A 144,179-nucleotide genomic window follows, 5' to 3' on the forward strand; every position below is an offset into this window, starting at 1 on the left:
ACTTGGAATTTTAACACAATAAGTAAATTACCTGCCTTAAAATTTCACTCTATTTAATTTTCTTTACAATTATTACACTTCACATTCAGTATTAAGAACTTGCTTCGTGAATTGTACAGTTTAAATTGATTATATAAATATGCTCTCTATATAGTTTACTTTTTTCCTTCATCTTTTATTTTACTCAAGTTATATTGTTAGCTGAAAAATACGTTTCCTCAATTTGTGATGTGGCTGAAATTTAAAATTGCATTACATTTTTATATAATTGAATTTAACGCGTATTCTGCAGTCAAGAAATATATCAGTCAAGCATTCAAAAATTACAGTCCATACGTATTGTTTCTCTACAAGTTCTTTTATATCGCGATCTATCTGTAGATCAAGTTGAGTCACTCATTTATAGAAATGGAAAATTCTTTGACTCAAGCATTTCATTAAAAAAAAACCAAGACTTTTATTTCGGTAAAATAAGTTAAGAAGTTAATATATTTTTCCAGCTATTTTCGATCCCTTAAGACTTAAAGACTCCCAAAGATTGAGCCATAAGAAAAATCAATATTGGATAATGCTTTGATCTATTGGAGGAAACATAGTATACATGAAAATGTTGTACTATGTATATATATCAGAAAAGCTTATAAAAGGCCAAATGCTGATACTTGGAATTTTAACACAAATAGGAAATTCCTTGGGGTAATGTTTTAGTTTATTTAATTTTCTTTAGAATTATCACATTTGACATTCCTTATTAAAAACTTGTTTTATGGATTATAGCATTTAAATTTATTATATCAGTATGCTCTCAATATAGATGATTTTCTCTGCATCTTTTTTTTTTAAATTATGCTACTTACTATTAATTGCAAAAGATATATTTCATCAATTTGAGATATTGATGAAATACAAAATTACAATGGATCTTTATATTGCTCAATTGACCATGCATTCCAAAGTCAGTCAAAAAATATAGTCCATGCGCAATATTTCACTACATATTTCATTTAAGTTGTCGCGATCTATCAGTGTATGGAGTTGACCAAGTCATTTATAGAAACACAAAATTCTTTATTTCGGGCATTTCATCATAAAACCCAGTTCCTAAAATTATTAACATTTTTGACTTTGCAAACCAAGATCAAGATATTTAACCTAGATATTAAATATTTTGCATTGTTCAAAGATGTTAAATAGAAAGACTAATATATTATTTTGAGCAAGATATTAAATATAAAATATTGTTCCGATTTCCTTTCATCGGTTTGTGGCCAGATTTGCCTTTACTAGGACATAATGTTAAGTTGATTCATGTCCGCGTTTGACACACATGTTTTGCGCACAAACATTTGTTATACGTAGAAAGGAACATCTTCATATCCTACTTGAAATACCGTTTCTAGTGGCAATCCTTTATTGATTGAGTGCCCAAATTTTAATAATAAGTGGCACATTTCTTTAAATCTTCAAAACTAATAACGTCGGATTTAAGAACGCATCCCCATGAAAATATTTTTTTCAATTCTCAAGGACCATTGTCTTTTACCGATATATTCAGTTTTTACCATTTTTTCTCATAACATTTTTCAACTTTTCAAGGAGGGAAATTCGGTTTTTCAATTTAATTCTTTTTAAATATCCTTTGGCACAATTATTTTTAACATAGTTTCTTACCCATTATTTTCAATATTTTAACCATAGGTCTGGCGCAATTTCGACAAGGTTGACTCTTGCTCCACTAAAATACACATGTATCCATCCATTTTTTTCTCATAATATTTTCCAATTTTTCAATTAGTGGAATTCAGTTCCCCAATGTAATTCTATTTATCCTTTGGCACAATTATTTTTTACATAGTTTCTTACCCATTATTACCAATATTTTAACAACAAGATTGGAACAGTTTAGCCATGGTTGACTCTTGCTCCACTAAAATTCACATCCCTACATCATTTTTTCTTATAATATTTTTCAATAAGTAGTATTCAGTTTTTCAAAGAAATTATTTTTAAATATCGTTTCTTACAATTATTTTAACATAGTTTCTTACCCATGATTTCTAATATTTTAACTGCAAGACTGGCGCAGTTTGGCCAAGACTGACTCTTGCTCCACTAAAATTCACATCCCCCCCCCATTGCATTTTTTCTCATAACATTTTTCAATTTTTTAAGGTGTGGAATTCAGTTCTTCAATGTAATTCTTTTTAAATATCGTTTGATATAATAATTTTTAACATATTTCTTACACATGATTTGCAATATTTTAACAATAGGACTGGAGCAGTTTAGCCAAGGTTGGCTCTTACGCCACTAAATTTCACAGTTATCCATCCATCTGCTTTCCTTTCATTTGTTCTTGCAGAAGAAAGGCCAACATGCTTAATGTATCGGATTTAGATTTCATTCAACCTCCTTTTCAAAAGAGAAGGAGAAGAGCCTCCTCCTTCCATTAATGAGATTGTCTTTATCACCTGCTTTGTTAAAAGGCAATCATCTTCAAAGAGAAGGAGACTTCAAAAGGAATCTGTTACAATAGCTAAAATTGAGAGAGAACCCATGTCTTTAATAATACGCTAATCTCCTGGGAACTTTCAATTATTTTAATCTTTAGCTCATCAAAGAAGCAACAAAGAATATTCTGGGGAAGTAAAAGAGGTCTGTCCTTGGTCTCAAGTTGATACGATATGATTTTTTTCTTTTATTAGTGAGACCCCCTTAACCATCTAATTAAAGATCTTTAAAGAAGTAAGAGTTTTCTTAAAGATTTAGAATATCATACAAGTGTAGTAAGTCTTTCAGATGTGAAAAGAATATTTATCTCTTCAAACCAGAAGACCCCCTTCCTCCCAACACACACATACACAAAATAGTTTTAGACATGAAAAAAGAAATCGCTCTATTCGTTTCTGTTCTATTCGTTCCATAACCAAAATCCCATGAAAGGAAATGTTTTCGTGTACTTGTTCAGATAAATCTATTATACTTACAAATATGAAATTTGGCACGGAAACAGTTCAGCTATGGTTTCTTAAAGCCTCTCCAAATCTAGTTACAAGTTTTGAATTTTTCTTTTAGAATAAATCTTCTTTATTTCTTAACACATTGCGTACAGCGCTCTGCTTGATCAACACGTTCCCATTGCCCGCACATTTTCCAGAGCTCCCGAAGCATGTTTGGCAAGCAATAAGATGCATACATGCTTATTTTTAATTTGCATTTTTGTATTATATTTACATTAAGCATTCTTAAATAATACTATATATTTTATACATGTATGTTTTCGCATTCTGGTTGCATAAGACTTTCTAAGGGAGACAAAATCTGATCCAATTATTATTATAGAGTTCTTTTCAGTCAACAACCTATTGGAGCTGATGTGACATATATGTTAGATCTTTTGAGGATAAGCAATAACAAGAACAACATGCATTTATTATATAAGATTTTTTTTTTTTACATTTTGAATAATGCTTCAGAGTGTGCTATTTGGTAAAGCCTATTTCTTTCCGCAACAGTGTTCGGCAAGATTTACAGAAGTATCTTGTTTCAATACATTAAGAGCAAGTCACGAATTTTCTCGTGCTTCGCGGCCCATCTGTTACTCACCTCTCACGGGTTTTCTCTTGTTGCGTGTCCCATCCGTTATTGCCTCATAAATAACGAAGCTTTGATGCTTTTATAACGTACATATTTGCCCCAAAACGTGCTGCCCCAGGCTTGTGTCTTACAGATTTCTTTGCTGTCCTTAAGGTAACCGTCTACCTGCTGAGACAAATTTTTGAAAAATCCCTCTAATGAGCTATTTAAGTTCATATTCTGGATCAATGTGATTGCAAGTAATGAAAAAGATTGATCAGGAAATTATGTGCCAATTGAAAAATAATGTATCAATTTGGGTGAAAAAAATAACAAAATTTGCAACAAAAAGCAAAACACTCTACAAAAAATTCTATTACATATATCCCAATTATTTGTATGCATAACATACTTAAATCTGTGATGAAGGGAATAAACGAGAATCTAAGAACTGTATGCATTTTCAAAACAGTTATAACAAATGGAGTATCTCGGTATTGAAAATTTCACAAAATTCTTAGTTGAAAATTACATTAGACAGCTCTAAAACGAAAACCACTCAGTTCACAGTTATATCCCTATTTCACTGCCTTTGGAATTTTTAAGATAACATAAATACAAAATTACAAAGTAATATATTTATAAGGTTTTAAGATATCATGTTTTGCGTTTGAAATTTTTTATGAAATCCAAGTTCTTCATTTGTCTTGTACTAAAAATGCTTTGTAAGCATAAACAATATTCAAAAGCATGTGCAATTGCTAATCATTTCGGCATAGAAACTGCTCAAAACGTGTTCTAATAAGCGTGGCCTGCTGACAGAACATATTATAAAATAAATTATAGTTCAGAGAAGAACGTTTTTAAACATCATCAAATACACTCAAGTTCCGTTTGGTACTTCCTGCTTCATTTTCAGCTACAGTGGTTTATAAATAATCATATATTGCGGTATCTACTTATCGTAAAATTAAAACAAACACAAATTTGGAAACCCAAATAAATGGGTTTTAAAATTAAATAATTAAAAAAATTGTAAATTGTGATCGAAACTACCCTTTAAACATAGACCGATAGCTTAATTTGTTAAGTATTTACCTCGGGTTGGTTATGCATCGATTTAGCTAAAAAAAATATGAAAACGAGATATCTCGTGACCCGTCCACGACGTTCGACCTACTAAAAACGAGAAATCTCGTGACCCGCACGCAATTTGTTAAAGAGCAATACATGTTTCAAATATAGGAATCCGAATTTTTTTCTCAATTACTCTGATGGTTTTTCCTCGGCTTTGAAACAATAGGGTTCCATGTGTAAACCACATTTCATAAATGATCTGTTTTTTGTTTTTTGCACTAATTAAATCTAAAGACGGGAGTTAAATATGTTCTCACAGGTGTAATGCTGATTCTGAAGAGTTGTAGGGACTTTAAAGTAGCCTGGTAACTTATCTGGTAACAGTTAAAAAAATAAAAGAGGGTATCAATAAGTAACTCACGTAATTTTGAACACAACAATAAAAAAAAATCTATAAATGACCCAATAAAAAAGGAAAGGAAAATGTTCATAAACACTATTTTTCAACATGAACACTATTTTTGTTGACCATTTATTCCAGCTATAGATCAATTTGAAAAGCCAGCCACATGGCCTGTTGAAGTCATCTTCAAATTTAAATCTTTGACTTCCGAATAGCTTCTTTATAAGTCCGAATAAAAGAAACTCTGAGGGTTCCACGTCCGTGTTGCTTTCTGGTAATTCCCTGGAACAGTTTTGCTCAGTTTAAAAAAATGCCCTTGTGAAGTTTTGTAGATTATGCGTACACCATACGGCTTTTCATTATTAAATATCTACCAAATACAACGGATTATGCGTATGATTTGACGTTCTGCACTTAAGGCAGTCTGAATTATAGTTATCAACATTTGCACATATATATTTTGGAGAGTAAGAATATGCACCTCAAAGCAAAATTTTATTTAAAATTTTAACGAAATAAAAATAAAATCAGATTCTGATGTGTTTTTTCAAAAGTATTTATACAAAAAAAAAATATTATAAATTCAACAAATTCCCTATTTAGTCGCGAAAATGTAACTATCAAATGTTTTTTTTTTTCAAATCCATATATATTTTTTAATGTTTACATTATTACAGAGGGATTCAAACAATTTATACTCTGTTTTATCTAATATTCAATTGCCGGATTTTCTTGCATTTTAAAACCAAGAAAGAAAGATTCCGTCTCTTTATCTGTGATATTTGCTTAAAGAATATGAATTTGAAATTAAAAAAGTACCACGAAAGACAATGTGTAATTAGGAAACATATTGTATGCATGATTATACCTTTAATGGTATGTTATCACGGGACTTAATCCTAGTATAATAATATTAATGATCAATTAGATGAATAAAAATTAAAGTAATTAAAATAAAAAAAGGTTTTATACTGATCATAATTTGATGCTAAAAAATACATTTTAGAGGAAACCACCATCAAGTTTTGCCTAGGTGTTATATTTGACATTAAGCATGACCAATTTTCTTATCAGAACAAATGATCGCCAAAAGTCGCCAGTAGACCAATAAAGATTTCTTCTGTGGTAACCCTCAACTAAGTTAGAAATGATAACAATGAAGGGAATCATCCAGAGGAATCAGAAGAACTTATCATTGTTAGAAATAATGTCAGGAAAACACCTGCTACCAATTCAATAGGCTCTCCTGGTAAATTCGTTCTGATTAAATGGGAAGACGATAGACCTCCTTCAGTGTATTATTTTTGTTAGAATTCTTTTGTGTACCAAGGGTTTTCGAACAGCAAACGGATTGGACTTCTAGAAACGATTGACTTTATTCTGAGACTATCTTTTCAAAGGTTTCCGCATTTATTTTCCTGCCTGGGCCTTGGTTTCGTTAAAAAGGAATAACGGGAATTTGCGATTTCGAATAGGCCTAAGAAGTTGCCTAATTACAATCACGTAGAGACGATTTAGTAATCTTTTTTGTTTTTTTATTAAAATAAAAAAGTGAGTAAGCACAATGTATATAGTATTTAAAATGATAAGTAAAAACCAATGAATCAGTCACCCAGCTGTAACTACCTGTCCGATATCGCTAATTTGGAAAAATAAATGGCATCTAATTATGCCAATAATTGACGCTGGTCTTCCTCTACTTTCTATTTTTGAATGAAATAGAAAATAAAAACATTATTTCACAATATTTTCTCTATAAGAATATCCTGGAACGAAATTCGCCAGCCAAATCCCTAAACCTATTTTGGTCATTTTAATTTAAAAGAAAATTTACGGCTTTTAAACATTCCACACCATTCCCTTTCTCTTTATTTTTATAATTACTTCAAACAAAATGTTGAAGGAGCCTTGAACCTAATCAACTGGACCGATTTCGTCAATTTTCGTCACTAACTTGATATCTCCAAGATAATATAGTTAACCAATCAGATTGCTCTTTGACAATGCAGTCATGATTTTAAATAATAATAAAGATAATTATTAAAGAGATCGTTACTTTTGCTTATTGTAATTGCATTTTTATTGAGATAATATCCAACACAATACAATTCATTGTTATGGCTGAATTAATTTTATTTTGAATGATAATATTGGTGACTGATTAATACAACATGAACTATTTCTTATTAAATATATCATAAAATAAAAGAAATGACTCTTAATTTACAATTTCAAAATAATGATAGAGCATACGAATTGGCATACTATCAAATTGCCGAAATCACGTATGCAGTTGTTGAGGTCCTGGGTTCTGTTTAAGTTTTAGTTTGTAATATATCTCAAATATAGAAGCCAAGGTGCAAGGTACACATGATGACTTTCCTAATGATAGAAATTAGCGGATTAGATATTTTATTTACTAATTCTGATTGGGAACATTGCTAATGTGTTCTCCACAGAGAATGGATAGTGAGCGAAAGAAATTGTACATTGGTGGAGATCTAGGTCCAATTGATTTTCATATGAATTAAAAATTGGCGAACTCGGTGCAGTTAGTGTATCTTGAGGCTAAATATTTTAGTTTTAAAAATCATTTTAAGAATAAATATTTTATCTGATAGCAGTTCATTAACGACGATATTAAGTGGTCAATATAAAATAATTTCGATTTAAATTATTTTTCTTTTCTATAATAATCCCAAAAATTGGTAAGCATATTAATTTAATGTAAACAGCGTGAAAATTGTCTAATGTTAGTTTGCAAAATAAATTACAACGATCTTTAAATTGGTTGCTTAAATACAACCTCTTTCAACAGCTTTCATAACATTTTCAAAAAGTCCATTTCAGAAGCTTCGATTTATAATAAATAATACAAGCAGTTCTTTTGTAATACATTATTTGAGCAAAAGAATTTCTAATTGAATCATTATCATTGAAGAAAGTTTTTAATTTGTATAAGCAAAGATTTCTTTTAGTTTTGAAAAATATCATGGGTGAAATAAAAATATCATGGATGAAAAATATTATGGATAAAATATAAATATCATAGATGAAATATAAATATCATGGATGAAATATAAATATCATGGATGAAATATAAAATATCATGGATGAAATATAAAATATCATGGATGAAATATAAATATCATGGATGAAATATAAATATCATGGATGAAATATAAATATCATGGATGAAATATAAATATCATGGATGAAATATAAATATCATGGATGAAAAATACTATGGATGAAATATAAATATCATGGATGAAATATAAATATCATGGATGAAATATAAAATATCATGGATGAAATATAAATATCATGGATGAAATATAAATATCATGGATGAAATATAAATATCATGGATGAAATATAAATATCATGGATGAAATATAAATATCATGGATGAAAAATACTATGGATGAAATATAAATATCAGGGATGAAATATAAATATCATGGATGAAATATAAATATCATGGATGAAATATAAATATCATGGATGAAATATAAATATCATGGATGAAATATAAATATCATGGGTGAAATAAAAATATCATGGGTGAAATATAAATATCATGGATGAAAAATATTATGGATAAAATATAAATATCATGGATGAAATATAAATATCATGGATGAAAAATATTATGGATAAAATATAAATATGATGGATGAAATATAAATATCATGGATGAAAAATATTATGGATAAAATATAAATATGATGGATGAAATATAAATATCATGGATGAAAAATATTATGTATAAAATATAAATATCATGGATGAAATATAAATATCATGGATGAAATATAAATATCATGGATGCAAAATATTATGGATGAAATATAAATATCATGGATGAAATATAAATATCATGGATGAAATATAAATATCATGGATGAAATATAAATAGCATGGGTGAAATAAAAATATCATGGATGAAATATAAATATCATGGATGAAAAATATTATGGATAAAATATAAATATCATGGATGCAAAATATTATGGATGAAATATAAATATCATGGATGAAATATAAATATCTTGGATAAAATATAAATATCATGGATAAAATATAAATATCATGGATGAAATATAAATATCATGGATGAAATATAAATATTATGGATGAAATATAAATATCATGGATATCACACATGAATTTAGCTCGATATCCTCCATAGGGAATATTTGATTGAAAAATTAAATTTTGATAAGTTAGTTGAGAGTTGAGTTTAGTTATTATAAATGAAGAAATTAACATCTAAAATGATAATATTTTTTTAAAAAATAAATAAATAAAATTACCTGTAAGAAGTGTTTATTTCGAAACTAAATAGCAATGGTATATCAGCGATCAAATTCTTTCATTACAGTATCTAAAAGAAATATGAAAATTGCTTATAATAATTTGAAACCATGTAAGTCAGTATATACTGACAAGCTCAAAATTCACTGAGAATTCGACAATACTGATTCAAACAAATTTGATTCCAATAATATTCTAAATATCGTTTTTCATTACACTTTAGAGTAGTATAGTTTCTACGAAATGAATGTTAAAAAAAATGCTATTTCGTTTTAGTACATCTGATACATATATTGTTATAAATTTGTAATGCTCCTTTCCTGTGCAGTTAATTTTATAGTAAAGAAGACATTTTTACATACAGTTCTAACTAGGGATTGCAATACCGGACCAAAATTTCAATACCGGTATTCGGTATTTTTAAAATCTTAATACCGGGATACCGGTTTTAATACCGGTATTACAAATTTTAGAAAAAGTAAGAAAACACAGGTGTTTCTTTGTTTTATTTGCCAGTTTTGTTAGAGAGTGTAAATATCACAAAAATACTTTGTAACTTATAAATTATAACAGTATATAATCACAAAAAAGTAAAGAAACATCTTATTCATTTAAATCACAAAAAAAGTGTAAATATCACTATTCAGTCTGAGGTACTATTACAAATTTTTGAAATGTGATCTTAAAAACATAATCATCAATTGTACTGTCATTAAGCCTGAAAAGTAATTGTGTAAAAATTATTGTAAAAAAAAAGTAAATTGTGTAAAAAACCAGCTGTTGAAAACGCTTTTTCGGCATCTACGTTAGTTGGTGGTACTGTTAGCAATGCGCGATATACTTTTTCCAAGTATTTACCTCTAAATCCCTCATCTTCAAACAAATCGATTTCTCGTCGGATGGTTGTGTATATAGCTGATTTCTGTATTGTATTTTGGTTCGTTGAATTTTTTTTTATTTATCGCTAATTGTAATTTTTGTTCAAAAGACAATTCCTTTTTCACTAGCGACAGTAGTGACATCATAATCTTCGATAATTGAACCGAAATCTTCTGAATGTGGATAGGTTTGTGGGTAAAAAATTTTAAGAAAATTTACTGTAAACTTAATCAGATTTAAATTGGTTATTTTCTTTTCTTCCTTTTCATTTTTAAAATCATTATAGTTATGTAAATACCATAAGACATTTTCTATTTCGGTATGCCTTTCTTCTCTGCGATTTTTCAATGTAATATATAATTCTTCAGATGGTGATGTATGCTGTTCTTTCGGTGACTTCAACATGAAATTTATTGTTGCATTAACTGTTAATAAATTAGAATCTCTCCGACATAATGCCTCAATAGTCAGTTTTATTGGAAGAAGAGCTGATATAGTTCTGGATATTAAGTCGAATTCACTATCTGAAAAATTAATTTACAGGTTTAAGTCGATTATGGCTTTTTGGATTATATTTCTCAGTTTCAAAAATCATTCCATCATTAGGAGTAAATTGTTCCAACGTGTTTTAGAATCTAATATTAAGATATATTCAGTTTTATTTTCAGTTAGTATATATTTTATGAATATATCCATTTTATAGGGTACCGTTTATATATCTTAAAAATTTTTCGAACTTTATAATTTGTAGGAAGCAATTCTTGATAGGCTAATATTTCATCCTCATTAGCAATATCTTCTTCAACAATTACATCGTCATTGTCTTCATTGTCAATATCACTCTCACTCTTATTCTTTTCAAAGTTGGAATCCGAAATTTCTATATTCACAGAATTTGGATTCTTCTGTTCTTTAATTGTTTGGTATAATACATCTATTACTCCTAATTGAATTCCATGTGCATAGCACAACTGCTGATTTGCACCAATCAACTTTCAACTTTTTACATAATTGTTGCTCCATCAGTCGGTATGGATACAATATTTTCTTTCAGGGATAATCCATGTTTCGCTAATTTAGACTTAAGCCATTAATTAGATAATTAATTTCTCCCGATAGTTAGACATAAAACAAAAACGTATACTATTTTGCTATGTTTGCGATACCTGAACGTATAGTGGAGACAATTTTAAAAATTTCTAGTAAATACCGAAAAACCGGTATTTAAACTTGTGAATAACCGGTATTACAAAAGTGTACAAATAGATCAAAATACCGGTATTCGGTATCCCGGTATACCGGTATTGCAATCCCTAGTTCTAACGAAAGCAGAATGAATACTGAATCAATGATTTGCGGCCTTGGCGAATATTTTGCAACTTTGTCGCGAATTTTTTGATTTTAAAGTCACGAATATTCTCAAAAGAAAAAAAGTCTTGCTAATAGATCCGTTAACAGTTATGACAATCCTTCTAGAATCTTCTTTATTCTTTCGCAAAAGAGATAGAAGGCCGAAAATCAATATGTGTAGTCAGTCAGTGTTTAGTTAACTATCGAATCAATAGTGAATCAGGAGTCGTATCTCAGCTTCAACAAGTAGTCAAAGGCGAGTAGCAGATGTTCGAGAGGCGTGAATAGTTAAATCAAATCTCTCTCCTGGAGAATTCTCTTTGAAAGCTTTTTGTTATAACGGTCGTTTAGTGCACTTTTCTGCTAGTATGCTGCTATTTAGAGGAAATTATGTTCTTGTCTATGCTTCGACTGTATTTACTGTCTGTGCTTTAATGTTGAATAAAAAGTCGTTATTTGTTATTTAATATTTATGGTATGTTTTGTCTTACACCTACTACACTGCATCCTTTTTATTTTCAGATATCGGATGTTAAATTTTACATACCATTACCTCGTTTTAATTCATTTTACAATCACAATATTAATTGAGAATTTCAAGATCAGCTTTAGTTTGGATCAAAATAAAACATAATACCACTCTCATGTACACATTTACTTGAAAAAACAAAATTTCTCAAAAAATAAAATTATATTTTCTTATTTTCCTACAAAACTCTTTTGCTTAATAGTTTCCATTTCTTAAAATGATATATGTCTTTATAAAATTTATGGGATTTATTTTGTTCTTCAGAGTAAATTTCTTATTACCTGCAGTCTGTTTTGTTATATTAAAAGGTTTTTATGAAGTAACATGTTTTTTAGTTTTTAGAAAATCAAATATAAATAGCAAAAATCGAACTATTCAGAGAGCATCACTGTTTCCTTAGAATTGCAGTCCATTCTGACAATAATGGATCAAAATCATTTTTTCTAATAGGATCGTGTTATCATTTCCTTTCTAAATTTGAATATCTTCAATGGCAGTCAATAGACATGTATATGGATATTGGGATTCGAAGAAGAGAAACAACATTTTTTTCAAAGTAGTTTCAAATATGGTGATAGAGAAGAAAAATAGCGAATTCATTTTTTGTTAAAAGAAAATATGTATTTGATTTGATCTGTTTACATAGCTTAAAATTCGGAAAGGAATTTTCCACTTACATCCTGAATAAAATAGAATTCTGAAATATTTGGACTTGTATGTTCTAGATGAAAGTAATTTAATATTTCAGGTTTGATTTGTAAAATTCAATAAATGGATTAAATTTAGATTTGAAGTGGTCTCATCTGATATCAAAATTAGGAAAAAATAAAGTTAAGTCTGTAAATCTCTTTTCCTTACTGTGAAACTAACTGCACAAAGAAACAATATCGCATCTTTGCTACAAGTCTTTTTTCTTTTCCTGGCCGAGAACAGAAGCGAAAACTGTTTTCCTGAATTTTTCATGGACATTGACGTTGGACTCCAGAGTTCACTACAGTACATATAGGGAGTTGACGCAATAGATGCATTGTCGAAATAACAAATGAATTTAGAACTTAAAAACAGAGTAAATAATAAACTATCAAATAGTAATTTTTGAAGCAATATAAGAAGATTTGTGTTATATGACTTCTCTTATTTATTTAAGCAATTAGAATAAAGATGATTAATAAGATTCGATATCATGTTCACTCAGCTTTATTATCATTCTAATAATGATATTTAATCTTGCAATAAAGATTTTATTTTCACATTGCCGATATTTCCAGCGAATAATCCGTGCTTCAGGTTTGATAATGGAGAAAAATTAATATAAGTTTAATCTCATGAAATAGGGAATATGCCTCTGATTACAGAAATGCATAATTTGTGTATTTTTTGAAAACATAGGCTGATGAAATGATTTTTAAAAATGTAGTGATCCGCATCACCTCTAATATGTGCTCACGTAATTTTTTCCTCTTTTCACAAAACGTGTTTATATCAATTTAAATATAATTTAATTTATATTTGCACAGAATAAAAATGATTTACACGATTCGATATCTTGTTCATTCACCTTTCTTATGAACCAATAGAAGACATTTAACCTTGTAATACAGATTTAGAGTTCACATTATCCACAGATCCAGCGAATAATTCATGATGCCACATTGGATAATTTTTACCTGCTAAAAATCAAAAAGAATGTCTCAAGTTGAATTTCATAAAACAGGGGATATTCCTTTGATTTCCAAAATGTATAATGTATATGAATTTGGAAAACAGTATGCTGTGCCTTGAATTTTAAAAATGTAGTTACCCGGATCTTCTTTGATATAAACACAGATTTTCCACTTTTTCTCATAAACTTGTCTATATCACTTTAATTTAATCTAAATTTGTTTCGCACTGAAAAAAATAATTTTATTGTTATTATGTTAAATTTTACTCCATATTATTTACAATATTTTGCATTTGCTAAATCTATGCGTTATTTTAAAAGTCTGTTTATAGTCAATTTTTAAATGTTATTATAGTATGTTTTTAAATGTAATGTGTTATTTTAAAAGTCTATTTATGTATTATATTTTTTTAAAAATCTATTTGCAGTGAAAAATGTGATGTATTTATTTAAAATTTTGAAATTGCATGCCATTCAAATTTTTAAGAATTATCTTTTAAGTGTCTTAAAATGAAAGTAAATTCACTACAATTATTTTAACTATACTTACATAATATATTAATTTTGAAGTATTTTTAATCAATTTTTTAACGTAACGATTTGTAGTCATGAACTAGAAGAATATTGCATCTCATCAAAAATTTTATAGGCTATTACGAAATAAAAATGCTACCTTCTATCCATATTATATATTATATTAGTCTGGATATTTACTTATCTCAAGAAATCAAAAAAATTTTTTTTACTAGAACTGAAATTTCGACAATTCCGACAACGTTCCTGTTTACCCACACTCCTCTATGATACGGAAGGCATAAGTTAATAATTAAACAGATACAATCCTTTACATTCATCCAGTTCATGCTTGAAAAATTGAGTCTACAGAGTGGTTATAATTAAAGTTCCATTTTAAAATGGTCATCAAAGAAAAACTACTGGACCAAATGTTATCAAACTTGGTAATAGTTTAAAGGAGGTCATGGGAATTTCTTTTTCGCCAAAAAAAAATTCAAAAAGTTTCCACCAGGGGGGAAATGACCCTGTATGTAATATTGTTAAACAAAATAAGACGTGTAGATATCTGTTTAAAATGTATTTAATCGTTTCTAAAACGTGTTACAAAGCATGTTCAATGTGGCGTCCACCATTTTCTGAAAGCAAGTTAAATCGCATTACTGCATTCTCAACAGTAGCTCTTAGCATATCAGGAGGGAGGTTAAGCACATATTGGTGCATAGCTTTTTTCAGTTCCGCCAAATTGTCTAGATTATCACCATAAAAAGTGTTTTTGTAACATGCTTTGTAAAAACGTGCTTCAGAATTGATTAAACACATTTTAAACAGATGTCTTCATAGCATATTTTGCTTAACAATATTGATGCGGCTCCATTTCATCCCTGGTGGTGAGTTTTTGAACTTGCTTTTGACAGAAAAGAAATTCCCATGTCATTCTTTCAAATATTACTAAGTCTGATACTATTTGGTCCAGCAGCTTCCCATTTATGACCATTTCAAAGTGGAACTTTAATTATAACCACCATGTACGTATATCAATATAATTTATAAATCTAATGCTTATTTTCTTGACAAAATGTAAGAAATTTATTCTTTTTCTATAAGTTAAAGAAATATATATAATGAGAAAAATTATTTAGGAGACGATATTTTAATTAAGGCTGTAACTCTATTTAATTAATTTTTTTAAATGAAATAAGCTATCATTCTTTTTCAACATTTGATATGTCATCTCACAACTTTAATGAGAAAAGTATAATAGATTTTAAAAGTTATTAAATTTAGAGGAGGCTGCGTTTGGTGATAAGTTTTTTTTTTTATTTGTTAAATGCAACGAAATTTCATTTATCTTCGTCAAACTTAATTATTATGTCAGCCATCATTGCTTAAAATTTCCAGTTATAAATATAATTCCAAAATTAATTAACAGAGCCATTCCATTCATCTTTTCCAATGAAAACTTAATCATATTTTTATTTTTAAGTTGATTGAAAAAGAAATTTATCATTGCCAGTTTGCTAATTTAAATGATGATACTGAAATGAAAGCTGACAATAAAATACTTTAATTATTTCAGTGATATTAATCCAACAAATGTATAAATATTTAAGCACGTGTTTAAAATAAAAGAAAAGAAATCACCGAGTGAGGATTTTAAATATTCAGATTAAAAAGATTAAAAAATACTGTCATTTCATGGAAAATGGACTTCAAAATATATCGTTTAAATATTCTACATTAGATATGTTGCCTTAATGTTCGGTCAAATAAAGTAAAAGCTTGACAAAAAAGTGTAAACAAAGTACAATAAAAACAAGCAGATCTTATGTTTGATAAGTTGATTACATAATGCCACGTGAAATTGTAGTTATATTAAGTTATGGAAAGTTGAATAACATTTAATAATAACTAAATTTTAACTTTAGAAGAGCAATTCTTGCATATATATAAATTTTATCATTTATCCCGGAAACGGCTCTAACTATTTCGATAAGGGTTTGCTTTTTAACTTTGTTTATATAGGGGTCGATCCTGAAAAAAGGCAATTTTACACACAAAAAAAGCATTATTTTATAATTAACTATTAAAGCCTTTTCCAGTCTGCTTTCATGTTGACAATATCATATAGCACCATCTCGTAGATTTTTTTGGGTACTTTCATTGTTGCCAAAGGATGGTAATTTTCTGTTACACGAAACTTTTGTGAAATGGCGCTATATCACATCATTCGAATACCTATACTTTCAGCTCATGTCCAATAAAAACCATGCAATTATTGTGTTAACCAACTCCAATAACATGTTAAATTAAGTATATCCATGATTCTTTTTGAGTTAAATGACCAGTTTATGTGTAGGCAAGATTGGAAAATATTTATATGCAATCAGTATGTGATTCTTATCTAAATATTTTCTTCGAAAAAATAAAATTTTACAAAAAAAAAAAAACTATTAAGAGAAGTTTGGTTTCCAGATATTAATATTTTATCCAACCATTGAGAGCATCCTCAAGAGGTGGTAAAAGCTTAGGATGAAAGAAGTTTATATTTTGGGAAGTAACCAAGATTATTTTCACACTCTAAAGTTAAATAAATTTCTTTGTCTTTCAATTTTATACTTCTTCGTACTTAAAATGCAATCTAGCAGTCAATTATTGTACGCACATTGTTTTGTATACATTTTTACCTTTCATAAATAAATAATTAATACAACTATATTAGCAACTTGAAACCTAAGACTGCTGAAGGCTCCAATTTAGCCAGGATATTCTTAATGGCTTTATTCAAAAGTAGCTGTCTTTGACGACCAGCTGATCCACCACAAACTTTCTTATGCATATATTATACCCAGAATATAAAATTCTGTAATGTCAATATAATGTGGTATTTATAAATGCAAATTTCCCGACAAAGATGAGTCAATGTTTTAAAAAAATCTTTTGTTATAATTTTAAAAGTTTAAACATTGAAGATTCAGACTGATTATAAATCACAGTTATTACTCTTAAAAGCTAATAATTCTAACTAGCTAATATTGGAAAGGTTGGTATTTAATAATAGCAGATAAAACTCAACTAACAATACAAAAGTATGTATAAATTAAGTAAATATAAATTACCGCGATATTAAGGAGGTATTCTTTCTTCAATTATGAATCTTCTAATAATAATTATTACATTGATTTTAATTAACCCTATTTCATATTCTTATCTTCCTATTGAGAAACTACTTTCTATTAACACCACTTGTTTTATTAAGGTATCAACTTTTCAGGAAGTTAATTAAGTTTCCTCACACAAAAGACTACTATTTTCAGCAGCTAAATAAAGGCTTCATTATTGAAACCTGCTTTTAATACGATATCTTTGTTCGTCAACCTTCTTTCATAAGCGTATTATGCGCACAACAAAACAAAGTTATCGGTGCTTGACTGTTTGGTATCATTCAGTAAACGCGAAAAATAACTAAATTTTCCGGATAGCATACAAAAGAAGTCGATAATCAATGACCTGGATATACAATCCATAAACGGAAGAAACTGAGATGCATAATGTACGATCCGGTTAACATGCGGCTAAAGCCCTTCTGGGCAGATTGAGTAGTAAGGCTTCGGTAAATAAAAAAGATTATATGTGACAGTTACTCATTCTGACGTTTCTTTCCTTACTGTTTCTTGCAGATGATAGAATAAAGCAAAATATAAGGACATCGTTGTAATTATTTAAGAAGTATCATTAAATATATTTAATCTTAGAAAATAGGGCTTATAATTTGATAATTCAATCAAAAGAAGAGCAAATATTAATAATTCTTGAAAATGTATGGAGATTAAAAACATTTTTTGGATTTTTAAAAAGAATAAAAAAATTATGAGGATTCTTCTCATACCTTCTACTTTCTGTTCAAAACTAATTTAATTAGTCTAATTATTTGGTACTTTAGTGAGAATATAAATGAAAATTTTGTCTTAATAATATATTATGAAATAAGCTATTATCATCCTTGAGACATACTTACATACTATAGGTTCTTCATTTATTTCCAATGAATTTATTTATAATGATGAGAATTTAATCCTAAAATTTCATTTTTAAGGGTTTTTTTTTATTTAGTGGTACTCTTATGTATATTTATCAGAAAAATCCATTTTTATCATCGAACATAGGCAATATATGATTATATCAATAATTTTAATACCAATTAATATCATTTGAACGTTGCAAAAAATGCATTGTTTGTACCTCTTAAAGGGTTAATATAGCTAGGGCTAATTTTAGTCCTCTGATAGGGAGTGTGCTTGCTGTTAGAGTTTCTGTTGATATCTTATTATGTTAAACAGAGCTTTCGCCTTGTTATTGTAGAAAAGCTTTAGCAAGTAATCTCACATCTAAACAGAACTTAAACCAATCTTTCACCAGAATCGTTGCCTTTCTACTAGAGGTAACTTTTACAAAATGGAAATATCTTACTTCCTTTTTTTTATTTTTTTTAGGAATCCTTGATTTACGAAAAAGACTAAATATATTACACCAAGTGTTATTAAAAGCAATACTGCTTTTATGCGAAATATATCCAAACAGTAATTATAAGAAAATTCTTATGTGCGACAAATCCTTATATTTCCTTAATTTCTGTGCGCAGTCTGAGTGATTTGGAAATCTATTTTAGCTAAGCATCTATCATTTTTTCTATGCATTAGCAAATTCTATGAATAATTATTGTTTTGCAACAAAATTGTATTTAAAAGAGTATACTAAATAGTATAACAAGTATAATTAATCTACTTCCGAATTAGAACATATAATAATCTGTCCCCAGTCTTCATCAACAGCTCAGGAAGGAAAGATTCTACACAACGAAATAATTACAACTTAGCCCCTTCATGATACTTCGATTTAAAGAGTAGCATAAATACAGTAATTTTTTATAATGTTGTTCATTTAGACTAGCGGACGGTAAATATATAGACCATTTCCGCTCCGGTTGCTATGGCACTCAATAAATATATATAAAAAATAAAGAAACGTCTTTACATGTATAATAAACACATTGCTATTTCCTAAAAGTGACAAATATAACTGTCTTAATACAATAATGGATATATTACTATTTTAAGCAATTTCTGTTTATTACCGAGTGTCTTAAGCCTAATGGACTGTTGGCGGATTAGAATGCAATCATAAAAAAAAAAAAAAAAAAAAAAAAAACGTTCATGACACTTCGCTATACTATATATATCTTCAAATATTTTATTGAATTTGCCTACTTATACTATTTTTACATCCCTATAATTACTATTAGGACTTCACTATCATTTTTAATTTCTGATTTAATGTTTCTGGATACGTATTTATTATGCATATAACAGAAGTGCATGTTTTATATGCTACTAGCCGCCTTTGGCGACCAGACGGTTCGCCAATCTTAATGTTCGTTTAAATTTTAATAATTAAATAATTTGAACCGGAGTTTAACCCCCTTCTTCGCCAAGTTGCGATAACGCTCCAAAGCTGGCAATCTTTATTATGCATTATAATTGAACATCTGCGCCTTTGCTTTTGAACATTTCGCAAGGTCGTTGTTGGCGATTTTTAAAAATTGCTCCAAGCAGGAGGTTAAACTCCGGTCGTACCATTAAATATTTTACGCAATTCCAACTTTAATAGATTCTTCGGCAAAATATTTTAAAACTTCAAATTTTGATAGTCATATAATTCACTCATAATATTATAAGGGCCTTCAGTCATAGCCTGATATGTATCTCTCTAATTTTCTGTTACCCCTCGTAGAAATTATGCTTTAAATTAAAGTGTAAATGATTAATCTGCAATTAATATAATAATATGTTTTACTGAAACAAAGCATTTTTTTAATACTATGATTACTGATAATAGAGTCACTGAGCGTTTACACTTTATGGGCACTAAAGAACATCTTTCTTAATTTATGTAATATCTCAAGAATTTGTCAACAAAAATTTCTCAGATTCATCATGAACAGATCGATTCATTAACAATGTTTAATTTTAAATGCATCAAACACTAAAAAAAATAAAATGAATCGTTTAAAATAATCGGTCGAAAACAGGTTTAAAAAAATACTTAAAAAACGATGTACTTAAAACTATAAGCATATACAAAAAATATATAACTAACATAAATACAATTTACTTAAAAAAGCATGCAACTAATCTAAAAATAATTTAAATCATCCGTTGGTTGCCATGCCAACAGTCAGAAAACAATGCGCATGCGTGAATTTTCTTCGCCAGTTACGTTAACGCAAGTACGTGAATTTTTCTACGCCAGTTGGGGTAACGCTATGCAGATTATACATTTTTAATTTCCTTTATTCTGTGTTATTTTAATTCAAAAGTACTTCAGAATGAATGTGAAACATGGATTAATTAACAATGTTTAATTTTAAATGCATAAAACATTAAGAAAATAAACAGAATCGTTTGAAATAATCCGCCGAAAAATGTTAACCCTAGCCTCAATTCTGTTGGGAGAAAAAAATAACCGAAAGTCTGCGGTGGGGAAAATGGAAGATTTTTTTGGCGGAAAAGTTGGCGGTGGGGAAAATGGAAGTTTTTTTTGGCGGGAAAGTTAGTTTTTAACTAATAATTAAAATTCTAATTAAAATTTCAAAAAAAGGGACCCCAGGTGCACATTCCCGACCTCTAAGGTATACATGTACCAAATTTGATAGCTGTATGTCAAATGACCTGACCTGTAGAGCGCCAACACACACACACACACACACACACACACACACACACACACACACACACACACACACACACACACACACACATTGAGCTTTATTATAAGTATAGATGTAGATAGTCGACTTAAAATGCCATGCCAGTGCATATCTTAATTGATTTCCTCGTATATTTCGACATTATGGCGAGTTACGCTTGTCTAAGTAATATTACGAGAAACATTGGCTTTGAATGATTGGATCCAATATATTATGCCATAGACTACACCTTCATTTTAATTGATAAAACTCTCTACTCGGTTTAGAGTTATTGATTTCACATAGAAAATGGTCAAAAACACATAGTCTATTCCATGATTTAAATTAGATAATATTTTTAGGTACTCCTTAAATTCAATATTAAAAGAAAATATTTTACATTAATATTACGAAGCTTATTCTTTTTCTGTTTTCCCTCATTAAAGAATAACACAGTCCTAAACTTCTAGAAAAACGCATCTGGTTGTACATTTAAAAAATCTTATATCGTTCTAAGATGCTATTAATAAAACAAATTTAAAAAACAAATTATATTGAAATAAAGAAAGAATGTTCAATTAGTATATATTTTAAAATTTAAATTAAATCCTAATAGTTCTACAATTTTAAAATATTGTTGTACAGAAATGATGAAAAAAAAAAATATTTACTTGTGATTAGAATCAACGAACTTCTCAATGAATTACATATATTATTATAAGTTTCTGAATCTCATAGACCTTATTTAAAACAGAGTTAAGTAATTTTCTTTTAAACAGCTCAATACAAAGTAAAATAAGCTTCAAAAACAGGCAAAAATATTTTCAGAATATTTTTTTTGTGGCATTAATTTTTTTATATATAATTTTTTAATGTATAACCACCACCACATAAATTCAAAACTATTCATATCATGAAATTTACAACGAAAATTTCATAAAATTATTCTATATATTACATATACTTTTTCTACCAGAGTCCCATGCACTGCTTTTTCAGAAATTAAAAGAAATATCGACAAATAGCTTAGAATTCTTTTCATTTACAATTTCATCTTTCATCGAAATACACTTTATTTCTCGCATTTTAAACGCAATTTAAAATTCCGTCAGAGACATGTGATAGGATTGAACTAGATTCGTACGATGAAAAAAAACACTATTATATTGCGAAAACATCATTTATTATTTAAGATTTCAAAAATAAAAAATTTCAGCTGTCTAAATTAGTTTTTTTGATTCTAAATAATAGAAATATTTTCAAAATGGCAGATTTGACGCTATAAGGTTTCAAATAAGTGTCAAAAAGAGTATTTTCGAAACAAACTACATCATCTGGCTACCAGTTGCTTACTTTTTATTTTTTTATTTCTTTAGATTGGCGGCTCTTAACGCGTTTGATTCTTCTTACTGGATTTCTGGAAAAAGTAAAGGGTGTGTTATAGTATCAATCTTATGTGTCAAGGTTAAAGGAAAGACTTGGAAAGGAAAACAAGATTGCAATTTGTGTTTTGACGTCTAGTACATTTTATAGTAAATGATAATAATCTTGGATAGATAGCTGCGTATTTATCTTTTTCATAAATAAAATCTCCTTGAAGCTATATATACATATATATTTGTTTTGTTTCTTCATTTCAAATGTTTTTGAAGCTAAACATATTTTCGTTTATTGAATTCAAATATTTTTGAAGCTATACATATTTTCGTTTATTGAATTCAAATATTTTTGAAGCTATACATATTTTCGTTTATTGAATTCAAATATTTTTGAAGCTATACATATTTTCGTTTATTGAATTCAAATATTTTTGAATCTATACATATTTTCGTTTATTGAATTCAAATATTTTTGAAGCTATACATATTTTCGTTTATTGAATTCAAATATTTTTAAAGCTATACATATTTTCGTTTATTGAATTCAAATATTTTTGAAGCTATACATATTTTCGTTTATAGAATTCAAATATTTTTGACGCTATACATATTTTCGTTTATTGAATTCAAATATTTTTGAATCTATACATATTTTCGTTTATTGAATTCAAATATTTTAGAAGCTATACATATTTTCGTTTTTTGAATTCAAATATTTTTGAAGCTATACATATTTTCGTTTTTTGAATTCAAATATTTTTGAAGCTATACATATTTTTGTTTTTTGAATTCAAATATTTTTGAAGCTATACATATTTTTGTTTTTTGAATTCAAATATTTTTGAAGCTATACATATTTTTGTTTTTTGAATTCAAATATTTTTGAAGCTATACATATTTTTGTTTTTTGAATTCAAATATTTTTGAAGTTATACATATTTTGGTTTTTTTTAATTCAAATATTTTTGCAGCTATACATATTTTTGTTTCTTCATTTCAAATATTTTTGAAATTGAATACGTTTGCTTTGTTTCTTCATTTCAAATATTTTTGAAACTGAATACGTTTGCTTTGTTTCTTCATTTCAAATATTTTTTTGAAACTGAATACGTTTGCTTTGTTTCTTCATTTCAAGTATTTTTTGAAACTGAATACGTTTGCTTTGTTTCTTCATTTCAAGTATTTTTTGAAACTGAATACGTTTGCTTTGTTTCTTCATTTCAAGTATTTTTTGAAACTGAATACGTTTCTTTTGTTTCTTCATTTCAAATATTTTTTGAAACTGAATACGTTTGCTTTGTTTCTTCATTTCAAATATTTTTTGAAACTGAATACGTTTGCTTTGATTCTTCATTTCAAATATTTTTTGAAACTGAATACGTTTGCTTTGATTCTTCATTTCCAATATTTTTTGAAACTGAATACGTTTGCTTTGTTTCTTTATTTGAAATATTTTTTGAAACTGAATACGTTTGCTTTGTTTCTTCATTTCAAATATTTTTGAAACTGAATACGTTTGCTTTGTTTCCTCATTTCAAATATTTTTTTGAATTTACTTAATTATAAAATGTCATATATTCTTCTAATTATTAGGAGGAATCAAAATGGGATGAACATAGTTTTTATATAATAATAAAAATTATAATGTATGACATTATGGAGCAGGAATGAAAGTATTACCAATTTAAGTTCTAGGGAAAACAATGGTATTCAATTCCTAATGGAAGTATCGCCAAAATTTGAGTAAATGTGGTAATCTACGATTTTTGTACCCAAAGTCACGAAATTTGTTTCCAAATTGTTGCCAGCTCTGTTAAAAAGATGGGAAGTCATTGACCCAGCATTCAATATAGATATAACAATATTAGATGCAAATATGTATAAAAAAAATCAAACAGTATAGATATAGCAAAATAGATTAGCAGTATAGATGTAGCAAAAGTAATTTTTTTTTTTTTTTTTTTTTTTTTTTTTGCATTTGACAATCCAAAATCAGTTAACTAACCTCATACAGGTTTGCTACCTTTTACAGTTCTTATTAAAATGTACTTCGTTTCACCGAATAAGATTATGCATCTGGTAAACGCATGTGGATTGTTTTTTCAGAATAATTTGTATGGACAAAGCCTAAATTTTATAAATGTTGCAGCTTACTCTTTAGAAGTTAAAAACATTCTGCCTTTCTGATTTTCTGCTCTGTTTGGTGAAAAGTAAGAAGACAAAATATCTCCAAAAGCTCAACATACTCCAAACAAATTTGCAAGATAAACTTTAGGTTTAAAGCGGAAAAATAATAACAAGAACTTAAAAGATAGCTTTATTCATTTTTTTTTAAGGATAAGGATAAAGTCAAAGTTGAATTAAACTTTTCTCTGACATGGCGTATTCATTAGATTTTCCTATAACTAATGGTCAAATATCTATCTGATATAAAAGTCTCTTGCTACGTTTAGAAAGTAAATTTAAATTGAATCGTTACTCTCCGAGTGCATTGATAGGTGCATGATTTACCTCCTGTATTTTTTTATAGTTCAGGTTATATTCTATTTTGTTGAAATTAAATTTACATTTTAAGCTCTTATATTTTGCCTTGGCGAAATAAAAAAATTTGAATTAGGAGGAAAAGATAGGAATAAATTCTTTATTCTTATAGTGAAAATATATGCCCTACATATTGAAATAAACTAGTTTAAAATATAAACTATTCATTTGTGTTTGATAACACATTTTTTTAGAAATAAATTTGCAAATTAACATAAATTAATAAAGAATACAAATATTTCAATACGTTAAAAATCAATATGGCTTTTAACACATGGAATAGATAAGCTTAAGTAATTTATGAAATTATTTATACATTTAAATCCATTTGAAAAATCATTTGTTTAGTATTTTAAACGTTTATTCATCATATTCTGCTTATTTGTAGGAACATAAAAATGTATTTTTTAGATCACGTTTTGCTAGTACAATAAAAGATCTTAAATAACAATATGTAAAATATAAGGTGATAATTATTTTTAATAAATCACTTAATCTAATTTAAAAAGATTTAAAAATTATCGTTATGTAAATATTAAAACCTGTTTCAAAACATTAATAATTGCATAAATCAAATAATGGATTTTAAAGTTAACTATGATCGTTAAACTAAACACTGGATATAAACTGAACACTATTTATATAAAGTCAAATTAATACATTAACATTTTTCCCTTTTTACAAACTATATGATGAAATTGTTAAGAGATTAATTTAAATAATTCAGATCTTTTTCCTGTTTCTATAAATAAATATTCAAAAACATTATTAAATAAAATCAGAATATTTGAAATTCCTTCTTTTATAAGTCAATTTGAAATATAATAATGGCTGAGTTATTAGCTATGGAATTCTTCAGGCAATGGAAAATTTATCTTTCTCACCGAATGTTTTGCCTATTTATCAGAATCAATGAACATAAAAGCAAATGATGGAGTCATTTGAATCACAGAGCAAATGACTAATCAAAATACCTTTACAATACGTATCTAAAGGAAATGAAAGACGCTTTCTACCAAATATTTACCATTCCGGAAACGCTGTTGGCAATGAAACGAATAATCGTTTGATTTTTCCTATTCATACGCTATAAATTCTTTAATCCAATATTTAGTTTCTGCTCGATGAATTTAATGATTTTCACAGATGTGAAAATTATTCAGTTCACAAGAAAAGATAAACCGTTTCCATTAATTTTTCTCGCTTTGTACAATGTGTACATTTTTATCTTTAAAAAATTTGCTTTTATTACAATCCAATCTGTTATAAGGAAATTCAAATTAGAGATCATTGAAAAGCCGATAAAGCTTTTATCAATGACTTCTGTAATATATGAGTGAATAAACTAGAATTCAAAAGATTTCGATTTACAGCTGAATATCTATACTTATAATAAAGCTCAATGTGTGTGTGTGTGTGTGTGTGTGTGTGTGTGTGTGTGTGTGTGTGTGTGTGTGTGTGTGTGTGTGTGTGTGTGTTGGCGCTCTACAGGTCAGGTCATTTGACATACAGCTATCAAATTTGGTACATGTATACCGTAGAGGTCGGGAATGTGCACCTGGGGTCCCATTTTTTGAAATTTTAATTAGAATTTTAATTATTAGTTAAAAACTAACTTCCCCGCCAAAAATATCTTCCATTTTCCCCACCGCCAACTTTCAGTTATTTTTTCTCCCAACAGAATTGAGGCTAGGGTTAACATTTTTCGGCGGATTATTTCAAACGATTCTGTTTATTTTCTTAATGTTTTATGCATTTAAAATTAAACATTGTTAATTAATCCATGTTTCACATTCATTCTGAAGTACTTTTGAATTAAAATAACACAGAATAAAGGAAATTAAAAATGTATAATCTGCATAGCGTTACTCCAACTGGCGTAGAAAAATTCACGCACTTGCGTTAACGTAACGGGCGAACAAAATTCACGCATGCGCATTGTTTTCTGACTGTTGACATGGCAACCAACGGATGATTTAAATTATTTTTAGGTTAGTTGCATGCTTTTTTAAGTAAATTGTATTTATGTTAGTTATATATTTTTTGTATATGCTTATAGTTTTAAGTACATCGTTTTTTAAGTAGATTTTTTTAACCTGTTTTCAAATATTTAAATTATTTTTAGGTTAGTTGCATGCTTTTGTAATTAAATTGTATTTATGTCAGTTATATATTTTTTTGTATATGCTTATAGTTTTAAGTACATCGTTTTTTAAGTAGTTTTTTAAACATGTTTTCGATCGATTATTTTAAACTATTCATTTTATTTTCTTAAAGTTTGATGCATTTAAAATTAAACATTGTTAATGAATCGATCTGTTCATGATGAATCTGAGAAAATGTTGTTGACAAATTCTTGAGATATTACATAACTTAAGAAAGATATTCTTTAGTGCCCATAAAGTTTAAACGCTCAGTGACTCTATTATCATTAATCATATTATTAAAAAATACTTTGTTTCAGTAAAAAATGTTATGATATTAATTGCAGTTTAGTCATTTCCATTTTAATTTTAAGCATAAATTCTACCGGAACTAACAGAAAATGAGAGAGATACATATTATGTTATAACTGAAGGACTTTATATTATTATGAGTGAATTACATGACTATCAAAATTTGAAGCTTTAAAATATTTGATGAAGAAGCTATTAAAGTAGGAATTACATAAAATATTTAATTATTAAAATTTTAACGAGCATTAAAATTGGCGAACCGGCTGGTCGCCAAAGGCGGCTAGTATAAAATAAATTCATACATTACACTATCGCAAAAGCCTTAAAACGTTTTATCAATAAGATATATGGTTAATATGTATGAAAAAAAATCAATAATGAAGAAAATTAAACAAAATTTGGTATAAAGTATTAAAGCATATTTACAGACATTGGACTAATTTAAAAACATCTTTAATAAATATTTTTGTCATATGAAAAATGAAAAATGGAATGTCCATTAATAGTTGTATTCATTTAAAATCTTTTTTATTCTACGATTGTACATAAAATCATTTATTGTAGCCAGCAAACGATTTCTAAACGAAAATTAAATTAATGCATAATAAAAAAATGTAAATTCAAAATTAGTTTTGCAATGAATTATTTAATACTGTCTCTATATAATTCATTATATATTAACAGAATAAGCTAAAGTGGACATCAAAATGTAATTATAACTGCTCTCTAGACTTATAAATTTGTTTTTGTTAATAAGTAACGGAGTATTAGAGAAAAAAAAGATTAACAGTAAATTATATATGAAAAATTGATTTCGCTCACTCAGACTTTCTGTTATAAAAAAAACTAATCATTTGTTTTCTAATTAAGTAAAAATTGTGCTTCTTATTCTCTTCTTCTCAAATATATTTAAACACATTAGTTTCAAATTTATGTTTATCATTTTTGTAAATTTATATTCATGGAAACTTAATGTAACTTTACAAAAATAATGTATTTTAAATTGATTATTCTTTACAATGAGAGAAAATAGAAACATGTTAGCAATTTTAATTCCAGTCTGAATAAAACCTTATTACTATAGAATAATATTTAAATGAAAACACGATATAAAGTGAAATATATTAACTTATGCCTAACCATTTTAAAATGTTTGGAGATGTTGTTGAAAACAGTTGGATAAAGGTTGGAAACAGTGCTTCTTTTTTGAAGATGGAAACTCCTCTGATTAAAAAATAAACAGAAACTAAAAAATAAAACTAAACCCAGTTTTTTTTTTTTTTTTTTTTTTTTTTTTTTTTAATTTTTACTGTGAAGATCGAAATATACACAAGCTTTATCACAGAAACTAAATAGAAAAAAAAATCATCAATTACATTTTTAAATATAAGCATATCTTTATTATGTTGATTTTGAATCAGCAAAAAAAAAAAAAAAAAAAAAAAAAAAAATCATATTTTTTTTATCTTTGCATCAAATATTAACTAGTTGTGTGCGTGTTGACGCTCTACAGGCCAGATCGTTCGACCTGCAGCTACCAAATTTGGCACATGCATGCCTTGGTGGTTGGGAATGTGCAGCTGGGGTTCCTTTTCTTGAATTTTTAATTATAATTTTAATTATTTATTAAAAACTAATTTGACCGCCAAAAAAATCTTTTCATTTCCCCACCGCCAAATGAGTCAAGTTTCAGGTTTTTTTTCCCCACTCTAACGAGGATAGGCTTAACATATTTTCGGCCGATTATTTCAAATGATTATGTTTAATTTCTTAGTGTTTGATGCGTTTAAAATTAAACATGGTTCATTAATCGATCTTTCAGATTCCTTCTGAAGTACTTTAGAATTAAAATAAAACATAAGGAAATTAAAAAGTTCCAACCTTCGTAGCGTTACCCCAACTGGCGTAGAAAATTCACGCATTTGCGTTACCCTAATTGGCGTTGAAAATTCAAGCATGCGCATTGTGTTGGACTTGGTTTTGAAGGCTTAAAATGTTTCCGACCGATTATTACACACGACTCTTTATTTTCTAAAAGTTTGATGCATTTAAAACTAAAAATTGTTAATAATGGATTTGTTCATGATGAATCTGAGAAAAGTTTGTAGAAAACTTCTTGAGATATTACATAAATTAAGAAATATATTCTTTAGTGCCCATAAGATTTAAATACTCAGCGACTCTGTTTTCAATACACATATTAAAAAAATTGTTTCGCTTCATTGAAAAATTGTCCTAATATTAATTGCAATTTAACCATTTCCACTTTAATTTAAAGCATAAATTCTACGGGAGTTAACAGAAAATTAAAGAGGTACATATTACGGTATAGCTGAAGGCCTTTATAATATTATAAATGAATTATATGATTATTAAAATTGGAATCTTTAAAGAAATATTTTGATGAAGAAGCTATTAAAATAGAAGTTACATAAAATAATTATTAAAATTTTACGAGCATTAAGATTGGCTAACCGGTTCGTCGCCAAAGGCGGCTTATACTGAAGAAAAAAATGCATGCGATAATTCAATACTTATGTCAACAAAAAAAAAAAGAGATTTTGTGTTTAGATTAGTGTTTTATTGTTATATAAGAATTTTCTTGAATGGGAATGATTAAATTTTATTTGTATTAATGGTCAGTTGACGAAAGGCACAACTAATCCGCGGAGTCAAATGCTCAATAATTTTTAACTAGGTGCTTAATAGAGTTTTGCCGGAATCAGTTTCAGGATCAAACTTCCATCGTCTAAACCTTACAGCCTCATGAATCCGATTAATTTCCGTTTTTGTATATCTGAATTAACATGGGAAATCTTGTATTTCATAATCCTCGGTTTCGGGTTAAAAAATCTATTGTGGCTTTTCATAAGGACTTGATTCCAATAAAGCAACTTAACTCTTGGTGTGAAGGAATTTCGAGACATATTTTAATCACTAGGAAATAATTTAACCCTTTCTAAGGCCGTGGGAAGTATGCTTCCCACCAAATTTATCAATCTTCGTATGAAATTATGTAGGTTGGCATAAGTTCTGACAAATTTTTTTAGAAAGACATAAACTTAGATGCTTCAATTCTTTATCTCACACAAAACGACGTGTCTTTTTTGTCACTTAATTATTAATTAGTCAAATTAAATTTATCTAATAAGCTAAATGGATCCCTTTTCTTATTCTAATTTCAAGCCTAAAAATATTTTAACATAATACGACTAGAAAAAAATGGCTCTTTAAAGGGTTAAAAAATTGTTAACGTTAATACATTCTTGGATTAGTCAATCAAATTCATGCATAACATATTTGTATACACATGTACACAGATTCAGTAAATTTATTTTAATACATACATCCAAATAGACCTTAAGACATACAGTACACATATTTACAAAGAATGTACATTTTTTTTTTCCTGTGAAAAATATTCGTGGAAGCTTTTAACTCAATAAGCACTTTCGAATTTCAAAAATTCTAGAATACTGCTTCCCTGTTTCTGTTACCACATTTCTACAGGAATTCCGATATAAAGAAAAGAAAACCAGCTAGCAAAGATATTTTCTTTCCGGAAATTGAGAAAGAATATACGTACTCACTGGAAAACAAAGCCCGCGATAAACTTCGGAATCCCACGTAATTCCTTAGATTGAGATTTTTGTATAGCGGTCTCTTCGAAATCTTCTATTTTTTCAACTATATGTTTTTTTCTATATTCTTTTTTGTTTTGGGACTTCGCACTTTCTCATATTGTTTTCCTTGGATACGTCTATTTTTCTTCGATTGACAACTTTGTGCCCTGATATATAACATGTCCAGTAAAAATTTCATTCGGCTGTTAATTATCTATCAAATCGAATGAATCAGTTTTTGCTAGCCCAGCCTTTTAAGTTTTTAAGTCATATTTTTGCAAACAGTTATACATAATTTCAAGAATATTTTTTACTGGAAATAGTGTCTGTAGTGTAGATAATGAGGAGCAAAAGCAAACAAATTTTGATCAACACATTCTTTATGAATAATTAGGTGAAATAAATAAATGAATAAATGATGAGTGAGATAATGAGGAGACGTGAGTGTAGATAATGAGGAGCAAAACACTAGAAGGAGGGGACACTAGAAGGGAGTCTGACACTAGAAGGTGGGAAATAATCATTTTGACGGCAAACTAAATTCCATATTTCCCTTGTTCATTCTTCGATCATTTATTCATTTATTGATTTCACCTAATTATTCATAAAGAATGTGTTAATTAAAATTTGTTTGTTTTTGCTCCTCATTATCTGCACTTATCATTTATTGATTTCACATAATTATTCATAAAGTATGTGCTGATCAAAATTTGTTTGCTTTTCCTCCTCATTATCTACACTATAGAATACGTAGAAAGAGGAAAATTGGCCATATTTGTTAGTCCAATTTCTTTGAGTTTTTAAGTCAATGCATTTATAAGTAGCTATAAATAATTTCAAGAATTGATAACAGTAGAAGGACGGGAAATATTGACTTTCATTTGAAATTTTCATATTTCTCTTTCTTATCAGTAAATTATTTATTGACTTTTTCTAATTATTCTTAAATAATGTGAAGGGAAAAATTATTTGTTTTTGCTCATTACTATTTACACCGTAGAATATGTAAAAAGACGAATTCCATTCATTTTGGCGAAAACATTATTGAAAACTATGATATATATTTGGTTGTATTAAAATAGATATTCGCATTATTTGTCTTCGATTTTATTGGTATTTGAATAATACTTCAGTGGGAGGGCAATGGAGATAAATAGGAAAATATGAAATTGAAAACAATAAGGAATAAAGATAGAAAGTACATACTTATCACCTACAATTCTTTTTACATTTAAATTTCCGCTTTATTGGCACGAATGATATTCATTTATTTCTATAATCTTCAGTTGTATTAATTCAATTCTTTATCTATTCTCATAGTTTTTTTTTCTTTATGATGCCAGAAAGAACTTCTATTATTAAAAGAACAGAAAGAAAGAAACGAAATCCTTTATTAAAATAAATATTTACAATTTTTGTGGAATTTATGTGGAACTCATTCTGGTTCGAATTTAAATTCTTATTTATTCCAATATGGATACATGTCTGATGATCGTAGTGAGTGGCGAAATGCTATAATTTATTTTTACAAACATTCATAAATAATTTCAAGAATGTTTTTTACCAGATAGACAATTTAACACTAGAAAGAAGGAAATGAAATAATCTTCAGTGTCTAATGCTGATAAAAATAGACAAAACATTTTTTATAGATACTTTATATAACTAAGACGAATAAATAAGCGTTTCAATCAAATCTTACACAACAGTTGGAATAGGCATCACGCGTCTAATGATTCGCTGGGGATAGAGATTGAAAACTAAAAGCAAAGGCTGCAAATTGGAATCAGCGAAATTTATATCGAAGGTCGAAATCTACGAGGGGTGATCCAAAAACAAGGTTACAAGCAGCAGTATTTGGAAAGTAGAAATTATGGATGGGAATATTGTTACCCAGAGTGGAGACAGATGGCGCTAGTTGTCTTAGACCGGTCGTTCGAACAGATAGCGTTGATATTGTGACCTGAAACAGCAACAGAGATGGCAAGACGTCTACAGAAGTGGTCTCGAACAGAGGAGCGAGAAGCGATACGATTTCTAGGGGCCAAGAATATGTCTCCATCAGACATTCACAGACAAATCGCTAAAGTGTACAGGAGCGAAGCAATGAGTAGAAAACAGGTGGCGAAATGGTGTCATTCTTTTGAATCGGCCAGAAAGATTACTGGAAACGTTTAGGTGGGTGGTCTGGAGCCATTCCCCATACAGCCCCGATTTGGCTCCCAGTGACTATTTCCTTTTCCTGGCATTGAAGAAACACTTATCCGAAATAAGGTTCATATTAGACGGTGATGTTCAAAAAGGTGCTGAGAACTGGCTCAATAGTCAGGGACCTGATTATGATCCAGACGGGTTAAACAAATTGGTCCAACGGAGTGATAAATGTTTCAACAGGTTTGGTGATTATGTAGAGAAGTGACAGCCACTTATGTCTCTTAATTGCCATTTGTATCCTGCGTCTATTGTTGATAAAGCATTTTTCCTTTACCTTATAAAATTGATGCGTTTCTTTTGATTCAGTTTCAATTTTCGTTCACATAAAAATAATGTTGTTTTTTTTTTAAGACGTGTGTAAATTTATCTTTATTATAGTTTATAATTTTGTTATCTACGTATTTATATCCCAGAATTCCAGGGATTTGTATCCAGTGTATGTATTTATATCTAGAACCAAGAATAATTCTCGTAAATTTTAAAAGTAAAATCTATAATTTTTTGAAAATTATAGATTTTTACAATACAAATTTGCAACAATCACCGCTAATCATTGATTTTAGATTTTGTCATTGCAAAGCTAAGAGCCATTTAACAGATCGCAAAACAATCTTTCAGATCTATCCACTTTTATCGTCCACTGCCATTACACAAGTGTAAATGGATATTTGTCGTCGGTACAGAATTGTGGCTAATGACTGTCAAACACATCTGCTTCGGAAAATGAATGATATCGCGTTTTCGATTCACAATTCTAGAGGAGAAAGTAGAATATTATCTCGAATAAAGAGGAAATAATAGTAAACAATTAAATACAAGAGAAATAATGATTTGGTGGATTTTATTGAATATCACATTGGCAATGTAAAGGCGAGAATATAACGTTTTTAATTTTATTTCATCGTACACGAAGTATGTAAAGAAAAAGTAATGTAATCGTCAGAAAATTTCGAACTCGAGATTTTGACGAATCTTTATGTTTCAGAGCTCTCCAAGTACAAAATAAATAAATATAAAATGAAATCTACGATCTTAAATTTCAAGTTATCATGTGAGAATATTATTATTTTCAGTCATTCTTTGTCTTAATTTCATTAATCAGTTTAAACCGATTTAAAACAATCACGATATTTCTCTATCAGTCTCTCTCTCTTTCTCAATATATATATATATATATATATATATAAAGTTTGTTATTTTTTAACTTTTAATTTTTCTTGCTGGCAAACAAAGTTTTGGAGCTCGACCGATTTAGAGATTATATCATATATATATATATATCGACGCATGAGTAATCTGATAGTCTCATGATTGTTTCAAACCGTTTTAAAGAGGTTAATGACTGAAATTAAGACAATTCGTAAGAATTCAGAGAATGAATAATTTGGAAATCAAGTTGTAACTTTAATTGGCGATAAATCGCCAAATGTGACTACCTTCTTGCATTATTTTCTAATAAACCTAAAATTGAAAACTCGATATTTGAAAAGCGATAAATCGCCAATTTGTTACCTACGGATTTTGAGGCTTCAAAACCTCCAAATGAAAACAACATCATGTCCTCATATCATAAAAAAAATGCAAATATGATTGCATTATGTATGTTTTCCTCTCTTTTAATACGATGGCTCAAAACTACTTTAAGTTGGAAGAATGAAATTTGATATATGGATTTTATATTAAATTTGTAGATTTGTACCAAATTTTGAAAGAAATCCAATCAGAGAAAATCTATCCATCAAGCCCATTAAATACAAGTGAACGTATCTACAAATTGTCAAGTTATAAATGAATTAAATTTGTCCTCTATTTAGCTTGTAAAACTTTGATTTCTTTTCCAAATTTTGAAATATATACATTTAAAGGTTAATGTTCTTTAGATCGTTACCATGTAAATGCTAGTAAATTCGGTGACACAAATAAATGAGATTGGATATGTGATCTTGTGACAATAATCATTGTTCTGTATCCATTTTTGGATTGTACTGGTCTGTGAAATGGCGTCCAAAATATAAATCCGATTATCCAATGCTTATATATTAAACTCAAAGCAGGAATAATCGCCAAAAAAAAAAAAAAAAATCGGAAAACACAGCATAATAGATTCAACAAAAATATTAAGTCGACGTTAAAGTTCAATATTTCGTATCTATATTGTTGTTTTCGATGGCACTTGTCAAAGACAAGCCCGCTGACTAAGTTAGCGAATTAAGCCGACATTTTTGCGTCTCTTGTTTTTTAATATCGCCATCTATGGCCAAGAGTACGACTTAGCTACTCACGCGTCACAGTCCTTTTTACGGGGCGGACTTAATTCATGCATTTTATTCATTCCACCACAGATCATAATTTAGACTTGAAACAGAGAACGATCACCTCTGAACCAGTACTCCCAATGGTATTACTCTCGACATGGAGGACCTTGTAACCACGACAGATTTATACGTGCGCCAGCTACCACCACACATGGAGAGTCTTTGACTGGCGGGTGCGAACTCACAACCCAAGGGATGCGATTCCAACGCCCTACCAACCAGGCTATAGTGGCCCTTTCGTATCTACAGCTCGCCTTACCTAAAATCCAGAATTTTATTTGAAAAAGAGGGGGATAACCCTTAAAGAGTATATGAAACTCTTATGGGGAAACCACTCAAACTTGCTTTAAATAAAGCGAAATTACAATTATAGTACATCTTGTTATATTGGTACAAAATCGAAACCTGTTTTATTCTAAAATAATAATTTCTTAGCCTAAATTAGTATAAGCAATTTAATAGTTTAAATCAGTAGCTTAAATAATATTATAATTTCGAAATTGCATTATTTATACGTATATGTTCGTATGTCGTATATGTTCAGTTTTTAGAATTCTTAATAAAGTCAAACAATGTTCACATGACCAAACAAGTCCTGTCACTAATTATATTTTGGAATCAATTCCATACTATGCAGCTCTTGATCCTAACGTTAAGTATATAAAATAATCGTAATTTTGTTTTATTTTCACATTTGTAAAATAATTCAAGTTTTTAAATGAAATTGTCAGCAAGTGTTTCTTGTCTTTCTTTCAACAGAATATATATTTCACCTAATTTAAATAATAGTGATTTTTCTTCAATTTAGAGCAATTCTTTCTTATAACTTTCATTCTAAAATGCCTTCTCTATTTCGACTTTTTTTAAAAAAAAATATTTATTGCATCTAAATTATGTCACTAAATTGAAAAGTAACCCTTTTGTTATTTTTAATGGATTTGAGCTTTTAAAGCTTTATGGATGGTTGGTTGGTTGGTTTGTGCGGTTTATTGGCGCAAGAGCCATATTTGGCCATGCTGCGCCAAGCAAATGGCAAGAAAAAAGGCCAACAATAAAACCAAACACATTAAAAAATATAAAAGCGAAAATGATCAGCATAAAAATGCAGGAAATTACTGTGCAATTATGTTAATGATTTAAATAAAATACTGATGTGATGAAAGAGTTACAATGAAGCAAAGTAAAAGGTGGAACATGAACAAAAGTCAAAATTACTAAATACAAGAATTAAAGCCAATGGTTTTTAGAAACTTGAAAATATTTGGGTGGTGTGTTTCACCCACCAGGTCCTGTAATTTAACAGAAGACGAGTAGAAAATATTACGACGATGAACATTAAAATTGGGACATTCGATTAAGATATGTTTAATACTAAAAGCAATATTACAAGTGGTACACATTGGCACCCTTTCACCGACGATGAGGTGACGATGAGTATAGCGAGTATGTCCTATACGGAGGCGAGTAAATTTAACATCATTCTCTCGTATAGGTAAAACAGGCCACAAACCAATCGTGGGTTTTATTAAATGTAGTTTGTTCTGGATCTGCAGATCCCATGATTTTTGCCAAGTTTTAAAGAGTTGATAAATAAATAACTTTTTGACGTCACAATATGGGAGGGCCAGAGACAGAGATGTTGATGCAGATTTAGCTGCAACATCAGCTTTTTCATTGCCCGAAATACCCACGTGACTCGGAACCCAGCAGAGAAGAATATTAAAGCCCCTGCTTTTCAGTATACGCAGGTTAAACAAAATTTCAAAAGCGACTGGATGCATATGGTTGCGGAAATGAGAAAGTGTTTCCAAAGCACTCATATTGTCGGTTTATATGATAACACTACGCTGAGTAGAGAGTGAAATTTCCTGTAGTGCGTGAGATATTGCAACCAACTCAGCAGTAAAAACAGAACAAACGTTGTTTAGACGACAGCCGAGTGTATTAGATGGAGTTACAATGGCACAACCAACATATCCATCTGATTTTGAGCCATCTGTAAACACTGGGGTAAAAGAAGAATACTGACAGCGATCAAACCCCAAGAAAGGGTTCAAAAAGGAAAAATTGGGAATATCCCAAGGAGGAAAAGAATAAAAATCAAGAAATTTTATGGCAACGTTATTAAGGTCCGAGTCGTGCAGGGAATTTTTGACTCTCCGACAAAAAGGAAGAATATGATAAGGTCGGGCATCATAAATTCTTTGAAGGTTTTCAGGAAAACCCATGCAATGAATGGGATGGTTTGGGACACTTTATTAACTGCATTTTGTAATTGTTGTTCGATTAAATTCATGTTACTACCTTCGCATGAGATCTGCAGATCATCAACATAGAGACTGGCTTGAACAAATGAAGGCAAATAATTTAAAATTTGACTAAGATGCACAATAAAAAGTGTGACGCTGAGGACACTTCCTTGTGGAACACCCTCAGCTTGTATAAAATGATTTGAATAAAAACTACCAATACGAACTCGAAATATACGATGATATAAAAAGTTCTGTAAAAATATAGGCATGTTTCCTCTAAAACCAAATTTAAAAAGTGTAGAAAGTATGCCATAGCGCCACGCACGGTCATATGCTTTTTCAATATCAAAGAAAATGGAGACAAGGTGGTTCCTCCTGACAAATGCGTTCCGAATTTGGGTTTCCAATAGAATGAGATTATCAGAAGTTGATCTGCCTCTACGGAAACCACTCTGAAACTGGGGTATGCATCCTTGTTTCTCCAATTCGAAGATTAGACGAGCATTGACCATGCATTCAAAGGTCTTGCAAACACAGTTGGTAAGGGCAATAGGTCTATAGTTCAGAGGGTTTAATCGATCTTTTCCAGGTTTTAGAATTGGAATTACAGTAGCTTCGCTCCATTGTTTAGGGTATTTATGTTCAGTCCAAATTCTGTTAAAAAGTAACAACAAATTAGATAAGGAGGTTTCATTTAAATGGCGAAGCATGCTATAAGTTATTCCATCTGACCCCGGGCTTGTGTCTCCGGCTTGAGACAGAGCCGTTTTCAATTCAAACATCCTGAATTCAGAGTTGTATGTTAAAGTATTTCGGTCATTAAAATGCAAAATCAGTCGCTCCGCAAGATTCTTAATTTCCAGAAATTCAGAGCTATAGGAATCAATTGCGGAAACTTGTGCGAAAGCATGACCGAGAATATTAGCTACTTCTAATGGGGAGGAATGCACTAAGTTTCCTGTTTTTAAAACAGGAATGGAAGTTTCACTATAAATCCCATTTGCAGCTTTTACCTTTTTCCACAACAGTTTGGTGGAAGTTGAGGATGTGATCGAAGACACAAACTTGATCCAAGATTCCCTCTGACTACGTCTGCGAATGCGTCGAGCTAAGGCTTTGGCTTTCTTAAAAGCCACAAGATTTTCTATCGTAGGGTACCTTCTAAAAATATTTCAGCGTTTTTTCTGATTCTTATATTTATCGCGGCAAGCTTCATTCCACCACGGTCTGCGAAATTTTCTCAGACGTGGGGAGGTCTTTGGAATGGTGGCATTTGCGGCACTTATTATGCTGTCAACAACTTGCTGCACAGCGTCCGTGATATCGTTAGTATTGACCATGATCTCAGTGATTTCTGCCAAATGAGAGAAAGCATCCCAGTCTGCTCGCTGGAATAGAAAACGCGGAGGACAAGGAGTCGCACCGCCGCTATCAGCATGGGAGACCATAATGGGGAAGTGATCACTATTGTAAAGGCCTTTGCTTACAGCAAAATTCAGCAATGGCATGAGCTCAGGAGAACATATGGCCAAATCAACACTATGGAAGCTGCGTGTGGGTGCATGAAAGTAAGTCTTCTCGTCATTATTAAGGAGACAGAGACAGTTATTAGAAACAAATTGCTCGATCTGTCGCCCACGAGAATTAGTACTTTCTGAACCCCACCAAACACTATGCCCGTTGAAATCGCCTAGTATAATAAGTGGTCTAGGAAGCTGGTCCACTAAATTGTCAAGATGTTGTTGATTAATGACATCATGAGGCGGTAAATATATACTACAGACTGTGACTAATGTTCGTGTGTGAACTTGCACTGCCACAGCCTGTAGAGGTGTATGCAAAGTAAGAGGTGTGCTTGGATATAGATTTGAAGTTAAGAGACAGACACCACCAGAACTCCGAGATCCTGTGTCTGTATCTTTCCTGGTACAATTATAACCGCGCAATTTTATTGGAATACTGGGTGTTAAGAAGGTTTCTTGAATACCTAAACAAATTGGATGAAATTTGTTTAAAATTGTCTTGATGTCTGAAAGTTTGGAACGTATGCCGAGACAATTCCATGAAAAGAAGGTACCCATTACGAGCGAGGTTTGGAAAAGGAGAGAGAATGGCCATTTATTGGAGTTGCCTGATCTTCGCAACTCATATCAAGTGCATCTTCATCCTCCGATTTATGGAGCTTAAAATCGGGAATGGTTGGTTTGCCCCCAAAAATGGACGTTAAGTCCTTATGGGCTATACCATCTTTCGCCAACCCCAAAGCAACTGAATTCCGTGAAGTAGACTTTTGCAGTTTCGAGAAAAGGTCTTTATGTGAAAGACCACGTTTTGCGAGTTTTAATGTCAGTGAGGACTGAGGTTTTTTTTTTTTTTTTTTTCCGAATTTTTTTCGATGTTGACAGGTTAGGTTTAGGAGATTCTGGAAGGCTTTTAACAGAATTCTCAGAATCAGATTGAGAAGTTTTTGTAGGAGGTTTTGTCTTTGTAGTCTGCTTCATACAGTTCTCACAGGAACAATTTATGCAAAACAATTTTTGGACAACGGAAGCATAACTTACACCAGAAGTAGGAGTTTGAGTTTGGACCCTACGCCTGGCTTCGGGGTATGATAAATTTTCTTTTATTTTTAATGATGTCACTTGTTTTTCCAAGTTCCAGCGTGGGCAAGATCGAGCATATGAAGGGTGATCAGTTCACGCACTTTTCTTTTGCGGTGCACTGCTGGCTGTCATGCCCTTTTTCAGCACAACGGGCACAAGTTAGTGTCCCGCGGCAATTTACTTTGGAATGACCATATCGCTGGCACTGATAACATCTTAATGGATTCGGAATGTACGGTCGAACTGGTAACTTTATATAGCCCGCATATATATATATTCTGGTATATTAGGACTGTGAAATGTAAGTATATAGTGTTTAGTTGGGAGTATTTGACCTTCTCGCCGAATTGTAATCTGGCGAACTTGCGTCACTCCTTGTGGTTTCAATTCATGGGATATTTCTTCTAAAGACACATTGAATAGTTCTCCGCAGGTAATAACACCTTTGGAGAAATTTAGAGATGTATGTGAATTCACGGAAACCGGAATATCTGCAAGAGCTTTGAGTTTGATAATTTGTTGTGCTTGTTTTTTGGTGTTTATTTCCACTAGCAGATCACCAGATCGCATTTTCCGAATAGATAGGACATCACCAACTGTAACTGATATTGCTTTCTGCACAAGAAACGGTGAAACAGAAGAAAAGGTCTCTTTATTATCCGATAGGCCCTTGATTACAAAAAACTTATCAAAATAATGAATATTAGTGGTAATATGGTAAACTTTACGCCCACTGAAGGGACCACGTTTGGAGGAGCCCATACGATATCAGAAAAGATTCGGGTCCGACGGCACCGCCCACCACGAAGCCCAACAAGGGAAGGCAGCCACCGGCTCTGGCCATTCCCAGCCTCGGCGCTTGCCTTGATGCTAGCCGGAACCTATACGCTCGGAGTTACCCCCGGGGACAGTGACAACCCTTAACGCCAAGCCCAAGGAGTAACCCCTTCGCTTGATCCCTAGCAGACTAGCCACTCAGGTGACTAGCTACCAGCCGATTGATGCATAGGGGACCACAGTGCACCACCCGTCTTTCTAGTGGGTTGCCACGCACGGCCAACACGTGGGGTTTTGGCTGTCCATGAGAAGCAAGAAGCAAACAGAGCGGCGACAGCTTCTCATGGAGAGCTCCCTCGCTTGCCGTCGAGGGAAGGAAAAGCACAGCAGAAAGCAGAAGGCGTAGGGGAGTTTGAACATGAAGGGAGTAAAGATCCCTGGGTACCTCGGGATTGGGACACCCGTACCCACCTAAAGAAGGTGAGCCCCTGAGGGATAAAGCTTTATGGAATGCAGAGGCTTGTGATCCATTTATGTTATAGTTATCTTTAGAAATTTACATTATTTGACATATTTGGAAACACGTATTTTTTTTTCCTATTTGGGAAGCTCTATTGATATAAGAGATCATTTCAAAACCATGCAGTCGAACTTAATTAATCAGCTGTCTCGGATGATTATCATTTAATTAATTTTTTTTAAAAAAAATCAAATTTATGCATGTGTTCAGCAATTTTTGTTAGTGTAATTTATGTTCTCACATCAATAAACTCGCGTTTAAATATGAGATGTTAATCTTTTCATGAATATATTTGTGATCTTCGATTTTCAAAAGTTTTAAGTAATCAATTATATTAGCAAATATATTCGTTAAGATATTGAAATATTTCTGCCTTAATTTTGACTCCAAACTATTTCAATGATTAAGGTTAAAAAAATGAATTCATACCAAAAATTTAATATTTTAACAAAAGTACTTTTAAAAAAATTATATCTTCTTTTAAAAATGGTAATGCAAAGATTTTTTTTTTCTTCTTTTTCTCATTATGGCTATTAAGTATAATGAGATACCTTTGAAGTACGAAATCATACTGACATTATTCATTGTTTTTACATTTTTATCTTAATTTTGCAGTTAATTTTTCTTCCGATAGGAAAACTCATCATTTTTTTACTAAGAAAAAAATTAATTTGTATCCACTGATAATTTGTTCGAGTTTAAGTAAAAGGAATGCTCTAGAAATACTTTTTTTGGAATTGAGTACGTTTTACAATTAAGTTGAAAGTCTTCATATAAAATTTAGCAAGAGATAGAAATATTAATCAAGCGTCAATTACTTTATCAAGTTAAATTCGCATATGAATTAAATTTTAGCTTGTGTATCAATGTACACTCATGTCCAAAATTAAGGTCACAAACATAAAATCTGCGAAAAATGAAAAACTATTCACTGTGTTGCCACGAAATTTGGCACAGATGTACACTACAATAGAAGAAAGAACATAGAAACATAACAACATGGGAGAGATTTTAATTGGGAATTATCAAAACAGGATGTATCAAAAAGTGTTATATTATGAATCAAAGATAAAGCATTTATCTCGGGAAAGGCCTGTCTAATATGGAGTGTGACCAGCGTGCACTGCTATACAGGCTTCACAACGAGCTTTCATACTGTTTATGAGGTTGTCAATAAATGCTTGGGGCAACAAAGCCCATTCTTCCAAAAGCCCGGCTTTTAATTCTTGGAGTGTATTAGAAGGAGAGTTACGCTGGGCAATGGCTCTTCCGAGATCATCCCAAACATGTTCAATAGGATTGCGATCCGGAGTCATCGAGGGCCAATCCATACGTCGAATATCCTCTTCCTCAAGAAAATCATCAACGATCTGGGCTCTGTGTGGAAGTGCGTTTTCGTCCATAAACATGAAGCCTGGGCCAAAAGCACCCCGGAACAACCTCACATAGGCTTCAAGGATATCATCCCTATAGAGATGTGCATTGACAGTACCCGCAACGAAGACATGCAGTGGTGTACGACTGCCCAACATTATGTCATTCCAGATAAGAATTCCTCTGCCACCAAATATGTCGATTTCTTTTACGTAGGAGGGATGATAGGGAGCTCCTCGCTCTCTCCAGATGAAGATTCTACGAGTGTCACTCTGTGAGGTAAATCTCGACTCGTCACTGAAAAGAACACGCCCCCATTCTTGCTGTGCCCAAGACTGATATGTTTGGCACCACAACAGTCGGGGCTTTTCTGTTGGATGCAGTCAAAGGGACACACTCAACTGGTCACCGGGCATAAAGAGCCCTCTCTGCTAGACGTCTGTTTACTGTTTGTCTGGAAATTCTTATTCCAGATGCAGCAGCAAGATCACGAGCAAGTTGAGGAGCCGTTGTCAGCCTATGCCGTCGAGTGCGTAATGCCAAATAGCGATCCTGTGCAGGCGTCGTTGCTCTGTGACAGCCTTGGGCAGCCTTCCTGGTTACAGTACCACTTGTTTGGAATTGATTCCACAACCTGCATACCACTTTCGGTGCCACTAGTTACCATCAAGCCACCTCCGCTTGAGACTGCCCAACTTCAAGCCTGCCAACGGTTCTCCATCTCAAGGAATCGTCTAAAAGATTATGAGAACTCCTTCTCACTGGAAACAGGTTGTTTTTTGGTTTTAATGCAATATTCACAAAATTGCAGGCAAAAATCCCAGATGCCTCAACGGTCTTATTTCAATAGTTCCTCAAAAACTAATGCTAAACAACATTTTTTTCCCACAACAAAGTTTAATATCGTGTTGCCGGTCCTTCACAATATATAAAATATAATTTGTTTAAATTTTACTGGTAGCCATTTAGAATTAGTTTGAAAAACATTTTTGTGACCTTAATTTTGGACATGAGTGTATTTGTACAATGAACTGTAATTGTGATTATTTAGTTAATAATTTTAGCTTGAAATATGGAAGACAAACAATAATGGAAATTATATTTTAACTATTTTCTGCATTCAGTCATAGGATTATTTTAAAGTGTTATAAATTTTAATAACTAATAAGCAACGAAAATCATCAAAAATACAGGAAAGAAGTGTTGATAAGTAACTGAAATTCACATCCACGTATGATGCTATTTATCGGTTTTTATCATCTTTCAATTTCTTTTTCCTTCAATTAGTAATCTCTACACAGGCAGATAACATGAAAAAATGGTTGTTACTCAATCTTGACTCGTGCTATGCACTTGTGTTTTTTAAAGCTGTAAGTTTCAAATATATTGGAAGGCTAGAGATCTGTAAAGGCAAATACTAATTATTAATTTTTACAGCACATATTATAAGTTTTTAAAGCATTGTTGTCATTTTTAAATATTTTCCGTTAACTCATTGCAATAATATTTTTAGCTGTTAACTGTAAATATAACCTGATTTTTTGTGAAAAACATGCTGGCGCGTGGATTGATTCTGGCGTTGCTGTGGTTACCTGTAAGACATCGGAGTCAGCAATTTATCAAATAAACAACTTGGAATTTAGCTAAGAATTAATGGTGGAAATTATTTTTATTCGAATTTATATTGATTCTTTCAATTGCTATTGAACCTCAATAGTAACTTATTCAACATGGCAGTAACGTCTCTTAACAGATCTAATGGCGCCATAGTCAATCTTCTGGGTATTTGTAAAAAATATAGTTTTGCCACGACTAACGTCATCAAACATGTAAAGAGGTTACGTTTGTAAATATCAATATTTCTTTGAAATTTCAATCCAGTGTCACCATTTGTTTTTTAGATATTCTTTTACCTTTCATTTAATTATTACTTCGCTAAAAAATAAAAAATGTTTGTGCAGGATGCGACACCAATGAGATTCTCTGTGGAGGTCTCTAGATGGTTTATCGTATCTTTCCTTTTTTTCCTCCTTTTCCTTCCATCTTGTCAACTGGTTAGAATAGCTTAATTTTATATGCAAAGGGATTTGCAGTTTGCCGTTTCGTTATGTTTCTTCTTCATATTCAAAGTAAATCTACTCATGAAGCATCATGCATATACAAAACGCCATCTATACAACAACATTTATATAACCTTTGTGTATCCCCTGAATTTCTACTATTCAATCTGAAACACAATTAGTGAAACTTTACATCAGTCAGTTTGATTATGAATGATGGATATTATGGATTTTCTTTGTAAGATAGAAGATGATTAACAACCAACCCACAAATCCAGATAACAGTCAACTAATGGTCCCGATGAATTCCGAAATCTCTAGATCCTCCCTTGTTCCATGTTAATTACATGTATGACGGATGGATATCTACGATCGGCAATGAGCCCGCTAATCAAGACGGAACGATTATTATAATTATCTATCTATTATTCAATTCGGTTTAGCTCATCATATTAATAATTGATTTAGGTTTGCATACATACTTCAGTTCCCAAAACAATAATAGCACTTAATTATTTATTATAATTGTTTAAGTTAAATATAGCAGAAAATAAAAATGGGAAAAGATATTTATGATAAGAAGCCATATGTAGCTTATAAATTGAAAATTCATAAATTCTATGATGAATAAAAGACCTAGGGTATGTAACTCAATGAAATCAGTTCAAAATTACAGATAAATACAGAATCTCAATGGAGTTAATAAACGTTATGATGAATAGAAGAACTGTGGTATGCAACTCGAGGAAATAAGTTCAAATTTACAGAAAAATATAGAATTTTAATGGGGTTCATAAACGCTATGATGGATAGAAGAACTGCGGTATGTAACCCATGGAAATGAGTTCAAATTTACAGAAAAATACAGAATCTCAATGAACTAATTTATGCATAATATCCTGTTCATAATACAGGGAAAAAACTCTTTTTCCAGAAATTAATACATAATTAATCGATGATTGTTATGAATATTTTCAGTTACAGCATCTCGACTGTTAACGTGGACAAACATTAATTTCTAAATCCCTATGTGTAGACTTAATTCTATTAGCAAAATGCTCGAAATTACGAGAAGAAAAATATTTTGTATTCTTTGAGTCAATAAATATATATCTGAAAATGGGACGATTTTTAACATTTTATAGGACCCCGATACTATGCTAATATTTAATTTTAAAAAATGTTGACTCTCTAAAACGCAAAATAAAAGAATCACATCATTTTATGATTATAATTCTCCAAGTTCTAACTATTTAATCTGAATAGTTGAGACATTGAAATTAAAGATCAATTTGTAAAAAGCGACACAAAAATGCACAATTTCAAATTATAAATGATTCTTCAAGATCGGTCTGAAGACCCTGAATTTATCAGTTAACTTCGTCTAAGATAGTGATTTTCAAGGTTTCGCAAGTCGATCAAATCCAAAACTTCGAATACCTTCACGGATTTAGTTCAAAATTTGATAAGGATCTAAAGGCTATAAAATTGAATTCAGAACTTTATCCATCTAACCTTTCACAATTTACAATTATTGTGTTCATTTATACTCCAGCAGCCGGAAAAAACGCAATTCCTCTGATTGGATTTTGTTTCAAATATGGTAGAAATCAACAAGTGTGACCTAAAGATCACACTCTAAATTTCCTCTAATTTTTTTTTTTTTTTTTTAATTTTCTTGTTTACAGACAGATAAAGGGACATTCATAATTATGACGGGTTTACCAGTTATAAGACGGCCAGTAGCTAGCGCATGCGCAGAAAGGGACTGATTTGCGTTTGTCACAGTTTGATAAGATAAATCCAGGCATTCCATGCTTGGCTATAAAATGCCATTTTGGCGCCCCTGAGTTTTTTTTTTTTTATTTTCATTGCCGATCGCATTAAAATGATGGATATTTACAAAAGAAAACGTGGTAAAATAAAATAAAAAGGTCAGCATACCTAAATTTAGAAAACTATAGAAAAAAATGGCAAATAAAATGGAAAAGAAAAACAGCTTTGCATCACAAAGAACAAAAAGTGGCAGAATTAATCTGCGATAAGAGATCAATTTTTTCGCACCAAAAAAGCAGCCAAATTCTACAAACGCATGCGCAGTGAGAAAAAAATGGAATACAGCGACATGTTGCTGTCCCGTCAGAACAATTACTTGCAATCGACCGAGCAGCAGTTTTCAGCCTTTGTACGCATGCTCTGCCTACTGGCTGAGTGTACACCCGGCATTAATAATAATAACAGTCAGGACTTTTTGAGATTCAAGAAATTTTGAAACTCGGAGATTCGCCAAAGTACCCAGTTCAAATTTTTAACGATTACAATACTTTCTCTTTGCGTATTTTGTGTACGAGAAAATAAAAAGGCATGCTCCCCATTTATTGTAAGTTGATGTACCATTTAATATGATCAGTCTGCTTCATATATAAACGCTATAATTTTGAAGTGCATATCGATTCTTTCTCCTATAATTGCTTTTATTCACATCAAATAGAGAAAGGTTAATAGGAATTGAGAAACATGTTGGGCATGAACAATTCCAAAATTGAAAAAAAAAAGATAATATTGGTTATATTTTAATATATTTCATGCTATTATCGGTAGTGAAATGCCAGTTACCTAAATGCGATTTTTTCCATCCGTCAAATTATTTTATTACATGAATTACAATAAAATAAAAGTTTTAATCATGGAGAAACGTTACACGTTTCTATTTGTATCCAAAGTATTATATCCAAAGATTAAAAGATTCTAATATAGAAAATGTAAACAGTAACAAAAATAAATAAATGCATTTAAACAATTCATTATCCCATTCTTTGAGTTGCAAAATCTTCTCTTTCCAAAAGATTAGTAACATCCAAGCTAGTATATCTGTATCACCCAATTTTGTCTCCAAATTTTGGCATCATGATATTAACAAAGGCTCTTTGTTTCTACTGATGGCAACGAAGAAAGCAATTCACGAATTCCATGCATTTGTATTTTTGTTTTTAATTTTATAATGCAAAATGGCGAAAATAAGAGGAAAAGGATTCTCAAAACATTTCTACATTAAAAAAATAAAGAGATTAAGAGATTACATATAAAGACATTACGAAAGTTATAAGAGAATGGAACAAAATTATATCAAAATTTTATATACCTTAATTTCCCTTTATTGAATTAATCGTTAAAATGTCTTGCGCAAATTATATCGAGTTTCAATAATCTTACACTTTATTCGGTTGAATACATAATAAAAATTGAATAAATTTAAATTAAATAATTTTGGTAAACGCACATTCAATGGTCTACTTTAAGGAAAAATATCTTCGATTTAATTATAATCTATATTTTAATATTTAGCTTACAGAAAATACCAAACGTTATTGAAATAGTGTTTTTGTATTCAATACCAATCTATCCTTTTACATGAAATTTCAGCTTCCTGGTAATTAGACTCTTGAAATATTAAAGTAATTTATAGCCATCATAAATTCATAAGAAATGATATTTCACAGTTCTAATATAATTAGAAGAAACATATTGTCAACGGCTCGATTTATAAACAAATTGTAAAAATGTAAAAAGATATATCAGCCGTTAATTTTGAAAGTGGGGCAAGTCCATTTTTGAAAAAAATTAAGAAAATGGTAGTTATAGATAAAACTTGTTATGATCTTTTTATGCGTAAACAATTTAAAGTTAAAAAAAATCAGATTCTAGTATTTTGGATACGGAAGTTTTAGCTCTTAACATTATTGAAAATCTGTTTATTTTGAAAGTGATGCAAGTCCATCTTAGATTGAAATTATTTTTGACCGAATATATTACGGCAAAATTTAGCTCCGATTGCTCAATGGTGAAGCAAATGTGGCCGTTTCATATATCTGAAATCTCGAGTGTTTCTATTTATCTTTGATGATGAAAATTGGTGGTAGTACAGTATTTCATAAATAATAAAAAGTATAAAGTAAGTTTCAATAATATGTTTACTTCCAACCCCTATTGTTCAGCTAGTGACAATGAAACAAATATCATTGATCACAAATTTTTGTTATCAGGACACTCAACTTTACCAAACGTTCGTGATTTTGCAGTGGTAAAACTGACAATTCTGAAAACCAGTTCCTTGTATATTCCTCAGGATTATTATAAAGTAATAAGAAATTGTCGAAAGCATAATAAATGTTTAATACATGAAATGATATGCGGATATTTATTTTCAACCCAACCTCTTTAGAAAGCGGTTTTAAAAAGAAAAATATTGATGGATAAACCGTGAATTGCTTACCCATACACTGGATTTTACAAGGGATGCAACATACAAAATATTCTACAAAACTTCGATAGAACGAGATGCTGAATTTAAAATGATCGATTTGCCATCACAACGATGAAGACCAAGTAATTTCAGAAATATAAAATTATCTTTTATGTTTGAAAAATGGAGATCTATTACATCTGAAAAATGCAAGGACATGATAGATTTATTGCTATACATACCTGCTCTTCATCATAAATTTAATTTTAAAATGTTCAATCCTGAATAAAATTCAATTTAATTATACCTACGTATAAATTGAAAATGTATAATTTCAATGAAATTCTAAATAAAACTGAATTGGGGTTTTTTTTATGTTATATTTTCTACAAGAATATTCTTTGTTTTGTTTCATTTTTTATCTAATGAATACATAATTATAAATTTTTGAATAGTATTTTGTTTTTATTAGTAAAAGAAAGGCCGATACAGCTGAAATATTCCCAATTAAATGAACGTTTACAATAATTCATTAATTTTGAAAGTGAGACAAGTCCATTTAGTTATAATAAAACTTACTTTTTTTAGTCAGCACTATAAACACTACTGGGTTATAAACTTGCATTAACTAGTACCACAAAATACAAAAAAAAAGTATCTATTAATACTTACCAATATTTTTAAATTAATTTAAATGCAAACTTTTAAATATCTCACAATAACAAAAAAATTTCAAAATAAATCATGCCTATTTTCAAAATAAATCATATCATTACACTTTAAGTATAATGATATTTAAAAATAGGAGTGTTCTAAGCTTGATTTAAAAGTAGGAATGTCAAGAATATTTCATTGATTATGATTCCTTAGGATTGAAGGTCTTATAAAATTTAAACTTCGAAAGGTTCTCAAAAATGTGTTCATTAAATGAAATAAAATAAAATAAAATTTGCGTTAGTTAAATCATTTTGAAAATAAATTTTAAAACTGAATTTTATAATGAGTCCAAGAAATTGTTACTGGATAATTTTTTCATAAGCATAAATTATAAAACTATGTTATAGTGTACACAATACTGCAATGCTCTATGATTTGTTTTGTACTTAGATTTTTGAAACAATTTTGTTTCAGCTAAGAAGAATTCTATACTTAATTCAAGTTAAATCACAGCCGCTTTAATTTAAAGTTCAAATTTAACAGGATCCGACAGAAAATTAGAGAGATACATAATGCAATGAACAAAGCGATGTAACACTTCTGTAATAGTATGAGCTATATGATTATCAAAAACTGAAACATACAATAATTTCTTCAGCAAAATATTTTAGAGAACAAAATACATAAAATATTTGATTGAAAATTTTAACGAACATTAATCCAGACGAACCAACTTATCGCCAGAGATTATAAAAAAACAAAATAATTAAGAAATTAGTGTTTGTCTAAAGAACTTAGACTTGGACTTAAAATGATACACAAAGTTTTTTTACCAATTCTTCCTTTAACATTTTCTGTTAAGAAGTTGTTTATCTAAAGAACTTTGAATAGCACTTACAATGCTACACAAAGTATTTTACTAATTGTTTCATATTATCTTACAGACTAAGATTTATTTTAATTTCCATACAAATTTATCAAATTCTGTGTTATAATTTGTTAACCCTGTCTTATAAGAAAGGATTCTCTTAGTGTGAATTCTAGAAATACTAAACAAAGTTCTCAAACTAATATAAAATGGTATAAAAAGGTTGCATTTGAAAATTTTCAGTTGACAATATTATAAATTTTTTATTCTAACAACAACAAAAATAAAACTGCTTTATAGCATTTATCAGTACTAAATATCTTTAATAGTATTGAAAAAATGATGACTAACATAAAAAAAATAAGAGAATCACATAATGTACTTGCACCACTTTTTCTGAAAAACTATTGAAAAAAATACTAAACAAAATCACTCAACATGATTACAGTAGTGCTATTTCTAATACCTTTTCGAAAGGCCATTACACCTCTTTTATAAAAACAAATTTGGCACATGGGAAAAGAAACTACTAAGATAAATTACTTCCAAATAAAGCCAAACTCATCTATGTACCCAATACTTAAAGAAAATACATTTTCCTTCCTTTGCTTGTTTATCCTCGCCACACAAAAGATTTCTAAGAAAAATTATATGCTTAAAGACCTACACCGTCTTCATGTTTTAGCTGAAAGAATTCCTTAAGAGAAACTATTGTATTCGACGAAGGGGTTTTCAGAACAATGCCTCCAACATTTATAATATCCTATTGATTCCTTTAGAAGATTCCTTTAGTGTTATTATTTCCCAACTATTTGAGGGTCATCTCACAGAAAGTAGGCTTTGTTAGTATAGTTAACAGTTAGAGACCTTCCATAGAGTGTTTATAAAGCAAAAGGGAAAATATATTTAATACCCTGACAATATTGTATGAGTGACTAAGATTTGCTTCATCTAAATTGATTCATATTGATTAATTGTACATTTGTACTTATAAGCAGTTTTATGAGTCAATAACTGATGTTATTAAAGTTGTGCAAAATGATATTTTTATGTCTTTAACTAATGAAAAATTAATGGTTTAGTTACATATCAAGCAAATATTATACAATTACATTAAAACGCATCAAACCAAAGAAAATTACATTACACATCAGAGAAAACAGAAAATAAAAGAACAAATTATAAAATCGAATGATTCTTAACGACTATTGACTGAAAAATCGACTCAAAATGATGAATCGATTTCGACTTTTGAATCAAAGTCGAGATATATTGATTAAGTTTCAATTCAATCTTGACTTTTAGAAGCTTGTTCAGATTTCTTTTCATTTTCCTCATTCTAAAACAACAAAAAATTATATATATATATATATATATATATATATTTACTAATTAGTTTTAAAGCAAAAAATTATTATTCAATTATTCATTCTAAAGCAAAAAAATAATTATTCAATTATTAATTCTAAAGCAAAAAAACATTCAATTATTAATTCTAAAGCAAAAAAACATTATTCAATTATTAATTCTAAAGCAAAAAAACATTATTCAATTATTAATTCTAAAGCAAAAAAAAAAAAACATTATTCAATTATTAATTCTAAAGCAAAAAAAATCAAAATTTGATTCTAAAACAAAAAAAAATTAATAATTCAATTATTAATTCTAAAAACAAAAAACAATTCAATTATTAATTCTAAAACAAAAAAATAATAATTTAATTATTAATTCTAAAACAAAAAAATAGTAATTTAATTATTAATTCTAAAACAAAAAAATAATAATTTAATTATTAATTCTAAAACAAAAAAAATAATTCAATTATTAATTCTAAAACAAAAAAAATAATAATTCAATTATTAATTCTAAAACAAAAAAAAATTCAATTATTAATTCCAAAGCAAAAAAAAAAAAAAATAATAATAATTCAATTATTAATTCTAAAACAAAAAAAAATAATTCAATTATTAATTCTAAAACAAAAATAATAATAATTCAATTATTAATTCTAAAACAAAAATAATAATTCGATTATTTATTCTAAAACAAAAAAAAAATAATTCAATTATTAATTCTAAAGGAAAAAAAATTTAATTATTAATTCGAAAGCAAAAAATTTAATTATTAATTCTAAAACAAAAAAACAATTTATTAATTCTAAAGCAAAAAAAATAATTTATTAATTCTAAAGCAAAAAAAAAATAAAATAATTTATTAATTCTAAAGCAAAAAAAAATAATTTATTAATTCTAAAGCAAAAAAACAATTTATTAATTCTAAAGCAAAACATTATAATTTTTTTGGTTTTTGTTTTAGAATTTGAAATTATGAAAGAAAATCTGAACGGGCTTCAAACATACGAGATGTATTTCAGTCAATGCAGCTATAATCGAAGTCTTGGGCAAAAGTGTATATATATATATAAAAAAAAATTCAGATGAGTTATTAGATAATCTTATATTGTCTCTGTCCAGGTATATTAAAAAGAAAAAGAAAAACATCCATCTTTCTTTTACATATGCTAAACTAAGAATAGCATTTGCATATTTAGAAGAGGAGATAGTCTCTTCTTATTTGATGAAATATTCGCGTTTTTATTTCGGATTGCTTTGCCTGGAAATAAGGAAGCTGTCATATCAGAGTGCTACTAACTAGAGGTATTCAGAAAACACCTAGTACGGGTTAGTTTAGTAAATTATTGAAAAGGAATCCAAAATTGTCTTTAAAGGCAGTTTTGGATTTTTTGTCAGATTCTGGAACATCAGAAGCAATGTATCTATGCCTAACAATGTCATTCAACAAAGCAATAGTGGGGAATTTTTTTTAAAATGTCAAGAGCTTCAGCAAAAATATAGATTTTCGGCCTCTCAAATTTGAAACTTCATGAAAACATTTGCCCCAAAACCGAAAAACAATGTAGCTGCAAGCGCTTTTAAATAAGTTGGAGCTATTACAATCGTTTGTGCAGAAATGTAATAGACAACAGTACTTCACTAGTGTTTGTATTTTCCAGGAACTAATGCAAGAATAATTTGTTCGAAATAGTCCATGTCCGTTGGAGCTGATAAATTTTAATGCTTAATTTATTAATGATTTAATTAATTGCCATAAACACTGTCCGAAAATCTTTCTTATATAGTAATATTTAGTATCAAATTTTAAGTTTACTTTGTATGAGAAGTAAAAATTTATTAGCATTTTACGAACTTCCAACGAGTCCAAAAGCAAACGATTTTTAAATAACTTATTTATAATGAAAAGATCATGCAAAATATTTTTTTCTTGTCTGCATCTTTTTTTTTACTAACTTTTTAAAGGGCCATTTTTTTCTAGTAATTATGTTAAAATATTTTTAGGCTTGAAATTAGAATAAGAAAAGGGATTCATTTAGCTTATTAGATGAATTTAATTTGATTAATTAATTTGGTTCATTAATAATTAAGTAACAAATTAAGACACGCCATTTTGAGTGAGATAAAGAACTAAAGCATCTAAGTTTCTGACACTAAAAAAAAATTTTCTTGACTTACGGCAACCTACACAATTTCATACAAAGATTGATAAATTTGGTGGGAAGCATACTTCCCACGGTCCTAGAAAGGGTTAAAATAAGAAAATCTGCCTTCTAGCGTAGATATTTAATATTTGGTAACTACTACTCCTTTTCTTAACTTCGGTAGGTAAGCACTTGTGTGGCAAATTAAATGCATGTTTACAATATAAAATTTGATGCAATCATTTCTATTAGTGAATGTCTATATATATATTTTTATATATTTATTATTTTGTAACTTCTCAGAAAAAATAATATTCTTCCAAACGATTTTTAATACTACATAATTTTAAAAGAATGAATCTAAGTTTAATAAAAAATTTTGTATGGCAAATCAAATACGAGTTTATAATTTAAAATTTAAACACATTCCTTTTCAGTAGTGAATGTCTTCCGAGATCCATTGGGCACTAAAAGCAAGCAGCCATCTTTTCAAACTTAAACAACAGAAAACCATAAAACAATATTTAAGCTAAATTTTTCAATATCATTAAAATAAATCTTATTCAAAAGTCTAGTTTTTTCAGTCTTGTCTACTTTAAATTTTATTCCTATCAAGCATTTAATGTGAAAATATAGGTAAATTACTTCCAAGTAACAAGATGGAATTCAAAAATCCATATTACTTTTCCAATTACTCAGAGTAATTTTCCTCCTTGCATCAGGTCAAATTCAAAATAACATGGCTTTAGTATCAATGATTGGAAAAGTAATATGGATTTTTGAATTCCATCTTGTTACTTGGAAGTAATTTACCTATATTTTCACATTAAATGCTTGATAGGAATAAAATTTAAAGTAGACAAGACTGAAAAAACTACTTTTGAAAAAGATTTATTTTAATGATATTGAAAAATTTAGCTTAAATATTGTTTTATGGTTTTCTGTTGTTTAAAGTTTGAAAAGATGGCTGCTGCTTGTGAATAAAAGCAATTATAGGAGAAATAATTGATATACGCTTCAAAATTTTAGCTTTTATATATATGGAGCAGATCGATTATATTAAATAGTACTTGCATCAACTCACAGTAAATGGGAAGCATGTCTTTTTACTTTCTCGTATAAAAAATATGCAAAGAGAAAGTATTGTAATCGTTAAAAAATTCGTTATTAAAAATCGTTAAAAAATAGTTTTGAACCGCGATCAGATGACGAGGAAGACACCTAAGCTGTCACCCATCTCCAAACTCCCACACAACATCAGCGGGAAGACGTTTTGCTCCGACGGATTTAGCGCGCACCAGACCCGCTTACAGACGGTTCTTCGAGAAATAGGGTCTCTAGCCTGAAATCCTCCGATTCCGAAACCGAGACCTTAATAAAGACCACCACGGCCCATGAATGGAGGTGCAAAATATTACTAGAAATGTTGTGGAAAGGTTCGTCATATTACCAAAAAATCCATTCAGTCAAATGAAAAATATAATAGCAGTCACAAAATAGGCCTCGAACAAAAAGCTGAATTGAGACGAAAAATAGGCTTAATATTGACCAAGTGGGTGATCGTTGACATGCCTAAACAGATGCTCATATTTTCTGAAACAATTATCTTGTAAACATTGTCCTTGTATTATAAACTTAAATATATATATATATATATGTATGTTTTTAATTATATTCTTATTTCCATGTAATTTCCCCCCTTAAATTGAATAATATTGTCTTTAATTCAATTTGATACACACTTGATTTGATGCAATGTTTATAAATGCTCAGATGAAATTAAAACTCATCCATTAAATCATTCAACAGCGAGCTTTTTTCAGTTATAAACTTCGTAGTAGAACTTTCAAATTCGGTTTTATTATGCACTATATACACTTTTTTTTGCTGTAAACTGATTTAATTAAATGAATGCTTTCGTTCATATCAAATAACAAGATGAATTTTTTTATAAAAGTTATATATAGATTATATTCGAGTCATTTACCGGTCTAAAAAGTCAATAATTCAACAAACAGGCTGATCCTCAATGGCGGCTAGTTTCATTTAAGATAATTTGGACATTGAAATTCAAATTTTGACTTTCCGCTAAAATAAAAACCGTTATTTATGATAATGGCATTAATTAATACAAGTTTTATTATTGGTTATTTGTTATTAAAAACCAAATATCGATATTTGGTCGAAGAATTCTTTCAACTAAATATCGATTGTTGACAATAATGAAATGCTAAAAAATGTAAAAACACAAACTTCATTCGGCATGAAATCCCATTCATAATTAATTATGAAGATATAATGAAACACAGTTATCATTCTTCATTAACAATTTAATAATAAAATCCACTTTAATTTCTCTGTAAAGCATTTTTTTTTACCTTTCCGTTGAAATATAAACATTTATTCATGGTAATGGCATGAACTCTTGTCATTAATTAATAAAATTTCGTCATGAATTATTAATTATAAAAAAATATCGCCCCTTTACAATTGTAAAGGGCAAAAAAATATAAAAGCAGAAACTTCATTTGCCGTGAAATCCCATGTATAATCAATCATTAAGATATAATGAAACATAGCTGACATTCTTTAGTAACAAAAATTTATGTCCATTCATAAAATCCTCTTTAATTATTTAATTTTTTAATAAAATAATTTAAATAAATTAAACATTAAAAGCAATCCATTAGAGAATAAAAGCTCCGTAATGGTTCATTTGATGGATTCAATTTTTATATTCTTAAAATTCCTTCCGAGATATTTTTGTTTAAAATGAGAATACATTTTTTTTACAAAATATTCACCAAAACATTCTTATTTCGCTGAGACGTATCACGATACCAGAGAAGAATGCTTTCAGACACATAAACAGCGTCAAACTGTTTTGATGAACTTCAGCACGCGATTTCAATTCGTGTATCAGTTTTCGTGAACTCAAGGTGTTAAAAGATACACATGCAGTTAAAATGCAAATGTTGGAAGTTACTAAACAACTTTTGACACGAAAGCCAGATTTGGGAAGTCTAATGAGCTGTCGATAGAGCAAATATCAAAACTGTTGCTATTCCGTGCCTTTGTTGTAAATAGCAATAAGTTATTAAAGTGCATTTCCATTTCTCATAGCGCTATCTTTTCAAAACTGCAAACACATTTTTAAGTGTTTGGGTGGACTGTGAAACATTAAGGTATCTGCAAAATTGATATTTAAGTTAAAAGGGACATCTGATAGTAAATTGATGAAAATAATTAATAAAAGTTCATATTACTAATAATGATGTATCAAATTAAAAAAACAAAAAGTACTAATGATTTTAATCAATTGAAAAAGCTTGAAAAAGTGCATTTCTATTTATGATTTCTAAAGCAACATATATTTTGTCAAAACTTTGTGGATGAAAACAATGCGATAAGTTAGTGGCAACATAAAGTAAATTAAGGTGTATGTACACACTTAAAACTTCGAAAATCGTTCAAAATATCGAATATTTTTTTTATTGCTTAATAATGTTCTCTGATCCTATAGCTTTCAAACGATACTAAGATGTTGCCAATATTCGAAATATTTCTTGAGTTATAATTATTTTTCTTGAGGTTCTTTCATTGAAAACTCTAGTTACGGTATTTTTAAAACTCATTTTATAAAGAATGATATTTTTCCACTAGGTTACTTGATTCAAACAATCAAAACTCAACAAGAAATGAACCAAATACAATTATTTATATATCAAAATAATGTGTATGAAATAGCGGATGTTTTGTGCCTCAATCAAAGCCATTTATAGAAATAAATTTTTAATAGCTATCTAAAAGTTAAAATGACAGAAAAAAATCTCGCTTTTTCTATTCATTGTTGATGAAAAAATTGTTAAAAAAAACTATATATTTTTATAACTTGATTGAGGCAGAAAACATGAAGACTAATATTAGGCATAATTTCCAACTGAAATTATGTGTCTGTACAAATTTTAATTTAAAATATGTTTCAAAAAATATGCTAATTAGCTCATTAAATATTATTTAATTAATTAATAATGAGTGTAATATGTTTTTTTCTCCCTGAAATGAGTTTAAACGTATATTAATGATCTTCTGTGAAAAAACTAGATTTTTAAAGTTAAAATTTAAAAAAAATCCTCTAGTGTGTACGTACACCTTAACAGACCTACATTTCTTAAATATCCATGCAAATTAAGAAGTATTAAGATGACAATTCCAATTTAAAATATATTTTATGAACATTTCAAGGTTGAAATATATATTTAAATATATTTTAATATATATTTAAATATATTTTAATATATATTTAAATATATTATTATTATGCCCATCTTTAAAATGAAAATGTCAAAATCTTGAAGTGTCGAAAAAAAGTAAAATACTTGATAAAAATAATACCCTATTTATCAATATTCCTATTTATTAATATTAAAATAATACCCTATTTATCAATAATATCAATATTAAAGTTGTAAAATATCATCTACACGGTCTTTAAGCTATATAATTTATATTTAATCTTATGCATCTTATACTTCCGACTACTTCAGACAATTTTTTTCATTCTGCCAGTATTTGATTCTCCATTATTCTCAACAAAATGATAAAGTTATGATACGAGACATCTCAGCGTTTCTTTTGTAAAACTTTTCGTGATAAATAAATGCGAAAAAAAATTGAACTAGATAGTAAGAATAGTAAGGAGAAGATTAGAATAAAAGCAATCTAGAATATGGAACCTTCCATATTAAATGAAATCATACTTTTTCATACAATATTTGCCTTCCTCATACTTTATTGTGGGATAATTTGCTTTCAGACTTCTTAGAAATGACACGAGAAATGATAATTCGAATTTAAGAGTGGTTTAATAAACTTTTAGAACATAAAATTTATGTTTTAGAAACGTAAGCTGAATCTTATTTTTTTTTAAATTTCTTATTTTGGATACTTCGTGTCCTTTATATAGCATCAGATTTGATACCCACCAAATCAAGAAAAATTAAGGATGCATTCAATAAGTTGGCTTTCAACCACTTTCATAAGTAAACAAACACAAAAATAAAAAAATATAAAATTAAATGATGCAGCATATTTAGAAACTTTATAGTCGACAAATCATTTTAAGATTATACATAAATTTAAAAGCAGAAGATTGAAAACTTTTTTTAGTATTCCTTAAAACTGTCACGATAACTCAAAACAAACAGTATTTTGGTATGTGTAAAATTTAATGTCCATAAAAAAGCGCAATATAACAAACAAATATTTAATATCTTGTAGAACCTTTCAAGTACAATCACTTTGAATACATGCACTTTCTGTGCTGGGATACTTTTTAAAATTCTTTTCAAGAACATTTATTCTTTATTTATGATCAATAAGAAACAAATTGGAAATAAAAAAATAGATTCCCAGCTCTTCAGAATTAAAAAAAATGTTAAGAATTCTAATAAAGTGCTTGGATAAGGCGAATACACATTTTACATTACATTCAAATTTTCATTATAAGGCATACTATATAAAATATTTTGAAAGTGTTACTTACTATACATAAAGATTTCGAACTTCAACAAGAAGGGGCCATCCTTTGTTCGGGTAATTGTTAACATAAAGTTTCACAGTTCAACATCACATTGAAAGAAATAAGAAATATGGGTCACATGAGAATTAAATATTATATAGGAAATGTAGGGTAAAATTCCAGTGTATCCCTTAATTCGCCTAGAATGTCAAAAGTACGAAATCGCCATTCAAGATGGCTGACTATATAAACAATACTGTAAAACAGTTACAGTTACCGACCATTTTGATTAAAATTATAAGATTCATTGATCGCGATAGTTTTATAAATAAAACTTTTTTAAACTTTGTGAGTCACAATTTCTCAATTTCTTTTGAATTCTGAAATAATGAACTTTTGTAATAAAATTAGAACACGCGATGCCTTTAGCATCTGAACTTCGGCACTATGTAACTTTAAAAAAAAAAACATCTTACGGCTTCGCTAACATAACGAACATAAGGAATTTATTTTTTACGAATAACTCAAATGATAGAATAAATCCGGCATCATTTGAAAAAACATTTTTTACTCTAAAAAACATCCCCTGGATTCGCTAACAGTAGGAGCGTGAACCTAGTAGCTTCGCTAGTTCATTAAACTTAAGGATTCTAAAACCCACAAAAGAACACATCGCCAAGTATTCCTTTAAAATGGTAAAATAAAATGAAAATGAAAAAAGTGTAAATTACAGAAAACCGATTCAGAATGCTTTAACAGATTCTTTTAGTTTATTTTCTTTTTCTGACAAAATTCGTAAACAGACGATTTTAATTAGAAAGTTTTATTAGCAGTAATAATATTTTCAGTTATAAAATGTAATTTAATTAAATTCTTTAATGGACTTTTATTCAGCTATTACTAATGATTTTGATTTCTAACAAAACCGCTGTAGTACATGCTCAACTCAACAAGCTAAAAACTATATAAACAAATCAGTATTAGTGTTATTAGAAAAATTATTCAACTGACTTTTTTTGGGTTACCATATTGGCGATAAACTCTGGATCATATTAAACTACGATTCAAACGAAATGTAAAAAAGTCTATCGATTACATATAGAAATCGGAAGAATATAAATAACTGAAAATGTAAACACAGATGAGGGTAGGAAAAAAAATCGACATGTATTATATCTTCATTTTACGTTTTTGGAAAATAAAAGCGACATTTTGAATTAAATAAAGTGTACTAAAAGAATTTGTGTAAAAATATCGTTTGGTATTTAGTACTTATTTAAAATTCCACTAACTTCAAAATGTCATTTAACATCCGACTTTTGTTTTAAAAACAAATCACTCGTCGAACAATTATACGAGTACATAAAATTTGATTAATGCAACATGTATTCGTGAAAAGTTAATATTTTATAATTATAAAAAGAAAAGCTACGTTTTGACACGCAGTCAGAAGTATGAATTTATTTTGCAAGAAGCCATAAATAAAAATATATTTTTATCTGTTTAAAAACAAATTTAGAGACAGTTTATATATGTTACATTCAAGGACTATTTAATGCAAAAAAACAGCTTTATATTGTTTGAATTTTATGCGAAAAATTTGATTATGTTTTACAAAAAAGCATTGTTTTACAGAGATGGTTGTATTTTTTTTTAAAAAATTGCACTTAACCCTAGAACCACACAAATATTTACAATATTTTATGACGTTGATCAATATTCTCAATATTGTTTAATATTGTGGAATATTGTTCAGTATCATAAGTTGTCGCACAATATTGTGCAACAGGCTTTGCTGCCTGGGAAGCTCATATTACTATTATGCCCTATTAGTATAAAATGACGAACGACGTTTTTACAATATCTTTCCGACATTGACTGGCATTCAAAATGTCAAACAACATCGTGGAAATGGCGTACAATATATATTTTATAGTGATATTATACACTTAATTTAAAATTAAAGTTTTGTTGTAAAGAAATTATTTCAGTGCTTTATTGAAAGGCTATGTTTAAGAGAAATGCAGAGAGTTATAAGTATATAGAACACGTTTGGACATAGAAATGCATCTCCTTAACAAAATGAAATTTAATTTAGATTTAATAGTAATCTAAGGTCTTTAAGAGGCATCAAACAATAGGCAAAACGACGAAGGTGCGTCATATGTAAGCAACATAATTTACTAAATAAAAAAAGGAGAAATTTTACAAGAGGAAGAAATATAATCACAGAAGAAAATATTTACGACATTACACCACATAGTTAATGAAGATTGAACCAACTAATCCAAAAGATGTCAATGGGGTTTAAAAAAGATTAAAATGATATTTTTCTTGACATGCATATAATATAAATATGGAAAGTAATTTCAATCTTTCACGAGAACATAAGAGAAAAAAGATTTGTGAGGAAAAATTTATTACCATTGTATTTAATCAGTCAGGCGCTTCAAACGGCGTCTACACCTAAGAAAAGTTAGCAAAGGAACGTACATACGCTGTTTGCCACGTGCATTAACAATTATAAAATGTCTAGAAATTGAGAAAAACATTGTAGATGGGCTTGTGGCGCCATCTATCAGATTCTGCAGTGCAGGCTCAGAATTTCTTGACAGCTGTCGAAGTAAAACTACGGGGAGGGGTTTAGAATCCGTTGTCAAACAATACTCACCTTGCGATGGTTAACCCTATTTTTGAGTTCAATTAAACATTTTCATTGAAGCCAATTTCTTGATTTCTTTTGTATTTTCTTCCTTCTGACTTAAAGGGTTTTTTGATGGCATAAACACTCCAGAACATTTTTAATAACAATCTGCAACTTTATCAATTAGATAGACGAAGCGATCAATTCAGTGCAGCTGCAAAAACGTTTAATGCAGCAGCTTAATTTGTATGATGGCTTGTTTACATTTGACTCTTGCCATTCCAAAAATTGTAATTAGATCGATTTTTTTGACACTTATGTTAGTGTTTTATATATATAGAAACATATAATATTTTTATTATCTATGCTTAATAATCATTTATAAAAATAATGGTACTCTTTGTCATTTTTCTTTACAAAATTTTAAGTAAAGTTGGGAATTGAACTTCCACAAAAGCATAGTAGTTTCTCTTTAATTGCCATTACGTCAAAATTTAATACCATAAATTTTATTTTGTGAATGAGAAAATAAATTAAAATATTGTTCTTTCTGAATTAAAAATAAATTTTATTATTTAAAATAATATCATGCTGAAATGAAACGTTCGTTTCTCAAATATTTTAGTTCATAGAAGTATATGTTTTTTTAAATCTTTTTAAACAATATGTCCATTCTTTAATCCTTTTGACCCCATTTTTGCATGATTAAAACTTTTAATTCCTTTGTGTTGCCTGGGAGATGAAGGCTGAATAGGTATTTTTCAACTGTAAAACTGAATTTAGTGATTTGTTTATTGCAGAGGTTCCCAAACTTTTTTTTTCTAGTGGACCACTTTCAAAGATTTACTATTTTCTGTAGACCCCCTGCTGCTACATTTCTACTGTATTCCCAAAACTCCTAAAAAATAAAATTGGGGGTGTTAAGAAGAAAAAAAAATGTTGCACATTTTCTTGTGTCATATTTATTAAAATAATACTTGTGGTTATACAAAATTATAAACATTTATTATTACAAACAATCAACAATGAACTCTGAAATGTAAATCAACAATAAAAAAATAGTCATACTTTTAATGAAACGGATGTACTTGATGAATTGACAGTAAATTATCAATATTTCGCTTCAGTTTTGTAAGAAGTAATCTCAAATCTCCCCATTCTGTGATGTTCAATCTGCTCCTTTATTTTTGCTAACAGGTTGGTAACGGCACAATAACTTCTTTCGACAAGATATGACGAGGGAAACGCTATCAAAAATTTTCTCGCAATTTCCCACAGCCCAGGATATTTTTCGGGGATTTCTGCCTGCAGCCAAAATGTTTGATAGCCTTTTTTTTAAATTTCACCTTCAGTTCCTCTTTGGTGCTGAGCTCAAGTAGCTCCTCTTGTAATACCACATTCGCCTCTTCCGTTTCATCAAATGGGGTTATGATCCATGGTGGTATTTCCATCGTCAGAATATCTTCAAATATATTTTTGAAGTCATCATGCAGGGCATTTAAATGTCGAGCGTATGTCTGAATATCCTCATCAAGACATTCTATCTGTGACGTGAGGAAACTGGGAGAATTCGCGCCGACTAAGATTCTGCTTCATTAATTCCAATTTATCAAGACAAACCGAAATTACACCCTTTGTTTTTATTAAATGAAGACTATCCCCTTGTAACTGCAAGTTAACGTCATTGAATTTTATGAACAAATCTGTTAAGTACGCAATGTCCGCTTTATATTTGATCAGATTTTCTTTTAAATCTGGTGCTTTAGTTTCCAGACACTCTATCACTGATTCGAAAAGTGAGTAAAATCTCGATAAGCATGCATCTTTCGACAACCAGCGTACTTCAGTATGTAAGAGCAGTCGTTGGAAATCTTCATCATTTTCATCTCATACTAGTGCAAATAAACGGGTATTCAAAGCATTGCTTCTTATTTTATTAACTGCGTTAATCACAAATTGAAGCGATTGGTCCAATCTATCACTCAAATGTTTCGCTACAAGGTGGTGTCGGTGGCTGACACAGTGAATTGCAATTAGTCCTGGTATTATTCTTTTAAGATGGCTTATAAACCCAAGATATCGCCCGAACATGGCAGGATATCCATCTGCTGCCACCGAAATAATGTTTGTAAATGGAATAGATTTTTCTGTAAAAAAATCATTCAGGACATTAAATATCGATTCGCCTTTAGTGTCGTGTAATTTTTCGTTTTTAGTTTTTAGTAATTTTTCGTGAACCACCACTTACAACTTGTGAACCCCTGTTTTCTTTTCACGTCTACGTGGACCCCCGTGTGGTCTCCTATGGACCCCTGGGGGTCCACCTGGACCACTTTGGGAACCTATGGTTTATTGCCATAAGGTTCTGGATCAGTTTGAAAAGAATTTTCTACAAAGTCTCTTGAGGCATTGGTTATGCCTCAAGGAAATTCGCCCGGAAAAAGATTATTATTATAAAAAACAGGATTAATTCCGTTCAATTCTGCTTTTCCAGATCCAGCTTGACAGATTCGGGCTGATTATTACGAACACTTTCAGTCTTCCTAAAATGTTTCTAATTAACTACACTGTTTACATTATCTATTATGAGCAACTAATGAAACATAGGGATCCATACATGGTCAAACAGCATGTAAATAGATAGTTGAGAGCGTTTAATCTTGACCAATTTAACCAATTGAAATCCTGACGCTACAAGCGAATAATGTGAGAAATAAGAATACATAACTGCCAGTGGAAAAAATAAATAACAACACACCAAATATCAATAAAAACCTGTATTATATCAACTTGCAAATTTGATTCAAGGTGATCACTAGCCTGATACTCCAGTAATTAACTACATGTGGTACACGAAGTTTTCGACGGTGGCTCGCAGCTTATCGGCACTTAGGGATGACAACTATTTTACGAGCGGTTATAAGGTAACCAATATCATAAAGTCACAAATACCAGTGATCAATACTTTTCAAAGAGGAGTGTGATCCAAATCTTTGATACGATCTTACTGGTGATATTTCGATTACAGATTTTGGATCACGATAGGAAGTAACAATCGATATGATCTGTCCAATGGAAGCTCTCGAACAAAACAGATAAGGAGAAATATGTGAATGGGGTGAAAAGTGAACGAACCGGTTATTCTTGGAATTATCGTATCATTGAATTGCATATCACTGAAATTTATCGGAGCGGTGACTTCACTGGAAAGTGTAAACTCGCCGCTCCACTTCATAAGAGTGAACTTGACTTTCCGATATTCGCATTTGACGATGCTCTATTCCATACAAATCTTTTTAATTGCTTGTGATATGACTTTGATTTACTCCTGGCGCCATCTATTAGTAGAATACAGAACTAAAGTAAACATTTTAAAGAAATAAAATATATATTTAATTCAAATTTTTCAGAAAATGGTTTACTCCAATAAAGAAATTAAATAAATAGTTTTGAAAAATAATCAAATTTAAGAAGCAAACTGAAATAGATAAATTTATTCAACCACACGTTACTTAAATTAGTAAATTAAGTATTAATTACAATTAATAAATTTTATATTTAATACTAATTAATATTTTTTTATTAATAATATGATTGAAATAACAGATATTGGAACAAATATTTAAAAATAACAATTGCAAAATTATTTGTTATTCAAAAAATCGTGGATTATGCTTCTCTATCGGCACTTATTCGTCTGACTTATAATGTTATTTGTTGTTTTAAAGTAGGAATGTCAGGAACATGTCCTTGATACACAACGCGTTTGAAACTTTCAAGTAGCTCCACAACCAGAAATCGTTCTCGGCCTGATTGCACATCAAGAATACCTGTTGTTTCAAATCTTTCTACCATTCTTTGTAAGTTAGTTACGGTCATACGTTTTCTAAGTAATTGTTTTAACCACCGGTTTTCACGAAGCGCAACACTGGCATTTTCATCTCGCTGATAAAACAGTTTGACTAATAAGGCACGTTCATGCAGTGATAACGTCATCGACGTGCGAACTCCTGCACAATGACTTAAATTTCAGTAACCATTCCTTTTATCCTCGATATCGTGTCAGAAAGTACCCGTACATGCAAATTGCATAATAAAGTTTTCGATCGCAGCGCCAAAATTTTCCCTACCGGCGTTTTTTTGTACTATTTTTTTTTTTCTTGATAAATCAAAACCACATGCTTAAATATTTATGGTGAACAATTTTTTTTTTATATTTCGTCCAGTACATAACACGCAACAGTTCTCCGAACTCCTCCTGTTATTTCTTGATCACCCTGTATTAAAAATTCGGAATTGATAAACTCTTTTTATTGAATATAAATATTTTTTTTTAAAAAAATCAAATTAATTTTGCAAACTTTATTGCTAGGCAAAGAATTTATCATTAATCGTTTTTTTTTTAATTATGCAACATGCAGTTTATATTTTAAGATTTGATGCAGTTTTTTATAATTTTAATATACTATTCTGAAAATTATATTTGGATTGCCGATAATTTTATATAAAATTTTTGTATATGCCTTCATTTCTGACATACGATAACTTACAATTTAAGAAAATCTGTGACCTATATAAGGTACTAATATCCTAAAAATTACAAATCAAAGTTTTAAAAAGAGCTTTACAGAGGTTACATAAAAAATTATATCGAAATTATGTTAATTATTCTATTCTATACATTAAGGACAAAAATATATGTAGTTTTATTTTTATGCGAAATCAAATGGCTTTTGCAAAAAAATATTCAAAATTAATGAGAACACAATACTTCATTAATAAAAAAAGTGTTTACACTTCGGAGCCAATAATTTAAATTACCACTATTTGTAAAAAATGACAGTAATATAAATAACAGCGTTACATTTAACAGTGTGCCAATTTCGAATGTCTTTATTCATCGTATTTGAATTGAAAGCAGGTTTAACATACTGCTTTTGTATAAGAAAAGCATGTATATACACTTGAAGCAATAGGGGTGCATTTCCTTCTTTATGCTGTCAAATATGGGTGTTAGAAAAAATTTTAACAAGAAACCGCGCTTCATTTTCCAGGCCTTCATAATGTTCAATTTAAATCTCCCAGAATTATATTCATTATGTTTTGTAATTAGCTTATTAAAGAAAATCCATTCAGTGACTAAATGCTGTCACATATGTTTAGTAGAGTTTTTTAAAATATTTAAATGATGCTCACAGTGTCATTCAACGAAAAACGTTTCAGTTAGCATTGTGAACTTTTAAAATAATAAAGTAAATTACGAAGCTTTATAACATTATCTGTCTCATACACAGTCTGTATATATTTATACATATGTAACTCTATTTTGCATATATACAACAGTATATATTTTTTTACAAATTTAACCGTATCACAAATGGTTTTTAGACTAAATGTTCTATTTACTTATATGGTATTTTTCTCTAACTGATGGCATTTCTTTTTAATTCCTTCATTTTTACGTTATTACAAAACAATTGCCTATTTTGAAGAAAAAATATCTAAAGATTGAAAAATGAATACTATATTTTCACTATACAAAATCTCAGTGCAGTGTGTGTATATATATATATAGAGAGAGAGAGAGAAATAGATAGATATATATTCATTAATTTACTTTGTTTCGAAAAAACGTCCAGGGGGCTTTTTCCCATCAGGGCAAATTTCATCCCTCATCAGTCTCAACAAATGACATAAAAGCGATGGCACGTGACATCCGACTGCACCTGATGCCACATTGATCTAATTCCTTTCCCTCTTCCGGTAACTTTAGGAAATAAATGAGGGGCAATTCGAATGAGACATTCAGATTGTCAAGATATTTCAAAAATAAAATGATTCTAGAATGTGGAGTCCTAAGTATTAAAAGAGAAAAGAATATTATTTCAGAAGATAGCCGAATTACACGTGCGTTCGTGAAACTGACGCTTCTTTTTGAGGGGAATTAGAAATGGTGCACGAAGTAAGGTTTGGTACATAAAATTTTCGAGCTATATTTCAAAAAAATATATTTGTGATATCTAAAACTAAAAATTGGATTTTGCTGTTTTTTTATTGAAACATCAACAATTTTTTTCCTCATAGTGCAGACTAAAAATAAATTTAAAATAAAAGTAATTTTTAAAAGTACTGAAAAGGATTTTTTTAAAAAAACTTTTTATAAGTTTTACTCTTTATAAATCATTACGATAAATATAAATCATTTCTATAAAATTTTCCACAAAAATTGCAATTTTTTCTTAAATTATTACTCGTATGGATAATGACAGCTCCTTCATTATACTTAGCACCACCTGAAATTATTTTAATTAATTTAATGTTGCATTTTTGTTGGGTTTTTTTTATCGAATTTTATAATTCGAAAAGGGAAAGAAAAAGAAAAACAAATTTACTTTTTCATTTAAAGGTCCCATGAATCTGCAAAAAAGCCCAAACTTTTCCCAAAACTTTCTGGCATACTTTCTAATACACTTGGCTCATCAAAGAACGCCTACCATGGCATTGGCGTACAATAGTCATAAAACATTAACTTTTGGCATGAATTTAGCAATTTTACTGAATCTTTCGTGTCATCCTTGGATAACTGTTTTGTGAATAATTCCTGGCATGCATTAATAGTATCCAAAAATCACATTTGTGTTTTAAACATTTTTTTTTCTCAGCGAATTGAAACAAAAATTTGACACAAACCTACACTTGTAATAACAAAATCCCATACCAAATTCGATATATTTAAGTCATTGCTTTTTTAAATTATCGCGTTTGCATATTTATGAAAATAAAGACCGCTCAACAGTCAAATTTGGCAGATATCTATACCAAACTTTGCTCAAAATTTGATAGAAATAAACAAATATGATTTAAAGATTGTATACCAAATTCCATCTGTCCAGCTCGAAGCCTTTTTTAGTCATCTTTTTCACAGACAGACAGACAAACGGACATTTTTCAAAAATATATTTTTCAAAACTCAGGGAAGTTGGAAACATGAAGATTCATAAAATTCTCGAGTACGAATTTTTTGGCCAATACTATATTTCGCTATACTATGTATAAAATAAAGTATATATATATGTGAGGGGAGGGGGTGTGAAAAGAATCAGAAATCATAAATATCAAATCCATTACTCCTACGCTTGATTTCTTTAAATAGTTACATATTATTAATATTTATTTAATTGAATCTATACCTTATATATCTACAAAGTAATTTTTTATCGCCCGGCTACGAAATTGAATTCTGAAAATTTTTAATTAACTTTCAAAATATTTAATTTACAACTTTTTGCATTTAATTTTTAACTTTAATGAGCGCGAAACGATTTAAAGAAATTTACTTTCCCATGAATAATTTGCTGGCTTTTAAATGAAGTAATTCAATGCTAAATTTTTCAAGTAATTTGATATAAGAGTTCACAGATTCACCGGAAAATGTAATTAAGTTGAATCGCATCGGCTTCTAAAAAGCAAATATTTGAGATTTTTTTTATGACATTGGTTCAAATATCTTGATGAAGAATGGCGCTTGTTTCTTGCTTTCTTCGTAAATTTCGTAAAAATAATTTTTAAAAAATTCCACAATCATAAATATTAATTTATAAAGATCTTTAGAGGGAAAGAATAAATAATAACATTATTTTTATAATTAAACATCGATTATGCAATTTTGATTATCATCATGGCATCTTTTTTTTCATTCTATTTGAAATGTTCAATACATTGGTATATTTAGAGAAAAAAAACAAATATGCAATTCAGGAACACTTTCTTTTAATCAAAACTAAAGATGAATAGCTGTGAAATTCTATTATGTTTCATTTATTTAACTTAATTTTAAAATAATCTATGTCACCATTTTTTTTAATTTTTCACCATTTTTTTATTTTTATTGTTATATTTATTATTTAGTATTATTTTTATTTATTTACTATTGCAATACCTCAGTAGTTGTTATAATTCCGATACTTTACAGATAAACTAGTTAAGGAAATTTTAATTGGCGAAAAAACATTTCCTGATTCAAATGTTATCATTTATTATTAACATTAATTATGTATATTCTAATTACGTACTGATGCCATAGAATTAAATTTGTTATAATTCAATATAGCCGCTTTCCTCCTGAATAGAAATATGTAATGTAATTTACTACTTTCATTATCTTTATGTTACATCCCGTAATTTAACGAATGATGATGCATATTTGTTAATGATGTTTCTAGAGGCATTTGGCTTTAGTTCAAATGATTCTCAAATCCGATAATGTCAAAACATTACAACCATTTAGGCTGTATTTTCTTTATTAATCAAATGAATATTATTTTTTTAGGAATTTTTTATGGAATAATTTTGCTATATTCATCAAAAGGAAACTAAAAAAACTATTGCAGGTTAAAAAAAAGTTTTCTCTTCCTAAGTTCTTTAATTCATTTCCAGAATGAATATTCATTAAATAAAATAATTAAAGTACGTAAATCTATGAAGAGTGGATCATTTAAATGGCATAATGACATTTCTTAGTACTGGTTTATTTTTATACCCATATAGTTTACTAAATCATTTTCAGATTATGACAAGATCGCGAACTCCATTATACATAAATATATAGAAGACAACGCTTTGCTTGGAAATTTTCATTTATTTATTAAAATCGGATTTTTTGGAGAAAATGTTTAGATACGAAGCATACTGATTACATACGAATATTTTTCAATGTTACCTACCAGCGCCATCTCACAACATTTTGAGACACTATTAGGTTATCATCCTACGGCAATAATTCAAGTACCAGAAAAATTTACTAGATGGCGCTATATGGCATTATTAACTTGAGAACAAACAGAAATAGGCTCTAATAGTCAGTTATTTATTAATTTTTTGCATGTGTGGGTGTGTAAAATCATGTTTTTTCAGGAAAGACACTTATAAATCTAAAAAGCAAAACCTTATATAAATATAAAATTTAAGCCAAATTGTTAGAGCTGTTTCCAATATATGTATAATAAATTTATATATGTATGCAAGATTTGATCGTTTTAAGTTATAAGACATGGCAAGATTTTGCTAATATGGTAGCACTTTCCGGGGTTGCTTGGCGACTTTCTGGCGCAAAATTCGCTCAACCCCATTACGTAAAATGATAGAATGGTTGCATTTCCGTTATATTTGGTGATTTTTAGATCACGCCAAGATCGTGAAGCTGCATTAAACATAAACTACATAGATTTTAATATGGTTAGCGATAGTTTGTAGTTTTTGTTTATTTATAGTCAAGACCATAAATATGGACAAATACCCGTTTTCTATATGAATATTGGAAATAATTTCAGTAATGTCCGCATGACATGTTTATACTATCATGCATTGATTTTGTTATTTTAAATATTGCAATAAAAAATTTTAAAACCTTAGATGCCATCTTCATTTACACAACCTTAAACTTTCTTTAAAAATAAGTAAATCACTTTCATTACTTCATTTTGCATTATTTTATTGTTTCAAGATTATTCTTAAATTTGTAGGCGACATAACCTTGAGATTTTATTTAGTGTCTCGGTAAAAAATAAATCAGTTATAAAGTTATTCAGTTATCAGTAGTAAAGTTATTCCTGTCAATATTATGATGAATGATAAATGACAATAATTCAAATTTATAAATTAATCGGAATGATGAAATATTTTCTTATTGCTAGTATAGTAAACCAGTTAGTTTTTCTTAGGTAATATGCCTGCATTCGCATTTTAATAAATAATTTTAGATAGAAAAAGAACAAATAAACCCATTAGTTATTTAAATATTCATGAACAAATGATAATTTTTTATTTAAAATTATTTAAATAGTGTATGCAATAAATAAAGCAGTTTGGTCCCTTTCCTTTGGTAGAAAAGGATTTCTAACAGTGCAGTTTGTTAGGATGTGATATTTTCTCTAAATTAAGGTGTATATAAAGTGGAATTAACTGAAACCGCTCTATAGAGCAAATTCTTTGACCGAAAACTACCAAATTTAGCACATAGCTTCTTTTGGGAAACTTCCTGAAAAAAGGAAAAGATTTAAATTTTAAGTAATTAAAAATTAATGAAAATGTATAGTGCGTGTGTTGCGATTTTCTATTGAACTTTCCGGTTTTAAATATAATAGTTTTAATCTACACAAACACAGCTACACTACAAAATTTAAACACACATAGACAAGTAAGTTAAAGTAAACAGTATGGTGGAGGGATTCCACCATTTCCAAACGAAAGCATTCCGCGTTAGCGCAACGGTTGCGCACAGGAAACAGTCGACCTCAGGATGCAGTCTCCCGTTCAACTGCTGGCTCTGTAAAACGCCGCAAGGGGGCGCTCTCTGCTCAAGGGGAAAAAGAGGTGCGACAAATGTTAATCCTCTTTCTTTAATTTTGAAGTTAATATAAAACAAAATGATTTTTACATTTTTTTTTCTTTTTTTGCCTTTTTTTTTAAATGCTGCTTTTCAATGATAAAATAGTTTATGACAATGTTCTTTTTACTGAAATTTCAATAAACTTATCAAAATAATTTTGTAATTCAGTTTCTCAATATATGACAGTGCATTTTATTGTTGTAAGGGAATTCAAACAACAAATTATTTCATATTCATTTCTCATTTATTGCTTCATCAAAGCTTTTATTTTTGTGCTTTTCTGTCGTATAAAAAATATTACATTCTTCTATCATTAACTTCGATACAAAAATTTCATTTTCGATTTCATTATCATCATTCGCTTTTAGACATTCTATCTGTAAATTGCGGGATACGGAAGTTATTTCCCATAGAAAGAAGCGGCTGATGCAATCAAGTCTTCTCTAATATTTTATACGGCTATGGAAATGTCATTATACGTCTAAATTTCTTGAACTTAGCTAACCAGATCCATATTGTTTAGTAAATGAACTTAATGCATCATAAATTCATCATTAAAGAAGCAATAATGATATGTTATACATCAATCAATAACGTCGCTAAATCTTCAATGACAATGATTTTGTAATAAATTTATCATTTAAAGTGGGAAATTTAATTTTATTGCTTATATTATCCCATTTTAACTATCAATATCATAAATGAGATGAAAAAGATAATTTAGCTACTCATTTTATTCAGTTATAACTTTCCAAAATAAGAAAAAAAAATTTTTTTGGAGTGAATGAATCAAATAATGAAATATTTCTGTATTTAATCAGATTTCAAATACGATGTAAGCGTATAATTTTAACCTACTGATCATCGATCGTTAAATATAAGAATGGTAATTTGAATTATCTCCTTTTGAATTAAACAAGAACAATTCAAAAAAATTGATTTGGTTCCTTAAAGGATTAAAACATGATAGTTTTATTCAAGAAAAAGAAGAAAAAAATAAATAAAAACAAAAAAGCTAAGAAAATGGGGATTTTTTGAGAACACGGAGTAGACTCTGGTAAAAAGATTTCCGACATATCGGCAAAGAAATGAAATTTTAAATACTATTTCTTTCCTCACCAACGCATGGGTATGGATCCCGTGATATCCGTAACTATAAAACAATCGATATTTCCTTTTTTTTATCGATTGTTGTAGGGGCCTTTATTGCTGTTAACGCTATTTCAGGAGCCATTTTAGTCAGCATTGGACGGTGAATTAAGATGTTTTCTTTTTAGGGTGAAATTAGATTATACTTTCCTTTCCTTGGAGCTGAACAATAGTAATTTTCTCAGATTTTCATATTTTATATCTTTAGTGGTCATGTTCAAGACGCTATTCAAAAAATAATTTTAGGGCCCAAAATGTTTTAATCTTATACTAATAGCCTTACACTTGTGCATATGAAGATTCATAACCTTGTAAATTTTCAATGCATTGTTGATGACAATGGTATGATAATACCATTATAAATGTTGCAGTTTGTGTAATCGATATTTTATCTGCATATTATATTTCGCAGCAGATTTCACTTCCTAATTACAAAATTAGCTGCATAGATAAGAAATTCTTTTTTTTTTTTTGAAATTTTAAGAGTGGTAGAAAATCAAGCAATTAAGAAATTTGATGAAACCATGAAAATAATGTGAATTTTAATGCAAGAATGAAACTTGTTATAGAATAATTTAAATAGTATATATTGTAAAATTGTAAACATTGTTCAGCAACTAAACTAGTATTATTAAAAGATGCTTTTTTTGAAAAACAAATTAGTGTATAAAATTTTTTATGCAAACATATTTTTTAAAAGAATAAACTGAAAATAACTAATCCTAGCAGAATTTCTATTGAATTAAGGGTTTTAAAAAATGTATCGGAAATAAAATTTCCCATCATCCAATATTATTCGGGACAAATATGGTAATTCTAGACCGAACGAACATATCTGTAGATCACCAAATACACATACACATCTATATTGTTAACGGAGATTTGAGATAGAAATAAGTTAGATTATATGTTTTTGTATATTATATACCAATCACATTTATCAACTAACTGCTTCTGTGGTATTTCTATTACGTGATTATGGATTTGATATAAAAAAAGTTTTTTTTTTTTTTTTTTTTTTTTTTTTTTTTTTTTTTTTAAATCTTCACATAATCAAAGCTATTTAAGTCTATCATGAAATTCTACCAGAGGGAAAGTTCTGTTCTCTTCCTTTTGCAATATTTACGCGATACAGAGCGTTTATAATTTAACTTAGCGATTCCGGCAAGCATTGTTGATTTTTTTTCTTTAAATAAAACATATAAAGAACTACAGTTTTGGTCTCAAGGCTGCATGTAAAATTTAAAAAACTTTGCTTTTCGTAAATTTTAATCATCGTATTCATTTGCAGCATATGCGGGAACAGATAGGAGAAGAACAGATAAATATTCCATCTGTACATTGAGATATTTATTCCAAAAGTAGACAAAAATCAAGATTTTTAAAGCAAAGATCACGCATTGAATGACATTTAACATAGATGTGTTACCAGTTACCTTCTGCGTAGACGGAGAGACATGATTTTAAAAATGACTCTTTTGAGTTCAAGAATGATCTGAAAACTGGATATTTATCAAATTCTGCATATTGACTATTATTGAGATAAATTTATTTTTTTATAATTAGCATGCAAGAATGAAAAAAGAAAATGATGTGCTTTTCTTTTCTGTTTTTTTAAGTCAAGGAGCATCAAATATTTTATAAAATAATCAATATGGCTGAAGTATACCCATTTATGTCAATTATTTATTTATGGAAGAATTTATAATTTTTAAGCACAGCACGGTTTTGCCTTAAGTCCTGTTTAGAGCACCGAAAATTACGTAACATTAAAATAAATTTTAAAATTTGAAAGACATCATTATTTTAGATGTCTAAAAGAGTATATTCTGTTTCCAATATATAACAAAGGGAACACTTTTTGCTTATTTTGTAAGAGTGTTAGTTAATAGTTTGTAGCTATTTGTATCACCAATTACTATGCCAGACTGGCGATTCTATTTCGCTTAAGCAGAAGTTAGTGAAAACTATAATATTCTTGTATCCTTCCTATAAAATGTTAGCATTTTTCATTTATTATTTGTTTCTGTATATAGTTTTAATATGTATTAATGAATGTTCTTTATTATAAAAATAAATCTTCGCCATTAGTGCTAGATATGATGTGACATTTGATTATCATATTCAACCATAACGGTTATGTAATTCTGTCGAATAAAATCATAAACTGGATAAATATAGTAAGCTTACGGTTTTGCGTCATTGGTTTGGGTTACATCAACAAATGAAAGAAAAATTGAAAAAAAGAGTCTTTTCTGAAAAAGAAGAGCATATATATATATCAGAATTCTATCGTTAAATGTTTCAACACTTGCCAAAATGTTTCTTAAGTATTCTTTTTTAGAAATTGTTTAACCTGTCAGCATCAACCGTTATGCTGAGAATGTGGGAGAAAATAAGCGTAGACGACATATAATCTTGATCTTTGAAAAAATGTGGCTTTATGAACCAAGCAGATAATATATAATTGCAGAAAATTTAAAGTTTTTTTTTTTTTCATTTTAATTTGTGTAAACATTTATCTATATTTGAATGATATTTTTCTGTGAATATTTTTCAGTAAAATTGATTTCATATTCTCGTAAACTTTTTCACGCCTAGAATGATTCTGATAAACATTGTGCAGGTTGATTGTTTTCACCTTCCTTTTGAACAAGTTTATTAGTTATATAAGAGAAAAAAACTTTCGCGTTAAGTTTTAGGAATTATAATTTTTGCTATTTCTAAGTTCTAAAATAATCCTCATACTTACATTTGTATATAATTACACTTCACCACTTTTCGGATTATTAAAAATTAGTTTCACAAAATGAATTGATGAATTTCTTGAATTCTATCAATTTCTTTTTTACTATATAATTTTTTTACTGATTTAAAAAAAAAATATTTCGAGCTTCTTTTATACCAATATATCCATTGTTGAAATTAATCTAAAATCGTTTTATTTGTTGTTACTAATATTTTAACTTGACTTTTCTCCTTACTTGAGGATTAAATGCGTAGATTCGACTTTTTATTTCTATATTGAGTAGATTTAAATACAAGGCATATTTTTAACAAAATTCTTGAAATTTTTGCTGTATTTACAAATAATTTTTAACTTCAAAAACAAGCAATGGTGAACACTTTTTGAAATGCTCCGATTTGTAATCATTGCTGTTTTTGAATGTGATATAATTATATTTATAAAGACAAAGAGGGGAAATTGGGGTAATTTGTAGCTTAGTAAACATATATATGTGAAACCTTTGAAAGAGTATAAATTAAAAGTTACAATAAAAATTAAAAAAAAAAAAAACTTTAGGAAATAAAAATTTATTTTCTAACAAAATTATAAAGATCAAGTTACACAGCATTGCTAATTTTAAATTTTAGCAATCATAAATCTCCGTAAAACAAATGCGACATTTAATATTAAATATACTAAAATATTATGGTTAACAATATCAATCATCAGGAATATGTTATTAAAAATGTATTATTTTATTTAAGGAAAAGGTTAAAATATTAAAGATATATATATTACTCTTATTATATTCTTCATTATTATTTTTGATTTCCCACATTTTAGAATTGATTAATGGGAAGCTCTAACTAACTGTGCATTGCTTTATTCTTTTATTCTATTTTACCATATTATATATAAGAAAGGAATTTATTATTAATCAGAATAGACAAGAAGAGGTGACTTCTAAAGAAAATATCCAACTGAGAAGTAGAAACAATTTCAGTTGTAAGAAAGAAATTTATAACTTATCAGGATAGAAAAAGAAAAATTTCTTTACTTTTTCTAAGGGAAGCAATTAAACTGCAAAAGGAGAAGTAATTTCAATTGCAAGAAAGAAAATTATTATTCAGGATGGACAAGAAGAGTTATTTCGTAACTTTTTTTAAGGAAACTATGCAACTGAAAAATGGGAAAAAATTTCAATTGTTAGAAAGAAATTTATTACTAATCAGGATAGAAAAGAAGAGGTAAGTTCGTAACTTTTTCTAAGAAAATTATCTAACTGAAAAGGGAGAAGCAATTTCAGTTGTAAGAAAGAAATTTATTACTACTCAGGATAAACAAGAAGATGTTACTTCATAACTTTTTCTGAGGAAACTATCCAGCTAAAAAGTGGAAAACAATTTCAATTATATGAAAGAAATTTATAACTAATCAAGATAGACAAGAAGAGGTAAATTCGTAACTTTTTCTAAGGAAACAATCTAATTGTAGAGATGGAAACAATTTCAGTTGTAAGAAAGAAATTTATTACTAATCAGGATAAACAAGCAGAAGAAACTTCGTAAACTTTTTCTAAGGAAACTATCTAATTGAAATTGGGAAACAACTTCAATTGCAAGAAAGAAACTTAGTACTAATCAGGATAGACAAGAAGAGGTAAATTCGTAACTTTTTATATCTAATTGAAAAATGGAAATAATTTCAATTGTTAAAAAGAAATGTAATACTAATCAAGATAAGCAAGAAGAGTTACATTCGTAACTTTTTCTAAGGAAACTATCGAACTAAAAAATAGGGAACAACTTCAATTGTAAGAAAGAAATTTATTAGTAAACAGGATAGACAAGATGAGTAATTTATAAACTTTTTTCTGAAATTATTCATTTTAAAAGCAGAAAATGTTCCTATTTCTTCACGAAAATTCACATCTCAAAAGACTTCTTCAGAATTTAGCACAATTATATTCTTAATTTTAAGCTCAGAAAACGAATAGGTTAATGCACGTTTGGTATTTTTGTATATAATCAACTGCTTTAAAGGGATTATTCTATTCTAAGTTACTTTATAAATTATTACAACTAAATTAATGCTTAATATTTATCCTTCAAAAATTAATTATATGCGAAAAACTAAATGAAATTCCAAAGCAATGGTACCATTTAGCTTAATTTCTCCTTTCTAAAATTCCAATCCCTCTTATGATAATTTATTATTGAATAACCAAAATCAGTTGGAATTTGTCTGATCGCTTCTAAATCTAATTAATTACTAATATCAGAATATGTCATTTAATGCTTTAAATTACTAAAGATCAACATGCATTCCCGGATGGAATTCGTTTGAATATGCTTACAATCCTATGTCCTTAGATGAATGTATGAAATCCCAACTGGTGAAAACCTTTCAGTACTTTCAATGGCAGTCAAGCATTTATAATATAATTAATTTTACATCAAAGTAGCTGTTTCCCGATGGTTATAATTAGAGATATGCCAGAATTGAATACGTGTTTATGAGAGAGAGTCTTGTGGGACTCATTAAATAGAGTGACACACAAATCTGGATTTGTTTAATTGAATATATATCAATAGATTGGAATTCATTGAAATAATATTTTGAATTTAAATGGTAAGATTTAGGATAGCATTTTAGTAACTGAATTATACTTCTTAAAATAATAATTTGAATGTTATGTTAGATGGCAATTTCATAAAGTCACCATAATTTTTTCTTAATACATTACAATAAAAGTGGTAACATTAGTCGTTTACTGAACTACATCAATGCTGAAAACATTAACACGAAGAAGAAGGTTGCTGATTCCATTCTTTAGCTGAGCTCTTAAGCAGTATTTTTCAATGCACCGTTTTCAAAAGAGTATCAAGTTGCAATTGATTTGGCTGCTTGAAATTTCAGATAAGCTTGTTAATTCTTTTTATAATACACAGACATGTGATAATTTCTCTCCACTAGAGGGCGATCTGCCTTCCTTTGATGATAGCTAGCCAACCAGATATAGTTTAGAGACGGTTGAAGAAGAAGGTTGCTGATTCTATTCTTTAGCTGAGCTCTTAACCAATATTTTTCAATGTACCGTTTTGAAAAGAGTATCAAGTTCCAATTGATCTGGCTGCTTGAAATTTGAGATAAGCTTCTAAACAATTTTTACGATACACAGACATGTGATAATTTCATTCCACTAGAGGGCGCTCTGCATTCCTTTGATGATAGCTAGCAGCCAGATATAGTTCAGAGACGTCAGCTGAGAAGGAACTCGAAAAGTGATGATCTTTTGAAAACGCCACTACTCATTCTGAGCAACATCACATATCCTTCCTCATGTAATATAAATTTCTTTTGCATCATTGAATTCTCATTTGTAAAAATCATCGAAGTCATTCTTGTTAATCAAGAAATAAAACGATTAAGCTATAAAAGTGGGCTGATGCATTAAAACCCATCACATTCACAGATATGGACTAACTTCTGAAAATTCTTCAGAGAAATGGATTATTTTCTTACTCCTGAAGTAATCAGAATATTATCTAACAAACTATCTGGTTTTTACTCTCCTGAATTACTGATCAAGCGCCCAAATTCATTTAAAAAAATAAAAGATACCACTTTATCCTTAACTCATAACTTTGGCATACTATGCTACATTAAATAGGTTTGAGCACCACAATCCTTTATTTTGATAAATAAATTATCCACTTTAAATAAATGAAATAAATCTGTATAATTTTATATAATTTAGAATATCAGAAAAAAAATTGACTTTAAATACCACTAGAAAAATTATTATTATTATTTTTTTTGAATTATACGCAATTTCGAATTATTCAAGTACAAGCTGAGATTACTTCAACTCATATCGAGCGATACAATTAATTTCATTTGTATACTGATTCAACTTTTCATAAATTGCCAACGTGCAGAATTCAGAATATTGGAACCTCTATATTAAAATTAAGCATTCGGATACGAAGTTTACACTGTCTCAGCAGTTTTAACGCCAGAGAAAACTGCAAACGTCAGAGAACAAGCGAAATTTCGAAAATCTAACAGTTTGGAAAAATGGGGAATTTTATGAGAGCTATTTTTAATCTGAAACATAAACGAGACGCTAAACAATCACAGCTGCCATTTTTAACCATAAAAGACGGGACTGAAATTGAATATATATTTATTTCTACGAAACTTTTAATAAAAATGTTAGCTTTATGTTGAGTGTATATACTTGTATTGAAATGTTATCCAGTTAACCATGTTTCAATCATATATATATATATATATATATATATATATATATATATATATATATATATATATAAATTTATAAATTGTACAATATAAATAAAAATTAAATTTACATAACAAGGACTAAATGCTTTTACATTCTGATCTTAAAAAGATTTTTAGAAAACTATGTACTCACAAAAATGAAAATATATATCAAAATTAATTTAATTAGATAAAATAAAAAGAATTCATTTTTTTTAAACAAGTCAGAATTATAACTTGGCATTTGCCTTCCGGTTGATTTAGTTCAATAAGCAAAATGAAAATCGCTTTTTGTTTTAATTTAGAAGTAATTCTTAATTTTGACGAGCAGTATCAATCATAGAGTTGAAATAGTGATTTATATATCAGCTCTATGGTATTAATTTGAAAGAAAAGATTGTCATGTATAAATATCCAAAATACTTTGAAAACAATTTTATAATTTGTCTGAATGGCTTATGCATACTAAAAACAACGCCACGTTTGGTGAAGAAGTGAAAAATATAGCCAGCTGCGTTAGCAAGAAGCGATTTTGCATGCTTTCTAGAAAACTACCCGTTTTCTTAAGCTTCAAACTATAGCTTGCAGAACATCTTAAATTATTAAAAACTAAAATAATACTCCAATCATTTTAGAATTCCATCGGCTTATTTATTCTTTCAACTTAACAGCATATTTTACAAACATTGCCAGATTCCAGAAGATTGACAATTGATCATCAGCTATTATACAAAAAATAAACGAAATAATATTAAAAAAAATATGTTTATCAAAGAAAAAATCGTTTGCTTTTAACTTTTTAGCATAAATAAAAATAGTAGCAGTTATAAAACGTCTGAAAAGGAATCGTCTGCTAATTGTCTATTAACAGATTTAGATTATGATATTTACCGAAGAAAGAGAATAAAGTGTCATTATCTTTCAATAAAATAACAATTACCCCTTGTTAGCAGTTAGAAATTAAAATTCATATCTATCCTTCGTATTTATAAGTTTAAATGATTTTATCTTCTAATAAAATAACCCCTTTTTAGGAGTTAGAAATTAATGCTCATATTTTTCCTTCGTATTTATAAATTTAAACGGTTTTATGTTACATTATTTTTTAATGCGTAAGCGCTCTAAAAATACCCCTACTTACGTGAGAAGCTCCAAACTGCAAACAAATCAATAAAAACTTCTTTAAAATAATGCATCCAAATTTTTAGTTTCTAAGTAATAACAATAGAAAATAGTTTTTATCATTTAGTATCTAATGTAAAAGTGTATCGTTTGTGAGTATATGTTAGTATTTTTTAATGTAATAAAATTAAATGATTTTAAAAGAGCTTGTCTGTTGCCATAATACAAATCTGCAATTAGTTATTTTCTTTAATCAAATTGCGAAATTCTAATTAAACAAGCATTAAATTAATCGTTTGTTTGATAATAAGGTTGTGAAAATTTTAAAAACGCTATCACGTTATTGTTAACATTTAAGAGAAGAACATTAAGAAAAAACTCAAAGCACTAACATTATTTAGAAACGACTGAATACTCGATTACAAAACACAATGTTTCCAAACATAAAGCAACTTAAATTAAATAATCTATATCTATACTTACAATAAAGCCCAATGTGTATGTATGTGTGTGTGCACACGCGCGTTTGTGTTGGCGATGTACAGGCAAGACCGTTCGAGCTACAGTTACAAAATTTGGCACGTGTACACCTTGGAAGCCGGAAATGTGCACCTTACAGCAATTTGTTTTTGAATTTTTAATTAGAATTTTAATTAATTAAAAATTAAGCAAAATTTCGGGGGAGGGGGAGCACGATAACTTCGCACATAGTATCTCTCAAAAAATATTTTTTTCACATCAAGTTAAAGTTTAAAAAAATTAACATTTTAATGATGCCAATGTTTTTAGCTATAACTTAAATCACTGTTTTTAATGAACATTTTAAAACAATATTTTAGCCGTATTTTTCAACAATTTATTTCGCTCGAAATAAAAATGAAATTTTATCTGCATGAGCAGAAAAAAAAAATTAGATATTATCATCGTGTTGCCATCCCATTGACAAAAGCTCTGATTAAAAAATAAGCTAATTAAGATTAAAAATAAGATTAAATTAAGTAAAAAAATAAGCTAATTAAGCACATAAGATTTCAATACCGAACAACTCTGTTTGCAGTACTCACATTAAAAAAAACGCTTGATTGCAATTAGAAAAATGTTTTTTTTTTTATTAATTGCATTTTGATGATTTCCACTTTAATTTAAAGTTGAAACTTTACTGGAAAAATCAGAGAATGACACATACATAGTACAATGAACAGAACGGCTTAAGGTCTTCATAATGGTATAAGTAAATTATATGATAATTATATTCGAAGCTTAAAAATATTTTGCAAAAGAAACTATAAGAAAATCAAGCTACATTTTTTAAATTTTATTTTGAAAATTTTAGCGAGCATTAAAACTGACGAACCGGCTGGTCGCTGAAGGCCGCTAGTAGTAAATAAAATGATAGATTTGAATTATATATTATTTCATAAACACCTTATTTAAATTATTCCATAATGAAAAAAGTTTCTAAACGATATAGCGAAGCAAAAGTCCTATCTTATCACTTTAACAATAAATTATTTTTATAAATATATAAATATTGAATATTAAATCGCCAAAGCTGCTTTAACTTCCATTTTATAGATAAATTACAATTTTAAAAAAATCCTTCATATTCTGTTTATTAAACATATATTCAGTGCAGTATCTCCAAATTTGCACTATTAAGTTATTTAAAAACATTATAATTTAATCTGCTTGAAAACAGAGGTTTTAAAATCAAAAATTGTTAATTTCTTTATTAATTATTTTTTTCCAATAAACTCGCTCTTTTATAATTTTAGAATCTCTCTTTTTAATAACTTACTTTTATTATTAAATAATTACATGGACAGAAAATCGTCGTTTTCAAAATAAAATACTAAAAGTTCTTGTTTTCAGCAATTCATAAATAAAGTATTATACAAGAAAAAGAAAATTAAGAATGTGCATTCCTTAATTTTTAATTCCTTAAGCATGATAATAGCATTTAATATTCGTTGAAATACCCACTGGAAATGGTAGTTTTCTAAGTCTTAACTTTTTTTAGATAAAGGGATCTCGTTTCTAATTATTACTAAGCCCAGCTATCAAGACAGTGAATTTCAGAAAATTCCTGGAAACATAACTGCTCAAACAGAAAGGTAATTTTTAACTTCCTTTTTTTTCCTTGAAAGCAACAATCATATGGAATTAAAGAGATTTCAAGGATTAAATAATTTGTTCAGAAAGAAATTACAATAATTTGACATAATATATTAGTGTTTACATTATCGTTGCTTGAGTATTTCCCAACTTATCACCTGGATAATAAATTACAATTTTATTTTCTAGTTAAAAGCTTAGCGGCTAAGACCACATAATTGCTTTTTAATAAGGAGGATCTCAGTGGTAGCATAAATTATATGTTGTTTCAAGTGTCCACAAAACGTAAAAGAAATAAAAGAAAATAATAAATAAATGAGAGCTTATAACGGTAATGCATTCTGCAGACTTACTGTCATCTAAAGGCTTTAAATGTTTATCTAAGGTTTTAAGTTATTTAGACAGAGATTATATGAAAAGTTAGTGTGTTTCATAATATCGTGTCTATTATAAAACTCACTAAAACAAATCCACGTGATGACTTTATAACAAAGTGATCGATATGATTTAGTGAAAAAATTTCAACCCAAACAAAAAAAAAGTAAATTTTAAAGGTCTATTTAATTACTGTTTCAAATAATAATAATAATAATCAAATTTTATAATCCAATACATAGAGATGAAATAAGCAAAATTGTTCAGATAAATTTATATTTCTTTTAAAAATTTAAGAATTCTTTTAAATTTAATTTATTTCAGAAATTTAAGTTTTTTTTGGGAATTTCTGAAACAATTTATCCGTTAAATAAAAATAGACAGGATTAACACAACAACGAAGGGAAAGAAAATTCAACTAGAAAGTTAGTTAATTCTGGATAAATATCATTTTGCATATGTAATTTAATATTTAAAAAACTGCAGAAACATTATGAGACAATATTACATAATAATGCTGACTGGACATGAGAAAAAAAAGTAATCTCTAAGCAAATTTCGATATTTGTGATTTTTTTTTTCTTTTCTCTTTATGTTTATTGCTGCAGCGATAATTTATTTCGAGTTTTATTTCTTATTTACTCATGAACTTTTAACACTCACTGTTATCTATATCTATACTTATAATAAAGCTCAATGTGTGTGTGTGTGTGTTGGCGCTGTACAGGCCAGACCGTTTGACATACAGCTACCAAATTTGGTACATGTATACCTTGGAGGTTGGGAATGTGCACCTGGGGTTTCTTTTTTCGAATTTTTAATTAGAATTTTAATTATTAATTAAAAACTAACTTTCCCGCCAAAAAAATCTTCCATTTTCCCCACCGCCAACTTTTCCGCCAAAAAAATCTTCCATTATCGCCAGCGCCAAACGAGAAAGGCTTCAGTTTTTTTTTCTCCCAACACTAATGAGGTTAGGGTTAAAATTTTTCGGTGGATTATTTCAATCGGTTCTGTTTATTTTCTTAATGTTTGATGCATTTAAAATTAAACATTGTTAATGAATCAATCTTTCAGATTCATTCTGAAGTACTTTCGAATTAAAATAAAACAGAATAAAGGAAATTAAAAATTTCTAATCCGCTTAGCGTTACCCCAACTGGCGTAGAAAAAATCACGTATTTGCGTTACGTAACCGGCGAAGAAAATTCACGCACGCGCATTCTGTTCTGATTGTTGCCATGACAACGTTATCAATGGATGATTTAAATTATTTTTGGGTTAGTTGCATGCTTTTGTAAGTAAATTGTATTTATGTTACTTATATATTTTTTGTATATGCTTATAGTTTTAAGTACATCGTTTTTTAAGTAGTTTTTTTAAAACCTGTTTTCAACCGTTTATTTTAAACGATTCGTTTTATTTTCTTAGTGTTTGATGCATTTAAATTTAAACATTGTTAATGAATCGATCTGCTCATAATGAATCTAAGAAAATTTTGTTGACCAACTCTTGAGATATTACATAAATTAAAAAAGATATTCTTTAGTGCCCATAAAGTTTAAACGCTGAGTGACTCTATTTTCAGTAATCAGATTATAAAAAATGTTTTGTTTCAGTAAAAAATATTATTATATTAATTGAAGATAAATTCTTTCCACTTTAATTTAAAGCATAAATTCTACCGTTTTCAACCGTTTATTTTAAACGATTCGTTTTATTTTCTTAGTGTTTGATGCATTTAAATTTAAACATTGTTAAATAATCGATCTGCTCTTAATGAATCTAAGAAAATTTTGTTGACCAACTTTTGAGATATTACAAAAATTTAAAAAGATATTCTTTAGTGCCCATAAAGTTTAAACGCTGAGTGACTCTATTTTTAGTAATCAGATTATAAAAAAATGCTTTGTTTCAGTAAAAAATATTATTATATTAATTGAAGATAAATTCTTTCCACTTTAATTTAAAGCGTAAATTCTACGGGTGCTAACAGAAAATGAGAGAGATACATATTAGGTTATGACTGAAGGCCTTTATAATATTATGAATGAATTATATGATAATCAAAATTTGAAGTTTTAAAATATTTTGATGAAGAAGCTATTAAAGTAGAAATTGCATAAAATATTTAATTATTAAAATTTTAACGAACATTAAGATTGGCGAACCGGCTGGTCGCCAAAGGCGGCTAGTCTAAAATATTTCTAAGAATACAAGATGGCCTGAATTAAAACACCTCTATTCTAAACTCTCTATACAACGAACTACTCAGTATAAATGCTTTGAGATTGTTCAACATAATATTCAAGACATGGGGAAACGGAACACGCAAATTATAATAATAATTCCAGATATACCGTAAGATGGCGCTATACTGTAGTAAATACATTGTAAGGACACAAATAATGAGACGAAAAAAACATGATATGGATTTTTTCTTTTTTTAAAATTTTCTATTGCTGATATATAAAAAAGTGAAGAAATTTAAACTGTCATTGTAACTGCCATTTCGCAATGTAAGAAAAAAAATTGACCCGTCAATGGCCCCCGCGGCAATCAAGGTGTTAAAGTTTCAATCTATATGATGCAATGAAATGCTGTTTGACAAATATATTTTATATTCTAAATTTCTGGAGAAATTTGAATTTTTCTTGTAAAATGTTATATACTTCACTTAAATTGAGTAAGTTACCATTATGTTCAAAAAGAAAATATTAAAAAAAAATTCGCGTTAAGTTGTATTTATTGTGTGAGAGAAAGAAATAAAATCAATAAAAGAGTAAAATACATTTTCTTATTAAAAAACGAAACGTAAATTGACGAAATGTAAATCTTTTATTTAACGAATTAATAATTTTAACGAAATGAAAATGTACTGTTAAAATTATGCAGATAGAAATTATTAATATTTTCGCAATTCGCTTTATTTCAACACTACTTTGTAAATGTTTAGTATAGTCACATTATTAATGCTTACTACTTATTTATTAATAGATTTTTGAATATTTTGCACGAGCTTTTTCGCAAACATGTAAATAAGTGGTGTTGTCTTAATTTCGCTAGAAAATGTAAAATTCTTTTGAACAAAGTTAGAAAATTATTTTAATTGAATTTTTTTATAACATTACGTCAGATACAAAACAGAGAATTAATAAAAATATAGAATGCAGATAATGACTTTTAATTGATTAGCTGTATTACACGTTTATTTATTCGATGTAATTTATTCCTATTTTATTTACTCGATATAATTTATTGGTGGCCGCCTCAGGTATGGGAATACGAAATTCTCATCTAAGTAAGCAAGTTGTCGCTTCCTTTGCGGCTACAATAACGATATGAATTTGTGTTACCTCAAATTCGATAACATATCATACCCTTTAAGTGTGAGATGGGAAGTTATGGACATATGCGTTGTTCCGCATCGGGGGCTGTTTTGAACCCACCCAATTTAAAAGTCGTCAAGACTCGATGTTTCATAAAATTGGGTTGAAATCGAAATTTGTTGTGTAAAACCCATATACTAAATTCCATCATTCTGGAATTATTTCATCATTTTTGTTCATCGATAACAACACAAGAAACATACATATATCTAAAAATGTATTTTTCGCACTCAGCATGATTGGAAATGAGAAAATTGTTCGAAATATCTCGTTGAAATTTTTGACGATTATAATAATTTTTCTTTGAATACTTCGAATTCAGATGAAGATAAATATTCGACATTTTCTTAAATTTTGCCTCTCCTACATGTCACTTTAAATTATTCACTAAAGCGTAGGACGTAGTCTAGAAAGTAGCATAGAAACTCGACAACACATCTGCATCTTCCCCACCAATTCCAAATTCTGAAAAATGGAGGATAAAATAGAACCTTATTCAGTTTCCGTTAGCGAAATTCAATCTTTGTACTTCCCACTTTCTGAAACTTCCTCACGCTAAGCCTCCACCTCCTCACGAGGATAGAATTTCAGCAACATATTCGTTTTAGAAACCTTAGAAGAAGAGTCGGTTCTTCGCTATAAAAGTGAGAAAATAAAGCACTCTAGCAACATAACTTGCGCCACTATCGATCAAAGTTTGCTTTGTCGTAGAAGAACAGTTGGAAAATTGAAGCAGCCTTTTCGCCTGTGAATAAATCCTCAATTCCCCTTCCCTAAGGAATACGACATACCATTCTTTAACTTTCTGTTTACATTGCCTGTGACATTTGGATGTGAGATTTTATTATAATTACAGTCTTCGTCTCATGAAATCCATTATTGAATTTGCTCAGGATCGTGGTATAATTGAATTATCATATGTATCTGAGATATTGAATACGACTTAATGATGCAGAATTAATTTCAATTGCTAATTTTTGGCTGGTATTTATTTTGCTTAGTAGAAATCGGAAAATACAAGAAAAGCAAGACATTCTCGAAAAGATTAGAAAAATGAAACAGAATAAAAGTGTTATGGTAAAGTTTAAATATTTTTGCATTGAATTTCAGTAGAGTAAAAGAATTGCAAGTGCGCCTGAATTATTTTCAGTTGTATATGTTAAGTGAGCTTTCAAATAATTCTCATCTTAGTTTCCGAATTGTTTTATTTCACCTACTATTTTGAGATATGAGGACTATTGTTTTGATTCTGGGATTGGAATGGCAATAAATTTGTTATGATTTGTTTCATAGTGAATTGCTTCATTGCAATTGCCATTTTGACTTTTTAAATATTAATACTATTTTAATTTTTGTGCCTTTCAAGAAATTCATAATTAGATCTTACTTAAAAGTCGTTTTAATTCATTATTCACAGATCAAAAATTTTTCTTCTCTTGCCTTTTTTTTTTTTTTTTTTTTTTTTTTTTTAAATTTTGAGGTTGGATTCTGGAAGCGAGAAATCGTAGCTAAATAAACAGCGCCATCTATCCTAATTTTCAACTTTTACAAGGTGTAAGAAACTGAATTTCAGTTTAAATTAATATCAGTGGCGGATATGTTACCATATGAAATGGATGTTTAAAATTGGACGGATATGGAAAAAAATCTTTTTTATTCGTTTTTACTAGGGAAAAATTATTTTTTGGATCTCTTGTTAAATATGTGAGATTAAATAATAGATAGTTAGAAGTAAAACGTTGTTTTTAAACAATAAAATGCTAATGTTAATATAATGCTGAATTATTTTCATTTGAATATCTTGAGTGAACTTTATAAAACTTATCATCTTAGTTTTTGAATTGTTTTATTCTATTTACTATTCTGAGAAAAGATCACTGTTGTTTTTATTCTGCGAATGGAATGGTTATAAATTTCTAAAGATTTATTTCATAGGAAAAGAATTATTTGCAATTGCTTTTTCAATTCACCCTTTAAAATTTAAACACTATAAAAATTTTGTGCTTTTAAAAATTCAGAATGGTATCTTATATGAAAATGCATCTTATATCATAATTCACAGACCAAAGAATTTTATTTCTCTTACATTTTTTTAAGCAAGAAATCGTAGCTCAATATGCAACGCCGTCTATCTTAATTTTGGCAACTTTTAAAATCAGTAGAAAAGCTGAATTTTTGCATTGAATTTTGCGATGGCCGATTTCTTAGCAAATGAAACTTATGTTGCAAATTCGTACAAGATATGTAACGTAACTCTATGCTACACAATATTTCAAGTAATTATAATCGGCTTATATCTACCCGATGTCTGTTTTGGCTGAGTGATTTAAAAATCTACTGGAAACATGTGGTGCAAATTCGTAAAAGATATGTAGGGTAACTCTATGCTATGCGATATTTCAATGAATTATGCTGGGCTTACATCTACCCGATGTCTGTTTTAGATGAGTGATTTAAAGATATACCGGATAAACAAGGATGTGATATATTAAAAAACATTTAATCACAACATAAAGATAAAAGGGGAAAACAGAACTACTGTCGTCAGTTCTGGTTAGCTCTGATTGGTCGGCTAGAGGATGACATTCGCATCAAGATAAAAAAAAAGAATCCGCCCTTTTTGCTTTTAATTTGTCAAAATTCTGAGGGTTTTTTTTTTTCTTTTGGTCTTTTTGTAAAATTTGGAAAGAAAAAAATCCATGCTCTTTGTTGTTAAATAAAATAATGCCAATCAAGGGAATGGCATATCTTATGACTTAACCATTTCACATCACAAATGCTTTAATATATTTCGTACGAAGATTAAATATACAGGATAACAGTGTCAGGTTAACTGACACTGTGCAGAGAACTCTGTAGCTGAAACCTTGGGTTGGATAGACCCAAAATTTGGTTTGGGGACTAATGACGACATGGAAAAAGGAATTCGAGAAAAAAAAAATAGTTCCAAAACTCTCTAAAAGTGAGAAATTTGGGTCTTTTTTACGTAAATTGGAGATTTAATTGCAAAATAAAATTTCTGACTATGTTTTAAAAAAATACAGTAAACCGAAAAATGAATGAAATAGCAGCCATTTCACTAGAGATGTGTTTTATTCAAGAAAATGACTCCCTCTAATGGTTGAAAATAACAAATGAAAAACAAATTTGGAATTGATATTGAATTTTATTTCATTCTCTGTTTATTCTTCTTTACTCAGTAGTTTCATTTTCTCTGCGAAGAGATCGAAAATTTTCAATATAACCACCATTATCTTGGCCCAAACATTCCATTCTGTAAACAACATTCTCTACGGCTGATCGTAACATATCACTAATAATGTTAATGACATTCCGTGATATGTTGTTTTTAAACTGGACAAGTTCGATACTCCACCAACATAAACCTTCTATTCTAAATAACCCCATAGAAATGAAAAATCTCATGGGGATAGATCCGGGGAGCGAGGTGGCCATGCAACAAGAAAACAGCAACTGATAATCCTTTCTTCTGTAATGTAATGCCTCAATAATTCTTTGATCGATAGGCAAATGTATAGTGCTGCTCCAACCTGCATAAAGATTATCCTATCGAAGCGCTGCCTTTGTTGCAGGCGTTGAATTACAAAACTTGTCAGCATATCCTGATATTTTTGCGTGTTGACAGTACAGGTTTGAGGTCCTGATTGAGTAACATCTCGTAAAAGAGTGGTCCAATGATGAAGTCTGCAGTAAAACCACACAAGACAGTTAGTTTGTGAGAATGGAGTTGGATTTCATTAACAATATGGGGGGGGGGGTCGGATGCCCAGATTATGGGATTCTGAGTGTCAATAGTCCTATTCAAATAAAAATGGGCCTCATCAGTTCACAGAATTCTCCATGGCAAAGAAAAGCCAACCTCCATCCTGACAAGAAATGTCAGAGCAAATGTTAATATCCTTAAACTTTCTGGAAATATAAATCCTAATTCCGAGGTATCTTGCAAAACGCGATTGACGGAACTTATCTATTTCATTCTTTTGTATTCGGCAACGGCAAAGTAGTAATGTTTCGGAATTCTGAAGTGTGAGAAAAATTCCAAATTATGATGTGCACCTCCACATCATAATTTGGAATTATAATTATGATGTATAATTATGAATCTATAACTATGGATGCATAAAGTTTTAACGATCTTCTATATTTTTAGTATGTTAACATAATACAGTTTCAAAAAAAAAAAAAATGCTGATCCCAGGAGCAAAAGAAAGTAAAAGTAAATAATATTTAAAAAATTAAGAGTTGCTGTCTTATTTTTTAAAAGAATGATACAAAAAGTTCAATTATATATAAAAAAATATTAAAATTCCCTCAAAGCCCACATAAAGTTAAATAAGCTTCAAAGATGCTTTATCCTAATTTAAAAAGTTCTGTGTTCACGATTCCGAAATTTATATCTCCATAAAAAACTGTTCGTAAACCATAAAATATGTTTAATAAAAAACAAACTGCAATAGAGCTCTCAAGCTATTAAATCTTTTTTAATATTTTGGGAAGAAAGCCTAAGCAGTTTCTTTTCTTCGATGTTGTAAAAAAAGGGCGTAATTCTACTTCAAGTACTAATAAATGACGCACTAACAACACTGAAAATTTACATCCATAAAATATATTTTATGAAAGCAAATTGGTAAGTCTTCAGTTAGGAAGATTCTGCGATATAAAAGTTGGTGTTTTGCTTAAAAAAATGGTAAAAATATATTATTTTAAATTTTAACATATTAGCCAAATAATGGTTCTAAAATAAAAGAAAATTCAGGAATAGTTATTTTATGCATGGCTGCAAGTTTTAAAAATTTCGCAATAAATATATTTAAAATAAATGGACTTGAGGGAAAAAAACTATATAATTTTACATTATATTGTAAAAATGAAAAAAAAAATTAAAAACACTGAAACTCACTGATTTATAAAAAATTTTTTAAAAAATATTAGGAAGTCCCAAACGTTTCTTTCTCATTCCGTTTTTAAAAAGGCTTGTCACTGGAGACGAAACTTGGATTTTATATGAAAATGTGCATAGAAAACGAACTTGGTGTAAGGACAATAAGCCTTCAACTGTCGCAAAGCCAGGACTACATCCCCTCTCACAAGAAAGTTCTTTTGTCCATTTGCTGGGAATGGAAAGGCGTAATTTTCTACGAGGTCCTTCCTCAGGGTGAAACAATAAATTCTCCGAAAAATTGTCATCAACTGAATCAATTGAAAGCTGCCATAGAAAAAAAATACTGCCAGAATTAATGAACCGACGAAGCGTTGACATGACGTTTCATCATGACAATGCGAGATCAAATATTGCATTGGTCGTAAGAGAGAAGCTCTTACAGTTTGATTGGGATGTTTTACAGCATCCTGCACATTCTTCAGGTCTCGCTCCATCTGATTATTACTTCTTTCCGTTCTTAAAAAAATTCTCTTCGCTATTAGGGCTTTAAATTATTCAGCGAAATAAAAGCGCACCTAGAGGATTATTTCTTACACAAAACACAACAATTTTGGAAAGAAGTCATAATGAGGCTTCCTGAGAGATGGGAGAAGGTAATACAGCAAAAGGATTCTTATATAACAAATATCTTAAATAGTAAATATCGTATATTCATTTCATATTATAAATAGGAAAGAAACTTATGGGATACCCTAATGTTTTCCTTTTTTCAAGTGTACATGTAACCCATGTAAATTGATTTACCATTATTTTTTCATCAAGAAATGTTTTTCGAATTATTTTTAATACAAGCTAAGTTTTATATCAGAATATAATATTTTTTTCTTGTATAACGAGACTATACATACTATTGTGATGTTCTGAATTCAAGAAACATTCTTCAGAAAACTCCCCGAGGAGAAGAAGAATACAATGACATGCTCAGGAAATTCTCTTTACATCGATTATGCAAAACAGACTGAAAAATTGTTGCTAATATGAAATTGAAATGAGGCTAAAATATGAAAACTGAATATTTTGTTAGTATATATGTCTTACATTTTGAAAAAGAAAGAAAATAATTTAACCAAAACTGTGTTTTCCCAATATTCTTGGTTTGGATATGAAGCTTTCATTTCCTTTGGGGTGTAAGAACACATTTTCAGACGTAACGATATATTTTGTTTGAATACTTCTTTTGAATGGCATAGTTTTGTAGATTTTTCAACTCTTTTCACCTACTGAATAACTTTTCTAAGGGCTCTTTTCTTTAATAACAATATTTATATAGAAACATTGAAGAACTCAAGAAAGCATATATTATATATATATATATATATATATATATATATATTGTTTAGATTTATAAACTGCTGCATAGTTTAGAGTCAATATTGTCAATATTATTTCTGATATAAAATAAGATATTTGACTAAATCGAATCCAAATATTTGTTTATTACACGTTTCTCTGTTTGTTTATTATGATTATGGTTAAAATTGCTTCTATCAAGTTTCTTTTTTTTTTTTTTCGCAACAGCTATTATATTGGCAATATTGCAGTAGAATCTAGAGTAAAATTGTATCAAGATAAAAATAAGGTATTGAAATTATAATTGCATACTATTTTATATAAAAGGAAGAAAGAAATTAAAAGTAGTTAAATATAATTAAATCAATATAATTAATTATTCGTAATTAAATTAATATGATTAAAGATAATTATATTATAAAAGAGAAATTAACAATGCTGGCAAACAAAATAAATTACTATTAGTAAATAAGCATTCGCGATGTCACTATTAAATTTTCAGTTTGGAAATGGCAAAAGTAAACAGACGGTTTTGTAGAAGTATTTTTATCTACAAATTCTTGACTGACAAGAGAAAAGATTAATGTTTATTTAGGTTTTGGCAGCCCAATAACAATGAAGAGAAAAGAAGCTTCGGTTTCATGAAAATTTATATTGATGTGGAGTATCAAATATTTTGAGAACTGTGGTGGTAACTTCATAAGCCAGATAACAACCTCCGGAAAGGAGTGTCCATTTTTGTCTAGTGGCTTTGTTATTCGGCTATGAACCTTAAAGTTGCGAGTTCGAACTTGCACATTGGTGACCCGGACGTGATTTGAACACGCAACTATTATATTTTTCAAGTGATATGCCTTGTTATTATTCTAATTCTACTTGGAGAATCAAGAAATGTTCATGAAACATATTGTAAGCTTGTATTAACTTCAGGCAGCTCTTGCACTTGTAAATAAGACATAAATGAAATATTTCAAACAACAAAACTATTCATAATGGAATAAAAAATACATAATTGTGCTGATATTCCTTATTTGTTTTTTCAGAGATTTTTAACATCCGAAAATAAATAAAAATGAAATCTTGTTTCACAAATTCCAACTTATCAGAAATATAAGAAAAACAATCATTCTTATTTTCGCTTTCAGTTCTTTAGGGTTGTAAATAGTATTCATATATCATTTTACATAATATTATTTTTATTTTATTTCATTATTTATCCCAAACATTTAGATAGCAATTTCCATGTGAATGAAAAAACCGCGGAAGGAAATCAGATTTCATTGACTAACCTACCTGATGCTTATCCCGCAATTTCACGGGTTCACTTTGTTTAGAAAATATTTGAACTTAGCTGCAAACATGGCATCTAAAAAGTGATTAAAAAAATTACGCTGTTAGAAGGCTAAGGCAGCTCATGTGCCGTCCTCGTCATCTGACCGTTCAAAATTACGAGGTCCATTCCAAAATAACCTTAGTGTTGCTTTAAAACACTAATAACTGAATAATATAACTAAATAAACTAACTTTTAATATAACTGAATTAAACCAAACATAATGAACATATTTATAATATAAGGCATTTAGCGTATTTAATGGATTCTACTGTTACAGAACTCACGATGAAAAGGAAATGCATTGCATTCTGGTCAGTTGGTCAACATTTCTTTCGGTAACCAGTTGATAGAAATTTGACTTGGTTCCAATGTATGTGGGACAGATTGGTTCCCTGAGGAAGTAACCAAAAACAGCAGCCATCATTTATAATTCTCTTGAAATAAAAATAAAAAAAAATCTCTAGAAGTCATCCAAACCACAAAGAAAATTAGTTTCTAAGTCTTACATTAGTCTATTAGTTTTTTCAGCGATTCTGGTGAAGAAATTAGCTAATCGATTCAACTCATTATATATTTCCTCTATTTACTGATTCTCAATACCATATCTTAACTTATTGGGCTTATGTTGAGTGATTATATGGTAAGAAAAATTAATAATAATACAATCATGAATATTCAGTTAAAATAAACAATGGTCGATTATGAAAAATAAATAAATAATTTAATAAATAAGAAAATTTACTTTAAAAAATTAGTCAATTTACTTTTTAATTGATGGGGGATTATTAATTAAATAAACTAAGGATATTTAAGTAAATAATTCAATGAAAAATAATTATTTTCCTTGAAAAATTTCAAAGATATTTATCATTCACATCCTATATTTCATTAAAAGCAATTTACCATTTATTAATATTGCACTGACTAATGCTATAAATATATTTAATAAAATGGCACAGTTTATAAAATACCTTGTATAGAATAGCATTGTCTAATATAGGGGAGATTCCCTGGAGAATAATTTTTTCACTGTTCCAGAGCACAAACCCTCTGCTTCTGTTCGCAAAAAAAAATAAATTCTACGCAAGAAAAATCAAGAAATAGTTTTCTTGACTAGTGACCGATTTATTCACATCGAGCCACTCCTTATTTTTATACAATTTCCGAAAAGCAATTCCATATCACGGTTACGAATGTTTCTTAAAGACAATAAAAATTATTTTCTTCATAAATTACTAATTTTACAAGAAACTCGCTGGGTGTATGCATGATCGTTAAAATAAATGTGTTCTGATTTTCTTGACGCTCCTGATCACTCACACTCCACTTGAACGTCCACTTTTATTGACTACCAAGCAAACAAGAAATCTTTTCTTCATTATTTTCAATACAACAGGAATGCACTGCCATCTGGGGTTAGGAAATTGAACTAATCCCGACAATCATCTCTGACACAGCATAATATTGTCTCGTTTCTAAAAATAAATATATTTCATACATAAAAAAATGAATGTATTATAATAATTTATTTTAAATATTTTCCTGCATCTCATGTCAGCATGAATTATCTCAATTGTGTTTTTTCAGTCACAACCCCTCAGGTTTTGACATAATCCCTAATGCAAATCTAAGCCTAATTGCCAAAAGTAAAAAAAAACAAAAAACTATGAAGCAAATTAACTATAAAATGGATGTTCGGCCCACTTATTCTTGTAATTCCCTTCTTGTTCTACATTATTGTCTATTCTAGAATGCGAATCACGACTTTTACTCTGGCATCATCCCATGAGGTGCACGAGTAATCAAAATTTAAAAATAACCAATTAGTTAAAAAAATGTTTTGAAAAATGAAATAATCTTTTTCAATTTCGTAAATGAAATATGAAGCGTTTTTCCCTTCTAAAAATAAGCCATATAAATTGAAAAAATAATTAATTTGGGAATAATCAAACTTAAAGAGATTATTTTAATCGTTTATATTCTCCAGATAATTAAATCTGGGAGAAAGATAATCAATTTTCTTTCTCTGTTCATTTATAGTTTTTATGTTATTCTCTGAAATTCAATTATTAATATTTACATTAGTATGAAACGGGTGCATTATTACGATTAAAATAACTTATTTTATTATTTCTAGAATCTGATCTATCGAGTATATTTAATTTATTTGCCCGTTGTTATGGTACTTTTAAATTGTGAACGGTGTTTCTAAATTTACCCTGGTATTCTGCCAGACATATTTATGAGATTATATTTTGTATAAATATTTCTAAAAACAGGTGGTTAGCTCTATAGGTAGACGATGGTGTTTTTTTAATGTAAACAAGTAAATTTAAAAAGGTATGATTACTAATTTCCAATGTTTGAATTTACATTTGTAAATTACACCTTGCTGCCTCTATTAATCATCAATAGTCTGCTGAAAATTTGGAGAATAAGTATAGATGGACGTGTGTTTTTATCCATTGAACAATTCTTAGTTACCTTATTTATTTTTGAAATTAGACATCATACACATAAAACGTGGAAGAAGATCACATAATATTTACGATTACGATAGCATTTTACATTTACCTTCGCCTCTAAGAAGCTGTAGTGATCGTATTAATAATAAAAATGTTACAGTTTCCATAGACCGTGTCAAACCTGCATATGTGTTGACAGGATATAATTACTTGCTACCTTCTGTACCTGCATCTTCTTCTAAAAATGAACAATTGCCAACAAAACCAAATACCACTCGTAGTGGACATCATGTCCATTTTCCAACGAGATTAATTACTGAGATATAAATTGTCGTGTATGTATATATATTGTAACTTGAATTTTATGTATTTCATATATTATTGCATCTATTTACATCAATTTCTATTTTCCATTTGAAACCATTATTCTAAATTATACTTATTGAATTATGTGATGTTTTATTTTTATGCGAGTATAATTAATTATCTTGTATTATCACATTTGTATTTCTCCTTGTTCACCAGGGGGGTACTCATGTGGTGATCGTATCGCCATCGTTCATTCATGTCATTCTAAAGCGCTATCTGTCTACTTTCCCTAATAATATCCATGTTAATACTTCGCCCGGGGAAATCCCCGTTCTATGTATACGTGCGCTAAGCAGTGATGTTCCGATGGTTGTTAGTAAAATAAAGAGTTTATTTTTCTAATAGCGATGAAATGCTTTATACAACACTCTACATGAACATCACCACAAAGCAACGTGCTGTGGTAATTGTACCAATGTTAAATAGAACAGTCACGGATGTGAGAAAAACAAGTATGCGATAGTTACCCTCAAATTATACAGTATAGAGGTTACATGCAGCGCCCTCTATTAACAGCATTAATTAGCCCATTTAACATATGAATATAGCTAATGATTTGGGTTCACATAGCCCCGGTCACAGGGCTTAATCTCCGGTAAACTGAAGACTTGCAGAAGAACTTGGCGTTCATTAATTTGCTTGATCTTCGCATGTAATCTTGTGAGAGTGGGACACACAATATTATATATATATATAATATAATATAATATAATATAAATAACAGAATTGCATAAGTGAAATTGAGTAAGTGAAATTTTTACAAGAGGGATGAGTCCGTATTTGTTTATGTGTTCTTCTGTGTGCACATGCGCAGTCGTTCTACAGCCTAGACTGTTTGTTCTGGAATTACCAAACTTGGAATGGGCGTAGAGAATGTGCACCAAGAAGCGGTTTCTTTCGAGATGATTATTAGAAATATAAGTAAAAATTAAGAATTTATCCGATATAAATTCCGAAAATATTTCACAAAAATATTTTAAACTATCTTAAAATTAAAAAATAAATAATTTTTTCAATGATAACCATTATTTTTTTAGTCTTTAACTAAGCTTAAGTATTTTTAAGCAATCTTTCCAAAATGATTAGTAAGAATTCTGAGCGAATTTTAAAAATATCACGAAAGTTGATACTAAAACATAGGAATTCTGGAAAAAACATCAAAGTGAACAATAAAAATCATTGTTAAAAATCCAGATAATTTTTATTTTCGTTTTACAGCACAAATTATTATCCTATTATTAATACGAATTATTACTGGCAAAGCAGTTTTCAGGAAAGCAAGTGACACCCAGAATATATACTTATTTCTTTAAAGAAAATATAAATGATCAGAATTTTTAATTAAACTTCTATTAACATGAAGAAAAATTGCTAAATTCAGAATTTTTTAAATTAGAAAAGTTACATTGTTACAGGCTAGAATTATCATAATATATCCAATTTTGCAAATTCTGAGAAAGGTAATTGAAAATTAAGGAAAACATAGTAACATGACAGAACGATGTAAGGCCTAATTTTATATAAATTATATATTTATCCGAATTTGAATTTTAGAATTTCTTTTTGAAGAAATCATTAAACCAAGTTACGTAATATATTTTATTACAAATTTTAACAATTTTTAATCTTGATAAATCAGCTGGTCGAGACAAATAGTAAGGAAAAAGTCCGTAAAATTAGAAAACGCTACTGCATTAAATTTTTGTGTAAAGTTTGTTAATTCCTTCATAGAAAGGATCAGTAAGATCAGCAGATCTTCGGAAAGAAAGCAATAGACATAAATAGGCAAAGAAGTGGTACACACTCTTGACTGGCTCTAATTTATTGAAAAGTAAGGAACTTTCCGGTAGGAAATGCGCATTGATAAATTGGTATACGCATGTAGATGACTATGTGAGGACGCTTATTTTGAAGAATTGCCAAGGAAAAACGAAAAAGATATTATTCAAGCTATTGAATGACACAACCTGTTTCAAAAATGACCTCACATTAATGAGCAGTAAGGAACGTTCTGGTAAAACTGGATTCAAGGTATAAGAATATAGTTGGTTATATGAGGATCCTAGTGTTGTAGATTCACGAAATCATGCTAAGGAAACAAGCAAACGCGCATAAAGTAAACGATATGGATTATTATAGAATGAAAGCAATGCGAGTTTCAGAAAAATGAGTGCTAAGCTCGCGCCAAAGCTGCTAACGATCACAGAGAAGCACTATGTTTGCAGATCAGAATATCCTAGTGACGTCAGCAATAATCTTCACCTCCTCACCAGTGTCTGAACTGTTGATAAGCCTTAAGATTATGAGTAAAAATCAGAAATCTAATTATATTCCTTACATTGGAAGTCAGTTATCACTAGATTGAAAAGACATAGGTCAATATCAATTCCTCAAGTTGGTCATCTTTCATCATAGCAGCACAAATTCAGCACTGGTAGCGCTTTTAGACGTAAATGTCGTATATGACCTGGGGTAGGATGCAGCGCCCTCACGGTAACGCAGTCATTCATTTTTCATATTCAAAGTAGTTCTGTGCTTTAGGTTTTCTATTTTTCTGGCAAAATATGATTTTTGGCTTTTTATAACCCGCTGGGAGAAATGAGTGGCAACTAGAGAAACATTAATGCATTTCGAAGAATATTAATATATGATTATTAGATCTCAACATAAATTTTGTGCACAAATTGTAGAATGATTTTTGGTTGTAAAACTGAAAAAAAAAAATGTTAATTTTAACTAAAAACTTCGTTGAAAGTCAATTTGAATCTTGCTTTAAACTGTAGTTTTGTACAAAATGTTATTTTGTTTAAATGAAACTTTTTATCCGGAATGATATTCTACACAGAGATTTTAAAACTTCGAAAATAGAACTTTAAAAATCAATTTCATCAAAAAACTTTAAAAAAACTCAAAAGGCATGAAAATCCCACAAACACAGAACAAATTAACTATGCCAACGGCAATGGAAATCATGCCTTTCCTTATTTTATTACTAATGGACTAAACCTTCCTTGCTTCTATCGAATTTAAAATTGAACTTAAAAAATTGCTCCATTTTGCAACTTAAGTGCAAATAAGCAATCTTTTTTTATTCCCACCTGATTCAGAAGTGGTACATTCTGTTTTTTCCTATGCTACTAGCTTCCTCAATCTGAAAAGACTTCCGTATCTTATTTAAGTACGATTTCTAAAATTTGTAGTCTTGAAAGGAGGAAAATGAGGACATCATTTTTCATTAACCGTATTTATATTTTGTACTGTCATAAGGCAATGTAACACGTAATTTCAAATTAAAATACTAAAACATTAAGAATATTGCTGAATATTTCACATTAAAGCAACATAAGAGATTTACATATATGATTGGCAGTTATTTCATCAGTATTCTTAGAATTCTATAACACAATAAGGGGTATTCTGCCTATAATATGAGTTATTACCTCAGAGCCAATCATAATAGGTCTATAAGCTGATTAAACCGAATAGAAATACATGATAAAGTTACTCAACAGAGCTTAACAGATTGGTAGAACTTCTTTTAGAATAACTGCCAATCATATCTGCAAAAGCATTTGAGGTCATTGATAGAGAATTATTTGATGCCATTTCAACAGTAATGGAATTTACTAGGAATGTTATGGTTTTAAAAATCGTGAAGAAATAATTTTCTGTCACGTTGTATTTTTAGGATATGGAATTTTAAAGCATCAAACAGATCATGTTCTAAAGCTTTGTAATTTAGTGTTTATTATTATCTCTAATTATTTTAAAAGTTCAGAATGCTAACAAATATTTTATTACTAGATACTGCTGTAAGTACCTCAAAACAACATTTACACATTTTTAATGATTAACTAAATAGATGTGACGGCCTTCAATCATTGAACGAAATTTTACCTAACCTTTTACTGGGGAATAACCATAGCGGTCTGTCAGACCAGACCACTAAGGATGGACTTTCGATCATTCCTTTTCTATTTTTAGCTGAATCGGTACTACTCAGCTTCCTATTTCATTACACTTGGATTTTTTAAACCAGTTTCAGCGGATAATTTTAAATATTTCAGCTATTTCTTTGCGCGACGTCTATGATACCGCACCTCTCTTTTAGTGTACCATTATTGTAAAAGCTTAGCAGATGGCTCTAAAACATGATCCTCGAAACATCATCCAACCTACTAATCATCGTTATGAAGCAGAAGTCCAGAAACTTTAAAATGAAGCAGAAAGTGATTTTTGTAATGAGGATAATTGTACAGAAGATTTTTTTCAATGAAAGTTCGCATTCGACTAATTCTGATAGGTATTTTCAAATATAATTAATTTTTTCTAGTAATAATTTATTATGAAAAATTTGTAAAATATATCAATACACCAAGAGAAATATCTACATAATTTATATATTGATTTTTATACTAGTACTTAAACGGTATGCTTAAAATGCCTTCAAAAGAATCTCATAGAAATGATGCCGATAGAAAAAAAGATCAATTTTTTCCGATTTTTCTTGAATTTCCAACTATATTTTTCTCTATATAATTTGTATACTGGAAAAATAAATATGATTTAAGAAATAAAAAGTAATATGTCTTTTCATAAATATTATCTGTTGTAACACGCAATTTGAAAAGAAAATGAATGTTCCAAGCAATTACTTTTTTCAAAAATAATATATTTTGAAAACATTTATTTATTTATCAAGAAAACTATCAGCAGAATATATTGGCAGATTTTCATACTCACACTTTCTTTAGAAAATTTAATGTGAGTGCAAAGAGAAGGCGGTCGTAGACCGCACCTTCCCAGTTCAGTCCTAAAGTTTCGCCACCCCGGTTAAGGTTTAATAAGCTAATTACACAACATTATGAATATAATCCTAGAAAATTAAAACACATGGCTAGAGCAGAGTGTGTGTAACTGCTGTATACAATGAAAAAGATTCTGGATTTTGAAGTTACGTGCGTTCTGCTTGCAGTCGTTGCCCTGCTGGAAAATGAAATTTCCATCTATACCCAAATTTTTAGCACTTTTCTTTAGATTGCTGCGAAGTATTCAATCTATAAGAACTAAATTTCCTTCCCCGAATGAAGCCATACAACCCCTAATCATGGCGGAGTCACCGCCATGTATAAATCTGTAGGGCGTAAATTTTTTGGATCCAAGGAAGTATTACGCTTCCTCCATACGGTGTGATGGCTGTCATTGCCATAAATGTTGAGTTTTCTTTTATCACTAAGTATAACTTTCTTCCAAAAGTTATCGGTCTTCAGTTAATGAGTTTTTACAAACTGTAAAACACTTTTTCTGAATTGACAAGCTGATGAACGGTTTCTCCAACAATTCGACTTTTATATTCAGCTTGTCTAAAGGCATTTCGCACAATTTCAGCCCTTACACTTCTGCCTATGATTTGAGAAATGTCTGCAATAAGTTGTATGAACCATATTGTTGCAACAATCTAAAGGAAAGTGCTAAAATTTGGCTTTAGATGGAAATTTCCTTTTCCAGCAGAACAACAACCGCAAGCAGAATGCACGTAACGTCAAAATGTAGTGTCTTTTTCCTTGTAAAGAGCAGTTACACACACTACTACAGTCCGCTGACATCAATGTCATTGAATATCTGTGAGCCATACTCAAAATAATGGTCCAAAAATACAAAATTAGAAATGAAACCCATTTAAAACAAGCCTTACAAGAAGAACGGGGTAAAATGTCTTCAGATACCATAACAATTGGTAGAATCTTTACCACGAAGTTTAGAGGCCATTAAAAAAGCGAAAAGAAATGCAACTAAATATTGACATTTTCTTTCTATGCGAGATATTACAAAAATTTCATTGGTTTATTATCAATTTTTTGAGACAAAAATTTGCGTATGTTTATTTAAAATGCTTCTTAAACTTTTCAATTTAAAAATTTTCGTTTATTGTTGTTTGTTTTTACTTTAATCTGAACTATTTGTTATGAGTTAAAGAAACAAAACATGTTAGCATTTCTCGGTAATGTGTTATTTATATTAAAATCTGATTTATCAAGCAAAAATAAAAGGTGTACTCTCAATTGATTGTTGCTACTGTATATATACTTGAACACCAGTTCTACCGCCATCTAACGGCAAATTATAAAAAAAGCAAAATCATTTATGCATTTCTTTAGAAATATCTGAAAAGACAAAGAGAGAAAAATGCATAGAACTTTTACAACGACAAGAGACATTTTAATTTCTATTGGATTAAAATAATTTTATCCACATTTCTGCAATATTTGCAACAATGAGGAATACATCAAATTGATATGTGCCTTGTGATTAAAATTCAGGACAGAAACAAAAATCAATTGTAACACAGGAAGTTTTCTTAAAATAAGAACGGTGGTCAACATTTGTTTTCTAATTCTTAGCAGCAACGAAGCTTTGACCCCTTAGAATACAAATTTGACCAAGTTAGGTTTGAAATGACGAAGGAAACCCTCTACTTGTTTTGAAGTTGATAAATACAGGACAGCTCTGTTTATAGAATTTTATTTTTATATCCGGGCATTTCTGAATCCTCAGTATTGATAGAATTAAATGTTATACAGTGCTTCAAAAATTTTAATTATTTAAATATTTTATATTGATTACAATTGTTTGACATTATTTATATAATTAATAAAATATTTATGAAATCTGTTAACTTATATTGTAAAGTTATACATCAATAAACGGTTGAGTTAAAATAAATTTAATACGGTATTTAGTTACCAAGATGCGACAGTTCTACATCATTCCATAGTGGTAGCTAGAATTACATATTAAACGAGAGGATATTACTTTTAGCATGGCGAAAAAAGGAATATACTAATAAACGTAGTAGAAAAGTTGAATATCTTTTATGCAAATAATAATAAGCAAAAATAATTTTCTCTTGAAAATGTGCAATTCGTAAATATAAATGTTAAAGGCAGCAGATAAACATTGCTTCAAACTCATCAAAATTACACGATTATACAAATCGTGATCTTAAAAACACAAAGAGTGATTTGTTTATCAACGCATTTATAATTTATAAAAATCTGATGAAAATAAGATGTTAAATGACTAATGTGAAATCGACGACTTTTAGATGTTTTCCAAGTAAAATAATTATTAACAACATGTCTTTTGTTATATCGTATTACTTGTAATGTCTTTACTTATTTTTAATGGATATCCTCATTACCCGTATGAATAGTGCTGCATTGACACTTTGTGGGTAATTAAAATGTTTGTCACACTGATGTAATCATAAAACAGAATATGCTCTAAAGCTTTGTAATTTAGTGTTTATCTAAATGTTTGAAAATTTCAAATTTTTAACTAAAACGTTTTACCACTAGATGTCGCTGTCAGCATATTAAAGCAACATTTAGATATTTTTAATGACTAAACAAATATGGCAATATTTAACAACAGAATGAAATTTCTTGAATGGAAATAAAATTTTTGAATACCCGAAATTATAATTATAATCCTAGGAGATTTGAAACCTAGCTCAGAACTCTCTTACGCCCTAGCAAACGAAGCGGGGATTCTAATCATATCTTATCACGCCCATAAAAAAAACAAAATAAAAAAGGAAATACATCCTATCTCAAGATTTAAAGTGGGGTATCAACCCCACTGTAGTAAATAAACTTTTCGAGAGGTATTAGCCGTACAAAAGAAATTCATAGCTCCTATTTAAAATACTCAATAATTTTTAAAATAGTGGTACATAAAATTATCACCTGCAAAGTGTAAACTTTATCATTAATGGCGTGTTATGCCTGTAATTTCCAGCCTTAGTCTCAATTTTCATAAAAATCAAGCAACAGACATTTTTGTTCTTAATACAGAGAATATAATATTTGATAAAATTTGTATACTGATTTTATATAGCCTTTGAAAAGCATTTTTTTTTAAGGCAACTTATGCCAGCTATAGAGTCATACATACAAATTTAATATAAAATGCATTGGCATTCCAAATAATGTAATAAAATTATGAAATATTTCCTCAAATCCCAATGTATGAACTGCATGTTCCTTAATTTTCTAGAATAACACGATCAATGATAAAATCGAAGACTAACGTTAAAATTTGCAATTTTATTTATATTTTTGTAAAAATACTTATACTCACTATAAATAGTTTATAAATTCAAAATTTTAACACTTCAGTCGTAGTAAATAATATTCATCAATACATATAACTCGATTAAAAGCCGTTTATTAGCAGCAATTTAAATTTGTTAAAATTGAAGAGATCGGACCAAATTAAACAATACAGATATCGGAATAGGCTTCTATCTTAATCGAAGGGCACGATTCTCTTTCTTTCGGATAAGTATCCTATCATTGTGAAATACGAAACGTTTGTGAGAAAACTATTCATTAAATCGGTCCAGTCGAACAAATTTTGCAATTTGAAATGCTCTCAATTAAGTATTATACGCTGTTTGAATTTGTATGGCTTCCAGTATTTTATTGGTCAGACATAATGAATATTGAAAACATTGTAGTTAATTAGCAATACTCTAAGAAGACTAAAATTTTAATAATAGTCAGCCCTAACATTTTATGTGAAAAGCAGAATCAGACAGTATTCATTGACAATAATCCATCAGAGAATTATCTGTATCCGTAAGAGATATTGGATAATTAAATTTAATGCTTTTTTCTGTAATTGCCAGGCATAGTCTAAAATTTGCGAAATTATTAAAAATATATAGAAAATTTCTTTAGAAATAGATATTATCGTTTCTATATAGCAACTCTAATGTGGAATCGATGGCGTTTTAATGTTTTCCCAAGTAAAATAATCATTTACAACATATTGTCTTTTGTTATATCATACAACGTCTGTCATCTATGCTCACAGTTCTATAATCTATGCTCATAGTTATTTTTAATGGGTTATTTTTAATCCTCATTTCCTGACTGAGCACTACTGCATTCATACTTTGTGGGTAATTAAAATGCTTTTAACACTGATGTAATCAGGAAACAGATGATGTTCTAAAGCTTTGCCGTTTAATTTTTATACTTATATCTAATTGTTTAAATTCTTCAAATGCTACCTAAAACGTTTAACCATTAGAAACCATTCTGAATGTCTTCAAACAACATTTGGAGAATTTTAATGACAATACTAATCATACATGACAACATTTAATCACTGAATTTTTTTAATAAGCTAATTATTCGATATTAGACATATAACCCTTGCAAGATTTGAAAACACGTAAAAGAAGGAAATCCACCCTTCCTAAATGCTTATCTGAGACTGAAGAAGAGTATGAACCCTACTGTAGATATAATTGCAGTGCACAAAAAATCATCGACGACGTGATGATTATGTTGGCGAAGCACCAGGACTCGATGGTCCTTAATCTCTGAAGCCTTATAGTTGATTTAATTTAACCTTGTTTAAAGAAAAAATGTTTTAAACCTAAATATTTTACTGCTTGATAGGTGTCGATCTGTAAAAATAGTTTAATGGTTTCATTTTTATTTTTTTTAAAAAGTGGTATTTGAAATTATCGGATCTACAGTGTAAAGGTGTATAATTAATAATGTGTTAAACCATCAATTTTGCATATTTTTTTCCAACATTCGTTTGAATTTTAATAAAAATCAAGGAACATACATTTTTTGTCCTTAATACTGAAAATAAAATAATTGGCACATTTTGGATATTGCTTTCATATTGCCTCTGAAAAGCTTTTTCTTTTTACTTTCTTTTTAATTTTTAGGATGTTATTTCCTTACAACGTCCTAAAAATTTTCATAAAATGTAAGCCAACTTATGTCGGGTATAGAGTCATACACACAAGTTTTATATAAAACAATTGGTATTCCAAATAATATATTAAAATTATGAAAGATTTCTTCAAGTCTGAAAGTATAAACTGCATATTCCTTAATTTTTCAAAAAAAAAAAAAAAAAAATCAGTGACTAGCTATAAAGTTTGCAATTCCCTTTGCATTTTTGAAAAATTACTTATATGAACTATTAACAGTTAATCAATTCTAAATTTTCAATGTTTCAGTCGTAGCCCATTTTATTAAAAAATGTGCATTAACATATTTAACTTGATTAAGACTCTTTTATTTGTAATAATTAAAATTGGATAAAATTGAAGAGATCTGAACAAATTCAACAATAGAGAGATTGGATCAAACTTCTATCTAAATCGAAATATACTTTTTTTTTTCTTTCAGATTAGTATCCTATAAGTGTGGAAAAGGAACCATTTGTGAGAAAATAATTCAATAAATCGGTCGAGTCAAACAATTTGGCAATTTGAAATGCTCTCAACTAAGTATTACACACATTTTAGATTTGTATGACTTCCAGTGTTTTATTGGTCAGTCACAATGAATACTGAAAATACAGTTAATTAGAAACACTCTTGGAAAATATTAAAGTATCATAACAGTCAGGCAGCCCCAAATCGGTCATGGGAGAAGCAGAAAAGCAGGATAAAACAACATTCATTGATACTTTTCATCAGGGAATTATCAGTATCCATTAGATAAATTAGAGCATTAAGTTTAATCCTTTTTGTAATTCCATGAGAATAATAAAAATATATAGAACATTTCTTTAATTGAAGCACGAGGCAAATATATATTGGCATACAACGATAAGGTATGTATGGAACTTGCAAATATTTTTATTGTGCTCCTTCCAATGCTTTCCAAAAACCAAAGACGATTCGAATGTTTTGTCTTAAACATTATAGCAAGCTGATATTTTAAATTTTATTCGTAAACCGTCATATCTTTCTGAAAACTTTGTCCTTATCTGTAGCAACGAAAAATGCATTGCTCAACATGTCTTTGTAAAGTTATCAAATAAAATTTTCTAATTTATATTTCTAATGTAATGTATATATAAGTTTAAATAATTTTATGTAGCTATTAAAACAGTTCATTGATTGTTATAAAGATTATAAGATTTTCCAAATTTATTAATAAACATTTTTATGAAAGATTATTAATGACACATTTGATAGCTCAAAATTAAACACCCTATCCTGTTTTGTGTTGTATATTCCATTACAAAATGTACATATAAGAATTCATTTTATAATAAAATCATATAGAGAAATATTTTTACATCGCCTACATTCCATATAGTCTATTCATCTTTTGTTTCGTAGTGTTTATTCTACGATTAAAATCATTGATTTTTCCTTATGTGACTTAATTTTTTTATATATATTCTTGAACATCACTTCTACCGCCATCTAACGGCAGAATCTTTAACAGAAATGATTATTTTAATCATTTTAAAAATTCCTGTAAAGACACAGAGAGAAGTCATGTAGAATTGTTACGATGACAAGAGGCATTTTGAGTTGTATCGATTAAAAAAAAGTAATTTTACCCACATTATTGAGACTGAAGCTTTATATGTCAAATATCCATTTCATGTCTTAGAAAACGAACCGCGAGAAACTTACAGGAACGGAATATCAAATAGAAAGATTAGGCACTTTCCTTGAAGCCTCAAGAACTTAATAAATTTTTTAAATTTTATTTTTTTATTTTTTCATAGTAATTTGATTTTGTATTTTCATTGGACTCGAACATATTCAGTTCAAAAACAAAATACCAGATAAGAAATCAAGAATTACTTCTATATTTTAAAATTCGTTTGTATGTCAAAATATTTCACTTTATGTCTCAGAACTTTAGAGATTTAATAAATAATGTATCAAAGTCTTTCAAGTGAATTTTTTCTTGTTATTACCCTATATTTAAACTTTCGAGGGTGGGTAGAAAAGTTGCTAGCGTGAAAAAGAAAAAAAAATTCTATTTAATGATTGCTTTATTTTTCACTAGTCTTCTTCTAAAGGCATACATTTGCACCAATGGTTCGACAATGCTTGGATCTCCTCTTAGTGACAGTTTCTTCTAAGGCCTCAAAGTAGGTATTAGTAGCTGAGATGACTTCGATATCAGAACAGAATTTCCTTCCAGCCAGAAACTTTATTAGGTTGGGGAAGAGGTTGTAGTCCGAGGAGACCATATCAGGAGAATAGGGTGCACTAGGAAGAATTTCAAATTTCAGTTCATGAAGTCTTGCCATCACAATAACAGCCTTGTGGAAGGGAGCTTTATCCTAATGAAACAGGACATTCTTCTTTGTCAAACCTGGTCTTTTTTCTTTGATTTTGGACTGCAATTTATCTAAAAGATTAGCATAATATGCAGCATTGATGATCCAGTCCTTTTCCGAAATAATCCAATCATAAAATTCCCTCGATGTCCCAAAAACCTGTTGCCATAAACTTTCCAGCAGATGACGCACATTTTGCTAGTTTTGGTACTGCTTCGTCCTTCACTGTCCACTGTTTTCATTGCTATTTGGCCTCTGGAGTATAGTAGTGATGGATTCATGCCTCATTCACAGTGAGGAAACGTCTCAAAAATTAGCTGGGTTTGAATTGTACAGCTCCGATATCGTCATGCTCTGCAGTTTTTGATCGAATGTCAGAAAATGCGACATCCATCTTGCTGATAACATCCTCTTACCCAAAATATCCATTAAAATATGATACGTTCGTTTTTTAGATATTCCAACAGTCTCAGCAACTTCGGTCAATTTTAAGCGACGATCGTTCATAATATTTTTTTTTTTTTTTGAACTTTTCTAACGATTTCATCTGTAGTGGCCTATTCTGGACTTCCATAATGCTCCGCCTCCAGAGTGCTTGTACAACCCATGTTTTAATAATTTCAAATGAAGGAGCAGATTCTCTCAGAGTAGAATCTAGCTCGGTTTTAATATCTGTTGGAGATAAGCTTTTTATTAAAAAATATATTTTATCACATCTCGCACTTCGGTTTTCTTCATACTCGGCTAAAAACAAAAGACATTTCTAAAACAGTACAATACAAAAACAACCAAACACAAATCTTTTAAAACATGCAAGTAACTAAACAACGATGGCACTTTGAAAGGATTTAGTCAAAATTATTCTGGGAGCACCACCTGTAGGACATGCCAGAAACTTTTCATCCCACCCTCGGAAATCTCTCTAAACCAAGGAAATTGATACAATCATTTTGAAATGATTTACATCGAAATGTACATATTATTACGCGTTTCCTATCTTGTTGCAAACGCATAAGTTCAAGCATTTATAAATGCGTGTAACTGTACAGGATGACAACGATGGCATAAAAGGATAACTTTGCTGAAGATCCTTCTTTTTTACTTTAATCATTGTATAATACAAAACAGATTCAGTGACTAAATTCTGCATATCTGTAGAAACATTTTATTGTTATTATAGCGTTCTCTTTTCGGTACTTTTGGAATTACATTTTCGATTTTTTTCTATGAAAAAGAAATCGAATTAACCCTCAAGACCGCTTGGGTAAACAGCACTTATTCAAGATCATTTCTTTCATTTTAGTAAATATTACAAAATATCAATAAATGCATTTAGCGATATGAATTCAAATATACATATAACAATTTCATTTCATCTGCGTTCTAAAAATAATTAATTTATAATCAATTGGAATCTAGTTTCAATTTAACAATATTTTCTGAGCCGTGCAGCCATACATACATTGAGAAATCAACAGCCCCGAAGATTTCATTAAAATGATCTTAACGCCTTCGACGGCATTACGGAAGATGAGTTGAAACCTTTGTATTCTCCATATGAAAGTGTAACCATAACTGAGTGACACTTTTATTCATGCTTTTAATCTGTTTTTCATTTGAGTTTGGAGTAATATAGTCGAGGCTAAAATCTTGACTGTTCCATATAAGTTCACTTTGGAAGAATTTTATATACCATAACTTGAACAACTAGGAAATTTGTGATATTTTTGTTGTGGAATATCTATTCTGTTACGATCCTGACATTTCAAAACTTTTAACTATTAGTTAAAATTTACTACCATTACTTGCACTATCAATACCGCTGCATACAGTGCTTCCAACACAAATTAAATCTTACCCTGTTAAACCACTATTGTACATTTTTGCATTATTGGAAATTTTGTTTTTTCTAAACGTAAAACTGTTGGCTGTACGAGGTATTTCACGTGATAAATTGCGCAGTAGTCAAAAGGCCGATTATTTGTAGAAAGATTATTCTAAAGAGATTGTCGGTATATGGTAAATTGGTAATTTATAGTTTGGTGCAGAAGTTTCTACAATAGTCCAATATTTTTAATTAAATATTCGCAGTCGAAATGTTTTTTTGTAGAAATAGTAAGAATAATAAATGGACCTAATATACTCAATGCTTTTTGCTTTGCAACAACTTAGTATTGTAAATTCCGATTAAACTGTTTGGGGTTGGTTGCTCCTGTACTTAATAGTATTGCATATAAATTGCCTTTTGATATGAATATATACCGGTTTTGATATGACATCGATTTTGAGATAAGAATCCTAACTTTGGAATTATATCATTACTGTTCGTTCTCGGATTCTAAAACCCTCAGCACTTTTGCGCATGCGCCAGGAAGAGTTTATTGCGTCAAAAAAGTTAAGAGGAAAGATAAATATCTTTACACTTGGTAATAGGCTGAAAGATTGTTCGCAAAAATGGGATGTGTAACAACCTCCCATCTTTCTGCTCACTACGCCTTAGCTAGCATTCAAAAATGCTAATTTTGGAATCTCAAACAACAGTAGAAGAACTATAAATATTTTGCAGAAGGACACAGTTCTCTGCTAAACAGAGTGAAGTAATTCATTATTTATTTGGGTTGTGACACTAATGCGGAATCTCCGCGTCTTTAAAATACATTTTTAAAGGTTCAGGTCCTTTTAAATCCCTGTCATTGTAAATAAAATCCTTAATAACGCTCGAAATAATATAGATACAGTTTTAATATTTTTGAGTGATATAAAGAAAGGTACAAGCAAAAAAAAAAAAAATGAACCAATAAAAAATGAAATATTTTGATCATTTTTTAGGTACCTTAAATGTCCGCTTAAATGATGGCGTAAATGTCCTCACATAACAGTGCAGAATCATTTTACTGTAGTTAACACTGTATTTTTTACGAACTGTAGCCGTCGTAAAATTTTTTTCAATGACAGTTGTACATTAATAAGCACTATTATATAAGAAAAATCAGATTTGCATCTTTTGGTTCAATTTATGCTTTTTTTTGAAAATTCTATTTATTTAATTATTAAAGAAAAACAATTGAAAATGTTATAGATTGAAGTAATATCTTATTAACCCCTGTCAACCAATATTTTTGACCAATATTTGACCAAAAACCAAAATATTGACTTCAAATATTTTGACTGAATATTGAACAGCAACAAGCGATTAATAGAAGTCCAATACACAATGGTATTGGAAATAATAAAAAACATTCAATGGGAATACATTGATAAATGAGAATTACAGCTTAGCAGATGAAACTTTATTTTAAACATGAAGAAAACAGAAAGGGATTATTAAATTCATAAAATATTTAATAATTTCAGATTGATTCCAGCAAAAAATAATTTTGCTTAAAAATAGAATTTTAAGAGCGTTTCTAATTCATAAAATTAAATTTTAATGGCAGCAAATAAACAAAGCTTCAAACTCCTCAAATATACTAGATTGTATAAATCGTGTTCTCCAAAATGCGAAGAGTATTTCTTTACAACACATCTACAATTTAAAGTTAGTAATCTGATAAAAAAAATATGAAACACTCATGTGAAATCAATGGCTTTTTAATGTTTTCCAAGTAAAATAATCATTTGGAGCTTTTTAAACATGTTGTTCTTTGGTGCACCACATTATTTGTGTAAGGGTAATCTTTACGTAAAGTTATTTTTAATGGATATCCTCATTTCCGGTTTGAAAATTGCTGCATTTAAACTTTGTATGTAATTAAACACTTTTCCACTTTGATGTTATCATGAAACTAAAGAAACGCAATATTTTTTCTAACTTTGAATTAAATAAAATTCTCAATATTTATTTTAATTATTCAGTTAATTATTTCAGCGATTAAATATTTTATATCTGTTTGCACAGTGCAACATTTTCTGCATTATTATAAGCTTTTTGATCAAATTATAATATCTAATGTTCATTTAGAATCACAAAACTTCTATCTCTCTCTCTTATATATATATATTGTTTGATAATAAAAAAAAATATCCCGATGCATGCGACCGTAACTATCATACTGTCCTCAGGAATGGAATAAAATTTAGGTTCAATATATTTTGAAGTATGCATTCAAAAATCATAAAAAACAACAATTAAACTCTAGCAGTTAAGTTTACAGAGACAAAAGTTCAAAATTTTCAAACGGCAACACCAGCTTTTTTTTTGTTGGAATGTGTGCTCAATAAGAAGCAAAACATAATAAACAGCGTTGAAATGGAGTTTGTAACACGAAAATCACTAGGGCTAAACAGACTAAGAAAAAGCCAACAACAACTATGGTGTACCTACCAGAGACTAGGAAGTTCAACAGATTCCTCTCGGCATGGTAAATGCTTTGATTCTAGTCACCATCTGCTACAAAGCTTCAACGTAGAAAATTTATGAAATGAAATATTTTATTTTCTGTTGCTTCTGTGCTATGTTTTCTCTTTTTTTTCCCCTTAGTCTGTCTACCGCTGGTGATTTTCATATTACATGTGCATTTCCCAAGCTATTTATTGATCTTTTGGTAAGGGGAACATATTCCAATAAAAAAAGTTTGTGTTGCCATTTGAAAATTTTGAAATTTTTTCACTGTAACTGAAACTGTTAGAGCTTTCATGCTGTTATTTTAGATGATATCTCAAATTACCTTAGACCAAAATGCTATTTCGTTCCTGTGAATGGTATAATTATAGTCTCATATATCGGGATAGTTTTTTTTATATTCCCCCGGTATATACATATGTACATACAAAGCATTTGAACTATTTCCTGAACTATAATGAACTATAACTATTAGTACTATATGGAACACAATGAAAATTGCACTGAAAAATAAATCGCTGAAAATCATTTAAATTATTGTAAAATATTTAATATAATACATTACTATCATTAGCTCCTTGGGATTTCAGTTCCAGCGTTATTTGAGCTGCGGTTTTTAGGAAATGGACTGGCACTGAAAATCTCTAGGATTCACTTTTTTAATTATCAGTGCTGTAGATTAACATACGTCCACGATTTCTACGGCAGTGGGACAAATGCGTACAACCATTTGCGTACGGATCATAAAAGGCCAATAAATCATGCGTAGTTCTTTGAAAAAAAGGGGGTAGGGAGCGATTAGTCTAGGTTTGCTAAAACGTATGTTTTCTGTTGGCAAAAGTATTTGGCGAGAAAATGCATTGATATTTTAACTAAATTTTGGTACTTAAACACAAGGAAAAAACTTTTGTCTCTATGTGTATATACCGGCTCTGTACACACCAGGTCGTCTGCCTATCAAATTTGGCAAATATATACTTTGGATGGTAGGAAAGTGATTTTTTGAATTTTTAATTAGAATTTTAATTAATCAAAAATTAAGAAAAATATTTTTTTCCGTGATAACTTTCTAAAAATTTACAGTAAAAAATAGTTTTTACTTGCAAATCATATCAATTCTCTGCATTATTCATTCACAGTCAAAGTATGCTAAATATAGTTCTCAAATGAAAATCAATAAAGTTTAAAAGAAAATCTGAAACAGGAACACTTGAACTTAACTATTACCATCACAAGCGATTCCAATTGTTTTAAGATAAGTGGATTATTTAAATGTGCTAATTAATAACACACAAGTCAATAAGATAATTTAACAGTTGATAAATTTGCTACTATTTGAAATTAAATTTGTTCAAAGCTTTTGATAAATCTGGTAATCAAATAAATAATTCATATACACATGAAATAAATAACTTAAGAAGACTGATATAGTTATAAAAATACATTTTATCTTATATTTAAAAATCTAGTATTCTCGTTTATATGAAAACTTTATCTTTTCATACGTAAATATAAACGGAAGATCTTGACTATAAAACATACATGCTATCTAAGATCTGTATTCTTTTTACAGAATAAAATTCGCAAGTACTGATAAACCAATAAAATGAATGTTGTTTAAAAATTTTTTAAGATAATTTACATTAGAGATAACATTATTTTTTGTATTAATATTTTTAAAAGCACTGAATTGCATATTTCTTTCTCCCAAATATACGTGTGTTAAATTTAGTATCTCTACATCCAATGGTCGATATTTTAAATAGATTAATAGACGCATATATATACATTCACTTTTATTCTTGGAAGAAAATCTTATTTTGTTAATTAAAACTTCTAGATTAAAGTCCAAATATTCCACACTTTAATTTTTGAATAATTTTAAACGAAAAATTTGGAAATACCTGTGAAATTTAAAGTATATGCTTCCGTGTTTAAAGTCATTTTTTTCCATTCCCTCCCCTCCCTCCTCCTTTGTGTGTGCGTGTGTGTGCGCGCGCGCGCGTATGTTATCAGGTATTTTGTTATTTAAGTTCCTAAATCAGTTCTTATTTTATTTTATGAATTAAAAATAAAATTCGGGATATTTTAATGGAACATTACAACTGAAAATGGAATAATAATACGTAAGAAAGCATTTTTTAAACGTTTCCCGAATTTACTATTTATTTGATTTTTATAATATCGCAATGTATTGAATATTATTTTAAAATATTCTTAGTGTGATTTCTTTTATCTTTTGGGACTTGGTTACAAATTTAGATAACTTTGAAACGCTCTATTCTCTTATTTTTCCATTGATGATGTAAATTTTGAAAGTAGAATGCATAAGAAGCTTATAAAGAATACTTATGATAAATATTAATAGCAAAATGCATATGCAGGTAAGTTAACATAATATTCTAATTGGATGAAGAAGTGTTTCAATATCACAAGTCTGATTAAATGACAAATCTTAACAAAGAGTGGTAAGTTGAAAAAAAGCAACAAAGAAAAATACTCTCAGCTCCTGATAATTTTTAGTAGTTGTAGAAAGGTATTTAGTTTTATATTTTCATTTAATGACAAAGGGCCCTGTAGTCAAATTTATTCAAGTCATAATCAAGTATTGATTAAATTAATTTTGGAACTTCATTCTAGTAATGTTCCTAATTACCATTTACAAGTTATTCGTTATGCTGTTTTATAATTCTTAAAAATTTGGAGCTTTACAGTTTAAAAAAATATATTTCCTCCTTTTACAATATTGTTTAGAGTGTTATAGAAAGTTGTCTTTTGTTTTCGATATTTTGCTTAAAATTAATTTTACGTTTTGACTGTGCACTTTTTTTATTTGTTCAATATTGAAATGGACTTTTTAGAAAGGGACATAATATTGCGACTTCAGTTTTCAAACTTTACTACTTAAAATTGCTGTATAAAAATTAAATTAAAATCAATTAAAAAATTTGGAGAGAAAAAGGGCTTTGAGATTTGCATTATCTCAAGGCCCCTGGAAGGTTTAAAACGGCCATGAATTCTTCTGAAATAAGAAATAATTGCATTGATTAAAATATGGAAAAAATGCATAGCTAATCAATAAACATTTCAATTAAGGTGTAGATGTATATTGTTGAAGAGTATATTACCAGAACTTCATTCAAAACTATTTTTAATGATTTATTGCAAATATAAGAACGATCTTCAATAAAATTAAAGTTAATGAAGAACATATACTACATATATTAATGTAAAAATCATTTTTCTTAATTCTATTTTATTTTTTAACAGTAGATTTGTATTATGGTTTAATAAATAGTGCAACTAGAAGAAAATTAAATTTGAATTCAGCTAATATCTCCTACAAATTTTCGCAGATACAAATGATCAGTTAGCAAAATATTAATATACTTCTGATTTAGTAAGTTGCTTATTTTATGCACCGTATACTTACAATATTTCATATACAAAATGCAAAGTCATACATTGAGCAAATAATTTATCTTTATCAGAGTACAGATTTTTTAAAAAATGTAACAATATTTAAATTATATCAACGTTGACAAACAGAAAATTTTAAATTTGTAATGGCTTTCTACTCTGGAAACTGATTTTTTAAAAATTGATATAGCGTGAAAACTTAACATCCGTAATTGGAAGCTTTTCTTACTACTTACGGAATTTCAAGAATTGCTTTTGCAAGTTTTCCCTCTTTACAAATTATTCCAATACCCCTGACTTCATTTAATTGTACTTTAAATTTAAGAAACAACTTTTTTAAGTGCCTATATTTAAATAACATATTTTAATGTTCGAAATTATTGAATTAAATAAACGAATGAAGAAGATATAAATCAAAAATTAATGAAACGCAAACTTTTTCGTTTAATGCAAAACGTTATATTTATGTAAAGTAATGCATTTATATCTGAAATCTAGAAAAAATGATTATTATTTCGAAGTGGGTACACTATTTATATGAGCAGAAATATCATTCCTCAATGTTTTTATCTTAAATTTTTAAATAAATACATTGAAAAGCAATCCATCTTTCATAAAAAGCAAAGTGGAAATTACTCCTATAGTATTAAAACGCATGAAATTATATTAATGAACGTATCGTTAAGTATTCGAAATTGTGTCAAACATCAGGATAACTCTCGCCAAATATGACACTTTTAGATAACGTTTAAGATGTTGTAACCTCTTCTAGAACTGACTCTTATCAGTAACACAACCGCATTGTAAACGAGACAACTGATTGACAGTTTTATGATCCGTACGCAAATGGTTGTACGCAAAAGTCATACAACCGATTTCTCAAGATATTATCGATTTTTTTTTTTTTACTATAAGATCTACAGCTACAAATCAAAGGTAAAAATTAAGTATGATATATAAGATATACTAAGATACTAAACACAGATGTACTAAAACTGAACTGACAAATAATAAAAAAACTCAAAATAAATTATATAATGTATATAAAATGATGTAATAATAGCCTTCTTAGTCCTTATACTTATTTTTATTTTTGCATTAATTCTGTTATAAGAGTACACTAGATAATAAAAGAGGAAACAATACTCCCTTAAATTTAAAATAATATTTTATCAGCATATTATACTGATAAAAATCAATATATAATTCTGACTCTGACATTATCTAGTTTCTGATGTACCAAATGTAAGGCTTGTCCACCACCCCCCCGCCCCAGTATCCATAATTTTTAAGAAAAAGTTTTAATGATATTTTTCTACTTCAAAATGTTTTTGACAACTACTTAAGTAAATTTATAAAGTATGAGGCTTGTATTCTTGTCTGGGGAGATTGTTATGACTTAATTCAGAAAATTTTCAGACACAGGTGGAAAAAACGAAATGAAAATAATGAATAAAAGCAAAAATGTCCGAAAGGTAATTTTCAATCTTTTCATTGATAGAATATGCAGCTAATTTTCAAATCCAAGGGAATTTCTTTAATTTAAATAAATAATTCTTGGTTCATGGAATTTTAACGAATCAGCTGAATCAGTTTCAGATCCTGTTTTGGAATCGGGAGAAAGTGAATAAACTTCAATTAATTTCTCAAATTCCTATAAATAAAGCAGCTAAAAAAGACTGGTATGTTTTTTTGCAGCAAAAAAAGCATCATCTAAAAGTGAAAGAAATGCCCAATTAATAGTTTAGTCAGACTTTTAAAAAATTAAAATTAAAAAAAGAGAGAATTCCGACGAAACAGCTGACGCAGCATATCATTACAACCTATTGAAATAGTTCGTTAAGGTAAAAATTCAAGTTAAAAATGCGATAGAAGTGAAGTTGGTTCGGAATTAAAAGATAAAAAGTTCTTTTTTTTTAATCACTAAAATATAATAAAGGCGGCTGTATTGAATTCGTTCCAGAAAGTGGAAATAATTTAAATTAATTAGATTTCCATAATTTTTTTCAGACAAATCAATAAAAAAGTACTTCGTACTGAAATGCTATCCTAAAAAAGTTATTTCTGTGAAGTGCCTTTAAAAATAATAACACTTCAGATTAGCAAAGAAGAAAGATAAAGAAAAAAGAACAATTTTCACAGTTTTTTTACAAATTTGTTTCCTATTTATAAAAATAAAATTATTTAATCGAACTTTTACTCACTTCCTGGTACAGTAATGTTCTAAGAATTTTGCATAAATATTGGTGTCAAAGGCAATGTGATATTTCAATATTTCCATAATTTATTTATTAGCTATTCAATTAATAAACGTTGAACGGAATTCTGGTAAAGAACTAATATGTTAAATCACTACAACAAACATAATTCACTAACAAATTTGCAATAATAATTTAACAGAATGAATAATAATTACAATACTTTATTATGATATGCATTTGAGAATTAAATATAGAGGAACATTAAACTTCTGAAATTAAAACTTCGCTTTTATGAACGAAAGATAATTTTGCAGAAGAAATAATTTTTAATTTACAATAGGAAATGAAAAACAAAATAGTAAAAAAACATAATTCCTGATGACATAAATTAAGCGTAGTCATATTAATAAAAGAAAAACATTTTTAAACGCCATAGAAAAATTAAAATTTCCCATAATTTTTTTTTTTTATCTAAATTCATATTAGATTATTTTTAACAGTGTTACCGTTGTTGAGATTTTCTTTTAAATTCCACATTCTTTTAATAAGGAAAATTTTAAAATAATAAAAACATATTTTGAATTGTTCTTTTATTTTAAAAGGAAACTTTTCCTAACTTAACGCGTACTGAATGGTTCAGTGATAGAATGCTGTCAACCGAAAGCGACAGTTCGCAAGTTCGTATCTGACTGCAGGCAAATTGCCTAAAAATTGTTTTGTTATTTATTTACTTTCTGTTCTTTCTCGTTTGTTCTAAATGTTCTTCTAATTTCTGTATCTTTCTAAACTAATGAAATATTCGAATCATTTCGTCTTGTGGTAAAAACAGTACATGTAAGCTTTAATTCCTTGAATAGTCTCGATTAAAGAATGTTACTTTTTACTTTAGTTTACACAAGGTTTATCTACGATATCTTCATCCATGCGACAATATTTATTATTTATTAGAGAAGTTAGATTATTCGATAATATAAAGAATTAATTTCTCAAAAGAAACAATCCTTATAACAATAATATCTGATTGATTAGTTACAGTTTGATCATTCTTCGATCTTTCAGTTCTAATAAATTATTTTTGAAATGGTTGTGATTTTGAAAAAAGAAAAAAAAATTATCATCTAAATCATGTATGTCACTTTGCAATCGTCTTGGTGGAAAAAGCTTTGAAGAGAAAAAAAGGCAATATGAAAGTAACTGAATATTCATCGAGCTTTAAAATTACACTTCAGTCGACGCATTTTTATCTCTAGGCCTTTATAAACTGTCGAGTAGCATATTGTATATTTTTGCTCTCAAAAATATAAGTAATTCCCAATTTTGCTGAATATTTTTAAAGTTAGGATTAGTCACTTTTTTAGTTTTCATCTAAATTAAGAAAAAGGGCAGAATTAAATTAAGAAAAGGTATCAATTTAAAGTTCTTCGTATATTTTTTTAAAGTATGTATTAGCAATTTTTATTCCCTAATAGAAATTGTATCTTTTAATTAATTCGAGTTGAAAATATTTAAAATTTGATAGCATTTGTCGTAGTTTGGAGGAAATATTTCAATTAAACACAAATCGGGCGAAATCATTTAAAACAATGCCTACTACTGCTTAACTCTATATAATTCATTTTTTATTATTTAAAATTGAAATTACTATATAATAACACTATTCAAACTTTAACCGCAAAGTAAACCAAATAATTATAATATTGGTTTATGAATGTCTAAGCAAAATTCATTGTCTTCTTTTTTTTAAATAAATTTGTCAGGATTAGCTACCTTTCCTAACCCCAGATGGCAGCACATCCCCGCTGTCTTTAAAGTTATGTAGAAACGATTTCTTGCTTGCTTGGCAGTCAAGAAAAGTCTACGTTCACGTGGTGTGTGAGCAATCAGTAATTCACGAGGAAATGCAGAGCAAATTTATTTTAACTATCACGCGAAAACCCAAAGAGTTTCTTGTGAAATTAGTAGTTTATGAAGAAAATAAATTTTTTTGTCTTGAATCGTGATATAGAATTACTTATAGGAAATTGTATAAAAATAAGGAGTGACTTGATGTGAATAAATGGATCACTAGTCAAGAAAACTGTTTCCTGATGTTTCTTGCTTTGAATCTTCTATTTTTTGTAAACAGAGGCACAGGATATGTGCTGACGAACAGTGCAGGAATACTTCGTTAGGGAAATGTCCCCTACATTCAACAATATCTAACAAAAGTTTGAAATAGTCTAATACTATATGTTTTAGAAAATCGAACAAATATGTGGAAAAAACTTATTTTTAATTATTTCCGTGCATGCTATTTGTTATTTAAAGTTTTAACGAACACTGTGACATAGTTACATAAAACATATTGATTTTGAAAACTTTTATTACCAGTTCTCTTTCTCTGTAGAAATTTAGCAAATAACCTAGAAATTAACTAGAAAATAACCAAAACATTTCTTATGAACCCAGATAAATTAAACAAATACTTTTCAAAAATTTTGTAAAAAAAAATATTTAAACTTAAAATAAGGTCATACGTTTATAAGTTCAAACAGATATTTGGAGCCGTTCTAGAGTAATTGGAACAATTATGTATCAACTATTTACATCTAATATATACAGTTTCTAAGTTAACAAATAAATATTATTATTGCTTAAGTCAATCATTTTCTGAAATACGAGCAAAGCTGTAAATATTCATTTCAAGTAGAAATTTTAGCAATGCTTACATTGAGAATAGATAAAAGTAAAGTAAATTTATAAGTGATATTTAAAATAGATTTTATTTTTAATAATTATATTAATATCTATAATTAAATAAAGATATTACATAAAAGTCATACTTGAACTTCTCGAAAATTTCATACAACAAAGGCAAACGTTATTTTTCACAAGACTTCTATGAAGCTAAGTAATAATAATAATTAAATACGACATTTCCCTAATTACCAAACTAAATACCGTAATTACATTTAAACAAATGCATTTTTATGAAAACTCATTAAATTTAATGCTTGTTTCCAGAAATTAATTGCTTTTCAGGCAAAAGCATAGCTGTAAATGTAAAAGTTTTAACTAATTGATTTTGACCATTCGGATAAAGTAAAAGATGTAGTAAATAATTTTACAGTAATTAGTATCAACATTTGTGGCTCATTTTATATACAATTTTGATTTCAAGATAAAGTTACGATCCAATTCCTTTTAATTGCAAGAGTTTAGTCGATTAGTGTTATGTTTCCATTGCTCTCAGATCATAAAACTGGAATAAGTGTTTAATGTAACAGCAATAATTTAAATGAGTACAAACCGTTTTCTAGCAATGGAGGAAGTTATTTGTCACAATAATTGCCGCTTTTCAGTTAGCAGCTTGGATATTTTTAATTCTTGTGGCTTAAATTGGATGTACACTACTTATTTTTCAGTTTTGTTAATTGAATGAAATAAAATTTTAAATCATCAAAGTGTAAAACTCATTTATGTTGATTGATTTGCGTTTTAAAATTAGGAATTACTTAAACGATTATAAATGTTAAATAATTGTTAAAACGTCATAAAAATATTCCATTTATTTTTTACTACATATGAGAACAAGAATGGTAATTATCTTAAAAAACATCATTTGAATATTATATATTTGATATAATTATTATATATATAATATTTGATATAGTTATTTGAAATAGTTATTTTCACAATAATTGCCGCTTGGATGTTTTTAATTCTTGTTGTTAAAATTGGATGTACACTTTTTATTTTTCAGTTTTGTTAATTGAATGAAACAAAATTTTAAATCATCAAAGTGTAAAACTCATTTATGTTGATTGATTTTCGTTTTAAAATTAGGAATTACTTAAACGATTATAAATATTAATTGTTAGGACGTCATAAAAATATTCCATTTATTTTTTATTACACATGAGAACAAGAATGGTAATTATCTTAAAAAACATCATTTGAATATTATATTTTTGATATAATTATTATATATATAATATTTGATATAGTTGTTTGAAATAGTTATATTTTGGCATCTTGCAAATTTGATAAATTAGGATAATCCACAAGAGAAACATTAAAAGAAATAGATTAGAAAAAAGAATACATTTTGCTTCAAAAAATATTTTTTTTTCAGAAAATAGGGTAGAGTACAAGGCATATTGTATAAAATTACTGAAAATTCTGAACCATCCTGCTGATTTTTCTTTTTTCTTTTCGATTATTAATATTGAGAATGTTTACTGATATAGTTTTATTAATTTCAGCTGCTCTCTTTAATTACTGACATAAATATAGCTTCGTTGAGTTTTAACAAATAATTTATCAGTATTAAAATCCGCACATTCAAAACTTTTAATGACTTTAAGATGAAAATAATTATTTAAAATGTAATTTAGAATTAAAATTATACTTATAATTATTTTAATATTTATAAATTAATTTATAATTACAATTCAAGAAACGAATTATTTTTGTTTTATAAATAATTATTAAATTATAACTTATGTAATGATCATAGTAAATAAGTTATAACTTGTGTTTTAAGAGAAAATACATATTTTTTCCTATATAAAAATGAAAATCATATTAATTCAAACCATCTTTAAATTGTAAATTTAATGTAAACAATTTTTAATAATTAAAAAAACGCATTCATATTTATAATTATTATTCTACTAAATATTGAATTATAATCCAAGGATTAGGAGAAAAAAATATTTATTTTTCATAAAAAAAAGAAAACATTGATTAAAATTGTGTGTAAATTGTTAAATTAATATGAAATAATTTAGGAAAAAGCAAAAAACTGCTAAGGACCGAACTCTATGCCAGCGTTTGCTATGCCATGCCAGCTATCTATGCTATGCCACCGTTTTATTAACTATACTAATTGCATGCTGGGCAACGGCGACACATTATTAGTATATAAGCAATGATGGAAATTTGAGGGTCATTTTCTCGAAACTGGCTGGCCATTCTGCTTTAAGATTTTCATGTATTGACATTCCAAATGTATACTACTATTATACCAAATCTCATCACGAACTCAATTTTCAACCTCTTGCCCTCCGTTTGGTAGACTGATAAAACTTTTCTGGTTCATTACTAAAATTATAAGTAAAAATTTTGAAATTTTTTGTTGCTTGAAAAGGAAATCGTATAGAAAGCAATTTCAGTTAAAAACAGATTAATCTTTATTATTTTTTATTTTACGCAATATTTTAGTTTTTTTTTTCCGTGAAAACTTAATATGAATCCCGAATATCTTTCTCTTGTCGCTCTAAACTATTTATCTGAGAAAAAGTTGTGAAATATTGTATGCATATATTCGTATATTTTACTGTAACTAGATTATATGAATTTAATAAACTTTTTAATTTCATACATCTAGGCAATTTAAATATTTCATCAGCACATATATTTGCTAATTCTGATTTAATTCTCCTCATATTTATGCTTAATTAATCCTCATATTATGCATCACAAGTTAATTTAATGCACCTCGTATTTTAGCATTGTCTGTATTTAGAAATAAAAATACAACATATCTTTTTATTGTTTTGTTAATTTTTAGAAAGTAGATTTACATGATATATATTAGTTCTTGCCTGATTATGAATCGCTAAAATTACGTTTTGTACCAATTAATTTTAACGTACATTGGAAATTAATTTAGACATTCCTAAACAATAGGCAACTGAAGATGAAATACGGAGATAACCGAAACCAACGCATAAATAATCTGTTGATTTATGAGATGTATCCGCTGAAATATCAATGCAATTACCTTTCCTGCATAGATAGATCTATTAATATTTCTACAATGGGTATACATTCAACTATATCCAGGAAAACGATGTCAATAACTGTAATCCAAATTTAACTGAACGGATGATACAGGATGAATGTTCAAATTATCGATTCCAGATCGAAATCTTGTAGGTAGTAGTTTCGATTGCTTTGTGCCTCAGATATAAAACTCAATCAATCTCAGGATCTGTGATGTTGGAATAATTAAAAATTTATCTTATGATAATGGTTTTTAAGTAATGCTATAATATGAAAAGTGAAAATGAATAGACTTAGTAATAAGATAGGAAACCAATTTTCCTTTGATGAATTACAGTTTATAATAGCAAAATTTGTAATTGTAATAAATAGTGTAGCATTCAAAAGATTATTAGAGTAAAAGTTATTTATTATGATAAAAATTATCACAACCTAGGCTAAAATTTCATGAAATCAGAATGAATTACATATATTTCTCTATTAAAAGGATGGGTCTGAATTTTTTTCATCGGACGATTTTTAAAGAGACATTTGACAAAAAAAAATTTTTAAAAAAATGTACTTACGCATTTTTTTTAAAAATATTATTAAAGTATTATCTTTAAAGAGAATGATTCTTTGCATTCGTTATTGTATAATTCATTTCGAAAATACCACATATACATTATATATATATATATATATATATATATATATATATATTATAAAAATCAATCATATGCAATAGTATCCGGACAATATAAGAATTATTTTATAAATAGTATATTGGTATGTCATCTCTATCACTATCTCAGCTAATAAAAGTGAATGTTGGCGCTTAGTTATATTAACGTCCCGTTTTAAAGCAACACTAGGGCTATTTTAATATATCATAGTTTTGAACCACGGCCAGATGACGAGGACAACACCTGAATGGAACCACCTCTCTAAACTTCCACATCACACCCCACTAGCGGGAACACGTCTTACCCGGATTTGGTGGGTACCAGACCCACTTACACGAGGGAGTTTCTGAGGAATCGGGTCTCGAACGTGAAACCCTCCAGTTCCGAAGCCTAGATCTTACAACGTGCCCACTTCGGACTTATGTGTGTGTGCTTGGCCTTATACAAACCAGACAATTTGGCTTAAAACTACAGAATTTGTGCACATATATAGTTTGTATTTCAGAAATGTAAGAAGTTCGGAGCAATTTTATTGAAAGAAAAAAATTAATTAATTAAAAATTTATTTGAATTTTGATGCTTTTCTCTGATAGCATCGAGAAATATTTCTGATGAGAAATAAATTCTACATTATTTCTAAGTCTTAAAAACATACCTTTCTATTGATACCAGTTTAAAGATCATACAAATTTTTCCTCAATTTTGGATTTTTTTTAACTATCCTTTTACCTAGTATCCAACATTAAATTTGACAGTTGCAATGAAATTCAAACTGTTTTTATGTTAAATCAACAAATTGTCTTTACATTTTAAGAATAATTAGTATTGCCAATTAATACACTTTTATAATTAATAATATTGTAGATCTTTTTCACAAATCAAATGCTGATTATTAAAAAAAATTATCAAAAAATTTGCTTTGAAGATATTTTGAAATGTAAGGGAAGAAGAGTAAATATATTCAAAAAAACTAATTATACGTAAAATAACCGATTTCAAAACCGATTTGCTGTAAACAAAATACCAAATGTCTTTAAATTGAAATATCCACATTATTCAATTTTATTCTAAAGAAATCATTCTGCCGCAGATACGATTCTCATAAAGGATAATGGGAGTTCGGTAACGAGTTCGTCATCTGAACACTGTTTAAGCTAAAAGCATCCAAATAGATTCAAATCGGAGGTTCATACAATTAATGAACTTCTTAAGGAAAATACTTGTTTATGTTGCTAGCTTCAAATGTTTTATAATAATTATTTTAATTATTTCTAAAAGAGGTTACTTTTTCTCTTAAAGAAACTCACCGAATTCATTGTTGCTCATGCAGAAAATAACATACTAGTGATGAAGTTATAACAATATATAGGACACCTATAAGGAGAAATGACATGTTAAATATATAAAATATTTTTAATTTATTTTCATGTCCACATATTTGTATAGAAAAAAGGAAGAAAAATAATAATTTCATATAGAAGTAATTACTTTTTCAATGTGTCACCTTGTATTACTTTTCATTCAGCTATCAAATAAATTTAATGAAAATAGTTTTTATAAATACTATTAGTGTTTTAAATATATATTTCTTCTTTTTATATTTTAATTTATAGTTCATTATTCTAATTACATGGGATATTGAAATCTTACAAGAATAGATTTACTGACTTTTTCTCACATTCGATATCAGATGGCAAAATTTCTGTCCAATCTATATTAAATTAAAATAATCGGTTAATTGATAATCAAATTTTGAAAAAATTATAACAAGTATTCTTACGAAAGGAATTGCAGCAAGACATTTTAAAAATCTAAATCATCTAAATATAAATGAACAATTTATCTTAAAATTAAACTTTTTCGAATTCTAGTTGCCATGTTAATTAAAAATTCGGAATTCCAGTTGCCATGATAATTAAAAATTTCGAATTCCAGTCCATTTTTCAAACAAGCCATTTTAAATAAAAATATCTGGAAACCGAGCTTCGTTGAGCAGGTTTTTTCTTATTTTTTTTGTAAAATTTGGTTTTTTTAGAGAAAGTATTTAGATACGAATCACATACTGATTTCATATGAATATTTTTCTGTCTTACCTACATATGAATTGGTCATATAAATAAAAAAAAAAAAATCGTGAATGCACTTAGTTTTACATGTTATTTGAAACAATCTACCATATTGCTGCGTTCACTTTACAGTTTATCTATCATTACTTACTTTTCTGAACTTACACTCAGTTTTATCATGGTGAAATCGGATCTGAGATGGCGCTGTAGGACATTGTCAGTATAAGAGTAGATAGAAAAATCTAAGTTATCTATAAAAATTGTTTTTTGTTGTTGTTGTTGTTAAAATCGCATTTTTTGGGGGAAGCCACTTACAGTAGCTCAAAAAATTGAGAGTACACCTTACGTTTACTTGATAAATGCGACTTTCAATATAAATAACACATTACCGGGAAGTGCAAACTTGTTTTTTATTTTTACACATAACAAATGGTTTAATTTAGAGTAAAAATAAAGAAAAATCAACGAAAAATATCTAAATTGAAAATTTTAAGAAGCATTTTAAATAAACATACGCAGAATTTTGCCTCAAAAAATTGAGAATACACCAATGAAATTTTTGCAATATCACGCATAGAAACAAAGTGTCACTATTAAATTGCATGTCTTTTGGCTCTTATAATGGTCTCTAAACGTCATGGTACCGATTCGACCCATTTTTGGAGGTATCTGAAGATATTTTACCCCATTCTTCTTGCACCACTTGTTTTAAATGTGTTTTGTTTCTAATTTTGTATTTTTGAACCACTTTTTCGAGTATGGCCCACGAATATTCAATGGCATTGATGTCAGGGTACTGTGGTGGTCTGTGTAACTGTTGTTTCCAATGAAAAAGACATATTTTGACGTTGCGTGCATTCTGTTTGGGGTCGATGTACTGCTGGAAATTGGAATTTCCATTTAAACCCAAATTTTTAACACTTTCCTTTAGATTGCTGCTACCATATGGTTCATCCAACTTGTTGCAGAAACTTTCCAAATCATAGGCAGAAGTGTAAGTGCTGAAACTGTGCGAAATGCCATTAGACAAGCTGGATATAAAAGTAGCATTGTTAGAGAGAAACCGTTCATCAACCTGCAAATTCAGAAAAAGCATTGAAAGTTTGCAAAAACTCATCAATTGAAGACCAATAACCTTTAGAAGAAATCTATATTTATTAATGAAAGAAACCTCAACATTTTTGGCAGCGACAACCACCTTACTGTATGGAGAAAGCCTAATACTGCTTTGTATCCAAAAAATGTAATTCCTACAGTTAAACATGATGGTGACTCCTTCTTGATTTGAGGTTGCATGGCTTCACCCGGGGTAGGAAATTTATTTTTTATAGATGGCATTATAAATGATACGGTTTCCTTGGATATACTTCGCAGCAATCTAAAGAAAAGTGCTACAAATTTGGGTTTAGATGGAAATTTCATTTTTCAGTAAGACAATGACCCCAAACAGAATACACGTAACTTCAAAATATGGTGTCTTTTTCATTGTAAATAGCAGTTACACACACCACCACAGTACCCCGACATCAATGCCATTGAATATTCGTGGACCATACTCGAAAACGTGGTTCAAAAACACAAAATTAGAAACAAAACACATTTAAAACAAGTGTTGCAAAAAGAATGGGGTAAAATATCTTCAGATACCTCCAAAAATGGGTCGAATCGGTAGCATGACATTTAGAGGCCATTATAAGAGCCAAAATACATGCAATTTTATAGTGACACTTTATTTCTATGCGTGATATTGCAAAAATTTCATTGGTGTATTCTCAATTTTTTGAGGCAAAATTCTGCGTATGTTTATTTAAAATGCTGCTGAAACTTTTCAATTTAGAAATTTTTCGTTGATTTTTCTTTATTTTTACTCTAAATTAAACAATTGGTTATGTGTAAAAATAAAAACATGTTTGCACTTCCCGGTAATGTGTTATTTATATTGAAAGTCGGATTTATGAAGTAAAAGTAAGGTGTACTCTCAATTTTTTGAGCCACTGTATTTGGATAATAAAAGCAAAAATATTAAATATAAACACATAAATAGAAAATAAAGCAAAAAGAGCGACTCAAACCGAGAAGTCGCAACACAGTCGTCATTCAGTTGTTCTGATCACTAGACTGCGCTGCACATATTTCGAAGCGGAAGTTGAATATGCTTTTTCTAAAAGTTGGTTTTGCAAGTCTTTCTAGAAAACTACCCGTTTTCTTAAGCTTCAAACTATAGCTTGCAGAGCATCTTAAATTCTTAAAACTAACATAATACTCCAAGCAATTTAGAATTCCATCGGCTTGTTTATTCTTTCAACATAACAGAGTATCTTACAAACATTGCAAGATTCCATAAGATTGACAATTGATCATCAGCTATTATACAAAAAATAAACGAAATAATATTAACAAAATATATCTATCAAAGAAAAAAATCGTTTGCTCTTACTTTTTAATAATATTTTAACAAAATAAAAACGGTAGCAGCTATAAAATGTCTGCAAAGGAATCGTCTGCTAAATGTCTATTAACAGATTTAGATTATGATATTTACCGAACAGTTAGCTGTAAAAAATGTTTTTTTAATATAAAAATCTTAGTTTCTCAGTAAAGTCACTTATACAGATAAACTTAAAAAGCAAATCCTTATCGAAATATGAAATTTGATCCAAATCATTAGAGCCGTTTCAGAGATACACAAAATAAATAAATTTATATAGAGAGACGAATTAGGCGTTTAAAATTATAAGATTGTATGCAATCATTACTCATATGCGTGAATTAATTATGAAAAAAAAATCCCTAAACCTCATAAAAAAGTATAATTATTTTTCATATCATTATTTTTCAAAACAAGTGGAATGAAATGAAAACATTATATATGCAATAACTTGAGTGCCTTCTAAAAGTAATTCGAAACTACATCAGCTATACGATGTTTCTCCTGATAATTAGGTTACCAAGGTTACCAGATTACCAAAAAATATTTTTCCCGACTTCTCTTTAATGGCAGTAATGACTCTCTAATTACTTCGACTTGATAAAGAGGCTCTTCTTAAATCTTTTTTTCATCCTTTTTTTTCTGGGCTTTGCTGAGTCGTAATGAAAATACCAGAGGCGTTTACTGTTTAAGAGGACGGTCATAAAATCAGTTAATTCGACTTCTGACAATTCAATTGTGTTTCAGCTCAAGGATGTTTTAAAGTAAGCACCTACAATCTAAGTTTGTTTTAACAGTGGCGATGACAATTTTCATGCAATGGCTATTCATTAACGAAGGTTTAAGAGCTTTCAAAGTGCTAATAAAATGGGTGTGTGATTACGATTACAGAAGATTGCTTTGAAAGAAAAAGTGATTATTTATAGAGTAATTATTTATTCGGTAATGTCATACTAATTTCTCTTTAAAGCTGTTGGGGCACTTTTTGGTAATTAGTCGGAGAAATGTGATAAAGGTTTATATCATTATTCCATGTCATTAGCATACAAATGTAACACATGGAGGATAAATAGAATTCTCTAAATATGCTTCTATTGGCTGTGTGTTGAGTATCGTCATGCTCGTCAAGGAATAAAAAATATCAAATAGTTTTATTGCATTTTTTCACGTTTATTTGTCACGAGATTCAGGCATTTTGAAAATAATAAACACATTTTTTTTATTATGTAAATTTGCAATGAAAGCTATTTTATTAAATATTTTTTATATATATACTTTTTTGATTACAAATTGCTGTCATATTAAGAAATAGAATAATTTATAAAGCATATGACATTTACTGAAAAAAATTGTAATATATATCCTATTTCAAAAAACTTCTATTTTTTGACTAATGGAATTTCACTAATTGAATAATTAAAAAAATATATATAATATAAATGAATGTTTCAAAATATCAATTTCAAACGATTATTTCAAGCTAAATTATATAAACAAAACACGTCCTACCACTGACATATTCATTGCTATATTTTAAAGACAATATTTTTGATGGGCAAAATGTTTTTAAAATTAAAATGGCAGCCAGTTTGACATAATGACAAAATAAAAACGTTTTAACAACCGACAACGCCATATATCGAGTAAAATTGAACTATTTCTTTATTCCGCAATTTATTTCGCTATTCTGTAAATTTTTCTTTTAGAGTTTTCCAAACATTTGCACTTTTATCACTCTCCCCGCTTTATATATATATATATATATATATATATATATATACTGTAGCCAAATTATGTATTTAAAAGTAAGAGGTCTTCAGACTTTCGTTATAAATAAATCATAGATAGAATTTGTCTATCCTTGTATGTAATATAATCGTTATTGAGTAAGTTTGAAATATTTCAGAGAAATATGGTTTTCTGCTAAAGCTTTCTTTTTAAGAAAGTAATGGCTCGGAAACAATGGCACGGAAATAATAATTGGTGCATGTCGTTGAGTGTTTTTTTTAGTATGGAAAACTTTTAAACAGCAGGAATGGATAATCTGTTGGAAGAAAAAATGAAAAAAAATTTATTTTAACTATGTAACAAATTTTTTATTTTGAATTAGAATTTGTAAATAAACGTATCCAGCGTAAGGCATATATCAGCTCTGACGCTCTACTAGTATGAATTATTATTTCCAACAATAATACGTATTTAAATTTTTCAAAATTTAAAAAACACACTTAAAAGTAAGTCATATTTGAAGTGTGGAAAGGAAATGATGGAAAATACTTAAAGCCTGGCTTTGAACATCTATTTTAATATTCCATTTACTATATATAAAGATTTTATAACTATATATAATATATATTTTTACTGTATATAAAGATAAGTATTTATATAAAGATTGCCTAAAAATTGGCTACAAGATGCGAAAAGCTTGTATTGAAAAATGCAAAATGGCGTTAAAAAATGTGTTCTTCATTCCCAATTACCGCCTGAAACAAACAGTCAGATGATTTATATCACACATTTATTTCGTTTGTTCTCTAGGAAGAAACGAGATTAATTCATTAGATATCTGTAAATCTAAACAAAAAAGATAAAAAAAAATCATATCTATTCATTTTTTACTCTAAGCAAAAACTCCAGACAACTGTAAATAGGAAGATCGAGGAAATAAGCTGAAATTTGCAGTAAAGAAAAATCGAAAAAGAATTTTAGCTGTTTGCCAAATGATAATATTTAGAACATGTCCTCCATTATGAAAACACTTTGATTGGCTCTTTAAAAACTTTTTTAACATGATTTTCTTTCGATTTAAAATTCCGTAATCCCTAAAGACAGAATCATGTCCAGAAATTACCTCTTTTTTTATTTTTACATTCTTGAATCGTAATGTCATTAGGACTCGAGATATAAAACGGAAGTTAACATAATACAGAATTTACGAAAATATCTTGAATGCAATTTAACTACTGCTAATTGATCCTTGCTTGTTAAATCATTGCCCATACTTAAAAGCGTTACAGAGAGGGATAATTGTATGCTTATGGAAGTTGACAGAAAATGTTATGTTTTTCTTACCTATATAATCTTAATTTCAATTATTTCTCGTCCAGAATTTTAATAAATAAAACATTCTACTGCAAATTTGGACATTATAACAGAATATCGAAATTCATTAGTAATAAATTGTACATCATTTATCATAATACCATCTTTTGGTTCCCAAGGAAGTTAATTTATAAATGGAATATATTAGTAATCTACTAAGAATTCTTAAAATTTTGAAAATAGTGCTTAGTTTTGTACTTATAAAAAGGGGAAATAAAAAGTAAAATGAAAAAAAAAAAATCAAAAATATACTCAAACTGAAGTAGAACCATGTCATTAACAATCACTTCCTAAATTAATAAATGTACGAAAACTTACGTCGTAACTAATGCCCATCATTAAGAAAAAGTATTTCCTCTTTTTTCACTGGAGTGGTTATTTTTTTTTAATTTGTCATTGGTTATAATGATTTATTCCGTATAAATTAAGAAGTAATGGATTTCTAACTAATGAAAGTTCTAAAATGTAATTTTATGAAATATACAAGTTGCTTTCAAAGATAATGAGCTGAACGAAAAATATCGATTTTTTTTTTATCTCAAAGATAGAGATAAGTTATTACAAAGGTACTAAATTAGAAACTTTTGAAGAATAGAGATTTTAAATCTGATAAAATTGTAAAATAAGAACTTTGCTTATGAATAATTCAAAAAATTATGTTTAAATCAAAATTAGTTAATGTATTATGTTTTGCCAATTTCTGTGAATATTTGCTATGCGATTATTATATGACTAATAATCACTTATTAGTGACTAATTATGCATTATGCCAAAAAAATATTCTTGCTTTATTCGGATCTAATATTAGCAATAATATTTATAAAAGTGATCATTTCTCCCATGCGTGAGAGAGAGGCAATATCGAATCATTTTATTCTGGTATTCTTTTGATTTGCTTTGAATTTTTAAAAAATATAAGGTCGTTTTAAAGAGTCATTTCATGGATTTTCATTCAATGATTAAATTAATCTTAATTTATTTGTAATTTCAAATGATGAAAGAATAATATAGATCTCTAGAAATATAGACACCCTAAACATTTTCAAAACGCATAACGTTTTGGATGATTTCCTATCATAATAAATAAAATCTTCAGATAATCACATCATACTAAAGGCTAAATATCTAGAGAAATTTATGCCATGCTCTTCAATTTGAATTCGATTAGAGAAATAAATGCAATAATTTTCTATTTGATTTCGTCTAGAGACATTTATGCAATGCTTTCCTATTTGAGTTCTTTTAGAGAAATTCCTGCAATGCTTTACTATTTTAGTTCATCTATAGAAATTTATGCAATGCTTTCCAATTTTAGTTCTTTTAGAGAAATTTAAGCAATGCTTTTCTATTTGAATTCATCAAGAGAAATTTATGCAATGCTTTTCTATTTGATTTCGATTAAAGAAATGAATGCAATAATTTTCTCTTTGAGTTCTTTTAGAGAAATTTATGCAAGGCTTTTCTATTTGAATTCTACAAGAGAAATTTATGCAATGCTTTTCTATTTGAAATTGTTTAGAGAAATGAATGCAATGCTTTTCTATTTGAAATTGTTTAGAGAAATGAATGCAATGCTTTCCTATTTGAGTTCTTTTACAGAAATTTATGCAATGCTTCTCTATTTGATTTCGTCTAGAGAAATTTATTCAATGCTTTCCTATTTGAGTTCTTTTAGAGAAATTTATTCAATGCTTTCCTATTTGATTTCTTTTAGAGAAAAAGTTATGCAATGCTTCTCTATTTGATTTCGTCTAGAGAAATTTATGCAATGCTTTCCTATTTGAGTTCTTTTAGAGAAATTTATGCAATGCTCTGATATTTGAGTTTTTTTAGAGAAATTTATGCAATGCTTTCCTATTTGAGTTCTTTTAGAGAAATTTATTCAATGCTTTCCTATTTGATTTCTTTTAGAGAAAAAGTTATGCAATGCTTCTCTATTTGATTTCGTCTAGAGAAATTTATGCAATGCTTTCCTATTTGAGTTCTTTTAGAGAAATTTATGCAATGCTCTGATATTTGAGTTTTTTTAGAGAAATTTATGCAATGCTTTCCTATTTGAGTTCTTTTAGAGAAATTTATGGAATGCTTTCCTATTTGAGTTCTTTTAGAGAAATTTATGGAATGCTTTCCTATTTGAGTTCTTTTAGAGAAATTTATGCAATGCTTTTCTATTCATATTCAGTTCATTAGTTATAAAAAATATACCTATGTAAAGAAATCAATTTCACTTACCTAATTATTTTAACCATAAAATGATGCAAATAGGACTTTTGTTAGATAATTATTTTGGAAGATACAAACATCAATTTCCATAGGCAAGTCAGCGACTACTCATCTGATGACGGTTAAACCTATTTTTGCACTCGACTAAACTTTTTGCTCGAAGCTTATTTCTTGGTATCATTTTCTAAGTAAATGGACCATTTTGGCAACACGACGAATACTTTCCAAAACATTTAAAAATATTTTTCCGCTCCATCAATTAGCGAAGTACTCAATTCAGTGCAGCTGTAAGTATATTAAATGAAACAATCTAAAATTTATACGATATTTTGCATATATTTGCCTGTTGCTGTTGACAAGAAGTAGCAAGGGCGACTTCTGTGCCACATACGTTAATGTGCTATCTGTATATAGATATTCTACTCTGTAGATAATCTGTTTTGTCAACTGTGCAGCTGTTCTTAAGTAACCAAATGGAAGCTATTGTTACACCGAAATTTTTCTCTTATATCTGTTTGTGGAAGATCCTCATTCTTCTTGCAAGAGAATTTCTTTCTTAGGTTCTCTGATATTACAAACGTTTATATGTATGGAGTGATAAAGGAATGCTGTTTGGTTTTATATCAAAAATGTGCAGAAAGCAGATAAAAATATCATTAATGATTATTTAGCAATCTTCTTTTACCACAAAAAAATGAGATCAGTTAAGAACTCTCATGTAATATTTTCTATAATGAAATGAAATAATTTTTTTTAATGTAATTACAGTTCTGGACGAAAAATCCTCCCCCCCAAATTGCCGTTAAAGAATTAATTGCATTTATTTGGTGAAAGATCTATTATAATTATAAATATGCCTTTTATTGAGTTTCATATATTTAAACAAACATAATTAATATAATATTTCTTTTTTATTTTTATAAATCCAATATACTTATTCTAACTCATATACATACCAATATCTATAGTCTGTATTTTCAATAGGCGGTTCAAGGTCACATTTTCTACCGCATTACTGGTACCAGACAACCAATAATGAGGTAGAAAAGGAGAACTGGAACCACCTATTGAAAATACACAGACTATAATCACAGACTGATTACTTCCATCCGCCCGAAGGCACCAGTAAAATTTGAATGACCGGAATGCCTCAACATTGACGGAAACTTTGCGTGGTTGAATCCTAAGGGGCATCACCAGCCACGATATAGCCCTTCTCTTGGGAAGGACGTCCCGTCATCGTTGGGAGGAAACGACCACCACCTTTTCGTATACCTACAAGGGTGGCAAAAACCAACCATCATGCCGGAAGCATCCAATCCTCAATTACGAGGTGCCCCAGTAGAACCGAACCAATATATAATTAGATTTTTAATACTGTGGTTATTTTTTTAAATATGCAAACAATTCTGCTATCTTTTGAAGTCTTTTTATAATAAAAATCAATTCCAACTGCATTAAAAAATTATAATGCTTTTTACCAGAAAATTATCATTGTTACTATTTTCAAAAGATAATCTAGTTGTTTCAAGTGACATTGTCTTAATGGATATAATTTTTCAAATTAAAATTAGTTACAATGGATTTTGTAATAAATTTGCCATTTTAGTCTTATAAAATATAAATTCATTGTTAATAAAGTGTAAAAGATATAAATTCAATTTTAGTCAATAAAGTTTAAATAAATAAATGTTCCAATCTTTTTTACATCTACGAATTTATTTGTAAACATCTTTAACCTATAGCTTTTTTAAATTAAAACTAATTAAATTAATTAATTATTAATTATAATGCATTAACTGGATAATTTGCTATTTTTGTAGCAATTCATCTTAAAATAATTACTTATGAAATTGAATATATGGCATAAAAAATAATATGTACTCCATTTCAATTTTAAAGCAAAATTTTATTGTCATTAAATTACATTATTGCCGCAAACCGTTATATTGGAGATTTTGCTCAAAATCATGCAATTTTTTGAAAATTAATAATATTATGGTTTTATCTAAAAATTAATAATAATTTGCGAACACTAAGTATTAATCTTTTATTCATTGAAAGTTATATATATATATATATATGCATTTAAATTCAAAATGTTATTTCAGAAGAATATTAGTTAAAAGATAATATTTTATGAATAATTTTTCATTCCACATTTTCAAAAGGTTTTATAATTTAAAATAATTTATACTTTGATACATTATTTTGTCCAATTAGACTGTTACGACACACAAAAAAAAAATAAAGATAAACTTATTTCTACAGTAAACTTCATAAGATAAATCAAAATTAGGAGCTATCCATAATTTTTAAATCAATTTTAAACTAGTTTGAAAATATACAGAAGAATCTTGAGATACAATTATCTATATTGACAGAAATACGTAAGTTTCCAAAATCAAGCTAAATAAAATTTTAAATATAATTTTTGAATTAGTTTTTAATTTAGTATTAAGTGCAAAATCTGAAATGCTATTTCCATGTAATTTTGAATTAATTTAATCTTACGAGACTATAAATTGGCAAAACTTAAATTTGACAATCCAATGTATGTATAATGGTTCTACTATAAAATAGCTTATATATATAAAAAAATAATTTAATTGAATATTTTGTACAATGTAACTGCATTCATTTCTCTAGGAGTCAATGTAAATTGTCGAAACTTTAACAAATATTCATATAATTACCAGGAAACGATACTCCCAAATCTAAACTGCTAAAGAAATCTTTCCTCGACAATAGCTAGGCTGCGTACTGGACATTTCAAAGGCATGAAGATCTCACGAACCAATATAAAATCCTATCCCATCTGCAAGTACTGTCCCCATTCGCAACTAACTCCAGATCATGTTTTTGACTGCCAGGCCATTATCGGTTCCCTCTTTCAACTTGGAGCACCCCCAATCGAAATCCTCCATAGCCATCGGGCTCCAGAACTTACAGATCTTGTCACCAAGGCTTTTGGAGGACTCTAATCTTTTGCACTAGCACTGTATGCATAGACACGACAACAACAACAACACCACCACGAAACGTAATTAAAAATAAATATATCTAAACTGAAACAATTTCAAAGTTCTAAGAAGTTTATAATATTAAATGAAACAACTAAACTTTGTATTGAAACGAATTTTGTAACGAAAAAGAAGATTTATGTTTTCTGAATGGCAACAGTGTTAATAAAAAATGAATTTGGATGTCAAGTTTTGTGTGGTTGGGATTTATTGTAACTACCCTGTTTTATTATAATTCTAACAAAACATAAATTACTCTAAGAGATAATAAACAACATATTTTCCATATTTACTCTGTTTGCTTAAATATTTCAAACTTCATTTTGCGCATATTATTCTTCAGAAGTTTGACATTAAAGAATTACACAATTCACAACCTTTAATTTTCCAAGAAGTCTCTAGTGAAATAGTAAGACCATAAATACTTACCAATAACAGGAAAGAAAAAAATGTTGCTTCTTGAAATCTTTAAGAGCACTTCGCTTTAGGAAAAACACTTTTTTTTTCTCACTATTTAAAAGTTTATGGTATTCAATCCTCCATCGAGAAGTATCTCCTATCATTTAGAATCAGAAGATCTGATGGGAATTGAGCCGATTTAAAATCTCATTTCCAAGGTCTTTAATAATAAAACATTTCCTCGAAATGCGAAAGTGTGTTTCCCTTTTCTGCCGCCTGAAGAAAATATATGAGTGAATACTTTTCGGAAATCTCAGTAGAAAGAAAGAATCTCTTAAAGATAACAAAACGGGAAAAGATATTTTCAACCTGTCTTTCTCAATATTGAAAAGAAATATATTTTTTAATAATCTCTCCAAAAAATTATAAAACATCGTGGTTTTACTCTGTATTATGTTTTTCATCAAATAGTTTCAAGAATTTTAATTAGGAAAAAATGAAAATAAATAGTTGATAATTCTTTTGAAATATTTTTCGTAATTATATATAAAAATTGAAACAATGCTTGAATGGAAAATATAAAATATAAATTTATTTTCTGGCTCTTATCCCTACAAAAAATAAATAAATGAAATTAATGTCCAGTAACTGAAAACAATGCTAAGAATCTAATCCGCTTTTTCTCTATTTTTTGTTAACTAAATACTCTTCTCAGACGCATTCTGATTTTTTAAAAAAAATTAAAAGACATTCCTTTGATGATGTGTAAACCGTATTAAGATAATTTCTTCAATTTCTGAAAATATAGAATAGAAAATTTTAAAAATAATAAAATTGAGGAAAATTCAAAATTCGGTTTTGCTGCAAGGCAAACAACGAATATTATAAAGAAAAATAATATTTACTAGATTTCATTTATAAAAAAGAAATTTCAATTTCCTTAAATATGAACTGAAAAAAATGAACATAAAGAAGAATGAATGATCCACGCATATTAAAAAAGCATTAAAACCTAATAACAAATACATATAGGTTGAAACCACTTCTACCAAAGCACAAACAAATATTTTAGTTATTTATATACAATAACAAATATTTTACTTATTTATAAATTGTTTGGCGCCCCTACGGAATTGATAATTATTAGAGACTGAATATAGAGTTACTGAGCTTACTATAATTAATAAATAATTGTGCAGATTGAAACATATTATCAGAAAGTATAATTAAATCTGATAGTAAGACAGATGTGCTTAATGGAAGTCAAGAGATACCACAACGCATCATGATGTAAAATAATGTGGTCATTGCATTTGACTTGACTCTATTAAGAAAGCCCATAGACAAAAAGAATAGAAGAGGTGCAAGATGTTAAAAAAAATTTATACAGAATTCAGCAAATTGAAACATATACTTTTATTAAGGATAACAAACTCTGATATTGAAATGCAACATTTTAAGTATTTGACCAAATATAAAATTTCTTATTCATGTATATTGTATTCATGTATATTGCATTTGTCATTCATGTATAGATGTTTCAAACAGTTATATAGCAGATTGAAACATGCACTATTAAGAATGATAACAAATTCTGATATTAAAATGAAACGTTTTAAGTATTTGAATAAATACAAAATTTCTTATTCATGTATATTGCATTTATCATTCATGTATAGATGTTTCAAACAGTTATATAGCAGATTGAAACATGCACTATTAAGAATGATAACAAATTCCGATATTAAAATGCAACGTTTTAAGTATTTGAATAAATACAAAATTCATATATATTTCTTTGCACTATATCAACAGAAATGACAATTCAGACATAGGGGAAATTTTATTGCATCTCTTTTATATAGGTATTTGTTTCTGGTAGAGAATATTGAATGTAAATGAAAAAGTTATTAAGTAGAGATGGATAGATAAACATATGAAGAATTTTATTTTTTAACCTTTTCTCAAATTATATATATATATATATATATATATATATATATATATATATATATATATATATATATATATATATATATGAAAAATTATTTTTAATTTTTTCGACAGTAGAACAAATTGAACTTACGCATTTAAATTATTAAAAAATATTAAAATTAATGAATTACATATAAATATATTTTAAAATTAATATAACATTTATAAATATATGTTGAAATTTAAAAAACTATTGAAGATGATAAATTATACATAAATATCTTTTAATTAATTAATTTTTATTGCATATGTTAAGTTTTCTGAATGAATTGAAGAATTCTAAAACATATTTTTCTGAATATTACTTTCAACACAATATTATTTTCGTGTAGCAGAGTTTGTTAAAATTTTAATAACATATTATGGAATTTGCATTGTATAGAATTCTGATATTAAAAACATTTAAAAAACTGACAAGAATATATCTCTTTCCCCTTCTAATGTCTCATGAATAGTTTATATTCTTTAAAATGTAAGAATGTATTGATGTTATTGACTTATATGAATCTATTTCAGTCGTAATCTTGGCATAAACATCTCAAAATGTTTGTCATATCTAATCAAAACGTCCAAAGAAATCACATCCCTGGAACGATTTGCATAGATACGAAATGCTCCTGCCTTGTTATATGATATCGATTTCAAAATAAGAAAAGTGTTGTTTAAGAAAATAAATTTAGAGTGGAAGACAGTTTTGAAAATTTGATTCCTTGCTGTCAACTTTAGTGATCAGAATGACACGGCATTTTTTTTGTATCAAATGGATCTGGTTTGTAAATAAAAAAATACATTAAAAAATCGTTTCAAATTTACCAGCGGGAGTGGTCTTCCGAAAAATTCTCAGATACTTTATAATAAAAATACTTGTGTATTATTAATCGGAAATAGATACAATAGAATGGAAAATAATGTGGTTGTTGTGTATTGTGACTTATGGCACTTTACAAGCCCATTGACAGTTATCTGTCAGCGATTTAAGCCGAGTGAGCGTGTCTTGTTTTTTCAGTAGAGCCAACTAGGGCCAAAAGTACAGAAATTAGCTACTTCATGCGTCACCTTCGCTTGCACAATACCTTTTCACAGGTGGGGGGGGCGCATACACACACCTCACACATAGAACACAAAAGAAGAACAACCATCTCCGAACTGGGACTCGAACCCAGGATGCCGAGATCACGGGGATGGCGAGCTACCCCTATGCCGGGACACCGGCATGGAGAATAAAAGTTACAAAATGGCCTTCAAGTATGCGATCTTTACGGTATGTGCATAAATTTTAGAAAACCCAAATATGTAATTTGGTTGCTTCCCCCCACCACCACCACACACACACAACCAACCAACTGAAAGCAAAATTTGACGCAGCTATATTTGCGCACAAATCACATATGGAACTTCATATATTCTAGTCATTGCGTTTTTGAACTATCATGTTTACTAGCTTGTGAAAGTACAAACCGAGAAACAGCAAACAACTCGGATTTGGTCCTAAATGTGCTATTTATCTCTTTTTTTAGATGTTAAATCAGTTAAGAAATTTTATTTATCTGCTCTTTCCGCTTTATAATTATCACGTTCATTTGTACTCGAATAGCAAGACAGAGATGTGCCTTCTAAACGGATTCCATTCGAAATTTGATACATATTTACAATTTCAGTTTATGTCTATATGCCAGATTTCAGCAATCTAGCATAAAGTACTTTTATGTAATATCGTGTTCCGAGACAAGCAGACATAATGCCAGAAATGTATTCTTTTGACACACACAGATAAGAGAAACACTGAGGAAATTCGTAAAGACTTGAGTTCGAATATTTTTGATTATTGCAATACCTTGAAAATTAA

At 28.7% G+C, this 144,179-nt stretch overlaps 1 long non-coding RNA gene across 1 annotated transcript; it reads right to left on the reverse strand.

Moving 5' to 3' along the window:
• Positions 1 to 5,219: 5,219 nt before the first annotated feature.
• LOC129956470 (uncharacterized) lies at positions 5,220 to 62,470 on the reverse strand. Its single transcript, XR_008782697.1, has 3 exons — positions 62,379 to 62,470; positions 9,376 to 9,446; positions 5,220 to 5,338 (listed from the first exon to the last, which is right to left on the reverse strand). It is a non-coding gene; the product is annotated as an uncharacterized LOC129956470 (long non-coding RNA).
• Between the last annotated feature and the right edge of the window lie 81,709 nt (positions 62,471 to 144,179).

This window comes from Argiope bruennichi, chromosome 11, assembly GCF_947563725.1.
Source record: "Argiope bruennichi chromosome 11, qqArgBrue1.1, whole genome shotgun sequence".
NCBI lineage: Eukaryota > Metazoa > Arthropoda > Arachnida > Araneae > Araneidae > Argiope > Argiope bruennichi.